The sequence below is a fragment of the Peromyscus leucopus genome, chromosome 1 (assembly GCF_004664715.2).
Source record: "Peromyscus leucopus breed LL Stock chromosome 1, UCI_PerLeu_2.1, whole genome shotgun sequence".
Lineage (NCBI taxonomy): Eukaryota > Metazoa > Chordata > Mammalia > Rodentia > Cricetidae > Peromyscus > Peromyscus leucopus.
This window is the reverse complement of record NC_051063.1, coordinates 188,509,839-188,654,017: the sequence shown is the minus strand read 5'-3', so window position 1 is coordinate 188,654,017 and position 144,179 is coordinate 188,509,839. Positions and strand designations below refer to the sequence as shown.

The 144,179-nt window shown below is 39.7% G+C and overlaps 3 protein-coding genes and 1 long non-coding RNA gene across 4 annotated transcripts; 2 read left to right on the top strand and 2 right to left on the bottom strand.

Moving 5' to 3' along the window:
* Window positions 1-14,892: 14,892 nt before the first annotated feature.
* Window positions 14,893-43,444, top strand: LOC114683969 (zinc finger protein 420-like). The gene is given in 7 exon segments (XM_037202516.1): window positions 14,893-15,133; window positions 21,488-28,311; window positions 28,904-28,995; window positions 32,645-32,730; window positions 37,866-37,992; window positions 38,909-41,199; window positions 41,201-43,444. Coding segments are annotated over 5 exon segments (2,772 nt in total). The 5' UTR covers window positions 14,893-15,133; window positions 21,488-28,311; window positions 28,904-28,934; the 3' UTR covers window positions 41,408-43,444.
* Window positions 43,445-49,549: 6,105 nt separating this feature from the next.
* On the top strand, window positions 49,550-52,515 carry LOC119087430. The gene is made up of 2 exons (XR_005090878.1): window positions 49,550-50,554; window positions 52,196-52,515. It is a non-coding gene; the product is annotated as an uncharacterized LOC119087430 (long non-coding RNA).
* Window positions 52,516-76,444: 23,929 nt separating this feature from the next.
* LOC114683965 (zinc finger protein 420-like) lies at window positions 76,445-120,457 on the bottom strand. Its single transcript, XM_037200119.1, is given in 12 exon segments — window positions 76,445-77,360; window positions 77,362-78,573; window positions 78,575-79,065; window positions 80,201-80,327; window positions 83,452-83,550; window positions 99,729-99,755; window positions 100,672-100,910; window positions 106,871-107,962; window positions 108,903-109,029; window positions 111,789-111,873; window positions 119,986-120,076; window positions 120,340-120,457. Coding segments are annotated over 12 exon segments (3,831 nt in total). The 5' UTR covers window positions 120,389-120,457; the 3' UTR covers window positions 76,445-77,168.
* Window positions 120,458-134,514: 14,057 nt separating this feature from the next.
* LOC114683964 (zinc finger protein 54-like) lies at window positions 134,515-142,985 on the bottom strand. Its single transcript, XM_037202729.1, has 3 exons — window positions 141,893-142,985; window positions 137,108-137,234; window positions 134,515-136,217 (listed from the first exon to the last, which is right to left on the bottom strand). Exons 1-3 carry the CDS (start codon window positions 141,980-141,982, stop codon window positions 135,322-135,324), a joined length of 1,113 nt encoding a protein of 370 aa, XP_037058624.1. The 5' UTR covers window positions 141,983-142,985; the 3' UTR covers window positions 134,515-135,321.
* Between the last annotated feature and the right edge of the window lie 1,194 nt (window positions 142,986-144,179).

The window sequence follows — 144,179 nt, the reverse complement described above, 5'->3', positions numbered from 1 at the left end:
TCACTAGCATAGCATTCAAACTTAAAATATGCCTCTCCAGGCTGCTGAGACAGAAGAATCACCAATGGCTTTATCAGATGCTGACCATGCATACTACAATACATACCTTCTAGGCAAGGTATGTGTACTGCTGTAACATTGCCAAGACTATTTTGTGAGTTACAAGCGTTCTGGTTGGATCTGCAGCTGACTCCACATAAGTAAACTCAGGCATGTCACTTGAAATCTGGATAAAATTCTATGAATGGAAAGGTCAAAGGCCCTAGGAGGGAAATCATTCCTGACATTTTGGTTACATGTACAAATTACTCAAACTCTCTTTTCATGGTTCTCTTCGTGGCATGGCCTAGAGCTGCTTTCACCCAACGTCAGAGAAACTTGTTCACAATGTACAAGACTATTTCAGAAACTCTTAATTAGTCCAATATAGATAACAAGTAACTGCTGACTGCACAGCTTATAATGAGATTATCATATCAACACATTCAAACCACAGGGATCATTACAGTAGACACAACAAAAGATTGTAGAAGCTGGAAGATGGGGAGTTGACCAATGCTGATTTGGGGGCAAAATTTGTAAATTTCAATATAACTAAGTATTTAGAATGGCTTCACAATGTGTTTTTAATGCTTGGCTTATTCTTAAAAAGAAACTGTAAACAAAAACTGTTTGTGTAAGGAGAGGAAAAAAAATTGGAAGGCAGACCTCTACAATGAAAGGTTTGGTTGACAAAAGTAATGGAAGAAAACCTGCAAGCTGAAAAGTCCTCCCACACTCATAGAATACTGACACATTACTAGCACATATTCATTCAAACAATGTAAAAGGAAGTTTGTGTTCTGTAAATATCTGAAGCAATATCTATGAAAATCCAACATGTATTTTATGAAGAAATAGCAAATGATATGAAATGTGAAAAAACACAAAGCACTTAGAAACCCTGAAAGTAAGATCAAACCCATACATGACATGAAACTGCATTACCATAATGCCATGAAAGGAACAGCAGGTATGAAATGGAAGATAAGGTAGATGGGGTTTAACACTCTATGGAGATACAATGCAATTCTTCCCAAAATCCTGCAGGCACTGTTTTAGGATATGGAAATCTCTTTTAGAGAGATTGTTTTTGTTGTTGTTGTTGTTTGTTTGTTTTGTTTTGTTTTGTTTTTTAACTGGAGCTCAGGACTGAACCCAGGCCTTGTGCTTGCTAGGCAAGCACTCTACCACTCTACCACTGAGCTAAATCCCCAACCCCTGAAGGAGAGGAGTTTTGTTTTGTTTTGTTTTGGTTTTGGTTTTTCGAGACAGGGTTTCTCTATGTAGCTTTGCGCCTTTCCTGGAGCTCACTTGGAAGCCCAGACTGGCCTCGAACTCACAGAGATCCACCTGCCTCTGCCTCCCAAGTGCTGGGATTAAAGGCGTGCGCTGCCGCCGCTGCCGCCGCCGCCGCCACCACCACCACCACCCGGCGGAGAGGAGATTTTTTTTTTTTTTTTTTTTTTTTGGTTTTTCGAGACAGGGTTTCTCTGTGTAGCTTTGCGCCTTTCCTGGAACTCGCTTTGGAGACCAGGCTGGTCTCGAACTCACAGAGAACCGCCTGGCTCTGCCTCCCGAGTGCTGGGATTAAAGGCGTGCGCTTAATGCCAAGAATACAACACTGTTTCAACACATAAATTAATCAATGTTAGACACCAAATATGTAAACTCAGTGAGAGAAGAAATATGATCATGTCAAGAGATCCATGACAGGTCTGTGGTAAAGTATAATATCTGCCCATTATAAAAGCTCTGAAGAATGTGACAAAAAAAAGGAATATACCTTAGTATAATAAAGGCAATGAGACACAACCCTAAACCTAACAATAGAAATGGACAGTTGGAATCATTTTGCCCTAATCAGGACAGAGAAGGGCAACTTCCACATTCAAAACATTGCACAATGGGTACACAGTTCAAAGACACAGAAAAATTTAAAAGTGGTAATATAATTCAGTAATAAAGAAAGAGGACCTCTTCGATAAGAAATAGAGTTCTGCAATTTAAAAGTGGAAATAATCATGAGAAAGCTAAGATCTGATAGACCTCCTCATATGCTGTACAGCACACATACAACATCACTTTTTTTACATGACAATAAGAAGAAGCTAAGAAGTCAGCAGAGCACTCACAGGATCTATCTTTAAGTCACTGCTGGTAGCATTTATGGTGTCAAAAACTGCTATGCAGGCTGGGACAGGGGGCAGAGATATCAATAACTATGCCCAGATATGGATCCTGTGTGCTATACTACCAACCTGCCAGGCAAGGAATTCCCATTGGTGTCATAGTGGCAAGACTATTTCGTGGGTAACCGAAGGCCTTCTGGTTTCTTCTGAAGCTGGCTCCACAGAAGGAAATACATGGATGGTACTAGGAACCTGGCCAAAAGCCAATGATGGTGAAGGTCACAGGCCCTAGGAGGGAATCCACTACTGACATTCTGCTACATGTACAAATATTCAAACTGCCTTTTACTGATTCTAATCATGCCATAGCCTGGTGTTGCCTTCAGCCTGGGTCTAAGAAACTTTGTTTTCAATGGACAACAGTTATTTCAGAGACTCATAACTCAGCAAATATTGAGAACTATTAAATGCTTACTGTACGGGGGCTATAATGGGAATTCCATCTTCTCACATCTAATTTGCACAGGACATTACAGAAGAAGAGGTAAAAGATTTTAAGAGCTGGAAGATGGGGAGGTGACATGTGAAAAACTCTCTAGCTATATGACATGCCAGTTGGAATTATGGACACATTACAGCCTGGGTACTTTGCCCAAATCTGCCCAAACCATACATGAAATATGAGGAGAAAAACAGGGAAGAAAACAGATCTACCCAGGGATAGGACAGATAGTAACAAGGGGTAATGGTGAGTGAATAAACCAATGAAATCATTAAATATCAATACTTAATAATTACAAAATTTATACAAATAGAATTTAAGAGGAGATATCAATGTCTATTTGGTAAAAGAACTTTTGTTTGATACTATCTGATTTTGCTTCTATCTGACTAATTGAAACTGAACACTAACAATAAAAAGGATAGTTTGCAACCGGCCAGCAGGAAAGAGTCCAGTGGGCAGGCTGCTCCACCACCTGACCACCACCCATTGGGCTCTGTGACCTACAAGACCCACTCGATTACCCAAACGCACTGACCCAATCATCCTCCCGTGGCCAATCATCCCCAGAAACGTCAGCAGCTCCTAGAGGCACAAGTTCCACATATACCGGTTAGAAGAACAGACCCACTGTGCTGCCCAATCCTACCTAACCCAGCAACCTCCCCATGAACAGCCTTCTCCAGCAACATCAACAGACCTTATAGGAACAAGCACCACCCACACCAGTTGGAAGAACAGGCACAGGCAAAACTTAGACCAAATGGAAGAACAGAATCCATAGGCACAGGCACAACCCACACCAGTTAGAAAAAACAGACTCCATAGGCACAAAAAAAGCCCACAACAGCCAGAAGATCTGGAGAATACACTGGATCTAGTCACCCAAACCCCCATCAACCTCAGCTGAGACAACCCTACTTGACCTAACCACCAGCCAAACACCAGAACCCTTGGCCATTCAGGCCAAAAGACAATAAAGGAAACAGACAATAAAGGAACAAAAGACCCATCCAATATAGATATCACAAGAATATGGCAGTGTAAGAATACATTCAATAACATAAAAAGCAATATGGTACCACCAGAACATAATGGTTCTACAACAGCAATACCTGAACATCTGAATGCAGATGAAGCTGAATAAAACCACCTTAATAATAATTTTATGAAGATGATAGAGGGCCTTAAAGAGGAAATGAAAAATTCCCTTAAAGAAATGAAGGAAAGACAAACAAAAAATTGAAAGAAATCAATAAATCCGTTACAGAAATAAAAGAAAAAAAGGGTGAAAGAAACAGTTCAAAACTTAAAAACTGAAATAGAAACCGAGGGAATGTTGGAAACTGAAAATCAGGGTAAACCAACAGGAACTACAGATGCAAGCATAACCAACAGAATACAAAAAAAAAAAAAATGCCTCTTTCTCTGAGGATTTCACTTTACTCTCTAAGAGTGAGACTCATTCAAACACTGCTATGGGATGGTCTTTCTGTATGCTGTGAATGTATGGCTGCTATTGGTTAATAAAGAAGCTGCTCTGTCCTATGGCAAGACAGGTTATAGCCAGGGGGAAATCAAAGAGAAATACAGGGAGAAGAACAGAGGAGTCTGACAGACACTTAGAGCCACCAGGTAAAGCCTTGAGACATATGGCAATACATAGATTAATAGAAATGGGTTAATTTAAGATGTAACAGCTAGCTAGCAATAAGCCTAAGCCACAGACCAAATAGTTTGTAATTAATATTAAGCCTCTGAGTGATTATTTTATAAAGACAGCTGCTGCCCGAACGGGCCTGGGAGAGACTGAGAAACTTTAGTCTACAAATAACAGATCACATACTTGAAGAGTAGTTTTCTCAGGAACCTTGAGGATCAAGGGAAACTGCAAGAAAACTATTCTCACCCTCAGAATCCAGACTGCTATACTTATCCAACAGATCTCTGCAGAAAGCCCCTCATGCGGGGTCAAGGCATTCCCATCCCTCCTACAAGCAGTCCACAGTCACAGCACTGAATATCAACAAACCCCGAAATAAAAAAGGACAGTTTAGCCATGTCTGCATGAGTAGAGTGCTCTTCTTCAAACAAGGAGACATTTTCCTGATACAGGTCAGTGATCATAATTTTGATTCAATTTTTTTTGGGGGGGGGGTTTCGAGACAGGGTTTCTCTGTGTAGCTTTGTGCCTTTCCTGGAACTCACTCTAGTTCAAGCTGGACTCCAACTCACAGATATCCGCCTGCCTATGCCTCCCGAGTGCTGGGATTAAAGGCGTGCGCCACCACTGCCCGGCCTTGATTCAATTTTTAATATATAAACTACATTGATATTATCAACAGATACTGGAGACAAAACAAGAGCAATAACACATACTCACAGTATTAGTAAGAATCCAACTAACCACGCCCACAATACAACTCAGCATGGAGCTTCTTGAAAAATAAAACAAACAAATTGAAAATGAGGCTGAATGTGAGAGGCAGGACCAGGTAGAGCTCTGTCTGTTGAAGGCCATCCTGCTGTGCATGAAGAGATGTAGGCCAGCCAGGGCTAAAAACTGAAAATAAAATTAAAGCATATATTTCCCACAAAACATTCACTTCAAAGCTGACACAAAACATTTAGAGTGAAGGATTTTTCAATGACAGAAAGATGTACCCTGTAAATTTATTTCATAGGTTCTTAGAGAAACACTTTATTTAATAGTAAACTTTTCACACTTCAGCACCGGGACTATCACTGATTCAAAGCACCAGGGATAGCTGTGTGACCACACAGAGCATCAGTGAGGAAGACGATGAGTAAGGCAACCATATAACAGGTGACACCCATTGCCTCAGACAGGAAAAAGCCTGCTACGGGCCGCAGGAACATATCATAGGAACTCAGCTGGTTATGGCAAAGTCACTACCTGAAGGGATCAAAGATTTCCTCCAGAGGAAGCCAAATCCCAAGGAGCTTTTGGTGTTATTTGGCTTGTTATATATCAGCTGTCTGTTGTTATGAATATCACGTGTGCCTTCATAGTTTTCCCAATTGATTTTTCCCCAAGAAGGGCTAACAGTGTGGACTGATCGCTCTCTAGACATACACATTCCAGGTATTTGGAGAACAGCCTCAGGAAAGGCTTCCTTCCCCCCAGCCCATCTGTTTCTCACCTTTCAGCACTGGAATCAGATATCTCCCTTAGCAACTTTCAAGGACTAACAGAAATAACAGTCCAGACCACCACATGCAAGTCTCCTGATTTAAGGTAAATTTCACAAGGAGACACCACCTAGGTCAGGTGGTAATAGCTTTGAACAATTTAACTCGGTCCCTCCTTTCTTACAGCCTTACTAACTTTATAGACCTTTAACTCCTTACCTAACCACTTCTAGGAATATTTAGATAACCTTGTGAGCTGACAGCTATGCTCAGCCAGAACCCCAGTTCAAGCCTCACTGTAATTATCATCATTGGCAGCATCCGGCCAGGTCCATCCACAGACCAAGGAAAGTACCTTATCAGAGATACCTCTGTACTCTCTAAGAACAGACTTAAGCATCCAGACTACCCTTCTGAGAAGGCCTGGCGGATGTGCCAATTAAGCTTAACTTCCTCCTTTCCCAAATCTTACCTCTAGTTCCAGATCTCCCTTTAACTATCACCAGAGGCATCTAGCTGTACATAGGTTGCCTAGCGACTGAGCACACTTTCCCCCACCCTTCAGAAAAACAGCAGATAGCTTGGACAGATAGGAGCCACAGGAAAAAAGAAGGCAGTTTTATTTTCTCCCATTGACCTAGCAACTTATAGATTCTTAACGTTTTCTACCAATCACGTTTAAGGTTATAGTTGAGTACATAAGATCTCTCTTCTTAGATATTACCTGAATTTAGCTTTTAGCTAATTCATTTCCACATTAGTCACTTCCCTTTTGGGTTGCAAATGATAATTAACAATTACTGCCCTCTATGTGATTCTTATCACCCCTCCGTTTGACCCCGGAAGCCTGGCTTTGCACGGCTAAGGGATTACTGCTTGTAAGTGTATATGTACCGGGACGTCCAGGGCACGGGAGGACAGAGAAGATTGGGAAGAATAAATGACTAGACTAAGAGCTCAGTGTGCTGAGATTCTTTTTCCTGAAAATAGTCCTCGCCGTTCTTAGTTCTCTCTCCTGAGCCCCTGGGATGTATAGTATTAAGGCTGATCCCTCTAATATTATACAAGAAAAGCCCAGGACAAACAGGAGAAGGGCTGCTTCTTGGGAGATGGTTTCCTGGCATAGCCAATATCCAAGCTGCCAACACCACATCAATGCCAGCCCCTGATCCCTGATGCAGCTGTACAAACTGTGGCAGCCCAAGTACCAATACACTGTGCTGTGGTGTGAGTATCGCTGGAGGACACACTGGCCTGGAAATCCTATCTGACCTGCTGGAGAAGGGAACCACTGCAGGGGGCTGTTGAGGTGTGGCCAAGCAGACACCAGCCTGTTTAGATCACTGGCAAGGAGAGGATTAGAACTGGAGAAATAAGCACTATCTAGCTGGTCTTCATTACTTCAATCTAGCCCTTATCAGTTTACCCCTTTTCATGCCAGATGTTAAGGACACCAAATGCTGAGTAGGAAAGAAGGTTTTAAAAGAAACATCATGAACCTTGATAGCAATAAAGATGGGCAGCCACAATTTTGGAAAGTAGCAGACACTCCAACACAAAACTCTCAAAACACACAAAGAAAGAATACTGACCAAGGATAAAATGTAGCATTTGTTAGAATGCTATATTATCAGCATGGGTTCATTTTACTCAACAGTTTCCAAACACATGACACAATCACTAGTAGAATGGTAGGGAGAAAACAGACAGAAATGCTGGGAAAGTTCAATGTCTAACACTTAGTGACAGATAATGAAATCAAACAGAATATTAGTGAGAAAGAAAATCATGAACAGCACAGAAAAGGAATAATGCCCAGCAGTCTAGAGAATCATCCACACAACAGCAGAAGATGCCCAGTCTTCCCCAACTCCAAGGAGCATTCTCCAGTGTGGAAAAAAATTGAGAAAGAGAACAAATTTTCAAACCTAGCAAAGATAAATGCTGAAAAAAATATTTTTGTGCCTAACTGGAATTCAAATATCAAGAACAGAAAGAAAGTAAAATACATAAATGACAAGTGAAAACTGGTGCATTACTAGCATGTTTATATTCACACATGAGACAATATAGAAGGTGAGTATTCCATTACACTCAGGCAAAGGAAGACATTAAAACAGAACTAGAAAATTAAGCTCCTTTAATGTTAGGAATGGGTCTGAGCATCTCAAAATAATGGCGAGGTAAAAAAAATCTTACTTCTGTGGGAGCAAGCATAGCTGTGCCAAGTCCAGCATGCAAACAGATTCAGCAAGTGTCGGACCAGGACTTTGTTCCTAACTGGAAAGGGGCTAGTGTTTGACTGGTCAGACCTCACCTCACATACTTATGACAATGGCTAAGTTAAAACAACGCAGTTGAGAACCTGGACACAATTTTGAGCACCAAATGAAACCGTTACTTAACATTTTGACCTCAAAAGTGTTGTTGACCCTTGAGAAATTTGAAATAATCCCAAGCAGCATAAGTTATATTTTTCTGAGATGGAATTGTGTCTTATTTCAGCCTTTGTCAGAAAAGATGACAAATTCTGTTTACATTTCTCACACTTATTTGTACATTTCAAAATGTCTGGTGAATTCCATGAGTGGTGGTGCATGTCTCCCAGCACTCTGGAGGCAGAGGCAGATGACTCTCTGTCAGTCAAGACCAGCCTGGTCTACATAGTGAATTCCAGGCCAGCCAGGGATACTCAGTGAGATCCTACCTCAGAAAAGCATGTCTGAGGGCTGGAGACGTGGCTCAATGGTTAAAGTATTGGCCGCTCTTTCAGAGGACACAGGTTCTATTCCCAGCACCCACATGGCAGCTCACAACCATCTGTAAATCCAGTCCAGGGGAAACATTGATCTTTTCTGATTTCCTTGAGTACTCCATGCAAAGGGTCCAAAGACATCCATGCAGATAAACACCCAACACATAAAATAAAAATAAATAATTTTATAAAAAGCCCAGTGGAACCATCTGGGGTGATGTTTTCACTTTCTGATTTATGCATAGGAGGAGAAAAAGAAGTACATTTTATTTATCTGGGTTTAGCAGAGGAACCTGAGCTCAATACAGCCTTGGTTTTATAGTGAGTAATCTAACACACTGCTGCCTGCTGCCTTGGTTTTTAATGTTACTAATCATTTGTTCTGTTGTTTTGGTGGTCAAACCCAGGGACCCACAAAACTAGTTCAGTGCTTTATGACCCATCTACCTCATTAGCCCTGCTGGCAATTGTTGAAGTCTTTGCTTACAAATACCATCTGCCTTCCTCCTGTATCTACAGTGGAGGCACCAGCCCATGTATCCCTGTAATCAGGAGAAGGTGGGCAGCTGATATTGGAACAGGCAAACTCCTGTTCTGCAAAAATGGAATGGGGCCAGGCTGGAGAGATTGCTGAGAAGTTAAGAGCACTTGAGGCTCTTAACCAAGCAATTAGGTTCAATTCACAGCTCCCACATGGTGACTCATAGCTGCTGTGACTCCAGATCTAGGGATGCAACACCTTCTTCTGACTTCCAGATACACTAAGCATGCATGTGGTTCAAAAACATACAGACATACAAAAAATACACATAAAAATTTAAAAATTAAGGGAATGAGAAGAATTATTGAGGTAAGTGAAGTAAGAGAAGGGACAAGGAATTCCAGGAAGGGAAACCTACTTATTCCCATCTCTCTCTTTCCTTTCCTTCCAGGCTGGCCTCTCACTCCTTACAGAAATCAGAAAGCCATGCCTATCGAGACAGCACCATTCTTTTTTTTTTTTTTTTTTTTTTTTTTTTTTTGGTTTTTTTGAGACAGGGTTTCTCTGCGTAGCTTTGCGCCTTTCCTGGAGCTCACTTGGTAGCCCAGGCTGGCCTTGAACTCACAGAGATCCGCCTGGCTCTGCCTCCCAAGTGCTGGGATTAAAGGCGTGCGCCACCACTGCCCGGCTAAGACAGCACCATTCTTAAGGAGTTTAAAGAGATTTGGAATAAGGAACCAAGAATGCATGTTAGCACAACAGGCTGCCTGTAGTTAAGTCTTGGAATCCAGAGAAAGAGGATCCCAGAGCAAACTGAATTGCAAGACTACCTGTGTCAGCAAGCTCTGAGTTTGATTTAGAAGCCACCCTGTGCTGGTTTGAAGGAGAATGCTGCTCACTCCACTTTTCCCTTCTGGGCACATTTACTAAACTTTATTTTGAAGGAGGGATGAAAGAAATAAGAGAAAATCAGAATAGATTTTCTCATTTAATTAGAAGCGCACTGCACCATACAATGCTCCCAGTCTTTTTGGATGAAGTCCTTTCTGAAGAAGACCCACTTCATTAATCCTGTTGGAGAAGGAGTGAATATGACCAGAAAGAAATACTGCAGGCAGATTATGACATTTTCCAGATTTGGAACTTCCCACACAGTCTCAGGTGAAAATAGGAAAGTTTAACCAATATCTTCCACATGGTAAACAACTCTATTTATCTGAAGACATGATAGAGTGTATCACAGAAGTGGACAGGTGAGTCTGAACTAACAGTGCTGATTTACACTACCCAGCTGTAACCATGGTCAAGTGGGGCCATTTGTGCTTCCTAACTCACTGAACTGAAACAGATTGTCAAGTAATAATCAATTTCTGCTCTCCTAAAACTGTCATAGTAGAAATTATAGCTGTAAAATGCATTAGTCGTCTCCAACATTTCATTTGCAGATCTCTGGGAAATGAGTTCTTCTTTCATTTTCTCTTTTTAATAGGGTTTTTTTTTTTACTGATTATTTGAGGATTCCAGGCATTATACAGCAATATTCTTTTGGTACCATTCTGATTACTGCATAGTGTTTTCTTCTCTACTGCTGAATCTCTGACGGAGATGTTAAAAACTTTGAGGCTAATTGTAAGTAAGGTGTTGGAGAAAAGAAAAAGCAACCAGGCCACTAATTGATATTATAAAATGTTGTTCAAGCATTTTTACCAGGAGGTCATAAATGGGAAATGTATCTAAATATACATTAAAGTTTTCATGGCTCATTTTAGATATTTTATGAATTATAAACTTGGGTTTAATTAAATTTGTTTATTTTCTTTTTTATGTGCACAGATGATTTGCCTGCGAGTGCGTCTATGCACCACATGACTGCCTGACAGGTGTGAGTATCAGAAGAGGGATTCACCTGCCCTAGAAATGGAGACAGCTTTGACTCCATTTTGTAGGTTCTGTGTATGAAGCCTGCGTCCTCTTCAAGTACATCCAATGCTACGGAGCACTGAGCCATCACTCCAGCCCCAACCCTAACCCATAGAGAAATTGGCCAGTAGGTGACTCTTCCTTTGTCCCCTTCCATCTTGCACAGCTCCTTTAAACAAACCGTAAGTTGTTGGGCTTCTTTATCTGAGTGAAGAGGTACTGGTAGTAATATACAATTGCCTTTCTGGAGTGCTGCAAATGAAATACTGGGTTTGTATCTCCCTGGGAATTCTAAGGTATGTTTCTCATGTGTCTGGTTTTATAGTATTCGCTTAATACTGCCTGACTTCCAAGTTGTGTGTTGAAAGGCTTTAGCTCCAGGAAAACCTTCAGTTTAATCTGAAGTGATAGCTCAAGTCACTCATATAGAGTGAAATCAATTGTGACTGTCATGTCCTCAGAGAGATAAGGAGAATCATTCTCAGAGAACAGGGCTCATGGGCAGAAATTTAGCTACTGAGTTACAAATGCACTTCAGAGGAGAGAAGCAAATCTCAAGCCTGCCCAAACAGGCCCCTTTTCAACATCACCAAACCATCAACTGGAAGGAAATGGAGGACTGAAAAACCCATCTATGTCCTACTCCCAAGTATGCCTAATTCAATGCAGAAGCAAAAGATATGTGAGGATATCAACATGGCATGACACAAAATGCCACAGTCCTGTACTTAGGTGAGTAAACTAATGACATACTAAACAAAGAATCCAAAGAATGGTTATGAGAATGTGCAATAAAATAAAAGAGGCAACAATCACTTCCTAGGGGGATTCAGTGAAATTCCAAAAACTTGCATATCTTAAGGAACATATTTATGGTGTGACAGAAATTCAATAAAGATAACAAAATAATGGAAAATGAAATGGAAGTGGTGACAAATACCTTTAATCCTGGTTTATTGGCCTTTTTATGTTTTGATTTTTATCTTTGAGTTTTGTAAGTTTTTTGGTTCTTGGGTTTTTTTGTTTCTTTTTTTAAAGATAAAGAAAACATAATGTTTAGTGCATAGGGAGTTGTAGACTATTTGGATATTTGATAGAATATAAAATTGATCAAAACATATGGTATGAAAAATATATCAATAAAAGGTAGTAAATGAAAATAAGTTCAAGTCATTAAAGAAAGAAATTGAAGATTTCAGAAGATGGAAATATGTTTCATGCTCATGGATTGGTTCAAATAATATAGGAAACATGGCCATCTTAAGGAAGGTAAACAACAGATTAAAATTCCCATCAAAATCCTGACATAATTCTTCATTTTATTTTATTTTTTTTTACTTCTGATGTTTGGTTTTCTCTTTGTTGCCCTGGCTGTCCTGTAACTCACTTTGTAGACCAGGCTGGCCTTGAACTCAGAGATCTCCCTGCCTCTGCTTCCAGAGTGCTGGAATTAAAGGCATGCACTACCACTGCCAGACATCTTCACAGATCCTAAAGAAACAATTTTCAGCTTCATATAAAAACACAAAAAACCCAGGAAAGTCAAAACAAACCTGAATAGTAAAAGAATGGTGAGATATTGCACTACAAAGCTATAGCAATAAAAACACCATGGTATTGGGGGGGAACAGATACATTGATCAATGGCATAGTTAGTGAGCTAAAAAATCAGCTAAAGAATGAAATATTGTTGGGCTCCCTGCTCCAGGGTTTTAGCCCCAAATCCGATGGTTTCTTTGATATGGCATAGGGGGAGACAGAATGAAGTGCTTTGGAGCTTGCAGAAGACAGAAAGAAAGTGTGCTACAAAATTCTGTAAGTGACATACATCCTCCAAACTGTGCTGTGTCAGTGAATGACATTGAACTCATGGTTAGATCCTTATGATTCATTGTCTGGGAAACATTTATTCTCTACACAAAAATGTAGTGGTTTATTAGGAAAAAAACTTTACAGAAGACTGCTTTTGCCTTCACTCCATGGACCTTTTCCAAATTCCCACATCCCATGCTGTAGCTTTAACTCAAGCTGAATCCTTGCCTGATAATCAAGGAAGGCTGGTGCTCTAATCCATTCATGGCACAGAATTCCCAACTCTCAACTGCTCAGCCTCTCCTTATGCAAATTTTGTGTTTTTGGCTCCCATTTTACACACAAGAAAACCAGTACATGACAGAAATTCCAGGCCTGAAATAGGGTGTCCACCATCAGCTCAGGGATGTTCAGGAATGATTTCATGTCATTGAGTCTTGCTTAAGAATTATATTGTACACACAAATCAGTCTATAGAGAACTTATTCATGTAAACACCGTTTAGAACATAAAAAAAGTTATTTCCCCCAAGTTGAAAAAAATTTCCTTTAGAAATTTTCTTTTGGTGTTTTCATGTTAAAGGGCCATCATGAACTTCATTAAGTTTTAAAATAAAGCATGTTTCTATTTTCCCCTTTTATTGAAAATACTTTTCTCATTGAATATATACTGATTAAAATGTCTCCTCCCTCTACTCCCCCCAGTTCCTCCTGACCTTGCCTCCCATCCAGATGAACTCCCTTTCTGTCTCTCGTTAGAAAATAACAGGCTTCTAAAAGGCAAAACATAATGAATCAAATTATAATAAGCTAAAATAAACCACCACTTCAAAGTTGGACACGGTAAATTAACCACAACAACAAAAGAGCCCCAATAGAAGGCACAGGAATTTGAGAGCCGCTGGTTCACACACTCAGGAGTCCCATGGAAACGCTACACTGAAAGCTACAACATATACACAATGGACCTAATGATTATCCACCTTGGCCCTGTGCTTGCTGCTTCATTCTCTGTGAGTTCATATGATCTTTGCTCAGGTTATGTAGAAATCTGCTTTTCCTGGTGTCATCCATCCCTTCTGTCTCTTACGGTCCTCCTGCCTCCTCTTCTGTGGGTCTCTTGGGCTCTGAGATGTGGGATTTGTGGGAGACAACCCATTTAGAGCTGTGTGTTCCAAGGTCTCTCTCTGCTTAATGTCTGACTATGAGTCTCTGTGTTTGTTCCCACATGCTGCAGGAGGAAGCTTCTTTGATGATGACTGAATAAGGGACAGATTTATGAGTATAGCAATATACCATTAGGAGTTATTTTGCTGTTGTTGTTTTAGACCAGTAGTATTTTGGTTTTATCATAGTCTCTGGATAGCTAGTCTCTGGTCCTTGGTCACCTGAGCAATTTCAGGTATGGATTCAGGAAATCTAAAAGAAATGATCACTTCTCCTGATTCATACCACACACCAAAATTACACCAACATGAACTAATTCGAGAAGTTTATAAGTAGCAACAACAGTGAAGCAGAAATAAATGCACCATGATAAAAAAAAAAAAAAAAGAAAACCCTAGAAGCAGATAGAATCCTCACAGAATTATGTCAGAATATCAGAGGATAACTGATACTGAAGCTACTTAAAGCATTCCTTGATGTAAAATGAAGGCAAGGATTCCAGATTCAGTATGAAGTTAAAATTACCTGGTACCAACCCAGATAAAGTGCAAAAATGAAAATTTTTAACTTTTATTATCATCTTTTTGCCATTTCACATGATATATTACCATCTTTTTGCCATTTCACATGATATGCCTTGCTTAGGGCACACTCTAGGGGTGCAGCGTCCTCCTAGATCCAGTTCTGGTCCAGGCTGGGAGCGAGCATGTGGGGAGGCTGTGCAGAGCGGGTGCAGGGCAGCCTGACAGCTGGAGCTGTGTGGAAGGCAGCCTGAGACCGAGTGGGAGGGACGGGTCTCCAGTGGGCGGGGACACCTGCCTGATCATTGGCCTTTAGGAGAAAAGAAACAGCAGGGCGGACTTAGATAAAAAGTAAGAAAAAGAGCCGGAGGTTGGTGTTTTGAAAGAAGCACGTAACCGGAAGAAGAGATGTATTGGGCGGGGCCAGGCGGAGCCGCTTCAGGGAACCTGGCTGAAGGGACAGGAAATTTCACCATTCTGTGTTGGACTCCTGGAGCACTGTGGTCCGGAACTGCACGTGGAAGACCCGGCCGGGTATTCGGGACCTGAAATCTCCCCGGAGCCGCAGTCGCCGCGCGGGGCGGCCTGGGAAAGTCACCAGTCAGCAGCGCAGTGGCGGGAACCGCAGCCCGGCGGCCCTGGAACCTCCCAGGTCAGAGGAGCTGCGGGGCTGGGACGCGGGAGGGGAGGGACCGGGGTGTGCGCGCGCGGAGGCTGCTCAGAAGGACACAGCTTCCAAAATTCTGTTCTGGGTCGGGTGGTGGTGGCGCACACCTTTAATCCCAGTGAAAGACCCTAGCCCTTCAGGCTTACACCCCCAAGCCTCAGGAAAAGAGAAACTTCAAGCACCAGGAAATGAGAAACTAAAAATCTAGTTCCAAGGGCAACCTGACTTAGCCATTGTTCAATCTCCCCTGCAACCATATAACAATGTAAAAAGATTTCTGTTAAGAGATGTGCTCAACTGTGACTGGGATAGTTGCAGGTGTTCCAGGAAGGACCACTGTGACCTTTGTGCAAACTCCACTCCCGCCCTGATATCCCCCCTTGAGGTTTCAGGAAGAATGTACCTGTTGATGTAACTGTACCCCCTCTGTGATCACTTTGTACCCAGACCATGATCTTATGAAATGAAATTGTATGGGAATTGTAATCTTGTGGGTTTTGTGTGTTTTTCCTTTATAAGCCCTTATGGGGCTGCAGTAAGATGCGGCTCTTGCTCTTAGGAGCAGGGTTTGCCCTTCTATATAGAAGCTTAATAAATCCTCTTGCATTTGCATCAACTGGACTGTGGAGTCTGGGTTCTTGGGGCACCCACTCGAGACCCCCAGATTTGGGGTCCAACATTGGAGGTTCCACCGAGATTGGGGTGCCCCCGGGCCCCCACTCTGCCAGTTGGAGGTAAATGAGCTCGATCTATGTTTTATGTTATTGTGTCTTGTCTTTTGTCTGGTTGATTTGGCATTTGTATTTGGTGCCTGCAGAAGTGTGCAGGACTTGTGTCTGCGACTTATGAGGGAGAGCAGACGTGCTCTAGGGTCCCCGGGTCCTCCAGAGTGATCTGATGAAAGAGATGAATCTCTCCTTCCCTGGGGGAGTGATGCTGTTCACAGCAGCCACTCCCATTTGAATTTGAATTTGTAATTTGTACTTTTGGTTTTGTGGCTGAGTCAACTACCACGGGGACTGTGTCTGTCCTTGTCCTCTTTGTGGGTTTTTTTTTTTTTTTTTTTGAGTCTGTCTTTTGCCTCTACCTTTCTCTCTCCATATGGGCAACAACTAACTACCCCCTAAGTTTGACCTTAGATAACTGGAAGAATGTCCTCACTCAGGCTCACAATGCCTCTCTGGATATCAAGAAAAGGAAATGGATCACCTTCTGTTCCTCGGAATGGCCGGCCTTTGGGGTCAGCTGGCCAGGGGATGGGACTTTTAACATTGACATCATTTCACAGGTGAAGGCTCAGATCTTTGACCAAGGACCACACGGACACCCAGATCAAGTGCCTTATATTTCAGTCTGGGAGAGTTTAGCTAGAGTCTGATCCACCTGTCTGAGTGAAGCCGTTTCTCACTGCTTCGCCTGCCCCAGCAACGCTGGGACCCAGACCTCCCCCTCTTCCTTCTCAAACTCCCCTTGTCCCTTCAGCCCCGGCTGCCCTCCGACCATTCCCTCCTTTACCCTCTTAAGGAAATCAAGCGTGAAACCCCCGGTCTTTCCAGAGGACCGGGGAGACTAATGATGGAATCACTCCCCTCATGCAGATCTGCCTGCCAGCACAGGAAAAAAAAATCCTCCAAAACGGCTCCAGACACTGGCTAGGCAGCCTGTGAGCAACGGAGCAGAGCAGAGCTGGCAGGAGTCAGCTGGAGCCTTGAGGAGCTCAGAATGTGGGGGCTGGTGGAGAACTAACTGCCCTTCCAGGGTCACAGCTGATAGGTCTGTGGGCCCAGCCAGGGCATGGAGTCACTGTTAGTCTGCCGCTCTCATGTACTTAAAAATCTGAGATTAATAGCAATCTTTTGCCCCCATGGTGCATGCCTGTGCGTCTTCTTCATCTCCCATGCTGTTGGGTGGGACTCCCAAGACCTTCCCCGGGAGCTAAAACCTGATCAGGATCTGGCTCCAAGAATGGAATGTCACTCCCTATGTGAGGCTAACGGACAGTTTCTTGTCTATGATTACTGAAGAAAATCACAAGAAAGACTTTGATATAAAAGGTTATAAAAGGTCAGTAAACTGTTTATACCTGCAAATACTGAATTTGAAAGTTAATTCTGGTTGGTTTTCATCTTAGAAATGGCTAATGGTTAAACAGGTATATGACTTGGAAATGTAAGCAAGCTTTAACTGTATGTATGTATGTATGTATGTATGTATGTATGTATGTAACTTGGATCCAACTGTATGTATGTATGTATACAAGTAATTATTGTTTTAAAAAAATATATAACACCTAAGTACTTATGTCTTTACTAAGTTTCTAAAAATTTAAGTAGATAACAACATATGTTTAATAAATAAAATGTTTGATGAATATTAAAGCTACACATCAATGCCTTTATACACAGAAATATACCTTGCTCTGGCAGCTAAACTTTGTAATTTAAGATTTACTCATGTAAAATGATAATGATCTTAAAGACATAAAAGGATCATAGGAAACAGCTGAGATTTGTAAATATATGGTAGGACTAAAGTTCCAAAAAGAGTCTGGTTGCAGTGATGGACCTTAGCAGTTTTAAAATTGCCAGTGTCAGGTGATGATCACCGAAAACACCAGCCATAGTAAAATAAAACAGACAGACTATGTATGTGCTGCCAAAGATAGGGTCAAAGAAATCATCCAAGCTTCTAAGTAAAAGAACCAAAAAGATTATGTTTTTCTCCCCCTTAAAGTATATTTGTAAGATCTTAATCTTTTAAAGACAGTTTTTATAGTTAAAAACCAATGACTTAAAAATGTTTCTCCTTACCCAAGGTACATTCAGGCTTAAGAATGTTGTCTAGCCTCCTTGTATTTGCTAAGTTTGCTAAGCTTAAGTTATTTAGATAAGCTGATACATATATTGATATTTTGTTTTGATTTCTTTACTAAACCTGTATTTGATACTAGAAGAAGCTTCAACTTAAAAGCATTGTTTTTAGTCAGTCATGAGTAATCAAGTTTATTTTTAATTATAGTCAGGATAAATAAGTACTGATATAATATTACAGGAATAACTTTACTCATTTATTCAGTCCCTTGCATATGTTTTCAGGGTTGAGCTTAAAACAAGTAATTAGAAACAAAGTTTGTCTATTCAGACATCTGGACAGCCCTCATACTTCAGAGATCTGCAGAATATGGCATTTAAATGTTGATCTAAAAGTTTATTATATAAGACAGGCTTCCAGATCCTAGCAGTGACCCAAGGTCTCTGAAGAAGATTACGTATGAGGCACCACAACATCTCTGCCTGGATTATGACAATGCTGACCACAGGGCAAGATGCCCCAATGCTAGGACCCAGCCCAGACTGGACAAGCAGTAGGACACTGGAATAGAAGGTCAATCTTCCGTGTCCCTATTCCACAGGAAAAATGCTCTGCCTTATGGGCCTGATGGCGGAAGAAGATTGATGCTGTTCTGACTGGTGCCTCCAACGCTATTGAGACCTGGGTAGAGATTGGTCACTATAATTTATAGGATTGGATGCTTCTTGGTCCTTCTCAGATCTCTGACAGTACTGATGGCTAGACTAGCTCTAATTTTGTCAGCATGGCAGCATCAGACAACCAGATCCTTCTGCAAGGCCATAGCTAGCTTGTTAGCTCACTTTTAAAAAGATGTTCTAAGATATAAAAATTTACAGGTACCCATTACCTGCTTTGTCTACAATATGGATTTCAGTACAGATTGATAATACTAATGTATCTAAAACTTTTGTAAGTAGGCCTCAAAGGATCAAAAGAGTCATAAAAACCTAGACTCACTTCACAGAGGTCGAAAGGACCCCAGATAAGTATTCCGAAAGATGGTATTTTTCCTTTCTCCTGGTCTTGGGACTACTGCTTTTCCCATTACTAAGGGTATGGACCTAAGGGTTCCAAATAAGTTCATAAATTTTAAATTATGTTCCTAGTTTAAATCTGTCTCAACAGATTTCTATTTGGCTGGCAGGCACCTCCAAGTTTCACTTGCTGACTGTACTGCTCCAGACGACTATGGGCTCCAGATGTGCTAAAGGCCAACATGGACCAGCCCAGCTAACATGATTCTTCTCTGTCCCTATGGGGTCAGGCAGCTACATGCTACTGACAAATGCCCCCTGCCAAGTCTTTGATCAGCTTTTCAGCCTTTTGGGGGAGAGGCCCTGATAACGGCACCCCAATGCCAGCTCTTAGCAGTTCCAGAAGAGAATACATCATCCCAATTCCTTGTTCAAAAGAGGCTGAGATGCTGGGTCAAAAGAAAACTCCCTGGCATAGAGACAAGATGGATAATTATACTTGGACTATGCATGGCCATTACAGGCCATGAGTTACTAAAATAGGCCATGAGTTACCAAATGTAATACCATAATTTTAAGATTAAAATTTGCCAAAAAGAAAATGGGGGAATGAAAGACCCTAGCCCTTCAGGCTTACACCCCCAAGCCTCAGGAAAAGAGAAACTTCAAGCACCAGGAAATGAGAAACTAAAAATCTAGTTCCAAGGGCAACCTGACTTAGCCATTGTTCAATCTCCCCTGCAACCATATAACAATGTAAAAAGATTTCTGTTAAGAGATGTGCTCAACTGTGACTGGGATAGTTGCAGGTGTTCCAGGAAGGACCACTGTGACCTTTGTGTAAACTCCACTCCCACCCTGATATCCCCCCCCTTGAGGTTTCAGGAAGAATGTACCTGTTGATGTAACTGTACCCCTTCTGTGATCACTCGGTAACCAGACCATGATCTTGTGAAATGAAATTGTATGGGAATTGTAATCTTGTGGGTTTTGTGGGTTTTCCCTTTATAGGCCCTTATGGGGCTGCAGTAAGAAGCGACTCTTGCTCTTGGGAGCAGAGTTTGCCCTTCTATATAGAAGCTTAATAAATCTTCCTGCTATTGCATCAACTGGACTGTGGAGTCTGGGTTCTTGGGGCACCCACTTGAGACCCTAAACTTTGGGGTCCAACACCAGCACTTGGGAGGCAGAGCCAGGCGGATTGCAAAGCTACACAGAGAAACCCTGTTGCCAAAAAACCAAGCCAAACAAACAAACAATTCTTCTGTGGACATCGTTCCGTTGTCGGTAAGGTTGAGATCCTATGAAGTGGGGTTTATCGTGTTTTTTTTCTTTTATGGTTGCCAGAATGTTTTCACCATATAATCTCGTAGAGCATCTGCAGCGTCTGTAGTTTGCAAACGGGGTTTCTTTGATACTGTACCAGTTACAAAGCTCCTAGAATTGAAATTCATCCATGGTTTCTTAACTTCCCATACTCCACTACTTGCCTATTCAGTAGAGTGGGCTTTGGCCAGAGGAATTGACTTCCCCAGAGTGCTTTGTAGATATTAGTCACGTGAGGAACCTTTGTAGATTTGATTGAATCAGAAAATGTACGTTATAAAGCACCACAGTTATGATTGTAAATATTAACATTTACTGAGCAAAGTTTTATTCCCCATTAATTTTCCATCTGAGATGTATGCACTCTGTTGTAAACACAGAATTCTGAAATGTGTCTTCATATGCTTAGTTGTTGATATTACACCTTAGGTCTGAATGAAAAATGAGGACACAACTGCTCGAAGATGTGTTTGAGGAGAAGGTTTATTGTAGGTCTGAGGGAGAAAATAGCCAAAGGCATCTGGAAGGGCCCAGATTGAACTGGTCCATGAGAGGGGAAAGAAATGAAGAGGAGATGGGAGAGAGGTGGAGGCCAAGAGAGGAACTTAGATCCTAGAGGCCAAGAGAGCACCAGGCAAAAAAAAAAAAAAGAGTCTGCTTTGAAATGTTAATTGGCACCTCAGTTAGCCATTTGTCATGAGTTTTTTGTCCCCTGACAAGGTCCAGGCAAGCCCAGTATACATGCTGTGAGAAGATGTTATCAGGCCACACTATTTTTATAGATAGAAAAACACATTAAGATGAACACAAAATTAGAATGCGCCTTTTGAATAACTGGACACCTACATCAGAAAAATGTCTCCTTCAAGAAATAGACTGCCCATGCTCATGTGGCAAAAGTGTTGTTTTTTATTTCATGGTTTGTTGACATTCAGTGCTGTGACTGTGGGCTTCTTGTAGGAGGAGTGGGAATGTCTAGACAGAGATCTCCTCTTGGAGAAGTACAGCAGTCTGGTTCTGAGGGTCAGAGTAATTTTCTTGCAGTCTCCCTTGCTCTTTCTCAGGGTTCTTTGACAGACCACTCCGCATGTGTGTGAGGTGTGTGTCAATGAAGTTTCACATCCTCGGAGATAAAGAGACATTTTTCATGATATTTTCTCTCTTCTTCATATTTATCCTTTGGCAGGTGTTACCTTCTTTTGGTTTTGTTCCATGGAAAGTTCCAAGTACATCTGAAGGATCCCTTTCCCATATACAAGTCTCACATTGCTCAGTGAGTCCTGCTCACCTGTGGAGCAGAACAAAGAGCCCTGCATAGTGAAGAGAGACAAGGCAGTAGCAAAGGATCCAGGTATGTTACAAGGAATGAAGAAGGGGTGGGGAGATGTCAAATGATGGTAGGAACAGGACATGAAATTGGTTTTGGCAGATTCTATTTCATTAATGATTATGGAAAATTTCACTGAAAAAAAATACTAGATGTTGTAATATGGATTTCCCATTATTGGCTGTGTAATAAGCAGTCAATTGTTCTCAGTATTTGAAAAGTTGTGAGTCTCTGACATGACTGTTGCCCATTGAAAATAAAATTTCTTTGACCCAGGCTGAAAGCAGCACCCTGGATATGGGTGTGAACTGAGCCATTTAAAGGCAGGTTGAGTATTTGTACATATAGCAAATATCAGTAGTTTGTGTCTGTGTAGACCTTGTTACCTTCCTTTTCATTACTTGTGACCAGGTTCCCAGTACTCCATATATTTCCTTCTGTGGAGCTGGCCTCATATTGAACCAGAAAACCTTCTGGTATGCATAAAATAGTCTTGCCCCTATGCCACCTGTGGGCATGTCTTGCCTGGCAGATTGGGATTATTGCACACAGGATCCAAATCTGGTTATGGCCATTTGTAACTGTGCCCCTGTCCCATCCTGCATAGCAGTTTTTGACAAAATGAATTCTACGACCAGGGAGTCCAAGATATCTGTAGACAGTGTGAGTGGTCTGATCTGAGCTTTCTCAAGAAGGTCCCCTTGCTTTCTGACTCTCCTATTCATGAATTGTTTTGCAAAGTTCATTACAGTTGTAATTCTTATCTCGGATATTCACATGCTGATGCACAATAGGCTTTGAGCTGTGATCCAGAACCTTCTTATATTTAACACACATGTGATTGTTGTCTGTAAAATCAGCACAGTTAAGGATAATAGGGATTGATGCATAAGTAATAGATTCAATAACTGCTGTTTCCTTAAGAAAAGTAAACTAGCAATGCTTAGGAATAGAGTTCTCAGCAGAGGCCCTTTGTGCTTCACTGTCCTTAAATGTAAGCTCAGAAGAACCTCCACTCAACCCACAAGGAACGATAATAAACTTCTCATTCTTAGCTAAACTGCACACCTTGCAGAAGGTCAGTTAAGTGACTGAGGAATAATGAACCCCAAAGAAGGAGCTCTCTGAAGGATCATATGAAAGAAAATTTCTGTTTTCTTGTTGTGTATGCTTTTGAGACACAATCATTATATATAGAATTGCTCAGGTAAAAACTATGTAACTAACCTGGGCTGTCATGGAACTGACCAGATAGATCCTCTTGCTTCAGCCTCCCTAGTGCAATGATTAAAACCATGCTGTCCCAGGACTAAATTATAGAGACCACATCTCAAAAAATAACTAAACAAAAAGATCAATATGCATGCACACAACCAAAAGCTCTTTCTGTAGTCTAAAAGCTTTCCATTTTTAAAATTAGCAATATAGTAGTTTAATCCAATAGTAAAAACAGAACATTCTATGTATACTGCAGTGCATTTCTTTGCTCTGAATATTCAGTTTTCTAAGCACATATGCAAAATCCATAGTGGCCACTCGAGTTTATACTCCCCAAAGTGGTGTATAATTTTGTTCCTTTCCTTACATTCATGCCAGATTTTGCTATTTATCTTGGTGATGGCCATCCTGATTGGGGTGCAATGGAATCTTAAGTGAGATTTAGTTGCCATCTCCCTGATAGCTGTGTACACTGGACTTTTTTTATGAACAGGGCTTGAGAAGGACCCAAGCGAGCTGCACATCCTAATCAGTGGATAAGTACATATGAGCATATCTTGTGCCTACTAACTTTAAAGACCTCTAGACAACTGGTTTTGAAACTCTAAAAGAAGTGGCCAAATCTCAGTTCATATCCAATGCCAATATTACACCACCATGAAAATAAATGGATGATTAAGCAGCAACAACAGTGAAGCAGAAATTCAAGCACCCCATTAAAAAAAAAGCCCAGGAGCAGATTGATTCAACACAGAACTCTGTCAAGACTTCATAGAATAACTGATACTGAAGCTTCTTCAAGTGTTCCTTGATTTAAAAATGAAGCTAGGCTTCCAGATTCTCTATGAAGCTAGAGTTCCCTAATACCAAACCAGATAAAGACACAAAAATGAAAGCACACACTGAAGTGGTCATTTAAACGTCTATTATTATTTTGCCATTTCACATGATATATCTCGCATAGTGTACGCTCACATTTCTTATTCCCCACAGTCCTCATCCATAGTGCCAAGTCTCTCTGGCTTCCCCTCTCTCCCTCCCTGTCTCCCTTCTTCTCTCTTTTTCCTTATCTCTTATTTATTTCCTACCTCTTATGTTCATTTCTGTTCATTTTGTTCTTTGATCCACCAAGATTAACCAGGGCCACCTCTGAAACTGGGTTTGGAGCTGTTTTTGAGCTGTTGAGCTCAGCAGTAGAAACACAACTAAAGACAGTGATTCCTCCTCTCCTAAATTCTGTCCATAGTCACAGTTGAGAGGTAAAGGGTGGGACATTGTGAGCATCTTCCCTTCCTAGACTGATTGTAGCTAAGGCTGGTCTTGAGTGAGGCCAGTGCAGGTAAGACAGTTGCTCTGGGTTACTGATTACTGTAGTTGTGTGGAGTCTCGAGAATGGCAGGTCATGCCCATTCCCTCTCTTCCCCTTAGTTCCTTTGCACAGCCTCTTCCTCAGTATTCCCAGAGTCTTAGATGGCACGGTATAACTCACGGTTGAAGGCTGTAACCTTGTAATATCACCATCTTGTGGTGAAAGCAGAACAGTGCAGGATGAAATCAACACTAGGCTGTTAGCAGTTGACCATGACTTCCTGAGACACCTATTTCCTTTCCAAATCCTGAGTTCCTTGAGAAATGTCTTCTCCCAGGTCAGTATTGCGAATAAGTGTAATTCTGGACATTTGGCCAGGAATAGTGGAGTTCTGTGAAGGAAAGATAAAGATGGCTTTTTAGTGTCACTTCATTTGCATAGTGATGGTAATGATTATCCAGCTTCCTGGGAAAGCTCTCCAGAGTGAGTTATGGTGTCTAAAATTTAGACTATTTTATATAATAGGAGAACGCGCAGCTGGAATTTCACTTTTATGTTGAACTAGTGCTACTTGCAAAGAGAACTTTTTTGATTCATTATTTTTTTGACTAAGCCATTCAGCTCCTCTACCTTGTCTTCAAGCTTGATATTCTGTCTCCTGCCTGATGTGTTTCAGTTATTGTTAGGTTCATTGCATTTTCTTTTCTTGTTTCATTTCAGCTTTTTTCTTTTTCTTTTATTTTTTTGGTATTTCTAACTACTGAGTGAATTCAGTTTTCATTTCTTACATTTTCCTCCTGTCCGTGAGCCATTGACTAGTGTTTTCATGCCCATCAATTATTACCATCAATCAATTATTGCATTTCTCATTTCAAGTTTTTCCCCTTGGTATTTCTTACTATTTATTGAATTCAATTTTCATATCCTGCAATGTCCCCATTTCCGTCAGCCATTTGCTTGTGTTTTCATGTCCATCAATCATTTTGTATTTATCCCGAGTTGATTCACATGCTTTATATTCTTTGACTCCCTTGATCATGACTCTGGATTTTCTATTCTTCCTCTTGCATATCATTTAAATTGCTCTCCTTAGGGGATACAGCTATGGTTGTGATTTGAGTCAAGGACAATTAGTCTCATTTTTAATATTTTGTGTTGAGAATGGGACCAAAACAAATCAGAGTTTACCCTGTCTGTTGTATTTTACAGTGTGGCTTGATCCCAGAAGGCTGGCGTCCCAAGATGAAAACTTAGGCGGAATAACTAGTGTTGAAAGGGCTCAGTAACTAGGATGGAGGTTAGGTAGCAGAGTGCAGAGGCCTTCTAGACCCAGTCCTGGTCAAGGCTGGCAGCGAGCATGTGGGGAGGCTGTGCAAAGCGGGTCCAGGGCAGCCTGACAGCTGGAGCTGTGTGGAAGGCAGCCTGAGACCGAGTGGAGGGACATGGCTCTGAGGGTTAGGGACACTATCCTGATCAGAAAAGTTATAGGTTAAAGAAAAAAAAATGCATCTGTAAAACTAATTAAGGAATGGGAAGTGTGTGGCCTGAGTGTTTAAGAGGGACCACTGGGATGGTGGTGTAGTGGGCGGGTCCAGGGGGACCCACTTAAATGATCCTGCCCAGAGTGACAGGAAACTCCACCATTCCCTGAGGGACCTGGTTTTAGTCACCCATCATGAGTGAATAGGCCAGAACTGGATCCTGCAGGGGCTAGAACTGTGAAGGTCAGAGGAGCTGTGCGGCTGAGAAATGGGCAGGAAGGGAACTGCCATGTTTTCCACAGCTGCTCACAAGGGTGCCTTGTCTCAAAGCCTGATGTTCTGTCTCCTACCTAATCAATTGATCTCTTTGAATTATTATTAGGCTTATTGCATTTTTTATTTCTTGTCATTTCAGTTTGGTTTTTGTTTGTGTATGTTTAACCAATGAATTCATTTTTCATATCCTTATTTTCTACAATCATTTCCTTGCCCATGAATCATTTTGTTCCTATCCTCTTTGAGTTGATTCCCATGCTTTATATGCTTTTACCTCCTTGAGCATGCTCATCTTTTCGAGTTCTGTATATTGGATATCGTTTAAATTGCTCTCCTTGGGGGTTACAGATATTGTTTATGATTTGAGCCAAATGTTTTTTTTTTATCTTAGTTTTAATTTGTGTTGGGAATGGGACTTGAGCATCAGAATTTAGAATGTTTGTTGTCTTTTGCTGTGCGTTTTTAACCCAGGAGCCTGTTAACCCAAGATGAGAAGTTAGGCAGGAAAACTTGTATCTGAAAGGTTGAGAACTCACTGTGGGGGTCAGATACCAGGTGCAGCGTCCTCCTAGATCCAGGTGTGGTCCAGGCTGGCAGCGAGCATGTGGGGAGGTTGTGCAGAGCGGGTGCAGGGCAGCCTGACAGCGGGAGCTGTGTGGAAGGCAGCCTGAGACCGAGTGGGAGGGACGGCACAATGAGGTAGGGACAGAACATGGTGAGATGGTTTAAGGAAAGAGTCTGTGGGGGCGCAGGAGAATTGTTCAAGTAATTAAGAAAAAGAGATCGTGGTAGGCAGGTTTAAAGAAAATGCGTAACCGGAACCCAGGATGTATTGGGCGGGGCCAGGAGGAGAAGGTCCATGGAACCAGCCTGAAGCTACAGGAAATTCCACCATTTTGTATTGGACTCCGGGAGCCCAGTGGTCAGTACCTGGGTGAGGAACACAGCTGGGTATTTGGGGACCTGAAAACTTCCCTGAGGCGACCCTAAGCTGCAGGCACTGCCCAGAGTTGGGACCTGAAATCTCCCGGAGCCGCAGTCGCCGCGCGGGGCGGCCTGGGAAAGTCACCAGTCAGCAGCGCAGTGGCGGGAACCGCAGCCCGGCGGCCCTGGAACCTCCCAGGTCAGAGGAGCTGCGGGGCTGGGACACCGGAGGGGAGGGACCGGGGTGTGCGCGCGGAGGCTGCTCAGAAGGACGCTGTCGGCTCCCGCCGCCCGTGATGGAGGCGGTGGCAGTGGAAGTGGTAGTTTACGTCGCCTGCAGCCAGGCTCAGACATTTCCACTCACTACAAGCTGGGTGCTTCCCTATGGGCCACTCGCACCCCTCAAAAGTGTTTGTCACAGTTCTCTCGCCTTCTCGTCCCTTGCTCTCTTACTTGTTCTCTGTCTGTACGTCTGCCTCTGTCATGTCCGCACTCCGAGACGGCCTTTGGCTCTTCTGCTCATCCTCTTTCCCCAATAAACCTCCCGCCCTAGACCTGTTGCACATGGCATGTTCTCTTCCTGACCACCATGGCCGTCCTCCAGAGGTACCCCATTTTCGCAGCTTTATCCTTACAGATACAGCTTCCAAATTCTGTTGATATCTTTGTGTTGTCGGTAAGTTTGATATCCCAGGAAATGGATCTTATCGTGATTATTTTCACTTATCTGACGGTTGCCAGACTGTCATAAAATAATTCTTAAAATAACCTAATAGAGTATTTTCATTTTCTATTGTTTGCAAACAGGGTTCTTTCTGCTATGGTGGCTGTTCCAAAGCTCCTGGAATTTAAATTCATCCATGCTTTCAAACTCCCGTTTTTACCATTTGCCACTTCAAGAGAGAGTGGCCTTTATCCCTGAGACTAGACATTCTCAGAGAGCAGATAATAATTACATGAGGAACCAGTGCAAATATAATTAAAAAGAAAATATATTTTATAGAGTCTCACAATATGGTTGTAGACATTATGCAAACCTTTTACTCCCCATTAGTTTTTCATCTGAGATATATGCAGTCTGGGATGTAAATACAGTATTCAGAAATGTGTCTTCATATGCTGTGTTCTTATGTCACATCTTCGTTCCAGGCAATCCCCAAATAAATAGTGTGAGAGTCCATCAGGCCACAGTATTTTATAGTTAGCACACTCATTAAAAATTGAATCAAAATTTTAGAAAGCCTCATTTGAATAATTGTAATCCCTCACCTGTATCAGGAAAATGTCTCCTTGCTTGAAGAAGAGCATTCTACTCATGCACACATGGCTAAACTGTCCTTTCTTATTTCAGGGTTTGTTGACATTCAGTGCTGTGACTGTGGACTTCTTGTGGGAGGAATGGGAATGCTCCGGCCTTGCTGATGGGGCTCTCTGCAGAGATCTGTTGGAGAATTACAGCAGTCTGGATTCTGAGGGTGAGAATAGGGTTCCTGAGAAAACTACTCTGCGAGTATGTGATCTGTTATTTGTAGACTGAAGTTTCTCAGTCTCACCCAGGCCTGCTTGGGCAGCAGCTGTGTTTATAAAATAATCACTCAGAGGCTTAATTGCAAACTGTTTGGTCTGTGGCTCAGGCTTATTGCTAGCTAGCCATTACATCTTAAATTAACCCATTTCTATTAATCTACGTATCGCCATGTGTCTCATTGCTTTACTTGGCAGCTCTAAGCGTTTCCCGGACTCCCCCTTTCTTCTCCCTGTATCTCTGTTGGATTCCCCCCCACCTCCCACCCCACCCCGGCTATAACCTGTCTTGCCATAGGACAGAGCAGCTCTTTATTAACCAATGGCAGCCACACATTCACAGCATACAGAAAGACCATCCCATAGCAGTGTTTGAATGAGTCTCAATCTTAGAGAGTAAAGTGAAATCCTCAGAGAAAGAGAGACATCTTTCTTGATATTTTCTCTCCTTCATGTTTATTCTTTTGGCAGTTGTAGCATATTTTGTTTTTGTTTCATGAAAAGTTCTAGGTGTTTTCTGAGGAATCTCTTTCTCCTGTGCAGGTCTCACATTGCTCAGTCTGTCCTGCCCTCCATGAAGCAGAAAAAAGAACCCTGGATGGTGAAAGGAAAGGAGCCATTAGCAAAGGATCTAGGTGTGTTAGAGGGTCTGAAGAAGGGGTGAAGGGATGGGAAAGTGCACAAGTAACAGGACATGAAATTGGTTTGGCCACATTCTATTTTATATTCTATTTATATAGCATCTCAGGGATTCTAAAAAATTCCCTGAGAATAATCTCAGGATTATCCTATTGTAGTCATTGGAAGTCTGTGTATGTAATTATTATTAGTCACGGAGAAATACAGTTTTATTTGACTGTCCATGGGAGTGATGCTGGCTGTCTTTCATTCCCATCGCTGGCTGTGTTCTTTTATCCAATATTAAGTGATTTCATTTCTATAATTTTACTATGGTGGTTACTTAGAACCATTTAAACTACTTGGTTTCTCCTGCATGCAGAGTTTTGGGAGCATCCTTTAGTTCCTTCAGGTTCTGTGTCTTTTAGGGTACTTTCTCTATTTGGTTTGCATGTATTTTATTGAGCATTTTTGCATCTATGTTCCTGCAGGAAATTGGTTTGTAATTCTCTGTTGTTGACTCTGTGTGATTTCAGTTTGATGGCGACTATGGTCTCATAAAATGAATTTGGCACTGTTCTTTCTGTTTCTATTTTGTGGAGCAAAGAGAGGAGTATTTGTATTAGCACTTTTTTGAGTGTCTGGGAGAATTCGGTGCAAAACCATATGGCCCTGGGCTTTTTCGTTGGGAGACTTTTAATGATTGTGTCTATTTCCTTTGGGGTTATAGGTTTATTTAAATTGTAGGTCCAGATTTAAAATGGTAAGTGGTGTCTATTGAGAAAACCACTCATTTCTTTTAGTTTCTAATTATTGGACTATAAGTTTTTAAACAATGACCCAATGATTCTTTCAATTTCCTTTGTCCTATTGATACATCCCCCTTCTCGTTTCTGATTTTGTTAATTTGGACATAATTTCTACATCTTTTTGTTAGTGTGCTTAGGGGTTTGTCTATCTTGTTGATTCTTCCTAAAGAACTAATGTTAGCACTCTGAACATCCCCTTGGGGCTGCCCAGTGTCCTGACGTCTTTCTATGTAAAAGCTCCATTAAGAAAAACCCCCTCCTTCTTCCTTTCTTCCTCCCTCCGTTTCTCACCATGATGTAGTGCACACCTCTGCTTTCCATCTTTCCTTCTCTTTCTCTCTCACTCTGTCTCTCTGTACCCTCTCCCTTCCTCCATTAATAATAAAAAACTCTCCACATCAGTGTCATGTCTGCCTGGTGTGAGTAACCTGCCACCATGCTGCAGCCCACAGGGTCCGTTTCCCTCTTGCCTGGGGCTCTCTGGCCCAACCCACCAAGACCTCTCTTATTATAACAGCTTATCATAACAACCAACTCTTTGTTTCATTGATTCTTTGCAATGTTTTCCTTCTTTTTATTTTATTGATTTCAGTATTCAGTTTGTTTTCTGCTATCTACTTTTGCATGAACTTGCTTCTTTTTGTTCTAGAGCTTTCAGGTGTGCTGTCAAGTTGCTAGTATGTGGTCTTTATGTAGGCACTTAATTCTATGAACGTCCTTCTTAGCACCATTTTCATTGTGTCTTATAAGTTTGGGTATAAAGTATGCTATGGAGTCCAGCTCCAAGGCTCTACACACAGGGTTCATAGAATAAACCATAGCGTAGCAAAAACTAATTTTGGACTTTATTTATTATGGAATAAATTTACACACAAACTATTTGGGTCATGCTCTTTTATTATTCTGCTTCAACTTTTTCTTCACAGCTGATATACACATTTAATAGCAATTTTCGGCAGTAAAAAAGGTTAGAGAAAACTCTTGTCAGGGTCTTAAAGCATTTCTTGTATAAGTGATAAGAAACACAGGCAGCATAAGCTTGCCAGCTATTGATAGTGGGTGGCTGCAGCTGTGGATGTAAAAGTGAGGTTTCTGCCTGTACACTGTCTTCCTAAGGATATAAGCCTAAGAATTTAGAAGGGTAGAAGGCCAAACTATTAACAGATCTAAAGAAAAAGTAAAGAAATAGTGTACTACTCTACATTTCTTAAGTGTATTTAACATTATAAGCTAACATTAAGTGGCAAAACTTCAGTTTCTTTTGAGAACTTCCAGCAGGAGAGAACAGCTGGGAGCCTTATGCAAATAACCAATGGGTGGAATGGTGTCTGTGGGTAACCATAGCCACCTGTGTAAATCAGATGGGGAAGTGAGCAGCTTTGATTCACATCAGTGCTTTTGTCAAAGGCTGGCTAGCAGAAAAAAAAAAAAAAAGTGTCAGATTTAAAAAAAAAAAAAAATGTTTTCTGTCCTGTAGCCAGAGCATGGAGGGAACTTTGTAACTTTTTTGTTCAATGCTATGAAGCCAGGCCATCTCCCTGTAATTCTGGCCATCTATGTAGCTTTTCTCACTGTAACTAGGCATAAAGCTATTTTTCTCTCACATGGTTAGCCAGTTAACAGCTTTTTACTGTTAATCATGGAAATATCAGGACTTGAACATAGACATGGGTTAACTGAGCCTGATATCTTGTATCATATAAAATGTTAACTACTAAGGGGTCAGAGCAGATAAACACTGTGAGTCTTGTTATCAGCTGCCATTGGTGGAAGTACAGGGCAATTCAGTATCTGTTGGACCTTGATTTAACAGAGCCAGACACTTTGTAATTTCATCTTCCAGCTTAACTGTGAAAGTCTTGTTTGTGATCTATCCATAGAGACTCCTGGTCTGGCCAAATTGCCTTGTAAGTAAGCTAATTATAGAGAACAGGCTTCTAAGTTTCTCACTATTATGTGTAACAAAGACTGAACAATGAGAGCTTGTTTTATTTACCAGAAATACACAGTGTAGGGAGAAGTATGTATGATCACATCATTAAAAAGGCCCTTGGTGCCTTTCTTTCCTACCCATTTCTCCTTAATTTGTTTTTGTTATTCAAATTTCTTTAGCTCACTCTTATGGCGCTGGATTCAATAAGAATTGGGAGTCTGCATCTTCCTCTCCTTCTAGTTTTCCTGCTAATGCTGTTCTTCTTTTCTCTTTACTCTTGGTCTTGGTGTGACACACCTGCCCATTACTGTAGTGAGCCATTTCTTCCTGTTTCCTTTAGAAGTTTATTGTAAAATCTGTTGAAGTTTGTCTAATTACATTTCAGTTTTCTACTGGGAATTTCTTATCACAGGGATTTGGTATTATGTGAGTTCCTTCCCTTTTTTCCTTCCTTCCTTTTTTCTTTCTTTATTTCTAGTATTCTTGGTGGTAAAATTACTAGTATTAATGTACTTCCTTCTAGGTAGAAATTGTTGTTTACAGGTTTTGTGTGTTGGATATAGTTTAGTACCCCACCGCTCTCTATTTGTCAATTTCTTTACATAATGTGATACTATGTTCCCCAATATATTGTACACCCTAATAAACTTATCTGGGGTTAGAGAAAGGAACAGCCACTAGATATAGAAGCCAGAAAATGGTGGTGCACACCACCATTTAATCCTAGCATTCTGAAGGCAGAGACCTGTCTGGAGCTCTGTGAGTTCTAAATATATCCTTCTGTGTTCTCCTGTGTATAGGAATGTGAACAGATTTCCGGTATTATTTTGATTTGGGGGTCTTTTAATGTGGTTTTGCATTGTTCAGAACAGAGTTGATTTAATTTTAACTTTGTATTTTTGATACCTTGATGTGAAATTTCAGCAAGAATTCCAGATTTTGGTCAAGAAATAGAAATTCAGAGAAGAACAACAAGAACAATGAATGCTTCTCTGGGAAATGCTCCCAAGGTCAGTGTCATGTTTACATTTTTTGAAGTTTGTTTTTATTATTGAAACCATTGAAGACTTTAATTCTCTACCTCTGGTATTGTTATCTAAAGTGTTTTTTTTTTTATGATTTATCTTTTTCTTCTCTGGTAATCAAGAGTAAGATTGTACATCTTTCACATATATAGCACAGCCTTTTCTCCTTATATTTTCATTCCATGTTTTACTTTGAGGGCATAAATTTTCATAGACTGAAGACATGACATTGTGGAAGAGAATATATTGCAAATGGTATTCAAAGAATATACTGATGGCCGGTATCTACATAGGAAGGAAGTTCTCATGTGCCAGGTCATCTTTCCAGAACCAGCCTTATGAATGTGGACATGCAAATACATGGACTTTTTTGGTGACATCACTGAGCAATTTATGGAAAAGTAGAATTGGAAGAGATTCACTGTCTTGAATACCAATAGTAAATATATCAGCACCATAGAGAGTATGGATGATGGAAGGAATATAGCTGGAGAGCTTTTCTCTCCAGGTCCTGCCAAATCCTGCCAGTCCCGGAGCCCACTTATAAAATAAACACACAGACGCTTACATTATTTAAACTGCTTGGCCATTATCTCAGGCCTATCATTGTCTAGCTTTTACTCTTATATTTAGCCATTTCTATTAATCTATACTTTGCCACATGGCTCGTGGCTTACTGGTACCTTACATCTTGCTTGTCCTGGCTGCTGCTTCAGGCAGTCTCTCCCTCTGCCTTCCTGTTCCCTCAATTCTCCTCTCTGTTAGTCCCGCCTATACTTCCTGTCTGGCTACTGGCCAGTCAGTGTTTATTTATACAGAGCAATATCCACAGCACTTCCCCTTTTCTTCTTTTTCAAAAAGGAAGGTTTTAACTTTAACATAAGTAAAATTACATATAACAAAACAATTATCGAGCAAGAATTACAGTTGCAATATTAAAGAAGATATCCTATCTAGCTTATATTTGTGAGTTTAAGGTTTTATATCTAACTTATCTTTTATCATAACTAAGGAAAATTTTAAGTATTTAGTTTTTAACCACATCAAAGACCTCAGAAGGATATAATACTACCTGAGAAATGGGAGAAGGATGCAAGCAACTTTCAGGAGTCTTGTATGGTAGACAGAGTCAGCTGGCAGCCTGGACAGTCATCCAAAGTTCTCTTGTAAAGTTGGGGCATCTGTCCTCAGCCCACAGGACTAGAGTCTCTCAGTTATTTTTTGTGTGTGTGTGTGTCCTGTAGAATGTCTGGCAGTTTTTGGTTTTTTTTTTTTTTTTGTGTGTGTGTGTGTGTTGTTGTTGTTGTTGTTGTTGTTGTTTGTGAAGCAGGAACCTAAAGGACCATTTTGTCAAGCAAAGTTTAGTGGTCACCTTTTCATGGGTCCTGCATGTCCAGTCGATCAAGCAGTCTAGGCAAGAACAGTCTCTTGTCCAAATGGCTATTTTTGCCAAGAAGAAGATAAACTCCATATAGAGTGTCTTCGATGCCCATCCTCCTCTCTGAAGTAAATCTGGTGCTGCCAAGAGCAGACATGTCTCACTGTTCAGAAAGTCTACATTTTTAAAAATATTTTAAATGCCACATTCTGTAAGTCTTTGAAGTATTTGAAAATTACTTATCCATCTGAAATATATCTATGTATACCTAGAAGACTTAACTAACATGGCCATAAGTATGATTATCATAGATGACTAATTATTAATCTACTTAATTATCCATTCTAATCTAAATGAGTTACATAAACATAATACCTCAAACGACAATAGAAATATATATACAGTATAACATTAAGTTTAAACTTGTATCAATAAACTAAAATATATACCAATGTAAAACATTTTAAACATAAACTAAAATCTATACCAAATGTAAAACATTTTAAACAAGTTGTTTTTTAATAGTAGGTCTATTAATCTACCCTTTTATCCTATCATATCTATATCCTCTATATCTATATCATATCCCTTTTCGTTAGAAAGAGATTGTATTTTTAATCAACCTGGTTTAAATAAAAATATTGTTCTTTTTTCTGTCCCACACCAGAGACAAAAGAATCTTTTAACCTTTTATTTTAGAAATATGTCTGGGTTTAGAGAGGGAGTGAGCCGATTCCATCTCCAAAGCCAGCTTGGTATATTTGGGAATTTGGGTGTAGCTTCTCTTACTACTTCCTGCTGGAAGGGGGACACTGTATCTTATGGGGACACAAAGAAAATTTTAGGATTATGGAATAGTTCGTGAGGGTGTATCATCTGAGCCAGTTGCCTTGAAACAGTTCTGGGTGTTGGGTCATCTGGGCCATGGTGTCATCGGAGACCTTTCAGGTGGTCTTGGCTGGTCAAACCTGATGTATCTTAATCTGGAAGAAATCCATAGCCTCTGACTTTCTGTGGAAACAAAAGCAGAGCCTCCTTTCCAAAGCAACATATCCTTACATCCAAATTCTGAAGTCAAGGTACCTTTAAAGTTTACATTTTGGCATAACTCAACAGCTTTTACAACCAAATGTTTTTCTATAGTTATGAATATCAAAGACAACATAATCCAGATTCTCTGTGTGATAGCCATCTTTATGTAGCTTATTACCTTTACTGTTTTTTTAAAGACTTTGTTTTTAAAAACTATTTGTTTATATAACTGTATATATTTATTTTTGTCCTCTTTCAAGCCTATGTACATTTTTACATACATTGTAAACTATTCCATCTGAATCAGTCTTATTGTGAACCTATTGCTTTAAACTGCAGCATTCTAAGACTGAAACGGCTCTGTGGCTGCTGGCTCTGCCCACTTCAGCTTCCCAACATGGCTGGTACATTTTCTGCCAGCTCTGGGAGCCATCAACTCTCAGAAATAGTGGATCTATGTTTCTATCAAAGCAGCGTATAGCCCAGAAACCTCTTTTTGTTTTGTACTAGCAAAGGCTAAATCCATCACACAGCTTAAGGTGCCACTTGCAGAGGCCTCATTCCCGCCATAGGGCAGGTCGAGCACGCCCGCCAGGAACTCACCATAGTAGATAGTAGGTCAAACACGCAGGCTGCCGCTAACTTGAAAGAGACAACTAGGAACTGTTTTTAGCTCTGTTTTAGAATCTTTTTACTCAGGTTTTAGGTGGAAAGTCTTGCCAACACGTTGGGTGCCATTTGTAGCTGGTGAGCTTTTCTCTCCGGGTCCTGCCAAGTCTTGCCAGTCCCGGAGCCCACTTATAAAATAAACACACAGACGCTTACATTATTTAAACTGCTTGGCCATTATCTCAGGCTCTAGCTTTTACTCTTATATTTAGCCATTTCTATTATCTATACTTTGTCACGTGGCTCATGGTTTACTGATACCTTACATCTTGCTAGTCCTGGCTGCTGATCCAGCAGTCTTTCCCTCTGCCTTCCTGTTCCCTCAGTTCTCTTCTCTGTTAGTCCTGCCTATACTTCCTGTCTGGCTATGTGTTCTCCATATTTTTATGCTCACAGCATGATGCATTATTCACCTGCATTCCTGAGTTCAATACGAAACGAAGCCTTTGCACTGGAGACAAACACTGTAATGAACTGCCATGTGTGTAGAGAAAATTAAATTATATTTCTCTGCAGGAACAGCAAGTGCCTTTACCTCTGAGCCATTTCTTTAACTCCATGGTTTACATTCCTGTTGTATATTTGTGAGGCAGATAATGTAGAACCTTGCATCTTTTAGCTTTTGATAAAGGAAGGAAGAATTAAAAATGACACTTAACTATGTAGCCTAAAATCCTGTTAGATGATAAGCTCAAATATTGAAGCAAAGAATAAATTTGAAATGAAAAGATTTGAATTTTCCATTGATCCAATCTCATGAGTTCAAAATTAATGAAGAATTAGTGTGGGTCTCACAAAACTCAATACATTTGTTTCAATCCGTGTAGACATTTCTACTTGATCTAGATGCATTGTCACACACATTCCATTTTTTATACAATATTTCTAACTGTTCTGTAGTGAAACACCATATAGAATTCATGAAATTGTTATTATCTGAACTGTTATGTCAATTTTTAGAAAAATTTACATAATATTCTATTTCTGACTTTTCTATTTACTTCTTGGTTATGAAAATTTTGTCATAAAATAACTGCACCAAATATTTGAGTCTGTGTATTGTTTGGAACATTAGATGTATACACTGATGTTACACACCTTACTATTTAAAGAAAACACTCTTTATTTTTATTCTTATATGAGTTATGCATTCCAAATTCTCTATCTTGGTTTTAGAAAGGTTGCAGCATTGCACCTAGGTCTCAGGATCTCAACTGAACATGTTAGAATATAATATGGTGTGGCCTAGCTACAGATAGGATCAATACAGTGTTCGTAGTTGAGTTGGATTGTAGAATTTGGAAGTACAGTTCAGTTTAGCTAATCATAAGTTAACCATCTGAGACTGATCCAGGGAATCTTCTTTGATATTAACACATACTTTGTAAAGGTAAATTTCTGCATGTGGACCTCACGTGTGTTATGTTCCCTAAAAGTTTGCCAATTGTGATACTATTAATGTCATCCTCTTCATAGAGATAGATAGTACAGTATAGCCTGTGGCCATTTTACTCTTAGTATAATTAAATTTCAGTTTTAGTTTATGTATGTGGGTATAATTGCCAGAACATATTAGTGTGTGCTATATCCAGTCTGTATAGTTCAAAAGTGAGCTTGGGATCTCACGGAATTGCTGTTAGAAATCTGTTGTGTAGTACCACCAGGGCTCTGGGAACCCAACTACGTTTTAAAGGACTAAAAATCATTACAGAATCCAAATAGCAGAGACCATTTTCAAATGTGCTGGTTGTGGCAAATCCTTTATCTGCTGTTCACATCTTAGAAAACATCAGCGAATTCAAGCAGGAGAGAGACCTTAAGAATGAATGTAAGCAATGTAGTAAGTTGTTCATTGCATTGTCTATGGTAGAACAGCAGTGATAACATCTATCACAGTTCTGTAGCCCTGCAGAAAACTTTGTCTTTGAACAACTGCCATGCCTCATCAGTGTCACAGATGTGTCTCTAATTCTTTAGGGTCTTTTATTTAGGAATGCCTATTGTATAGCAGCAATGGTATATAGGTATTTTTCTCTTGCAGTGTCTGTTAACATTCAGGGATGTGGCTGTGGATCTCTCGAAGGAGGAATGGGAATGTCTAGATTGTGCTCAGAGGGCACTGTACATGGATGTAATGTTGGAGAATTACAAAAATCTAGTCTTTGTAGGTAAGAATGCTCTTCTCTAGAATTCCTGATTCAATCATTTTAATTTACAATCTTTGTTTATATGTAATCTCTCTGAACTGTCTAGAAACTCCCAGAAATAAGGAAAATTCTGGTTATCAACATAGCTTTTTCATGGTGCCCCCTGTACATTTTTCTCTGTTCTATAGGAGCAGAAATAGTGCTATATTCTGTGTGATCTCTCCAGCTCTCCCCTCTAGTTTTTAAAGAAAACTTCAAAGTTCAAAGGAAACTGAATATTCAGAGCATGAAGTAAATTGCAGTACACTCAATAATTGGATTATTGTGACTATACTATTGGATTTAATTACTTCCCTATTTCTGATTTTTACAGTTCAGGAGGTTTTAAGTGAAAATTGATGTGTTGGTAGTTAGCATGGGTTTTTGTTTGCTTCATTTATGTATTCAGTTTTTGATATGTGTTCTCTATGTTTAGCCCCGAGAAGGCATAATTTTAATCCTAGCAGTATGGAGGCAGAAACAAAACTATATGGTGTGTTCTATCCCTACCTTGGTTACCATATGTGTTCCTAGCTGACCAAAGCGATCCAGTGTGGCTCTCTCAAAAATGTATACAGGAAAATAGATAAACATTATTCATATGCTCTTTCAAAGTACTTCCCTGATTATTGCTTGCACTTATTTGTCCTATGTTCTGCAAGGTACTCAGTTTAGATGAAGAAGAAAGCGATAGTCCATCCTTTTGGTTTGACATAGGTCACACTGGAGTTTCTTCTGAGCATCTATTTAATGATGTGAGACAGAATAGATCTCTGGTGAGAGCTCTATTCCTGAGATTTGGAGGTTTATATGTAATAGAAAAACTTAAGGTAATCAGTCATCAAATCACTTACTCGTTCTTTAATTCCTGTTTTCCCTCCTTGTGGCAATTTTCCAGGTCAAAATCAAAGAGTCCAGAAAGAACACAAAAATACAGAGCTTGATAAATCTTTAGACTGTCAACATGAACTCACACTGAAAGGAACCAATAGTGGAAAGAAAGCATATCAAAGCAGGAAAGGTAGAAACTGTTTCAAGACAGACTCAAGCCTTAAGAGACATCACAGAACTCATACTAGACAGAAACCCTATAAATGTACAAAATGTAGTAAATCCTTTACACGTTTGTCACAACTCAAACTACATTGCAAATTCCATTGTGGAGAAAAATCTTACACATGTACAGACTGTTCTAAGTTCTTTTACCAGATTTCAGAATTTAAAAGACATTTGCATCAGAAAATTTGTGCTGAAGAAAAACCTTACGCATCTGGTGAATATGATAAATTCTTTACCCAGAAAATGAATCTTAGAACTCATCGGAAAAATCGTACTGAACAGAAACCTTATAAATGTATTGAATGTGATAAATCCTTTACCACTGCCTCGCATCTTAGAACTCATCAGAGAATGCATACAGGAGAGAAACCTCACAAATGCAATGAATGTGGTAAGTCCTTTACTCGGAAAGACCGTCTTAGAAGACATCAGAAAATTCATACAGGAGAGAAACCTTATAAATGCAATGAATGTGACAAATCCTTTACCCTGAAAAGCAATCTTAGAACTCATCAGAGAATTCATTCAGGAGAGAAACCTTACAGATGCAGTGAATGTGATGAATCCTTTACTCGTAAAGACCGTCTTAGAACTCATCAGAGAATGCATACAGGAGAGAAACCTTACAAATGCAATGAATGTGATAAATCCTTTATCAGTTGCACCGAACATAGAATACATCAGAGAATGCATACAGGAGTGAAACTTTACAAATGTAGTGAATGCGATAAATCCTTTACCCATAGAGGTATTTTTAATACTCATCAGAGAATTCATACAGGAGAGAGACCTTACAAATGTATTGAATGTGACAAATCTTTCATCCGGAGAATCCATCTTACATATCATCAGAGAATTCATACAGGAGAGAAACCTTATAAATGCAGTGAATGTGGTAAATCTTTTAACGACAGAGGCAGTCTTAATACTCATCAGAGAATGCATACGGGAGCGAAACCTTACAAATGTGTTGAATGTGACAAATCCTTTACCACTTCCTCACATCTTAGAACTCATCAGAGAATTCATACAGGAGAGAAGCCCTACAAATGCAGTCAATGTGACAAATCCTTTACAAGTGGCACAGACCACAAAAGACATGAGAGAATTCATACAGGACAAAAACCTTACAAATGCAGTGAATGTGATAAATCCTTTACACATAGAAGCAGTCTTAGTATACATCAGAGAATGCATACAGGAGAGAAACCTTACAAATGTAGTGACTGTGACAAATCTTTTACCACTGCCTCACATCTTAGAATTCATCAGAGAATTCATACAGGAGAGAAACCTTACAAATGTAGTGAATGTGATAAATCTTTTACCCGTAGAGGCAGTCTTAGTACTCATCAGAGAGTGCATACAGGAGAGAAACTTTACAAATGCAGTGAATTTGACAAATCTTTTCTTGAGAAAGACCATCTTAAAACTCATCAGAGTATAAATACAGGAGAGAAACCTTACAAATGCAGTGAATGTAACAAATCCTTTACCCTGAAAAGCTATCTTAAAATTCATCAGAGAATTCATACAGGAGAGAAACCTTACAAATGCAGTGAATGTGACAAATCCTTTATTGCAATATTCAGTCTTACTGCTCATCAGAAAATTCATAGAGGAGACAAACCTTACAAATGTAGTGAATGTGACAAATCTTTTACTCGGAAAGACCATCTTAGAACTCATCAGAGAATGCATACAGGAGAGAAACCTTACAAATGCAGGGAATGTGATAAATCCTTTACCCTGAAAAGCTATTTTAGAATTCATCAAAGAATTCATACAGGAGAGAAACCTTACAAATGCAGTGAATGTGACAAATCCTTTATCAGGACATTCAGTCTTACTACTCATCAGAAAATTCATAGAGGAGACAAACCTTACAAATGTAGTGAATGTGACAAATCTTTTACTCGGAAAGACCATCTTAGAACTCATCAGAGAATGCATACAGGAGAGAAACCTTACAAATGCAGGGAATGTGATAAATCCTTTACCCATATAGGCAGTTTCCATAGTCATCAGAGAATTCATACAGGAGAGAAACCTTACAAGTGTATTGAATGTGACAAATCCTTTACAACTGCCTCACATCTTAGAACTCATCAGAGAATTCATACAGGAGAGAAACCTTACAAATGCAGTGAATGTGACAAATCCTTTGTCAGTTGCACAGAATGTAGAAGACATCAGAGAATTCATACCGGAGAGAAACCTTACAAATGCAATGAATGTGATAAGTCCTTTACCACTGCCTCACATCTTAGACTTCATCAGAGAATTCATGCAGGAAGGAAACCTTAGAAAGGCAGTAAAGGTGACAAATCCTTTATGAAAACTACCGTAAAATTCATCTTAAAATTCATGCAGAAGATAAACCTCACAATGCAGCAAATGTGACAAATCCTTATCTATAAAGGCAAACTTAGAACTCATCAGATAATACATACAGGAGAGAAATTTTACAAATGCCATGAATGTGAGTTCACCTCAAAAGCTATCTTAGAACTTATTAGAGAAATCATACAGGAGAGAAACCTTAAAATGCACTGAATGTGACAAATCCTTTAGCAAGAAAGGCCATTTGAGACCTCAGTAGATAATCTATAAAAGAGAGAAACCGTACCAATGTTGTGAATGTGACAGAGCCTTCATCAGTTGCTCAGACCATAGAAAACATCAGCAAATCCATACAGGAGAGAAACCCTACATATGAATTGGATGTGAAAAATCTTTTACATGTGCCCTCATCTCTTAGAAGAAATTATAATGTTCATACACAAGAGAAACCTTACCAATGTATTAAATGCAAGAAATCTGCCACAAAATCACCTGAGAACACACCAAAGTGTTTATACAGGTGAGAAAGTTTACCATGACTATATGAGAAAAAGCCTTTACTGTCTCTCAAGTCTCAACATAAAATTATGAAAGCTTTTCAGTAACAATCAAATCTTAGAATATACATTTATACTGAGGGAAATTCTAAAGATGTTGAAATGTAGGAAAATTTTCATTAGAACTTTTTATACTTATGCAACCTTAAATGCTTCATAATGAAGATACAACACAGAAACCTGGAGAATGTGCTGTTAAGTAACCGTTTCCTGGTGACTGCAGGCATGTGTGTTGTATAGGAACTGAGTCAGAAAACCTCAAAAGGTTTTCAAGCGATCCCTGAAACTGACAGATTTCAGTATGCTTAAACCAAATGAAGAAATTCAGATCCTAGTCCTTGAAAAGATTTTGACAAAATGATCCACCAAGATAGGATGCTTTTTATCTAGTTGATATGCCTACAGGTGTGCGGTGTGTTCCCATTGTTATGAATGTATATGCTGTATCCCATGCTGGTTTGGAGCTTCATGATAAAAACTGTCTTTGAGTCCCCTCTTCTCCAGTAAACAACTACTTGACCCTATTTCTCAAACTAATGCTAATAAAGCTCTTGGGTTTAACAGGGTTGACTTGGTTCTCTTTTCAGTTCCCTGTTGGGATAAGTAGCTTCACAGGTATAGTGCATTTACCCAGGAAAAGTGTCTCATTAAACATGTGCTTAAGCAATTGTTCCTCCAAGCTTGATGTACAACAGATAATAGATACCAGAAAGCATTTACATCACTAAAGCAGGGAAGACTTTTTGCTCACTGCTCCAGGTTTACTACTATATTAGTACTTCATTCAGTTAAATGTGCTCCACACAGATAGAATGTAAAGCTTTGGGGTGTTGTATTATATTTTCTTTGTTCTGACAAATAAAGGCTTGCCTGGAGATCAAATGGTGGAGCCATCCACTAGTTACTCATAAGAGCATGGTAGTGGAGGATCATGCCTTTAATCCTAGCACTAGGGAGGTAGAGACAGAAATATAAGGCAGGTGGAGACCGGATCTCCTCCCACATACACACTCACCTCTAATATGTAAAAGTGATTGTAACTGCCTTGATTCTCTGATTTATTTTTAAGCTTTCGTCCTAATATCTGTCTCTGGGTTTTTATTGTTTTATGTGCCTGTCCTACTACATATCCACCATTTTATTTTATCATGTGGATGCTCAGTGGGAGTCAGAGTAGTATGCTCTGAACTTGTTTGCCCCGCATCAGGGGTCTCAACAACTGGACTATACCTGTCTTAGGTTGGCTTGCCAAAGGGTTCTTAACCTGACTATCAGCCCTTGAAGATCATTCATCCCTGGGGAGTCACCCTGGATGTGGAGGGACAGGCAATGGCCTGTGAATTTTAGAAAACCAGGCATGCATAACATCCTGTGGAGAGCTATGAGTCGGATGTATAAGAGCCATTAACACCTGTAGAGTCACCTTAGTGGCCACCCTTTGTTGCCAGATGTCCTGTAAGAGACACTTAGAAGGAGAAAGTTTAAAAGTACCACCCCACCAATCAAAATATAAGTTAAAATTCAGAAGGGATCAATCAGGCTTTTTACATCATGCTAAACATTTTCAAAGACCATAATCTCTGATCTTGTCTAATGTGATTGGAAAGGTTTGTGTTTTAGCTGTCTACATTGACTAGGAAGGCAGCTATGGGCCAATGGACTGTCAGTGGAGCAGGCTGTGAGGGTTATAAGTTTTCCTTTAAAGATGTTTTTCATCCTCATCTGCTCTTTTGTATAAAAGTAAAGCTAGCTTTTTGTGATGATGGTCTAGCATTAATTTTCTTTCAGTTTTCAGCTATATTTTTCTGTGGGGCATTAGTATAGGAATTTGTAAAGGAATTAGAGAAAGGGGGGACCCACTCACAGTGAGGAATCCATCTGGGATGCTGGATTATTCAGAATCCATACCAAAACAACTCTTCACGGAGAGATCTTTTATTAAGCAGGAAAGAAAAGTTAAAATGACTGCTTTCTGACTCAGCAGAAAAACAAGAGCAAATGACCTTGCAGGTAGAATTCTTAAGAAGAAAAGGGGAACTATGTGTTAGAATGGGCTAGCATGCAGTGGCAAAGGAGATAGAAGGGAAAGGGAAAGGGAAAGGGGACAGGAATATTTGTCCTGGAGGGACAGAACACTGCCACTGGATACAGGGATTAGAGATCTGGCACAAAAGCAAATGACAGTTTATAAAGGTAAAGGGGAAAACCCCCATGTTGGGATGAGGTGATTAATTTCAATTGGTATGTTAATCAGAAGCCCCTGTGGGACTTCAGTACTTCCATATCTGGACCTTGGGAGAAAACCTCAGGAGGATCAAGTGGTGAAAGAAGGGAATATAACCTTGGTGGTTAGCTTTAAAGATGTAATCTAATGCCTTTAGCAAGGCAGAGGCAATGGAGAGAAGGGCAAGGCTTTCCAGAACCACATGTTCCAGTGGGCTAGTGGCCTTTCAAAGAATTCAGTGCTGAATCTGTCCAGTCTTCAGGCACTGTTGGAGGAAACTCTGACTGCATGGGTTTCATTACTTGCTTATTGTTTGGCCTAGTTTTATGGCATAGGAGTTTGAATTGTTCACTTGTTTCTAGGAAGTCACCCTTTTCTTCTTGAATTCTCATTAATATTGTATCAATTTCCACAGTACTCTATAAGGTAACATTAATGTCATTGACATATATTGTAGTATCCCTTTTTCAGATCTAATTATATTACTTTTTGAGATTCAGTCTCTTATTTGATTGGTGAGGAAGAGTTTGTCACTATCTGTGTCTCTTTACTGCAAGAAGTCTGTACATTGACTCTGTCTATCTTTGAGTCTCTATATCATTAATTTCTATCCTGGGCACTGACTCTCCAAAACCCCCAGAGTAATCAATCAGATGTGATAGAGAAGGGACAATTTCTTCCTTTCTAAATGGGTCCGATGGCCCAACAGGATTAGCATTTGGTCAGGAAATAAGTTGAATTGAGGGTTGTGAATTGATTCCCCCTTAAGTCACATGTTGATCATGTGAATTCCACTGATTGTCTCATGGAACCACCTTCAGAACGACACATCCTGATTCTATTGCTAGTCATAATTTCCTTCTGCTTTAGTTAGTTTTAAAACAATAAATTCTCAATCCTTGTGGCCTTTGATTTCTGCTGCATAGGGTCAGTGAAAAATGAATTATGTCTGTTTCCTTCATCAAAGTTGATAATTTTCAACTATTGCCTCATATTTGTAGATGTAAGCACTACAAGCTGGTTTTCTGTTTATTGTCTTAATATTCTTGATGATACTGTTACTATCCTTCATTTACTTTTCATTCATCTCATTTAGCTCATTGAGTACCTGGAACTCACTCTGTAGCCCAGGCTGGCCTCGAACTCACAGAGATCTGCCTGGCTCTGCCTCCTGAATGGTGGGATTAAAGGCATGTGCCACCACCGCCCAGCTCTTTTGAATTCTTATTGTGGTAAATATCCATCATTAATTTGAGAGATTTTGGTATTTTATTTATCTAGGTCCTTTGAACAGTTTTTTGACTATTGTTTAATTTGATCATAAGAAATTTGGAGCTGTGTGTTATTTCTATATGATGGGAAAAGGCTAGAACAATTCCCCCAAATCATGAGAGGTAAACATAGCCTTAGTCCACACAATGACCAGGATGATCAGGTAGAATGATGGTAGTATTAAATGACATCTTCTCTCCCATTGTGACTCTAAAGTATTTGAGCAGTAGCAAGGAAAGAAACCATCCAAACATCAAGATTAAATATCAATTAAAATCAAGAAAAGTATTTCATATTAGATTAAATGTAATGTCAGTGTAAAAAGTGCTATGTATATATGTATGCCATAGCCATGAATATATGTAGTAATAGTATTGCAACATTCACAATGAGTCCTTAATTTTGACATATGCATTAACATGTATGTATGTGTTTATATTCACATATGTGTATTTATATGTATCTATGCCAGGAGACCCATGTCATGCATTCTTACATATGGAACTACAAAGCTGATTGCCAGAGAGGAAATCTATAACAACCAGGAAGTGAAAGGCATCACTGTAGTCATATATATTACTAATTGGGAACCTGAAAACTGCCTGGAAGAATACCTAGACACAACTCTATCCGTGTTTAGGGAGATAGGTGGTAGGATTCTGAAGGATCTGGCATAATCAGTGATTAATTCCAAGGGCATACCCTGAGAATGAAGTCTCTTCTCTCCAGCAGCCATCATGTAGTTTCTGCCATGCATTCTCCTTGATAATTATGTCTGAACATTGTCTAAGACAATGGCTCTCAACCTGTGGGTCGAAACCCTTGGAGGTTCAAACTACCCTTAATCAGGAGTCACCTAAGACTATTGGAAAACACATTTCTAATGATCTTAGGAACTGAAGGACTGCTCCTCTATCTCCAGGCAGGTCTGCTCACATGCAGATACATCCACATATGAGTACACAGAACTTTTTTAAAAGCTCACAGCTTTAGGAAAGTTGAAAAACACTTAATTTTAACATTTAGCATATAGACATCCCATTTAAAGACATATGGCTTAAATTATAATATTCTACCTATAAATGCATTCATGTGGATTTCGAGGGATCAGTATTCTCACACAAAAGTGTGCATGCAACTTAGAAAACAGGTCCACATTGAAAGGAGGAGTAAATTGGAAAGATACATTTTACCCAAGTGAACCATGTAAAGCCTTCTTAGATCATGGTAAGAATGACTCTAACTAGTTTGTCATCTAAACTAGATGTCAAATTTATTATCATTTTGAGAAAAAAACCCATAATATTTGGCAGATAGGCATGTAGTCCTCCAAGACAGTATGACACACATGGTAAATACATGTACTGTGTCTACCAGGTAAAATGAAATGAAATGTGATTTCCAGATAGAGGAATTCTGGGAGAAATCAGTGTCACACGGAATTCACCAGCGAGTCATGGAGGAATCAGGAACACAATATGGAGGAGAGGTAATGAACCACATGGCAGAATGTAGATTAATACAAATAGATTAATAAAGTGATTTTTTATTGTTCTATTATTTAATAAAACTCAAGTGTCAGATATTGGGATAAAAGATTGGTAGATCTACAGAGTAACGGAGAAACTTGCCTCTTTATGCTTCCCATATGGAAAAGGCCATGAATCTTTCCAAGCCCTCCCCTATTCCTTCCTGTGTCTCTCTATCCTAATCTGGGTCCAACAAAACCTCTATGGTTAATTCTGGTCAGCCCATTGCTAACTCCACACCCTGATTCAAGGTCAACTTTATTGGCAGTCTTGGGAGTTTCACACGGTGTAATCAAAATGTCCCACAACAGGTTAATTTATATTATTTGAGCTAGTTAGGAACATGCCCAAGCTACCTAATCAATAAATCTTTTAAGTATAATTGGATTGAAAGTGGTCTTTTCTCCAGGATCAAAAACTCCATAACACTAGGTATTTTCTACTAACCTATAACTGCTGATAGAATGTGCAATGGTGAAAAATTTTGGAGCCCCTCAAACCTTTTGTCAGAAAGTGACTGATCTGGGAATATGACTGTGTTTATATTGGAGATACTTTTCTGTTTATTTTGAGAAAATAACATCTTCCCCTGCCTTCTTCTATCAGTATGGAAACCATCCTTTTCCTGAGCTGTGAGCTTGTGAGGCTATCATTTAAAACTTCACTCTTACCTCATGATACTATATAAAGAACACAGTGCCAAGTTCCTCATTCATGCTTTTGGGGCTCTTCTTCCTCTAAACCTTATTTCATGAGGGTAACTATTGTCACCTGCCTTTCATTAATCTATTACTGTCAATCTTGCAATACCCAGCTCTCTATTCTTAGCTCCATTGAAAGCTCTTGTTCCTATCCCAAGCTCCTTTGTATAGATAGTTGGAACATCATTTGCTTATATCAAGCGGCCTTTTGTTATATATATCCCACTGTGAGTAAAGCCTAAGTATTTATTACATTTTATTTGCTACCATTCATTCTATGTGTACTTTTCTGACCCACACAGCTTTGAATCCCTTTGTCATTTTTCTTGGCTATTTTCTGTGTTCCTAGAATCTCAGAGTGTGTTTGCTTATTTCTAAATAATGAAGTATTTAATTATGCTTTCCTCCAGCACTTTGGAATTTCAAGTTTTCTAGGCAGTTCCTTGTTCTAGTTAGTGTTTTCTTTTTTGTAGGGTGAGAGAGATGGACCTAATATCACTTGTCTACACATGGATAATCATTTTGCCCAGCACTAAATGTTCAGTGCACTCTCTCTCTTCTTGGGTTGGTTTTTGATGTATTTGCCTTACTTTGTGGTTTTTTTTTTTTTTTTGTGGGATCTCTGTTCAATGTTCTATGTGTTTTTTTAATATGTAGGACCATACTCTCTTTGTCCTTGTGCCTCTGTTATCATGACATATGTTCATATCTTGTGTGATGCCCCCAGTAATAAGATTTTTAAGGATAATTTCGATATTTGTGATTTTCTTGTGTCCGTATGACTGTTTCTATATCTACTTTTGTGGAAAATATCAGTAATTGCTTATCAGATTGAATCAGTTCTGCTGATTGCTCTTAATAATATAACTATGTGCAGGATAGTTTTATGTCAACTTGACACAAGTTATCAGAGAGGAGAGAACCTCAATTTAGAAAATGCCTTCAGAAGATCTGACATAATTCTTAATTAAGGGTTGATGAGAGAGGACCCATTCCATTGGGGGTGGTGGATTAGTGGTCCTTGCTTATATAAGAAAGCAGGCTAAGCAAGCTAGGGGAAGTAAGCCAGTAAGAAAAATGACAAAGGGATTTCATGGAATACAAAGCTGTGTGGGTCAGAAAAGTACACAAAGAATGAATGGTAGCAAATAAAATGTAATAAATACTTGGGCTTTACTCACAGTGGGATATATATATATATATATATATATATATATATATATATATATCACAAAAGGCTGCTTGATATAAGCAAATATATCTTCTACATGGCTTCTGCATCAGCCCTTGACTCTAGGTCTGGCTTGTTTATGTTCCTGTACTGAATTCCTTCAATGATAAACAGTAACATTGAAATGTGGACCAAATAAACTCTACCCTACCTGACTTGCTCTTTGGTCATGATGTTTCATTGCAACAATAGAAACTCTAGCTAAGACAAACCACATACAACATTTCATTCATTAGTCAGTTTGCATGGAAGGTCATTTCTTTGTGTACCATTGCTTTTCATTTTTCTCTTAAGTGCCTTGAAATTTTCTTCATAGAAGTGAATTCAACATTTCTTGTGTTTTTCCTAGATTTTTCATAAACAACCTGAATGGCTTAAGTTTCTAAATTACTTTTCACATTTTCATTATTAATAAATACAGTAGTCAGGGGCTGGAGAGATGGCTCAGAGGTTAAGAGCACTGGCTGTTCTTCCAGAAGTCCTGAGTTCAATTCCCAGCAACCACATGGTGGCTCACAACCATCTGTAATGAGACCTGGTGCCCTCTTCTGGCCTGAAGGGATACATGCAAGCAGAACACTGTATACATAATAAATAAATAAATAAATAAATAAATAAATAAATAAATAAATACAGAGTAGTCCTTTTTGTTAGTTTTATGCTTTTCAATAATATGTGAAGCACTTAGCAAATTTAACATTTTCCTGTGGTGACTCTGGAAAGTTTTTTTGCCTGATCACATCATCATTAAAAAGGAATTTGGTGCCTTTCCTACCTGTTTCTCCTTAATTCTTTTTCTTACTCACATTTTTTCTGGAGCACATGTTATATTACTGTCCTTTTAGTTTTTCTGCTAATCCTGTCCATTTTTTCCCTGCACTGTAATGTTGTCCTCAGTATAACATACCTTCCCTTTACTGTTTTCAGCTCTGTTCCATTTCTTCCTGTTTCCTTTAGGAGTTTATCATAAAATCTCCCCTGAAGTGTGTCTTATGACATATTTTTTCTACTGGTATTTTCAGGTCATAGGGCTTTTATTTATTTTTTTTTAAATATTTTTCTGGGTAAAATTAGGGATAGTAGTTTACTTCCTTCTAGTTAGAAATGATAGTTTGCTAGTTTGTGTGTTGGAAATAATCTAGTACTCTGCAATTCTATTTATGTATTTCTTTTGTAAAATGCCTTATTTCCTGGGTTGTCATGGCTAATTTCTCTCTGATTTTTCTATGTATGCTTTGTCTCTAATTATTATCTTCTGCACAGCTTGAGTGTATGACTGTTGTCATTTTATAACCTACTTCATACGCTCTTCCTCCTCCATAATTTTTACGAGCCCATGTTTCTGGGTGCAATAATAAGGTTCATAGTGATTTTCTTTCATCACTCTAAACAGACCCTTTCATGCTCTCCTGTCTGTAGGAATTTTGACAAGATTTCTGGCATCATTTCAGTTTGGGGTATTTTTTTGTGGTTTGGGATTGATCTTAATAGAGTTGTATTATTTTAGTTTTGCATTTTTGATACTTTGAATTGAAATTTCAACAAGAATTCCAGTCTTTGTTTCTGACAGATAAACTCAGAAAGGAGCAGCAAGAAGAATGAATGCTTCAGTGGTTAATGGTCCCCAGGTCAGTGTCATGTCTACATTTCTCTGAAAATTATTTTTATTGTTGAAACCATTCAAATCTTTAATTTTCTACCACTTGCAATGTTATTGAAAGTGTTTATTTTGCTTTATTTACCTATTTTTCTTCTCTTATAGTCAAGATTATGTCTTTAAATCTTTCACCTATATAGCAGGTGACTTGTTCCATAGTATTTTTACTCGATTTTATACTGTGAGGCTATGCATTTCCATGGACTTAAGACTTGAAGTTCCAAAACAATCTATTGTAAATGATACTCAAAGAAATATATTTTTGGCCATTTTCTACGTAAGATGGACTTGTGTCTTTTTGTAATAATGAGGGAGGATGGTCTCATGTGTCACATAGTTAGTATTTTTGGAATGGTCAGTTTTCTAGAAACAAGCTTATGAACGTGGACATGCCAATACATGGACCTTTTCACTGACATCACTGATCAGTTTTAGAATAGTCAGGTGATCCTGCTTCAGACAGGATCCATCAAGTGTGCATATTTAAGCAAGGTTGACAATTACATTATTTTGAAGCATACTTTTGCTGATTATAGCTTTATATCTGAGAGTGATACTGGGATTCTGTTTGACATCAACACATATTTCATAAAGGCACATTCCTGCATCTAGATCTAAAATGTGTATGTTATATTACCAAGCTGCTGCTGAGTGCATGTCTGGGTCCATGGTCCTGCTGCAGCTGGAGCCTGTTGTGATGTTCATAGCCCATGTTAGCACCGGGGACTTTGGAACCATGCTGTGCTGAGCCAACCCAGTCCTCTGGTCCTTTAGTGGCTGGACCTGCCCCTCCCTGAATATCACAGCAGGCAAGCTGGCCCTATTCCTCAGAGGACAGATTTCCCTCCACACTATAGCCTCACCCCTCATTATAAGCATGCACCTCACCTGGAAAGCACACTAGAGCTGACCCTGGGGTTGGGGACACAGGTGAGCTGACCCTGACGACATGAGGGCCAGAAAGTGACCCTGCCTACCCCCCCCCCGTCGTGTGCCATATGGTGGCATGGGTGAGGGAAAGATGCCCCCCACCCCCGTCCACTGCTTGCTACCTGTGTCAGGTGAGAGAGCTGGCCCTGGAATAACTAGTGAGAGAACTAACCCTGCCCTACACCAACTACAACACACAGGCCCTGTATCCCACTGAGGCCTAACCTGCAGATTCCATGATACTAGACAACGACAGGGTGTCAGAGAGGAGCACCGGTGAGAGGTCATTATCAGTGGTGTGGCAGAAACCAGAGGCCTAGAATCAGATCAATGACTCTGGTAATGAACACTTCCAAGTAAAGATGAATAGACTAAAGGGTAAACTGTGTCTCAATGGGCCACACTACAGCTTCTACAAGATTCTTCTTTTCTTTTTCTTTTTGTTACTGTTACTGTGGTTATTTCTTTGTTTTTGTTGTTTTGTTTATTTCTTTGTTTTTTTGGTTTTTGGTTTTTCTTTTAAACTTGGTTTTGTTTTGGGGGGAGGTTACAAGGGCAGGGGGCAGATAGGATGCAAAGGGACAGGGAGATAAGTGGGACTGGAATGCATGGTGTGAGATCCACAAAGAGTCAATAAAAGTTTAAAAGAAGAGGAAATGAAGAAAGAACTTTTTTTTTTCAGGAAATCTGCATTGAAATGCTGCATTTATGTGACCCCAAATACATTCTACAGCTAGGATTTCTACTGTGCCAGATCTAGGAGAGTAGAAATTATTACATGACAATCCACTTCCGTGCAGTAAGTTAGGAAGCACAAATGGCCCCACTTGAAAGCAGGCACAGCTGTGTAGTGTAAATCAGTACCATTACATCAGACCACCTGTCCACTCTATCATGTCTTCAGATATAAATAGAGCTATTGACCATGTAGAAGACATGGGTTAAACTTTGCTATTTTCACCTTAAGTCCAAGACTGTGTGGGAAATTCCAAATCTGGAAAAGGTCATAATCTGTCTGTAATATTTCTTTCTCGTCATAGTCACTACTTCTCCAACAGGATTAGTGAAGTGGGTCTTCTTCAGAAAGGAGTTCATCTGAAAGACAGGGAGCATCGTACAGTGCAGTGTGCCCCTAATTAAGTCAAAAAATCTCTTCATTTTTTGTTCATCTTGTTCTCTTTAATCCCTCCCTCAAAATGCAACTTTGTTAAATGTGCCCAGGGGAGAAAAGTTAATGAAAGAACAATGACAAAATTATCATCACATTTCTAGGATTTTAATTCTTTGAAAAGAAACAACACACACACACACATACACTGAAAAAATATAAATAGACACACATGTACAGACACACAGACAGGCATATACACACTGACATACACACGTAGACACACTCATATATACAGATATATACATAATTACTGAAAAACAACTACACACAGACATACAGACAGTTGCACATACACAAATACAAAGACACATCCAGAGACATACACAGACAACAACCCTTGAACATACATACAATACACACATATATGCATTTTTGCATGGACACAAACTTATGTAGAGAACACATGCACAATACTACACACACATAATACATAAATAGACATAGAAATAGACAAACACAAACAAAACACATATACATAACACAGAGAACCACATAGTCACACAGAGAAACACACACACACACACACACACACACACACACACACACACACACAGAGATTACTGATACTGAGATAAATCGCAACATCATTTTCTGTGTGATCATCATCAAGCACCGAGGCAGTGAAGTCTTCAGGACCAGTGGGCCAGAATTAGTTGAGAACAATAATGCAAACAAGCAGGTACAGTGCCCGTGATGTTTTTGTCAATTACAGAACAAGTTTGTATCACTGAAGGAATTGATAAGGAAAGACTGAATATGTTTCCAATATTAGAACAGATGTGAAATTGCTAAATACTTCCCTAATGAAATCCTTGATCTTCATTGATAAATTCTAACATGCACTCCACTGCCTAATTCATAAAGATGTATACTCACATCTAGATTTACTGGCTATCAAAAAAGAATGTTCAGGAATTCTTCTATTTGGGAACTATTTTCCCAGCTTTCTTATTTGAGCATCTGATAGACTCTTAAATAATACAACATTGGTGATACTATGTACCATCCAGTGGAAGACAAAGTCTCTCTGAGCAGTCAGAATCTGGTCTTTTCCCATTTTTGATTAACTACTTGTTGAAAAAGCATGTCATGGATGACACAGGCCACCACACACACATCATTGTATTCATGGTAAGTGCCATCACTAAGGGCCATGTCAATACTTTGTAGTGTTATCCATTCTGGTGAGGCATTGAATGAGCAATTCTTCAGTGTCTGCCAGCACCCATGTTGAAGACATGGTGCACATCTTTGTTACTACCCACCATGCCACAGGAACCTTTTCAGAAGATTCCTGTCTTCCACAATTTACTAGGGTTCAGATCCAGATATCTGTGGGGTTCCCAGTACTTGGATCAATTTAAATCTACCCTTTCTGGTAGTTTTGGTGCAGCTGATTGGTGGAATTGACAACTTTACTCAGGGGTACAGGGAGAAGAGGCCCAGCCATGACCAGGATATACAGAATTGGAGAGAGTATTGCATGTAAAATGAATCTTAAGAGGTCTTATTAATAATAAAAAAAAAACTGGAGCCAGATATTGGGGTAAAAACGGAAAGATCAGAGAAACAGAACAAGCCACACCAACCTCACCTCACCAACTGCTCAGCTGATCCTGTTTCCACGAATCCTCAGACTGAAAGCCTCAGCGCTGAGTCCTCAACCCTGAGGGTCTCAGTTGAACTGCTGCTTAAAAAGCCTCTAGTTTCTGGTCTTCATGCCTTATACACCTTTTTGCTTCCTGGGGTTAAAGCCAAGTGTTTTTTTCCAAGCAAACATATGAGATCTCAAGTGCTGGGATTAAAGGTGTGTACCACCATGCCTGGCTGTTTCCAGTGTGGCCTTGAACTTAAAGAGATCCAAACAGATCTCTGCCTCCTGAGTGATAGGATTAAAGGCATGTGCACCACCACTGTCTGGCCTCTATGTCTAATCTTGTGGCTGTTCTGTTCTCTGATTCCCAGGAAAGCTTTATTAGGGTACACAGTATATCACCCACAGGTGCATAATGATAACTATGAGATTGCTCCAGCTACCTTGCCATTACAATGCAAGGACAGGGTGTAGTCAGAAGAGGTGCACACTGTCTGAGAGCACACAGTTGTTTAGGACCACCAAGACAAATTTGGAGAGGTAGATCCAGCCTCTCTGATTCTGCATATGCCAAAATGGGTACCTAACACCCAGCATAGACAGCCAGCCCTGTGTCCACTGAAAAGATGAACAGGAAGGTGTCTTATTTGCATTTTTATTGCTATGAAGAGACAACAGGACCAAAGTAACTCCTATAAAGTAAAACATTTAATTAGGGTGGCTTGCAAAGTTTCAGAGACTCAGTCCATTATCATCATGGCAGGGAGCATGGCAGACATGGTGCTGGAGGAAAAGCTGAGAGTCATACATCTTGGAGGCAACAGGAAGTTGACTGACACTCTGGGCAGTATCCTGAGCAGAGGAAACCTCAAAACCCACCCCCATAGTGAAACTTTCTCCAATATTTCTCCCACAAAGCTACACCTCTTAATAATGCTACTCTCTGTGAGATTATGGGAGCCAATTATATTCAAACCATCACAGAGGGTGACAAGCCATCCTGGCTTTTTGAATTGTTTCTTATAGTATGTATGTGTGGGCATAGTCTGCATGTGCATGTGCCCATGTGGGTGGAAGCACAAGGATGTTCTTTCTTATGTTTCATGTTTTTCTTATGTTCATTCTTTCTTATAGTGTCTGTCTTAGTTACTTTTCATTTGCTATGACAAGATTTTATGACCAATGCAACTATAAGAGAAAGTATTTAATTTGAGGGCTCATGTTTCCAGAGGGTTAGAGTCTATGATCATCATAACAGGGAAAATGGCAGCACACAATCAGGCATGAAGCCAAAGCAGTCATTGAAATCTTACATCTGACCCATAGGCATGAGAGAGAGAGAGAGAGAGAGAGAGAGAGAGAGAGAGAGAGAGAGAGAGAGAGAGAGAGAGAGAGAGAGAGAACTAACTGGGAATGATGCAGGGTTTTGAAATCCCAAAGCCACCCACAGTGAAAAATATTCTTCAGCAAGGCCGTGTCTCCTATCCTTCCAAAACTGTTTTCTCTACTATGGCCAAACATTCAAATATATGAGCCTATGGGGGGGGGGCATTCTCATTCAAATCAGCAGAGGGTCCTAAATCAAACTCAGAGCTGGCTGACACAGGTAGTCTTGCAATTCAGATTGCTCTGGGATCCTCTCTCTGGTTTCCCAGGCCAAGGTGGCTTGAGCTGATCTGAGGCATCATTAGTGAAAGCCAGTGAAACAAAAACTACTTCTTTTTCTTTTTATAGGTGTGATAAAGGAAGTGTATCACCACAGATTGTCCCGCTTGGGTTTTTCAAAAGGTTTGTTTATTAGTTATGTCTTTGGACTATCTGCATTCAGTGCTAACAGTGACCAGACGAGGGCAACAGATCCCCTGGACTGAATTTACAGATGGTTGAAAGCCACCATGTGCATGTTGGGGATAGAACCTGGGTCTTTGAAAGAGCAGACCACTGAGCCACCTCTCCAGCACTCAGATATTTTTTTCTGAGGCAGGGTCTCACTGAGTAGCCTTGGCTGGCCTGGAGCTCACTGTGTAGATCAGGCTAGCCTTGACTGACGAATATCCATTCTGCCTCTGCCTCCAGAAGGCTGGGATTAAGACATACACCACCACTCCTGGAATTCACCAGATATTTTTAAATGTACAAATGAGTGTGGGAAAATGTAAAGAAAATGTACTGTCTTTCCTACGAAAGGGTTAAATAAGACACAATTCTGTTTTCAAGAGCATAAAGAAGCCACTTGATAGAAATGCAATTTCTCTAGGGTCATCCCCTTTGAGGTCAAAATGTTCAAAAAGGGTTTCGTTTGGTGTTCTAAATTGTGTTCAGGTCATCAGTTGTGCTGTTTTAACTTAGCCATCATGACAAGTGTATGAGGTGAGCTGACCAGTCAAATACTAGCCCCCTTTCCTTTAAGAATGAAGTCCTAGTGGGACCCTTGTTCAATGTGGTTGCATGATGGACTTGGCACAGCTATGCTTGCTCCCACAGAAGTAAGATTTTTTTTTTTTATCTTGCCATTTTTTGAGACACTCAGACCCATTTCTAACATTGAAACAGCTTAATTTTCTAGTTCTGTTTTAATGTCTTCCTTTGCCTGAGTGTGATGCTTATTGAATATTTGTATTGATCAATTGGCTATATGTTGTTTAATTCATGCTTTAGAAATGTTCATATATGAGTTATTGAATTTTGTTGGATCACATTCACATTAATTGGGGATGCAATGAATAAGAACAGTCTCTGCATTGTTTTCAAACATGTTTTTATGTTGCATTTTGTGATTTCTATAAAAAGACATAATATGAGAAGCCATTCATGTCACTATTTAAAATTTCACTAGTCAGCCTTGATTGTACACATCAGTAATCCCAGTACTCAGGCACCACTGAGATGCTTTACCAAAGCTGAGGGAACATGCATTGCTCCAAGCAGATCACTTGTAGAACATGTGCACATCCCTGAGTTCAATCCCTAGCACCTCAAAACAAAAACACACTTAAAAATACAGCAGAGAATTTTGCCTTTCCCTGTTTTGAAATCCTGCAGGCAGGAGTATGACTGGCTACTCTTTTTGAGAAAATTTTATTTTCTAAGTTTAGAAGTAAATGTTGCCTGGAGTACTGGAGAGAAGGCTCAGTCGTTAAGAACACTGGTTGCTCTTGCAGATAATCTAGTTGATTCCCAGTGCCCATAACCATCTGAAACTCCAGTTTGATGGGATCTGAATCCTTTTCTGAACTCTATGGACACTGCACTCATATGGTGCATCATCATACATGCAGACAAAATATTCCTTGAAAGAAAATATTACCATGGAGCATTTTCTTCATATGTTTGTGTGTGTGTGTGTGTGTGTGTGTGTGTGTGTGTTTTGTATGTGATGCATGTTTGTATACATATTTTTGTATATGTGTGGGAATGTGCATGCACATTCCAGAGAACAGTTCAGCAGTGTTCATGTACATGGTGTCCTGTAAACATATTGATAGGGGACATGGATGAGCAAGATCTCTGTAGTAAGATATAAACTCCTTTGGGTATATGCCCAGGAGTGGTATACCTGGGTCATATGAGAGTTCTATTATATATATTTTTGTAAAACCTTTAATCTTATTTTCACAAAGGCTGTCTATAGTTCATACTCTCATTAACATCAATGAGAGTTCCTTTTTCCTCACATCCATGCCTAAGTTTGTTGTCATTTGTATTCCTGCTGATGGCCACTGGACATTTCAAATAACTTCAAACTCATTTCTCCAGTGGCTAAAAATCATGCATATACATACACATACACATAAGTAAAAAAATCTTTTTTAAATAAAAATATTAGAAAGCTGTCAATTTCAGAAAAAGGATGGAGTTTTGCATTGAAAATAAGCCAAGAAATAGAAGTGTTGTGTATTCTTTTTCTCACTCTGGAAGTTAGAATAAAAATAATGAATGAAAATGAGAACATGGCCACTCCTAGATATGTTGAAAAGATTTTTATTGTAGATATGAGGAAGAACTCAGCCAAAGTAGAGAGAGAAAGTGGCAGATTGAATATGGCCTGCTGTGGATATCGCTCTGTATATATAAACACTGGCCGGTAGCCAAACAGGAAGTACGGATGGGACTAACAGAGAGGAGAATGGAGGGAACAGGAAGGCAGAGAGGGAGACTGCCAGGAGCCACCACCAGGGCAAGCAATATGTAAGGTACCAATAAGCCATGAGCCACATGGCAAAGTATATATTAATAAAAATGGGCTAAATATAAGAGTAAGAGCTAGACAAAGATAGCCCTGAGCTAATGGCCAAACAGTTTAAATAATATAAGTGTCTGTGTGTTTATTTTATATGTGGGTTGTGGGACTGCAGGGGGTTTGGTGGGACCTGGAGAGAAGCTCTGCAGCTACAATGGCCTGTAAAAGAGACCAGGTCATGAGAGGAGAGAGGGCTGGGAAAAACAAGAGAGGGAGAAGAACAATGAGGCAAAAAGGACAAAGACAAGAAACAAGATGGTGCATGGCCAGCATGGCTGGGTTATATGAGAAGAGAAGCTGGGCGTAAGGGAACAAATCTCAGGAACTGGAAAGGTTTAGGAGGTTTGGTGTGTTAAATAGGCACTTCAGCCATTTGTCCTGTGTTTCCTTGTGACCTGACAAACAACACCTGAAAATACTCGGGCCTTTCCTAGGCCAGGATAAGGGCAGCAGGGAGAAGACAGTACAATAGAGGGTAGTAGTGTGTGCAAATGATCATATGAAATAATACAAATTATACATAAATAATCACCCTCTACAACTCAATGGCAAGACCCTGTTGCTGAAGCTGTAGCATACTTAGAGACAGAACACATGGAGGAGAGAGAAAATGGAGCTCTATGATAGCTTAGAGTGGAATCATACAGCAGGAATGTATAATTTGGTTGTGGAATGGGAGTACAAGGTAGAGAAGGCAATACAGACAGGAATAACTAACACTGCAGATCTCTTTCAAAAGTCTTATGAAAACCTAGACTATAGATGCTCCCCAAAATACACACACGTATGTACATACATTAAAATTGAGTTACTCTGTAGCATGACAACAAAGCCCCTACTAGACAATACAATCTAGAATTAATCAAAATTTTTTGAGTATTGTAACAGGACCCCAGACTTTAGTAGGCCCCCAGCCATTAGCACAATCGACTTGATGATAGAAGTACCATTCAGGCTGTAAAACTCAGCACATAGACAACACCACCCAAAACTAAAACAATGTCCTAATCCATCAAAGTCCATATAGCTCTGGGAAAGTCTCAAAATGTACTAATCTTACTTAGTAGCTTCTGTAGTTCTGCTTCTAACTAACTGTTCTTGTTAACTAAAGTATGTCAACACAGAACATAGTTTTTATGCTTAAAAGTTTACCCTGAGAAAGTTTCCGTGCTATTCTGGAATCACAAATACCCAGTGTGGTTGACAGTAGGCTAATGAAGACTCTCTATTGGCTTAAACCCATGTCGAAGCATTCTTCTCTGATGAATACTCCATAACAGTATAATAACATGTCACTAACTTTTTCCTTCTGTGTTTCCTCTTTGCAGTGATTACTCATCCTTCCTCTGTGACCAATAATAATTTGAAAAAAACTCAAGCATATTGGCTGATTCCCACATCTTAAAGTTCTACTTAAATATTTGCACTTAACACAGTTTTTTTTAAGATTCATTTATTTATTATGTACACAGAAGACGGTACCAGATCTCATTATAGATGGTTGTGAGCTACCATACGGGTGCTGGGAATTGAACTCAGGACATCTGGAAGAACAGTCAGTGCTCTTAACCTCTGAGCCATCTCTCCAGCCCCTTAATACAGTTTTAATTTGAAGTTTAAGTATAAATGTGCAGAGTGAAACTACATCCTAAAGGTCTACATGTTCTCACAATAACTGACAATTGGGAAATCATTTTTAGAATTTTCTCTTACATTTTCTATTCATCTTTTGATCAAAATCCTGTTAGGAAATTCATTGACCTCTAACAAATCTATTGAGTGCTATGTGTGTATTTGTAACACAGGTACCACATTTGAGATCAGTGTGATGTCTATTTTTTTTTTCTTGGAATGTCATAAAGACTATGCAAACTTTTACTTCTGTTTTTAAAAACATTACATGGGGGCTGGAGAGATGATTCAGCAGTAAAGAACACGATGCAATCACAGAAGACCCATGTGGTGGCTTTTAACCATCCACAATCCCAGTTTCAGGGGGATTAATGGCCTCTTCTGTCTTTGCAAGGCACTAAATGTGAACATAGTACACATGGATATATGCAAGCAAAACAGTTACAAATATGAAAATAAATATAAAATAAATTTTTATCTAAAGTGTTTGTTTTCTGAAAAGACTTCCTTTTCTTTTTCTGATAACCAAAATTTACCCTTTAAATCCATGTCTCTTGTGTACCACAGCCTTGTCTCTGTTCTGTCTTTCCCTGATTCTTTTGTGAGGGCAAATGTTCTCCATGAACTTAAGACCTTTTTTTTTTCTGATTTATTTATTTATTTTATGTATATGAATGCTCTCTGCATGTACACCTTTATGCCTGAAGAGGGCATCAGATCCCACTATAGATGGTTGTGAGCCACCATGTAGGTACTGGGAATTGAACTCAGGACCTCTGGAAGAGCAGCCAGTGCTCTTAACCACTAAGCCATCTCTCCAGCCCCCCCAACTTAACACCTATATTTCAGAAAAGGTTAACACTGTGGCCAATGATAAATAAATATGCCAATACCCAATTACTGTAAAGAATGGATCTGGGTCTTTATGAGTGAGGCTTCATGTGACATGTAGGTTCAAGTGGAGGGTGCCCAGAAACTGTTCTGTTTAATCACATATAACTCTGGATGGAATCATTGAAAATTTGTGGAAAGGTAGCATTAGAAAAGACCTACTCTCTTGCCTCCTAGTACTGACTACTTAAGCTTTCTAGGGAGCACAGAAATTGACAGGCAGGTGTGATTTGATCATGCCACAAAACAGATATTTTTGTAAGTAGATTCAGGTCACAGTTTCGTTTCTCTTTTTGACCTTTAATGTCATGAAAGTAATGATGTGTCCACGTGTTTGCTGACATCTGGAATCTATTTGTCTCAGAAGAATTGCTGCTCTTATCATTCACTTGGTTAGGATACTTAGGTGTAATTTACCAAATTAGAGAGACCAGTAGGTGATTTTTTTTTCCTTGGGGGGGATGGAGTTGTCCTACCCTTTAGCTCCAGCTTGGCAGGACTCTTTATGTAGCATTACATTGAATCTTTAAGTACTAATTTTCTTGAGGGCATGGACTGAGTGATGTACATAAGACATCACATTTCATGGAGAAACTGAAAGTCCCTGTTAATTACATTCTTTTTTACCTCTGTATAGAAGGAAGTCTTTCCTTATTTTATAGGTAGAAGTTCTGAAAATGGGATTTTATTAATAGGTTCACATCTCCATTTCTTTTTAATGGCACAGATAAACATTTAATATTGCTTCTTTATATTTTCAGATATATGAAAAAAGAATAATATATAATACTTCTATATGAAACATAACTTTCTGTTAGAGAATAGCCTAATTACTAAACAAAACAAACATAACATAAATAATAAAATTACTATATTTGGACCCAATAGTTTGATTTGTCTCTTGAGCCATTCTGTTTTATAAGATTTATTTATTTCTAATTTCTGCATGGGTTTTTTATTTTCCTGAATGTTTGTCCATGCTTCATGTATGTGTCACTGCCCATGGAGCATCATACCTCTGGAACTGGAGTTGTGAGCAGCTATGTGGATGCTGGGAATTGAAACCAGGTCCTCTGGAAGAATAGAAAGTGTTGTTAACTGCTGAGCTATCTCTCCGATCCCTTTTGAGCCACTGTTATAAACAAAGTAACACTTGCAAAGCAATGTAGCATAACTAGAATTCTCACATAATTTAATCTATTCAATTTATTCATAGAAAATTTTCTGTTTTACACTTGAGTGAGTCCATACTCACTTCATTTCATGGTTACATGGTTATTTGATTTTTGGGGAAATGCCCTCATTTTATTTTCAGTTCTTCACTAATGACAACATCTGTGAAATTTCTGAAATTGTTATTTGTCTGTGTGTTGTGCATACATTTAGGGAAGAATTGGATAATCAACTGGGAATAATGCTCAATTTTATGTACTTTATACTAGCCCAAATATTATAATAGAATAATCTCATGGACCATTTGATTTCATGTGCTAATGTTTGTAGAGTTGACATCATGCACTGTGGTTATACTTTTTGTTACTATGGCAAAAACAAGGAAAGAAGGAAAGGAAGGAAGGAAGGAAGGAAGGAAGGAAGGAAGGAAGGAAGGAAGGAAGGAAGGAAGAGAGCAAATGGGTATATATGTGAGGGTTTGCAGGGAGGAAATTATATAATAATATTATAATTTCAAAATAAAATTTAACAATAACAATAAATATTTTTCTAGTTAAATGTAAAAAGTAATGATGTATTTCAAATGTAGAAACCTGAAGAATGTGACTAGACCCTTAAATAATCCTTCAATATTACTGTGGATCATAAAAATTCATGATTGAAAGAAATAATATAATTGTACACCGTAATGTGATCATTGTGTCTATTTGTCAAATCTTTTATCTAGTGCTTAAATTGTAGACATGATAGAATGTTGATCCTGAAGAAAAAAACTGAGAAAATTCTTCAATCAAGACTCACCTTTTATAGCCAGGGAGCAGTAGAACCCACGCCTTTAAACCCAGCACTGGAGAGGCAGAGGCAGACAGACATCTGGTCAGCCTGGTCCACAGAGTGAATTCCAGGACAGCCAGTGCTACACAAAGAAATCCTGTCTCAGGAAAAAGGAAAAAATACTTACCTTTTACTTACATTCAAAATAGTCATCCTCAAGCCAAACTGTACAACTTTAGCAAGCATGTGAGAAACTTTATAGAAACAACTTCTGAATGTGACAGCGCATGCTTGATCATGCACAGCCAAGAATTTCCCAATTGCATGCTGAAAAATCATATTTAATTAGTCAAGAAAATAAGAGTAGTCTTTTGCCCACCTCCAAAGCACTAAGATAGACTGATATTAAAAATATTAAGTCACAAGATTTCAAGACATTAGACAGGATGGTGCCCTATGGTGAGCAAAACCAAATACATGGAGTTGACATGTATTTCACTGGAAGAGAATACTTATATTGGAGTAAATATGAAAATATTCTTTGGAAAATTGTTGTTAATTCCAGGATTGGAGTTTGTTGATATGTAAAACAATTGGTTGGTTTGATCTGAAATAAACTGGTGCTGTGTTATTTCCAAATGGTTCTCTATTAACTTTTATCCATATCTTATGTTGCCACATCAGAGCTGATGAAACTAAGACAGGATACAGGTAGTTATGGAATGGTCCCTAACCATCTGAGGACTCCAACCATCTTGAGAGAGTTCTCATTTGCTTCATGGATGAAGGCCTGTTTGCCTGATGGATGATGATGATGATGGTTGTATGTGTATGGATGCTTTGCCTGCACATGTCTGTGCACCACATGTTCTTGGTATCCACAGAGGCAAGAAAACAGTGTTATATCCCCCAAGACTGGAATTACAAACAGTTGTGATCTTCCATGTTGGTACTGGGAATCAAACCTGGGTCTTCTGGAAGAGCAGCCAGGGCTCTTAACTGATAAAACATCACTACATCCCATGGTTTCTATTTTTTTTTTTTTTTTTTTTTTTGGTTTTTCGAGACAGGGTTTCTCTGTGTAGCTTTGCGCCTTTCCTGGGACTCACTTGGTAGCCTAGGCTGGCCTCGAACTCACAGAGATCCGCCTCCCTCTGCCTCCCAAGTGCTGGGATTAAAGGCGTGCGCCACCACTGCCCGGCAATGGTTTCTATTTTATGGCAAATTCTCTCTATATAGCCCAGGCAATTCTAGAATTTACTTTGTAAATGAGTCTGTCCTTAAACACAGAGAGATATACCTGCCTTTGCCTCCTTTGTCCTGGGATTAATGTTCCACCATGATTAGCTCCTGCTAGGTTCCATTCCAAAACCATTAAATATTAGAGTATTAAAACTAAGACAGAACACCCTTAACTCAAAGGACAAACCATAGAAATATCTCCTAAGGAAAGCAATTTAAATGATGCCCAAGATATGTACAATTTTCTGCACCCAATAATAGGTTTCTCTGCTGACACGGTAAGGATGAGCAAGCATTACTGAAAAAGCATAGCAGGTTTACTTGAGCAAAGCAACCTCCAGGTGGGTTCTCTGGTCCCAGAGATCAAAGCATGAAGAACCATGCTCACTAACAAAAGCAGGGAGACTTTATAGGTTGTAGGTGAGTAGTGACAATGTGTCAGCCACAAACTGGGTTTGTGCCCAAGTATGGTCAAAGGCTGAGCACTTTAGGCAGGGACTTGGACAGCTGGCAATTTCAAGGGAGGAAATTGCAGTAGCCACCAAGAATACATAAATGGTCTTTTGGGTCCATTTCCTTTGTTTGGTGACACTATGAGTGGGTGGAGTGTGGAAAGAGAAAGAAATGGGGCTTTCCTGACCATGGAGGGGCAGCTGGATGTTCCAACTGAACAATATGGAACTCAAAAGCCAGGGTCATGTTAATGGATATAAAAGCATTTGTAGCATCTGAATCAATTCAAGGGAACAGGAACAAAATGATACCTAGGAAAAAAAAAAAAAAAAACCATTAGATGAGGACAATGTAGGATATGAAAATTGGATTCAATAACAAGTTAGAAACACCAAAGAAATCTCAAGCTGAAATTAAAGAGGAAATTAAAAATACAATGAACCTAATAATAACTGAATCAGATTGTGTGAGAGACAGAATATGCAGTGGGGAAGAGGCTTGGTCCTTCCTCAACTGAATGTACCAGGCTTTGCTGACTCCCCATGGAAGGCCTTGCACTTTTGGAGGAGGGGGTAGGGGTGAGTCAGGCAGAGAGAAGGCAGGGGGAAGCAGGACAGGAATGAGAAGGATACCTGTATTTGGTACTTAAAATGAATTTAAAATTTTTTAAAGAAAAAAGAAAGTTATGAAAAACATGTCATCTACTAAAGCATCATGGAAGATCATAATTAGAGCAAACTATTCATAGAATAATAAAAGAGAAATTATCCGTGTAAAGGAAAGTCACAGACCAGGTTTCAGGATGAAAATGTCTAGCCTCAGGGATGTTGTCTGTACACAGAAACACAATTCAAGATGATTTAATGCAATAGATGCAAACTTGTTTCAACACACAAAAACATTCAATATATGTCATTAAATATCTAGGCTCAATGAAAGAAGAAACATGACCATGCCAATAGATTCATCAAAATCCTGTGGGAAAATCACACATTATCCAGTGTAAAAGCTCTAAAGGGAAAACACAAGGAATATGCTTCAGCATAATAAAGATAATGCGAAGAAATCCTAAAGTTAACATTCCACAAAATTAGAAAAGGGGAATAGTGTCATGCTAATCAGAAAAAAGCAATGGTGTCAACTGTCTCTATAGTAACTTAACAAAATTCATCAGCTAATTCCCAGAGTTCAAAAAAAGAGATGCTTTTTAAGCGACATATTCAGGAATGTCAAAAAGAGTAGTTATACACAATTCAAAACATATAAATATGCCAGTGATGGTCATGTATGTCTTTAGTTCCAGAACTCAAGAGGTAGAAACAGGCTCTGTAAGGTGAAGCCAGCTTGGTCTACATAGCATGTTCCATGGCATCTAAGGCACCTCAATAAGAACATTGTTCAAAAAAAAAAATTGAAAGAAAATATAAATATCCCATGATGACTATATAGAGGACATATAAAATTCCCATACAATATCATTTGACTTTTTTACCTATGAACAAAAAGATGCTGAGAACTCAGCAGACCACTCCATTTCCTCAAAGTACAATGGACTCACTATCATGACATTCAAACTTGAAATATGGCTCTGCAGGCTGCTGAGACAGAAGAATCACAAATGGTTTTATCAAATGCTGACCCTGCATACTACAATACAAACCTTCCAGGCAAGGTATGTATACTGCTGTAATAGTGCCAAGACTATTTTATGGATAACAGGTTTTCTGGTTGGATGTGCAGCTAGCTACACAAAATAAACACAGGCATGCCACTTCAAATCTGGATAAAATTCTATGAGTTTCTTCCTCTAGGTGGGATTTCTTCCTCTAGGAGGGAAGTCATTCCTGATATTTTGTTATATACAAATTACTCAAACTCTCTTTACATGGTTCTCTTCACAGAACAGCTTAGAGCTTTCACCCAAAGTCAGAGAAACTTGTTCACAATGTACAAGACTATTTCAGAGATTCTTCATTAGTCCAAAATAGTTAATAAGTAACTGCTGACTGCACAGCCTATAATGAGAATATCACATCAACGCATTCAAACCACAGAGGACATTACAGAAGAGACAACAAAAGATTGTAGAAGCTGGAGGATGGAGAGTTGACAAATGCCAATGTGGGAACAAAATTTGTTATTTTCAATATAACTAAGTAATTAGAATGGCCTTACAATGTTTTAATATTTGGTTTATTTTTAAAGTGAAACTGTTCTTCCCCAAATCCTGCAGGCACTGTTTTAGGATATGGAAATTTAATTCTAAAAGAGATAGAATCTGTAATAAAATAAAAATGTGCCCCCCTCAAAACCTGACAGTTGGAAAAAACTTGAATGCAGCAAATTTTGAAAGTTTATACTACATTTAACAGACAGTAATGGCAACCAGTCAACATTGGTATGAAGACATGGCCAGTGATATGAAGGGAATAATGACAGCCTCATTCCTATGCAGTCAAAAGGATATTTCCTCCTAGTATTAACTCTTACAGAGTATGTCTTCTACAACAATTCTCAATAGAGCTCTCCAGAATCATTTCAAATGAAGCAGAATGTCACAAAACTGATTTCACGTCTGGTTTACAATGTCACTTTAACCCCTAATTACCATTGCCTCAATGCTGCCAACATTTCTGGAGTCTTTGTTACTGTCTCCTCTCAATTCACAATCCAGTGTTTTTTGTTCTACTCCACGGAAAGTGAGCCTGGGTCAGAAGTGTGAGAAAGACATATGAAAAAGACATTCTTCACAATGCACCTAGATTCACTAACATAGAACTGTGCTCAGTAGATAAAGATTAAAAAAAAAAAAAAAAAGAGGTTGTGCATGGCTTTAATCCCAGTACTCGGCAGGCAGAGCCAGGAGGGAGGATCTCTGTAAGTTTGAGGCCAGACTGGGCTACCAAGTGAGTTCTAGGAAAGGCACAAAACTACACAGAGAAACCCTGTCTCAACAAAACAAAACAAAAAGTCTCATTTTGGCCTGGAGAGATGGTTCAGATGTTAACAGCACTGGCTGCTCTTCCAGAGGTCCTGAGTTCAATTCCCAGCAACCACATGGTGCCCACAACCATCTATAATGAGATCTGGTGCCCTCTTCTGGTGTGCAGACAGAACACTGTATATGTAATAAATAAATAAATCTTTAAAAAAAATAAGAGGATTCTGGAAATGATTTTTTACCAGTCATATAGTTTAAAAAGACCAAAATTTATGGAGCATTTTTTACCATGGATATCTTCAGGCCCACTTCTAACTGAAAAGCACTCAAAACTCAAGGGCATAAAGGAAATGTCAGATTGTCATAACAATATTATACACTACTGAGTTTCTGAATTAATCATGGAACAAAAACAAAAGGATCCTAACACCTGACAAAAGAAGACACGCAAGACAGAGAATGCATCATGACAAGGTTCCTTGTCCTTTGAGAATTTGACTGTATTGGATGACACATGAGACTCATTCCCACACACCTCATGCATATGTAAATTAGTTTGAAAGGGAATCTTGTGGAAGAACACAAAGGCTGGGCATGGTGCACTCTGAAGATAGAGGCAGCCAAGGGTAGCACAGTCTACATAGTGAGTTCCAGCAAAGGGAGGGCTGTGTAAAGAGACACTGTCTGAAAACATACGAAATAAAGAAAAAATGGGCACTTTATTGCTAGGTATAGTTGTGCATGCTTTTAATCCCAGCACTCAAGAGGCATGTGGATCTCTTAGTTCAAGCCTAGCTGGATCTTAAAAGTGAGCTCCAAGACATCTATGGCTCTCACACAAAGAAATCCTGTCTTGAAAAAAACAAACAAAAAAACAAAAAAGCACTTTATTTGGAATATAATGTGCACACAACTTATGTAGAGCACTGAGCCTTGTGCACTGGAGAAGCCAGGAAAGCTTAACACACCGCTTGCCTCTTCAACAGAATGAGGTGTGAAGCTGCTTTTCCTAGAACACTAGGAATGATGTTGTTTTACAACCCGGTGATCCTTTGCTGTCTGATGAGACAGGCTTCACCTTACCTCCCAGAATATATGTTTTTACTTATCCAAGACCTTTCCCCTAAATCTTCAGCATTGCTTTTAGACCATAAAACCCACTGTCATGAGTGAGGTCACTAGTGCTTTACAATAGTCTGAGCAACTTCTATGTTATCTTAGGATCAGGCCAATCCTAACAGCCATAGGCCAGTTGTACTTTATAAGGAATCTCAATGTAAACATGTCTTAAATTTTTGTGCACTTGGGACTGAGTTAATTGACTATTGTTATCTGAATACTTTTTTCAAAAATTGTGCTGTGCTTAAACATGACTAAACAAATGATCTGGGTCAGACTATAGAAGTCCTGTTCCAGCACCAGTTATAATAAAATTGGCTGAGCCAAATTTCATTCTTGTTTCTTTGTTGATCAGTTTTTCCATCCTGGTGTAAAGTCTGCAGGGAAATCACCACAGCTGGCACAATGTGGGACACACAACCCTCAGAGAAGGTAAGAAAAGTTTTCTTTAAAAAGAAATTAGGGGTTTAGGAAATTCGGATCTCTCACCCAAGGGGTAGTGATCATAAGTGAGAAAGTGAAAATTAACGTGTGTTCTTCACAGTCCTTTGAAACAAAGTATTTTGTTCAGTTATAAAAATATTTGTTTTAGATCCAAAGGAACAAATATTCAAAGCAAAAACTCTACAACTTTATATGCATATCCTATGAAAAGAGAGATAAAATCCATGTTAATTATTTTACCAGTTGGAGTACAATAATGTATTGTTTGCAGCTACTCAGAAAAAAGGGAGAGATGGAATTTTTCAGCCACAGATATGGGAAGGTCTTAGTAGGATGTACCACAGTAGACTCCAGATGCACGGCTTTCCAATAGTCACAGAGCCATAACACTCACTGAGTGATCTTGCTAGAACTCACAGCCCTCGACCCTCCAGCTTTGATGACTGCCAGGGTTTGATGGAGCACAGTGAGTTGCAGGGAATGACCCATAGAACTCCAATGCCACAACATGAGCTAGCTTGCCTGCCTCAGAACTTAATGTATTTATTTGATTGATTTTTGTTTAAATGTTTAATTTTTCTCATAACCGAAATAACTCAAAGTTAAAGGTCCTTTTAAGGGAAATGTTTTATTTTTCACTTATAGTGGGAATAGCTAATGTTCAATAGTTTCTTCATGGGAGAAAAAAACAAAGCCTATAGTATAGAAACAATTGCAATCAGGGTACAAAGCACTAAGCCAATGAATGCTGTTTGAATTTCTGAAGGTATTATTGATATAATATATGGAGTATATTATCTTTTCCTGATCATCTAACTAATGCTTAAGTAAGTGCTTAACTTTCATAGTAAAAGCAAAAATTTTAAATTGAGTCTTATTATTAGGAATGCTCTTATCTGTTTAGTACTATAGATTTGTTCTTTTTTTTTTTTTTTTTTTTTTTTTTTTTTTTTTTAGACTTTTCTGCGTATTTTGCGCTTTCTAGCTACTTTAGCAGGTGGTCGAATCACGATCGCTGCTCTGTCCGAGTGCTGATTAGTGCAATTGTCTCTGTTCTTTATGTTGCTTTCTGAACGTTCTCAGTTAAATTCTACAACAAATGTACCATTTAAAACAGAACAAGCTATTAACTTATTAAATAATACAGTTGCCAAAGAGGTAATTCAAAATAAACCCTTAAAGATAAATAGCCTATGAAAATCATTGTGCTGCTAGAAAAAAAAAATCAAGGTCTTTTATTTGTTACACACTGATAATAATTGAAGGGGTTACATTAACATGTTACTAGGATTCCATAAAAACTCATCCAAAATTTTCCCTCTTAAGATTTTGAACATGCCCCATGGGTATTGCCTAAAATAATATCTAAAAACTCAATAGATTTGGGATTTTTTTAGATTTTATTTATTTATTTATTTATTTATTTATTTATTTATTTATTTATTTATTTATTATGTATGCAGCATGTATGCCTGCAGGCCAGAAGGGGGCACCAGATCTCATTACAGATGGTTGTGAGCCACCATGTGGTTGCTGGGAATTGAACTCAGGACCTCTGGAAGAGCAGTCAGTGCTCTTAACCGCTGAGCCATCTCTCCAGCCCAGATTTGGGATTTTTTAATCTAAAAGATACTGCTTTTAACGCTTTTTATAGATGACCCATTAAAGGGACAAGAAACATATATTCTTATTTAAATGCCACATTTCTCAAAGATTGTACCCATTCCAAGTGATATAGCTAAAAAGACTAAGCTTGCTACAATCAGTTTAATTAGATGTTTCTCAGTGATTAAAATTTTTAACTGACTTTGTTATCTCTTTAAATGTAGATGATTGTTTATTGGGTGGACTAAGAAGAATCAGTCTTATAGTCATAATGAATAGTGTTGGATCCCTAGTTTATACTTCTTCACCCAAAATGGGTATCATAAAAACATTAAGGTGCAATATTAACTGACCTCATGTATAAATTAGCACATAGAGGACAGAGTTATCTCTCTGTCCTATAGACTCTTTATCTCAAAATTTACAAGTTCATTGGATATAGTTAAAATATCTATAACAAAAATTTAGCGTAAAACTTGTAACAAAAGGCTGAAAATTAAATCAATATATAGGTAATTTTAATTTACTATAGTGAATATATATGTATGATTCCACTTGTTTTAAAAAAAATATTGGCCTGCTACATCTTAACATATAAGATAATATTTTTTCATAACAGCCACATGGCTTGTCTTCATCTTAGCTATGCCTAATCAGGATAAAAACCATGTGCCTGCTAGCCATCTTTACTAAGGTTCAAAAATATATGCCATGTAATTTACCACCATCTTAATATGACCATGTGGTATAAAATAGCTAAGACAATACTCTTAAAACTTAGTCTTACTAAGCCTTCTGTTTATGATATCTTTCTTTTTGGATAAAGACACAATGAAAAATCTCCAAGATATTTTGGATTAGAATGGATTTTTCTATGATAAATGCCTAAGGCTGTTGTACTCAGACGTTTTCCTGGGTCCCGCAGTCACTTGATCCCAAGTAAACACACACCGGTTTATATTAATTACAAACTGTTCAGTGTATGGCTCAGAGTAATAGTTAACTAGCTCTTATCATAAATTTACCCATTTCTATTAATCTATGCATCACCATGTGTCTCGTGGCTATCCCTGTGTTCCATTATATCTTGCTCCCCTATCAGCACTCAGTGTCTCTCCTGACTCTGCCTTCCTTCTGCCTATACCTTTGCTTGGATTTCCTGCCTGGCTATAAAATGTCTTGCCATAGGCCAGAGCAGCTTCTTTATTAACCAATGATATATATTCACAGCATACAGAAAGACCATCCCACAGCATTTCACCTTTTCTGTCTAATCAAAAAGAAAGGTTTTCATTTTAACATACTAAGATTACATATAACATAAGAGTTATCAGGGAAGAATTATACTTACAACATCTAGTCTTTTTATATTTGGTAAAATTAAATATCATCTATCCTACTTTTGTGAGTCTAAAGTTTCATATCTAATTTATCTTTTCTCATAACTAAGTAAAATTATAACTATGTAGTCTTCAACTACATCAAAGACCCAGAAGCATATAAAATTATCTGAGTAAACAGGAAGTGCATTGGAAGCAACTTTCAAAATTCAAGAAATGACAGATATCTGGCTGCCTGAACAATCAACCAAAGTTCATCTGTAATGTTGGGGCATCTATCTTCTGCCTACAGGCCTAGAGTCTCTGGAATACCTTTCAGTGAAGCAGGAAATTTGAAGGACTATTCTGCCGAATGGCAATGTTTGTTGGTCATTTTCCTCTTAGTACTGCAGAATGAATGGCAGTTTCTTCTGCAAAGGAGGAAGTTTAAGGACAATTCCACCTTGCTTTGGCAAAGTTCAGTAGTCACTTTCCTATAGGTCTTGCACATCCAGTTTATACAACATATTGCAAGCAGTCCAGACAAGAGCAGTTTCTTACCCAAATGGATAGCTTTTTCCATATTTCAAGCAAACTCCATAACAAGTTTTTTTGATATCCATCATCTTCTTTAACTTAATTGTTGCTGCCAGGAGCAGATGTGTCTCATTGTCTGGAAAAGTCTAAGTTCTTAAAACATTTTAAATGTCCCATCTGTAGGTCTTTGAAGTGTTTGAAGATTACCTACCTAATTGAAATATATCTTTGTATACCTAGAAAACTAATATGACAGTATGATTATCATAGATGACTAAATATTAATCTGTATTATTTAATGATACGATACAATTTTAAATGTGTTGCACAAACACACCTTAAACAAGAGTAGAAATATACATAGAGCATAACAAAATTGACCTTAAATTTGTATCAATACACCAAAATCCTTATCAATGTATTTTAAGATTAACAGTTGTTTGATTGGAGTTAAAGAAGATTCAATAATCTATTGTTCACCATTTCTATAACATATCCATCTTTTTTATTTAGAAAGAGATAGGGTATGACTATTAGCCATATATAATCAACCACCTTTAAATAAAAACAAACTATCATAAACAATATTTTGAGAATTTGAGTGCAGCTTTCCATACTATTTCCTGCTGATTGGGGGTGCTGGCAATCTTATGGGGATCCTGAGAAAATTTAGAATTATAGTTAAATCTTGGCTGAAGTAGTCTGGGAGGCTCTACAGTCTCAACCAGTTGCCTTGAAGATGTTCTAGGTGTTGGATCATCTGGGCAATGGTTGTCATCAGAGACCTTTCAGGGGGTCTTGCTTGATCAAGCCATATAAACCAGGAAGCAATCCATAGGTTCTCATTGTCTGTGGAAACCAAAGTAAATGCCAACAACCCATCAATAGAATTGGGAAAGCACTCCATAAAAATAGTGGTGATTCTTTGCATCTATTAGTTCCTGTAATTGTTGAAGCCATTTCAGCCCTTTCATTGCCTATTCCAGAATGAATTTTCGAACTCCAAGAGAAGTATCTAAATTGCTCTGTATGATTAGTAAATATAAGTAAAACTACAAATATAACTAGAAAACAAGTAAAAAGTCAACCAAGATATGAGTGAACTGGGGGCAACCGTAATATAATATAGAGCTATAGATTATTTGTTGCGCAAAAATAAGCTTGGTTGTCAACAAGTACCTGGCATGTGTTGCTTTACTGTATCAGATTTTCTCATACTACTGATGATCAAATCAATACCCTGTATAAGGAGATAGATAATAATCTCTCAAGTGACTTTTATAAGCCCCTTGTGGCTAAGAGCCTTTCCTGTTTCCTTAGTTCTGTTAGCTATTCTTATAACTCCCTTATGCTTGTATTAATTAGACTTTACATAGAGTCAATGCATTCAACCAGAACCTCTATTATGACTGCTATTTTTTCTTCAAAAACTTAGAAATGGGAATATGTAGAGAGCAGTCTTGTGCACCCAGATAAGGAGTGGACAATCCAGGAAAGTTAAACACACAGCATAACTCTTCAATGGACAGGCTCTGTCTTATCTCCCAGAATTTGTTTTTACTTATCTGTAGTAGAGGCTGGGCCTATAGGGTCAAGGAAATTGACTCCAATTGATTGCCAGGGCATGTACATGATGTACTTCCTTATGAACCAACTTGGAGTCTGGCTGAGGGCTTAGTAACATGCACTGTCAAAGTTCCTGATCGTACCCAGCCAGTGAGGGATAACCACACAATTACACAAGATTAGGACACAGCATGGGTATTGGGAGGATATATAAGGCCTTCGTGTTATTGAATAAATAAGTTTGCTGTTTGTCTTCAAGTGACTCCCACTGTCTGTGTTGTTGATGCTGTGCCTTCACATGCCCTATCCTTAGGGAGCAGTTAGTGTCCAGTAGCATCTGGCACCCAAGGTGGAGCTTCTGAAACTCTCTTTTCTGAGACAGATTCTTATCGTCTCCCTCCCTTCTCTCATGGTGCTTGACAGCCAGCCCCCAAGCTGGTGTGTTTCGGTTGAAGGCCCTCAGTGTTGTGATTTTTTGGTCTATTCAGCAAGGAAGCATTGGGACTCCCATTTCTTTCCTTCTTTCGTGTTGTCTGTCATGTTTGCCTGCCTGTCCCATTAGGGAGGCACATTTTTTTTTCTGTTTGCTTTCATCAACAACCTCCACAAAATGACTTGACAACCCATAAGGGGTGCCTGGAGACATCTTTTCGGCATAAGGCCTGAGGACTAAAAAGCTACAGAAGTGCCCCACTAAGCATAAGACAAGGGTGTGATACAAAGTTTTACCCTTGTTAATGGGCATCTTCTCTCTGTTGTTTGCTTGCTGTTTCTCTATAAAAGATGGGTCATCTTTTCTACACAAACACCACTATGTCAGATAGCTCTACAACATCCAAATGATGAAGGGAAAGTCATTTTGGGCCTTGCAAAATCTGTAAAGTAGAAAGCAGTTGTAATTAAGTCATGTACTGTTTCCCTCTCTGGTCTACCACCAGCGCAGGCACCTATGCCATCAAGGTTTTCTTGGGGTGAGATACCCCACTACATGCCTCCCTCAGGATGTGAATAGTCTTCCACAGCGCCAAGAGTCTTACAACCCTCACAGCCTGTACCACTGTCAGGCCATAGGCCTATAGAAGCCTTCCCAGTCAAGGTGGACAACTAACACATGAAATGCTCCCATTAAGTCAGAAAAGGACAGAGGTTATGGCCTTTGACTCTTTATTTCTTCAAAGGGTTTGGCATGGCATAAAAAAGACTGTTACATCCCTTCTGGATTTTACTTCATGTTTTGATTGGCAGGGTGGTGATTTTAAGCTTTCTCCATATATATATAATTTTATTTTACAATACCATTCAGTTCTACATATCAGCCATGGGTTCCCCTATTCTCCCCCCTCCCACCCCCTCCCCTTACCCCAAGCCTACCCTCCATTCCCACCTCCTCCAGGACAAGTCCTCCCCCGAGGACTGCAATCAACCTGGTAGACTCAGTCCAGGGAGATCCAGTCCCTTCCTCTCAGACTGAGCCAAGTGTCCCTGCATAAGCTCCAGGTTTCAAACAGCCAACTCATGCAATGAGCACAGGACTTGATCCCACTGCCTAGTTGCCTCCCAAACTGATCAAGCCAATCAACTGCCTCACCTATTCAGAGGGCCTGATACAGCTGGGGGCCCCTCAGCCTTTGGTTCATAGTTCATGTGTTTCCATTCATTTGGCTATTTTTTTTCAATAATTGAGTAAAACTGAAATTTATTATAAGCCACAGTACCACCTTACACCTGTTAGAATGGCTACGATCAAAAACACCAATGAAAACCAATGTTGGAGAGGATGTGGAGCAAAGGAAACACTCCTCCACTGTTGGTGGGAATGTAAACTTGTACAACCACTGTGGAAATCAGTATGGCGGTTTTTCAGAAAATTAGGAATTGAACCACCTCAAGACCCAGCCATCCCACTTTTGGGCATATACCCAAGGAATGCTGATTTATACCATAAAGATACATACTCAGCTATGTTCATAGCAGCACTATTTGTAATAGCCAGAACCTGGAAACAACCTAGATGCCCATCAACGGAAGAATGGATGAAAAAAATGTGGTACATATACACAATGGAGTACTACTCAGCAGAGAAAAACAATGAAAGCATGAAATTTGCAGGCAAATGGATGGAACTAGAAAAAATCATCCTGAGTGAGGTAGCCCAAACCCAGAAAGACAGTTATGGTATATACTCACTCAAAGGTGGATTCTAGATATAAAATAAAGAACAATCAGACCACAACCCATAGAACCATAGAGGCTACATATATAGCATGGAGGTCCCTAGGACTACTGTAGCTTTCTCCTTTTTAACAGTCTCTTACAGAAAATCCGGCAATGGGCAGACACTAAGGGGACTCTACAGGTGTTAATGGCTCTTAGGCATCCAAATCATAGCCCTCCATCATCATAGCCCTCCATCACTGGTTGTGCATGCCTAGCTTTCTGAAATTGATAAGGCTGCTGACTGATCCTCCCCACTTGGGGAGACTCCCCAAGGATGAACACTCTTTGAAGGTTGATAGTCAAAAACAGGTAAGTGCTTGTTTGGCAAGCCAATCTAAGACAGGCACAATCTAACTGCTGAGCATCCAAGGCAAGGTAAAGACAGCCAGGGCATAGAACTCTGACTGCTGCTGAGCACACATGTAATAAAATAAAAGGATGGATATGTAGTGGGGCAGGCCCTATGGTCGAGGAAATTGGCTCAAACAAGTTACCAAGGCAAGCACATAACGTACTTCTTCATGGGCCCACCTGGATTCAGCTTGAGGGCCTAGTAACTGACACTGTTTCTTACATTTTATATATTGGTAAGGTTTCTTGTGCATGAATAATCTAATGTCTTCTAAGACATGGGGGAACTGATAAAGAATTTTTGACATGTAGTACACATGAAGGGTTTCTCTCCTGTATAGAATCTCTAATGTTTTCTATGATCTGAGCAACTGATAAAAGAGCTGTCACATTCCCACATTGGCAAGGTTTCTCAACTGTATGAGTTCTCTACTGAGGTTTAAGATGGCCTTTCTTGCTAGATTTGTCACACTGACTAAATTTCTAAGATTTCTCTCTTGTATGAATTTTCTGGTGACTTTTAAGATGGTCTTTCCGGGGAAAGGATTTGTCACATTCACCACATTTGTAAGGTTTCTCTCCTGTATGAAATCTCTGGTGAGATCTGAGGTTGTGTTTATGGAAAAAGGATTTGTCACATTCACTACATTTATAAGGTCTCTCTCCCGTATGAATTCTCTGATGAAGTCTAAGTTGTGAGGCACTGGTAAAGGATTTGTCACATTCAATACATTTGTAAGGCTTTTCTCCTGTATGCGTTCTCTGGTGAGCTGTAAGACGGTCTCTTTGTGTAAAGGATTTATCACATTCACTGCATTTGTAAGGTGTCTCTAATGTATGAGTTCTCTGATGAGCTCTAAGATGGCCATTCCGAGCAAAGGATTTGTCACAGTCACTACATTTGTAAGGATTTTCTCCTCTATGTCGTCTCTGATGAATTTTAAGACTGAATACCCTGGTAAAGGATTTGTCACACTCATTGCACTTGTAAGGTTTCTCTCCTGTATGAATCACTTGGTGAGTTCTAAGATAGTCTTTATGGATAAAAGATTTGTCACATTCACTGCATTTGTAAGGTTTCTCTCCCGTGTGAATTCTCTGATGCGTTCTAAGATAGTCTTTGTGGACAAAGGATTTGTCACATTCACTGCATTTGTAAGGTTTCTTTCCTGTATGAATTGCCTGATGAATTCTAATATTGCTTTTATGGGAAAAGGATTTGTCACATTCACTGCATTTGTAAGGTTTCTCGCCTGTATGAGTTCTCTGATGACTTCTAAGATGGTCTTTTGTGGTAAAGGATTTGTCACATTCACTGCATTTGTAAGGTTTCTCTCCTGTATGAATTCTCTGATGAATTGTAAGAAAAGATTTATGGAAAAAGGATTTGTCACATTCAATACATTTGTAAAGTTGCTCTCCTGTATGCATGCTCTGATGAGCTCTAAGACTGACTTTGTGTGTAAAGGATTTATCACATTCACTGCATTTGTAAGGTTTCTCTCCTCTATGAATACTCTGATGCAATTTAAAGGATGAGCCACTGGTAAAAGATTTGTCACACTCACTACATTTGTAAGGTTTCTCTCCTATATGAATTCTCTGGTGAGTTCTAAGATTGGCTTTCTGGGCAAATGATTTGTCACATTCATTACATTTGTAAGGTTTCTCTCCTGTATGAATTCTCTGATGAGTTCTAAGATGTGAGGCAGTGGTAAAGGATTTGTCACATTCAATACATTTGTAAGGTTTCTCTCCTGTATGTATTTTTTGATGAACTCTAAGACTGTTTTCTCTGTTTATAGGATTTATCACAGTCACTGCATTTGTAAGGTTTCTCTCCTGTATGAATTCTCTGATGAGTTCTAAGATGGTTTTGCTGATGAAAGGATTTGTCACATTCACTATATTTGTAAGTATTCTCTCCAGAATGTATTCTGCAATGTCTTTTAAATTCTGATGTCTTGTAAAAACACTTAGGACAGTCTGTACATTCGTTGGGTTTTTCTCCACAATGGAAATTGCAATGTTCTTTGAATTGTGACAAATGTGTAAAGGATTTACTACATTTAGTACATTTATAAGGTGTCTGTCCACTATGAGCTCTCTGATGTTTACTAAGGCTTGAGTCTGTCTTGAAGCAGTTTCCACATTTCCAGCTTTCGTGTGGTTTCTTTTCACTATTGGTACGTTTCAGTGTGAGTTCATGTTCAGAATCAAAAGATTTATCAAGCTTTGTATTTTTGTGTTCTTTCTTTCCTGTGTGGATTCTTTGATTTTTACCTGGAAAATTGTCACAATGAAGGAAAACAGGGATTAAAGCATGAGTCAGAGATTTAATGACTGATTATCTTAAGTTTTCTATCACATATAAACTTCTAATTCTCAGGGATAGAGTTCTCTACAGAGGTCTATTCTGTCTCACATCATTACATGGATGCTCCAGTCTGACCTATGTCAAACCAAAAGGACCGATAGTGGCCTTCTCCTTCATATCTAAACTGTGTACCTTGCAGAACACAAGACAAATAAGTGATCAAGCAATAATTAGAGGAGCTCTCTGAAGGATTATATGAATAATGTTTTATCTATTTTCCTGTATGTATTTCAGACACAGCCAGACTGGACAGCTTTGGACAGTTAGGAACACATTATGTAACCCAGGTAGGGATGGAACACACATATCCTTTTGCTTCTGCATCACTACTGCTAGCATTAAAATCATGCTTTCTCATGACTCAACATAAAGAATACATCTCAAAAACTGAATAAACAAAACAAACAAAAACCCATGCTAACTACCAAAAGCTCAATATTTATTTGAAACCTCCTGAATTGTAAAAATCAGAAACAGGTGAATAGTTAAATTCAACAGTAAAATCAAACTATTCAAATTGTTGTGTGTAATGCAATATATTTCCATGTTCTGAACAGTCAATCTTCTTTGAACTATGAAGTTTTCTTTAAAAACTAGAGGAGTGCTGGAGAAATCACTCAGAATATAGCATTGGTTTTTTTTTTAAATTAAGGATTTTTTTTTTAAATCTCACTCACATTTTTTATTTATTATGTATACAGTGTTCTGTCTGTATTCGTCCGTGCAGGCCAGAAGAGGGCACCAGATCTCATTACAGATGGTTGTGAGCCACCATGTGGTTGCTGGGAATTGAACTCAGGACCTTTGGAAGAGCAGCCAGTGCTCTTAACCTCTGAGCCATCTCTCCAGCCCCCAATATAGCATTGTTTATGCTTCTATGCAGAACAGAAAAATGTAAAGGAAGGCACCATGAAAGAACTACGCTGATAACCAGAATTTCTCTTATTTCTGGAGTGTCTAGACAGTTCAGAGAGATTACATATAAATAAAGTAAGTAAATGAAAAGGATGAATCATGAATTCTATAGAAGAGCATTCTTACCTAGAAAGACTAGGTTGTTGTAATTCTCCAACATTACATCCATGTACAATGCCTTTTGAGCACAATCTAGACATTCCCATTCCTCCTGTGAGAGGTCCACAGCCACTTCCCTGAATGATAACAGACTCTGTAATGGGAAGTTACATATATATCATGGGCTGCTGAACAAAATGCTTTCCTAGGTAAAAGAGACTAAAGAATTAGACACTTCAGTGACATAGATGAGGTATGGCAGTTGTTCAAAGACAAAGTTTTCTAGCAGGGCTGTAGGAATGTGTTAGAAGTTAACCGCTGCTTCTCTTTCATACACAATTTAATGAAAGATTTATTACATTGCTTCCGTTCTTAAGGTCTCTATCCTTCATGAATTTGCTGATATTTTCTAAGACCTGAGCAGCAGATAAAGGATTTGCCACAATTGCTACATTTGAAAATGGTCTCTGCTGTTTGGATTCTATAATGACTTTTAATGTCCTTTAAAATGTATTTTGGTTCACAGCGCCCTTGTGGCACTATACAGGTTTTAACCCCAATTCCATGGGATCCCATGCTCACTTCTGAACTATACAGACAGAAGGTATACACAGTACACAATCATATGTTCATGCAACAACACCCGTGTACATAAAACAAAACTGAAATTTAATTATAGTAAAACAGTAAAATGGTCATAGCCTGCACTGTATTTCCTGTCTCTATAAAATGAGGATGACAGTAATAGTATCACAGTCAGCAAACTTTTAGGGAATATAACACACATGTGAGTACTACATGCAGAAATTTACCTTTATGGAGTACGTGTTAATATCAAATAGGATCCCTAGGTCAATCTCAGATGGTTAACTATGATGAGCAAAACTGAAATGTGCTTCCAAATTATACAACTGTTGACCTCACTCAACTACGGACACTGTATATATCCTATCTGTAACTAGGACATATCACACTAAATTCTACCATGGTTGCCGGGCGGTGGTGGCCCACGCCTTTAATCCCAGCACTCGGGAGGAAGAGCCAGGTGGATCTCTGTGAGTTCGAGGCCAGCCTGAACTACCAAGTGAGTTCCAGAAAAGGCGCAAAGCTACACAGAGAAACCCTGTCTCGAAAAACCAAAAAAAAAAAAAATAAATAAATAATAATAATAAAATAAATAAATTCTACCATGGTCAATTGAGATCCTGAAGCCTAGGTGCAATGTTGCACCCTTTCTAAACCCACGATATAGAATATGGAATGCAGAATCCATTGTTTTCTTTAAATAGTAAGGAGTGTAACATCAGTGTACATCCAATGTTCCAAACACATAAACTCAAATACTTTGTGCAATTATTTTGACAATATTTCACAGTGACTAAGTAAATAATCAGAAATAGAATTATTATGTAAATTTTTATAAAAGTTGACTCAACAGCACAGATAATAGCAATTTCATGAATTCTATATGGTGTTTCACAATAGGACACTTAGAAATATGTGTAAAAATGGAATGTGTGTGACAATGAATCCAGATCAGGAAGCAACATTTTGTGATTGAAACATATATATTAGGCTTTGTGAGAATCATACTAATTCTTCATTAATGTTGGATACAATACTACTCATGAGATTGGCTCAAATGAAAACTCAAATCTTTTCATTTCAACTTTATTATTTTCTTCAGTAATTGAGCTCTCTCATCGACCAGGATTTTATATTACATAGTTAAGTGACATTTATAATTCTTCATTTCTCAAAAACTAAAAGATGCAAGGTTCTACACTATCTGTCTCACAAATATACAACAAGAATGTAAACCTTGACATTAGAGAAATGGCTCAGAGGTATAGTATCTTGCTGTTCCTGAAAAGAAATATAATTTAACTTTCTCTACACACATGGCAGCTCATTACAGTGTGTAACTCCAGTGTCAGATTTGTTGCAGGTGCATATGCTATGTGCATATAAGTATGGAGAATGCTCATATACTTAAATGTTATTTGTAAAAGGAGAAGTAGAAACCTGTCCATCCCCACAACACTTTAGAATCTGTCCATATGTAATACATGGCCTCACGGGGAGAAAAAACAGGGTGGGAGCAGCCTTATACCTCCAAAAGCAAAGAGTAAAGGGTTTAAGTGGGACATTTGTTTATGCTTCAAAATTGATGGCTTATGCACAGCACTAATTCAATTCTCTCCAGAAAATTCTTAGTAATGTATCCCACATGGTGCAATACAAAGGTGGAGACACTGGTACTTATATCCTTCTGAAAAACAAAGAACAAAAAAAATAATAATCATCATCTGCCTATTGACAACTTACAACTGAGTATTAAGAATCTCAATGTTCTGAGGGGTTGATGGGCAGTTAATCAGACTCGGAGGCAAGCCAGGGATTCTGTAGTTCGAGCAGCCTAAATGAGCTCCAGGAAAGGCGCAAGCTGACAAGAAACCCTGTGAAAAAAAAAAAAAAAAAAAAAAAAAAAAAAGAATCTCAATGTTCGAGGCCAGCCTGGTCTACAGAGAGATCCAGGACAGGCACCAAAACTACCCAGAGAAACCCTGTCTCGAAAAACAAAAAGAAAAAAAAAAAGAATATTATCAGGACTTCACAGATGAGTAGATTTCCAATAGTAACACGTCCATTATCACTGTGTAATATTACATGTCAAAAGGAGAAACAAGTATACTTCAATTTGCATGTGAACACAAACACTTTAATTTTATGGAAGAAGCCAGCAACTTATTCCTTCCATTATCCATACTATCTAGGGTGCTGATATATTTACTACTGGGATTCAAGACAGTGAATCTTCACTAATTCTACTTTTCCATAAATGGTTCAGTGATGTCATCAAAAAAGTCCATGTATTTGCATGTCTACATTCATAAGCCTGGTTCTGGAAATCTGACCTGGTACATGAGAACTTCCTTAATCTTTAATATAAAAGAACGCAGTCCATCCTATGTAGGCACTGCCATAAATATATTCTTTGAGTGTCATTTGCAATATATTCTCTTTCAGAATGACAGGTCTTCAGTCTATGAAAATTTATGTCCTCAAAGTAAAACATGGAATGAAAATATAAGGAGAAAAGGCTGTGCTACATATGTGAAAGATCTACAGACTTACTCTTGATTATCAGAGAAGAAAAAGAAGATAAATCATAGAAAACAGGCACTTTTGATAACATTACCAGAGGTAGAGAATTCAAGTCTTAAACGGTCTCAATAATAAAAACAAATTTCAAAAAATATAAGCATGGCACTGACCTCGGGAGCATTTACCAGAGAAGCATTCATTGTTCTTGCTGGTCTTCTCTGAGTTCCTGTCCCTGGACCAAAAACTGGAATTCTTGTTGAAATTTCACATCAAGGTATTAAAAATACAAAGTTAAAGTTAATAAAACACTGTTATGAACAGTGCCAAACCACATAAAAGACCCCAAAATCAAAATGATATTAGCAATCTTTTCAACATTTCTATCAACAAGAGAACACAGAAGGATATATTTAGAGTGGAGAAAGAAAATGACTGTGAACTTTGTCATTGCACCCAAAAACATCAGCTCCTAAAATTAATGGAAAAGCAAGAGCACATGAAGAAATTGATGAAATAACAAAGGTCATCCACTCAAGGTGCACTGCAGATCATAATTAGAAGCAAATTACACATACAAATGGCAGAATGAAATTAGTCATCATGACATAGCCAATAAAGCATTTTACACAAGAAATTGACAAATAGGAGAGCTGTAGAGTACTAGACTATGTCCACCACACAGAACCAGCAAACTACTGTTTCTACCTAAAGGATTAAATTAATATGGGAAATGTTACCAACAACAAAGAGAGAGAGAGACAGAAAAGAAGAAGGAGGAGGAGGAGAGAAGAAGAAGAAGGAGGAGGAGGAGGAGGAGGAGAGAAGAAGAAGGAGGAGGACGAGGAGGAGGAGGAGAAGGAGAAGAAGAAGAAGAAGAAGAAGAAGAAGAAGAAGAAGAAGAAGAAGAAGAAGAAGAAGAAGAAGAAGAAGAAGAAGAAGAAGAAGGGAAAAAGGGACCATGGGCAAAAGGGAAAGGGGGCGGATGAATGAATTCACATAATACCAAATCCCTGTGATAAGAACATAGATAGTAAAGAAAAGCACCCAGGTCCTTTTTAATGAAGATGTGATCAAACACACTTATCCCTACACCATGTATTTCTGGTAAATAAAACAAGCTCTCATAGTTCAGCCTTTGTTCCATATTATGGTGAGAAACATAGAAGCCTGTTCTCTATAATTAGGTTACTAATAGGCAATTTGGTCAGATGAAGAGTCTCTGTGAATAGATAACAAGTAGGACTTTGACAGATTAGACTCAAGGATGAAATTACAAGGTGTCTGGCCTTGTTAAATCACGATCATTCAGAGACTGAATAGCCCTGTTCTTTCCCCAACAGCAGCTGATAAGGAGACTCAGTGTTCACCTGCTCTGATCCTTTAGCAATTAACAATTTGTAGGAACATTCTAACCTCAGTTCATGACACAAGATACGAGGCTCAATTAACCAACTGTCTATGTTTAAGTGCTGATATTTACATTAACAGGAAAAAACTGTTAAGCGACTAACCATGTCCAGAGAAAATTAGCTTTATGCCTAGTTACAGTGAGAAAGGCTACATAGATGGCCAGAATTACAGGGAGATGGCCTGGCTTCATAGCATCGAACAAAAAAGCTACAAGGTTCCCTCCATGCTCTGGTTACAGGACAGAAAATGTATTTTTGTTTTGTTTTTTGTTTTTTGAGACAGGGTTTCTCTGTGTAGCTTTGCGCCTTTCCTGAACTCACTTGGTAGCCCAGGCTGGTCTCGAACTCACAGAGATCTGCTGCTCTGCTCGGTGTGGGATTAAGCGTGACCACACACCTGCAGAAAATGTATTTTTATATCTGAGACATTTCTTCTCTGCCAGCCAGCCTTTGGCAAAAGCTCTGATGCAAATCAATGCTGCTCACTTCCCCTTGTGATTTACACAGGTCGCCATGGTTACACAGACATAATTCTGTCCATTGGTTATTTGCATTTGGCTCCTAGCATCTGGGCTGCAGCAGGTCTCTCCTGCTGGAAGCTCCAAAGAGAAACTGACAGCTTTGCCACAGAATGTTAGCCTATAATGTTAAATACACTTAAGGAATGTAATCGTTTAGCCTTTGCCCTTGTAACCTCTTAGGCTGATCACCTTAGGAAGTTAGTGTACAGCCAAAAATCCCCCTTTTACATCCCCAGCTGCAGCTGCCCACTACCAGAAGTTGGCACTTATGTAAGGAATGCTTTGTGACCCTGAGAAGCGTTTTCTGTAACCTTTTTTACTGCCTAAAGTTGCTGTTAAATGAGTATATAAGCTGTGAAGAGAAAGCTGAAGCAGAATAAAAGAACAGGACCCAAACAGTTCGTGTGTGAATTTGTTCCATTTCTACCCCTCAGGTAAAGTGCCAAATTAGTTTTCACTATGCTGTGGTTTATTCTACAAATCCTGTGTGTAGAGCCTTGGAGCTGGACTCCATGGCATACTTTCTACCAAACTTACAGGACACAATGAAAGTGGTGCTAAGAAGAAAGTTCATACCACTAAGTGCTCACATAAAGAAATGGGACAGATCTCACACTAGCCACTAGCATCATACATGAAAGCTCTAGAACAAAAAGAATCAAGTTTACTCAAGAGGAGCAGATTGCAGAAAACAAACTGAAGACTGAAATCAATAAAATAAAAACAAAGAGAACATTACAAAGAACAATGAAACAAAGAGTTGGTTCTTTAGGAAAATCAACAAGATAGACAAACCCCTAAACACACTAACTAAAAGATGGATGAATAATGTCCAAATTACAAAATCAAAAACATAGAAGGGGGACCTATCAACAAACACCAAGAAATACAAAGAATCATTGGATCATAGTTTAAAAAACCCGTAGTCCACAAAATTAGAAACTAAAAATGGGTAAATTTCTCAATAGCTATCACTTATCAAAGTTAAATTAGACTGCTAGTTATGAGGAAACCTTCGACCTGTAATCTATCCTGCCTGCAAGAAGTGCTGGAGCAATGGTGGTGCAGAACTTGTGGGAGTCCACACACATGCACAGTCAAATATATTTTTTCATAGTATTGATGCTTATATGGGAAACCAATAACATGTACAATTAAATAATCTAGAGAACATTTACAGTAGAATACTCTAAAACAGATGTTCTCAGCCTGTGGGTTGCAAGCTTTTATGGGGGTGGGGTAGGAATGGGAGTGGGTGAGGAAAGGGGAGGTAGAAAGACTTTTTCACAGGGGTTGCCTAAGACAAGAAAAAAACATTTCTGATGGTCTTAGGAACTGAAACATCACTCCTGTATCCATCTCATGATTCTGCACACATGGAGATAAGCCCACATGTAAGCAGCTGGAACTGACTTTAAAGTGTTGCAGCATTAGGAAGGTTGAGAAGCACTGATCTAGAATCATTTCTAGAGAAACAGAATGTGGCAAAAGCATTCTCATATCTCAGTTGCACTTTCATTGTTTTTATTTTTTTCTTTAGATTTTGTATGTTAGCTGATGGGTAACAATGTTTTGCAGCATGTATGTAAGTGCTCTATATTTGTGCCTGGTGTGAACTGTGGTAAGAAAAAGGCATCAGGTCTCTGAAACTGAAGTTATAAATGGTTGTCAGCCTCCACATTGATGAAAGGAAATGAACCCATGCCCTTTTCTAGACAAGAAAGGGCTATTAACTATTGACTCACCTCAAAACCCCTACTACCTCCATGCCTTTTCCACTGTCACATGAACCCCTCAAAACTTCTACCTTAATACGTCCAAAATACCTGGTATATTTTGTACTGTCTAATTTCTCTCTGCCTTCCAGGTATGTAGGTTCTGCATAAAAGTGAGCCATTCTGGCATATCAATGAAACTACCTGAGAAAGAGATTCTTCAGAAAGCTCCTGGATTTCAATCACAGTATTGTATGAATAAAGAGAAAATGATATAAAGGATTTTACGAATGGTTCACCAAGTCTTTTCCAGTATATGAATATTGACAACAATTAGGGACCATATTCTGTTAGCCTAACTTGAGTCCTACCACTTCTAATCACAGCTCAATCAAAACACAAGGGTGGAAATGGAACTGAACGATTGTGATGACAGAATTATACACCACTGTGTTTCTGAGTTTATCTTAGAACAATAATTAAAGACTAACACCTCCTAAAAGGACAAACACAAAAACTATAGTATCATACAAAGCACTTTTTACAAGGTCCTCGAGGTCTCCAAGTGGCCATACATGCCTTAGGACCTGCAGCTACGAAACTCTATCCACAGAACACTCTAACTGCCCTAAAGTCCAGACACAGCCCCTCCAGATACAGGCACACATACTTTTCCCATAGAGTAAAAATCCCATGCTCAAGACTTGAAACCCTACCAATCTGTACACTGGAAATCTCCACATGGAAAGCTCCACCCCTAAGAAATGCTATATAAACCCTGTCTTCTGCTCAGCTCTCTGCTGCTTCCTGCCCAAGCAGAAGCACACACCCTCGGGTTTTCCCTCCAAATAAAACTCTTGTGTGAAGTTTGTTGCGTTGTGTGACTGCAAGAATACCTTTCCCTTTGGAGCTTTAACACTTGCATTGGGTAATCTTTCCCCATGGGAGCAGAGCTGTAACACTTGCACTGGGGAATCGTTCCACATCAAAGTTCCAATTCAGGAAACTTTTCCCCTCAGAGATGAAACACAGTGATGCTCTGATTGCAATAGGCTCTCCTGCTGCCTGCCCTCCTCATATGGTTTAAGATGCACTTGGACCCTATCCCTCATCTCAGGTGCACATGATACAGATTCACCATCACCTTCTGGTTCACAGATTGCTGGGTAACCCATCCACCAGAAGCAATTCACTGTGTTTCCGCTTTGGCTAGTGCAAATGCTTCAGTGAATCCAACAAAGTGACAGTTGCTCACAGAGCACCCCACTAATACTCTAGGAGGAGGAGGTACCCTGAGTCGTCAAGGCTATGGCTTGCCCTCTTCCCCTAAGCCTGTTCCCCCACCCTTGGAGATGCAATCTTGCAGTTTCTTTAGGCCCAACTGAGATATTGCAGCACTTCCGACCCTCTTCCCCCATCTCCTCTTGGGAGGTGCCCATAATCCCCAGCTCCTCTAGGCCCTTGTGGCTTTTGGGACTCCACTTTCCAACCCTTTTTGGGATGAGACCCCTCTCCTAGAGCTCCTTTCATCCTTGCCTTCTGCACCTCTTGCCTTCCGGCCTTGATGAAAGCCTTGGTAGCAGGTGCCCAGTCTCTCCTTCAGCAAAGGCAGACTAAGTCTGTGAGCCCTGCTGAATGCAGTTAAGTACACACAGAATGGACTGGCTTTTCCTCCAGTCCTGAGTCCTTGGGGATACCTGACACAACAGGCTACAGTGACATTTTTCCTCCCAGGCCTCTCTCTCATCCATGGGAAGTGTCTTCCATATCCTCTCATTCCCCATTGGGATATCTTTTAGAAAATCTCCAGTCTTTCCACTAGATGCTGGATCTGAAGTCCCCAAATTTACTTGCTTTTGCTACCAACTCTAGCCTCCATACTGTTAGATTTCTGCCCTCACTCCAGCTGCATGACTGCACATGCGCAGTTCAGGAGTTAAGCAAAGAGTCTTGCATCTTACATCATCAGTGTGCGCTCACACAATCCACGCATCTGTGGGGTAGCTCCGTAAGCCCGCTTCATGGGGAGCTCTTAAAAACCCCACCCTATCTCTCTGCTCTGCTCTCTCTCCCCTCACCCCACTATCTTTCCCTCTGCTCTCCACATGTGCTCCCCACCCCCTTCCTCCTAGTAAAACTCTGAAACTAATACTGGGTTCTGTTGTGACTGTGGCCTATCCACACGGTAACCAGCGCTGTTTATCATTCATTTCACATATCCTTAGACAATCAACCCAAAGGGCCACCTAACAGCACCCTAGAACCTAACATTATCTAGAACTATTACAAAATCTGAGAGCAATCAGGGAAATTGAAAGGGATTCCCCATTCTCTATTTCTCTTTGCACTGCCCCAAGACTGTTTGTATTTGTCTGCTTCCCCCTCTTTCATCCCACAGTATATAAATGTCCTATTTTTCAGTTATTGTTAATGGAACTGTATGATGTAAGCTGGGAGCCATAAGCCAGACCTAGCAGGACGGGGAGAAATCAAAGGACCAGGACAGCTGCAATGTGCCCACATCTCACACACACTTCCCTAGCTTGTAGTCTCTCAATTCTCTCCTACAGCATCTTCTGTCTTTACTCAGGGCTCAAAAATTTCCTATCTCTAAGCCTTCTTTTTGTCTCAGCTCACTGGATTAAGTTTTACAGAAATTCAGATGTCTTATTGGTATGAATGGCATTAGCCTGCTGTTTTATGCTCTCCCATGATGTAGAATATTATTTTAAGATGTGTTACATTGTTTATGTTGTAGAATATTTGTTTAATCATTCAAAGATGTATTGCAATCTTTTATGTTTCATTTGTTTAAAACTCTGTAAAGCTGTGTTACTTTGCCTGTCTAAAACACCTGATGATCTAATAAAGAGCTGAATGGCCAATAGCAAGGCAGGAGAAAAGATAGACAGATCTGACAGTCAGAGAGTATAAATAAAAGAAAAAAATCTGGGAGGTGAATAAGGAAAGACATAGACATCAAGGCCAGCCACCCAGCTGTACAACAACCCAGGGAATAAGAAATAATGAAAGGTATACAGAAATAGAGAAAGGTAAGAGCCCAAGGCAAAAAATAGACAGGGATAATTTAAGAAAAGTGGACAGGAAACAAGCCAAGCTAAGGCCAGGCATTTATATTTAAGAATAAGCCTCAATGTTTGATATACATGGGAGCTGGGTGGCAGGCCCCGTCCCGAAGACGAAAGAGCAAAAACGGCCAAACAACATTTTGGCATACCAATGTGGGCCAAATTTCCATGTAGGTCGTGAGAAAGCTGGAAGGAATAAATAAATAAATAAATAAATAAATAAATAAATAAATAAATGAATGAATGAATGAATGAATCTTTTTTTTATAAAAAGATATTTGTCCATAATAATGTGGCTGAGGTTTACAAGCATAATAAGTCATGTGAAATGATATACAGAAAGATATTAAAAAGATTTTATAGAATTTAATGAAATAGAGACTAGACACAAATACAATGAGTCAAGGAAACAAACTTCTTTCTGTAAACTGACAAAAGGATGGATGAAGCACTTTTTACCTAATCCAAACTAAAAGAATGAATCCCCAAGTAATAGAATTGGAGTTGAAAAAAAGATATTGTGGCATATCCCAATAACATCAGACTTTCCTTATGGAGTATTCTGGAAAGTCATACACAACAAATTGAAATTGAAGAAGAAAGGGACAAGCTGCTAGAAATAAGTGAAAAACTGCTAAGGTATAAAGCTAGAAAGGCATTAAACTGTGCTGAGACCAAAGCAAGAACTTCCTTAACAGTGTCTGAGGACTAGACAGACTCAGAACAAAATTCTCCTTTCCTTTAGACAAACCTTATACTAAGACCACAAGGAGAATATCACATAAAACACAAAGAAAAGGAATGGTAGAAAGTCATCATACAAAGCTAGCTTTCCTCCCACACCCAAAGCAGCAGAGGCCAAATACCCAAAGCAGGTGAGCCCAAACAAACGTATTCAAAGAAAATCCACAGACCAGATTCCAGGATCAACATAGACAAAGAGATTGTCTCTAAATTACATGGAAATGGAATGAGAGGTGTTTGAATGCCAAGAATGCAACACTGTTTCAACACATAAATTATCAATACTAGACACCAAATATGTAGACTCAATGAGAGAAGAAATATAATCATGTCAAGAGATCCATTACAAGTGTGTGGTAAAGTATAATACCTGCCAGTTACAAAAGCTCTGAAGAATGTGACAAAAAAGGGAATATATCTTAGCATAAAAAAAGACAATGAGATACAACCCTAAACCTAACAATACAAAAGGACAGTTGGAATCCTTTTGCCAGATGACAGAAAAGGGTGACTTCCACACTCAAAACATTGCATCAATGGTTACACAGTTCAAAGACATAGAAAATTTGAAAGTGATAATATAGTTCAGTAATAAAGAAAGGGAACCTCTTCAATAAGAAATAGAATGCTTCAATTTAAAAGTGAAAATACTCATGAGAAAGCTAAGCTCTCACAGACCTCCTCGTATGTTATATAATGCCCATACAACATCACTTTTTTTTACATACCAATAAGAAGCTGAGAAGTCAGCAGACCACTCACAGGGTCCAAAAACTATCTTAGACTCCTCAGTGGTAGCATTTATAGTGTTAAAAACTGCTATGCAGGCTGGGACCGGGGGCAGAGATATCAATGGCCATAACCAGATATGAATCCTGTGTGCTACAATACACCTGCCAGGCAAGGTGTCATAGTGGCAAGACTATTTTGTGGGTAACTGAAGGCCTTCTGGTTTCATCTGAAGCTGGCTCCACAGAAGGAAATACATAGATGGTACTAGGAACCTGGCCAAAAGACAGTAATGGCGAAGGTCACAGACCCTAGGAGGGAATCCACTACTGACATTCCGATACATGTACAAATATTCAAACTGCATTTTACTGATTCTGATCACACCATAGCCTGGTGTTGCTTTCGGCCTGGGTCTAAGAAACTTGGCTTTCAAGGGACAACAGTTATTTCAGAGACTCATAACTCAGCAAATATTGAGAACAATTAAATGATTACTGTATGGACTATAATGGGAATTTCATCTTCTCATATCTCATTTGCAGAGAACATTACAGAAGAGATAAAAGATTTTAAGAGCTGGAGGATGGGGAGGTGACATGTGAAAAACTCTCTAGCCGTATGACATGACAGCTGGAATTATGGACAGATTACGGCCCGGATACTTGGTCTAAATCTGCCCAAATCATACATGAAATATGAGAAGGAAAACTGGGAAGAAAACATGTCTACCTTGCAATAGGACAGATGGTAACAAGGGGTAATGGTGACTAAATAAACCAATGCAATCATTAAATAACAATACATAATAATTATAAAATCTATAAATAGAATTTAAGAGGAGATATCAATGTCTTATTTGGTGGTAGAACTTTTGTTTGATACTATCTGATTTTGCTTTTATTTGATTAATTAAAACTGAACAGTAATAATAAAAAAAAAAATAGTTGCAACCGGCCAGCAGGAAAGAGTCTAGTGGGCAGGCCATTCCACCACCACCCATTGGGCTCTGTGACCTACAAGACCCACACCACCACCCAAACCCACCAACCCAATCATCCTCTCATGGTCAATCATCCCCTGCAACATCAGCAGCTCCTAGAGGCACAAACTCCACCTATACCAGTTGGAAAAACAGACCTACTCTGCCGCCCAATCCCACCTAACCCAGTAACCTCCCCGTGAACCGCCTTCTCCAGCAACATCAACAGACCCTATAGGAACAAGCACCACCCACACCAGTTGGGCAGAACAGACTCCATAGGCACAGGCATAACCCACACCAGTTAGAACAGACCCAAAAGGCAGAAGCAGAGCCCACAGGAGCCAGAAGAACTAGACAATACACTGGATCTAGGCACACAAACCCTATGAACCTCAGCTGAGACAACCCTACTCAACCTAACCACCAGTCAATCACCAGAACCCTTGGCCATTCAAGCCAAAAGGCAATAAAGGAAACAGACAATAAAGGAACAAAAGAGCCGTCCAATAAAGATAGCAAAAGAATCAATTCCAGTACCTATAATTATCCAAACCCAGAAGAGTGAACAGCAGTGTAAGAATACATTTAACAACATAAAGAGCAATATGGTGCCATCAGAACCTAATGGTTCTACAACAGAAGATTTGATCATTTCTTTTAGAGTTCCTACTTTAGTTCCATAAGATCTTTAAAGTCACCAGGCACCAGATACGCTTCTTCACTCCTGTCTCCTGATTAGGCTGTGCAGTTAGCTCGGGTACTCCTCAAGCCATGTTAACAAAAAGTTCTGCATACATAGCTATCAGGGAGATACAGACTAAATTTCCTTAAAGATTTCATCTCGCCCGTCATAATGGTCATCACCAGGATAAATAACAAATTCTGATATGAATGTTAGAAAAGGAACACTGTTATACACTACTTGGAATTATAAACTAGAGAAGCTTTGAAAAGCATTTTATATTTTTCTTTAAAAAAAAAAAACTAGAAACAGAATTATCCTATATACTATACTATTTAGCCATTTATCCATCAATGCTTCTCCGATTGTTACATACAACTCTTTGTGTATATTTCCCCATGCCCATTTCATAGGCTGAGGAAATGAGACTCCAGAATTACTCCAGCTCCTTTAGAAATTCTTGCTAAGAAATAGATTTGTCATGAATATAATGAGGATCAGGTTACTCTGGTATGTTCTGAGGTTTAAGTTGTGCTGTCGTGTTCACGAGGTGTAAATAGGCATCCCAGCTCTGTAGGGAGGTGAGCAAACAGAAAAACAAATGTGTATAGGTAGGGCCATCCTTAAAGCACAAGGTTGGTTCTGAGCCCATGGGCACCTTTCACATGACAGGACTGCTTGTTTCACATTGTGGTGAGTTCTATTGCGTCTCTCCAGATGGAAAAACAATGATGTCCTATGTAATAGATTCTCCATATGTGCATGGATTAAACACAATAGTGATTTAACTCCATGTCACAAATAATGCATCCTAGCTGAGTCAAGGAAAAAAATGAAAGCATTTTCCCTTGGAGTCATTGAACTAAGAACAAGTCCAGATCTGAATTCTAAACTTGAAGCTCCTGGTCCCTTCCATCCTCTGGTTGTCTGTTCCATGAGTTTGAATCTGTGTCTGCCTGAAGGCTGTCTTGTAAATCTATCCCTGTGTGTCTATCTGCTGTATGTGTCTATCTGTCTGTCTGTGTCTGTCTACAACAAAGTGTTTTTCTCTGTCTTTATGGGATAGAATAGAAAGCACCACATGGAGTAGATATGAGAAATCCTTAACAGACATTAAAACCCTTGGAACTGGAATATGGATGGTTACAAGCCACCACATGAGTGTTCTTTGTTGCTGAACCCGTCTCTCCAACCCCTAGGTAACATTATCAAAACTGGAGTTTTAAAGGTTTGCGTAGTCTCAATATATGACATTCCCAGAAAAGAAGTAGATACTATCCTGATCTTGAATGTATTTACTGGAGAAGCAGCCATTTCTCCTGTTGCTCTGCTCTTGAGATTGTGTCTCCAAAAGAACGACCGGACCTCTTTTTGCCCTTTCAAATCAAAATGTCAAAAATGCACATATAAACTACATTGATATTAACAACAGATACTGGAGACAAGAGCAAGAACATATGCACAGTGCCAGTAGGAATGCAACTTACTGCACCTACATGCAACTCAGCATGCAGCTTTTTGAAAAATAAAACAACCAAATGAAAAATGAGGCTGGTGTGATGGAGCACACCTTAATCTACCCATTTGAGAGGCAGGACCAGGTGGAGTTGTGTGTGTTGGAGAGCATCCTAGTGTGCATGAAGAGTTACAGCCCCCCACCCCCAGGCTACACAGTGAAAATGAAATTAAAGCATATATTTCCCACAAAATATTCACTTCTAATCTGACACAAAACACTAAGATTGAAGGAATTTAAATGACAAAAAGATTAGCCTCGTAAATTTGGGGGAGAGGGAGTACTTAGAAAAACACATTATTGAACAATAAAGCTTTGCACACTTCAGCACTAGGACTGTCACTGATTCAAAGCACCAAGGATAGCTGCATTACCACACAGAGCCTCAGTGAGGAAGATGATGAGTAAGGTAACCATATAACAGGTGACATCCATGGCCTCAGACAGGGAAAAGCCCAGGACAGACAGAAGAAGGGTTGAACCTTGGGAGATGGTTTCCTGGCATAGTCAATAACCAACCTGCCAAACGTCACATCAATGCCAGCCCATGATCCAGCCATACCAACTGTGGCAACAAATACATTTTGCTGTGGTGTGAGTTTCCCAGGAGAACAGGTTAAGAATTACTCTTCTGGAACCTGAGTTATAGAAAGCTGTTAAGTCACAGGGCACATTAGGGGAACCGACCCTAGAAACTGCAAGAGCATCAAGTGATCTTAACTGATGAGCCACCTTTCTAGCCCCTGGTTTATTCCTTAATAAGCTACTATGAATACTTAATGAACAGTGAGTCGGAATTCATGGAGTATTGAGGACACCTTCATAGACACTCATGAAAGACAGTGACACAGAAATGAGGTGACACAAGAAACATTAAGGTTTAGCAGCAATAGGCATTGGCTGTAAAAGACATTTGTCCATAATTATGTGGTTGATAGCTTATAAGCATAAGAACAGTAGATCTGAGATACTATGTAGAAAGATATTAGAAAGGTTGTGTAGGAATTCAAGAAATAGAGACCCAAAGATAATAAAATGAGTCAAAGCAACATACTTGTTTCTGTGAATTGACAAAAGTACTGATGAAATATGTTTCATCAAATCCAAGTGATAGAAGAGTGAATCCCCAAGTAATACAACTAGAATTGAAGTGGGGACATTACAGTGCATGCCAATGGCATCAGCATTACCTTATGAAGTGCTGTGAAAAGTCACACACATAGAAACCGTAATTGAAGAAGAAGATGATGAGCTCCTAGAAACAAGTTTCCTCTCACACTGTCTGAGGACTGGACAGATTCAGCACAGAATTCTCCTTTCCTTTAGACAAACCTTATGCTAATGCCAAGAGGAGACCAGTAAATAAAACACAAAGAAAAGGAATACTAGAAAGTCATGACAAAGAGCAGGCTTTCTTTACCTTGACACCCAAAGCAGGTGAGCCCAAACAATGATGTACAAAGGGAAATCACAGACCAGTTGCCAGGATGGACATAGGCACAGATATTGTCTCTAAATTACATGGAAATAAAATGCAAGCTGATTTAATGCCAAGAATGCAAGACTGTTACAACCCTATGAATTAATCAAAGTAAGGTGCCAAATATGTAGAGTGAGTAAGAGAAGAAACTGGGTGATGTCAATAGATACGTGAAAGTCTTGTGGCTACATATCACAATACTCAGTATAAAAGCGCTGAAGAATCTGAGAACAGAAGGAACATACCTCACCATAATAAGACAATGAGACACAAGCCTAAACATAACACTACAAAAGAAGGACAATTGGAATCATTTTTCTATAATCCAGACAAAGGGTACCCAGCCCCTCCAGACTAACTCAACCCAAAGCATCAGTGAGTAGACAGTTCAAGAAGGACGGAGAAAAACTACAAGATGCTCCAAAATTCTAAGAGCAGGAAAAACCAAGAGGCATCAATTATCTAACTAAACATTATATTAAGATTATAATATTGAAAACATTTAATATTGATAAGACACAATCAATGATATGAGTGGCACAGGGACAGCATCACTTACATGAAAAACCAAACTAAATTATATTTGCCTCTGAGCATTAATTATTACATAGAGAGTCTTCTAATACAATAGGAATATTCTGAGATTATTCTCAGTGGAATTCTCTAGAATCTTTTTGAATGAAATTGAATCTGGTGAAACCAAATTCATGCCCTGTTTCTTCTGTCACTTGAGCCCTTCCCTATTCCTTCCTCAGTCCCGACCACCTACCTGGATCCTCTGCTACTGCCTCCTCTCTTCACCATTCAGGGCTCTTGATTCTGCTTCACAGGTGAGCAGATCTGGTGAGCAGAAAGCACCTGGAACTTTTCATAGAACAAAAATAAATGATGAGTAACACCTGCCAACGGATAAACATGAAGGAGAGAAAACTGTCACCTAAAAAATGTTTCTCTTTCTCGGAGGATTTCATTTTACTCTGTAAGATGTGAGGCTCATTCACACACCACTCATACACATGCAGAGTAGTTTTTCCAGGAAGGGAGACTGCAAGAAAATTATTCTCACCCTCAAAATCAAGATGGCTGCACTTCTCCAATAGGAGATCTCAGCTAAAAGCCCTGTGAGCAAGATCTAGATATTCCCACTCTTTCTACAAGAAGTCCACAGTCACAACAGTGAATGTCAACAAACCATGAAATAAAATACAACAGTTTGGCCATGTGTGCATGGAGAGAGTGCTTTTCTTCAACTAAGGAGACATTTTTCTGATACAGAGGAATGACCATAATTATTCAAAAGATGCATTCTAATTTTGTTTACTTCTACAGTGAGTTTGCTATAAAACAGTGTGGCCTGATAGGCTCTCACAGCCTGTATACTGGGCTTGCTTAGACCTAAGTTGTAACATAAGAACACTGCATATGAAGGCACATTTCTGAATACTGTATTTACATTCTAGACTGCAATATCTCAGATGAAAAATAATGGGGAGTAAAAACTTTGCTTAGTAAACGTTAATGTTTTCAGCCATAACTGGAACATTCGATAAAGTATATTTTTCTGATTCAATCATCTGCAATGGTTCCTCATATGATTACTATCTACAAAGCTCTCTGAGGAAGCCTACTTCTCAGGGGCAAAAGCCACTTTATTGAATGGGCAAGTGTTCAAACGGGAGTTAGAAAGCATGAAATAATTTAAATTCCAGGAGCTTTGGAACTGCCACGATAGCAAAGTGAACCCTGTTTGCAAACAACAGACACTACAGATGCTCTACTAGATTATTTTAGGAATTATTGTATGGCAGAACAGTCTGGGAACAGTAAGGCAAGTGGAAAAAAAACCACAATACACCCCACTTCATAGGATCTCAATACACCCCACTTCATAGGATCTCAACCTTACCGACAACGGAACGATGTCCACAACAGAATTTTGGAAGCTGTGTCCTTCTGAGCAGCCTCCGCGCGCACACCCCGGTCCCTCCCCTCCCGCGTCCCAGCCCCGCAGCTCCTCTGACCTGGGAGGTTCCAGGGCCGCCGGGCTGCGGTTCCCGCCACTGCGCTGCTGACTGGTGACTTTCCCAGGCCGCCCCGCGCGGCCACTGCGGCTCCGGGGAGATTTCGCGTCCCCGCGACACCCCGCCCTGTCCTCCACACCCAGGTCTGCACCACGTGGTTCCCAAGTCCAACAGGGAATGGCGGAATTTCCTCTAACTTCCCTAAACACCTCGGAGCGGCTCCTCCTGGACCCTCCCACTACAAACTCCACTTCCGGTTACGTACCTGCAGTAAAAAAGCCTACCGCGGGCTCATTTTGTTGATTAGTTTCCCAGGTCCACCCTGCTGTTTCTTTTCTCCTAAAGGCCAATGATCAGGCAGGTGTCCCCGCCCCTCTGAGACCCGCCCCTCCCACCCGGTCTCAGGCTGCCTTCCACACAGCTCCAGCTGTCAGGCTGCCCTAGACCCGCTCTGCACAGCCTCCCCACATGCTCGCTGCCAGCCTGGACCAGAACTGGATCTAGGAGGACGCTGCACCCCGGTATCTGATCCTGTGTTCTGACCCCATCAGATACAAGTTATCCCGCCTAAGTTCTCATCTTGAGACACCAGCTTCCTGGGTTGAAAACACACAGCGAAAGACAACAAACACTCCAAATTTTGATGCTCAAGTCCCATTCCCAGAACAAACTAAAACTAAGGAAAGCAAGTTAAATGATATCCAATATACAGAACTCAAAAACCTAAGTCATGTTCAAGATGGTCAAAACGTGTAAAGCATGGGAATCAGCTCAAAGATAGAAATGAAATGATTTGTGGGCAAGAAAATAGCAGCAAGCAGGAAGGGAGAACACTATAGGATATGAAAATTGAATTCAGTAACTAGTTAGAAACGCCAAAAGAACCCAAACTGAAATGAAAAAAAGAAAAAATGCAATAAGTCTAATAATAACTCAAAGATCAGGTAGGAGACATAATATCAGGCTTGAAGACAAGATAGAGGAGCTGGATGGCTCAGTCAAAGAAAATGATGAATTAAAACAAAATGCTCCATGCAAGTAGCACTAAAGGTAAACGTGAATTTACAGCTGCATGATCTACTCTTATATGAAACAGTCTAAATTTTAGACACAGTAACTCACTTTGGAGAGCTTTACTGAGAAGCTGGATAAGCATTTCCATCACTATGCAAATGAAGTGACATAAAAAGTCATCTTTATCCCTCACAGAACTCCACTACTGCCACTTGGAATTACACTATTAGTGATATTGACTTGGGGGAAGACATTTCAGGAACTCAGGATTTTGAAAGGAAATGGGTGTCTCAGGAAATCAGTTGTCAGCCCATTAACAGCCCAGTGCTGAATTCATCCTGTGCTGTAATGCTTTCACCACTAAATGGTGAAATTGTTGTTTTGCTATAACTCAGAAAAAGTTTGCCTTCGAGAAGCATGCTAAAGGGATGTGTATATAAAGCATAAAAAATTCCTTCTGGAAACTCAGTGGTGAATGGAGAAACTTGCCAGACTAAATCAGTTTCATATGTAAAAAATAAGGCTGAGAACGGCAAACTCACAGGTTTACGCTGCTCACAGTCTTCATGCTGAAAAGGACAAACTCACAAAAACAGGTTTCAATGAAGTACAAACTTTTGTAAAACTGCACAGGAGAGGCCTTGGCAAGTTTAAACCAAGGCGCATGGCAGGTGAGGGAGACATGCCAAGCAGGCAAGGCAGGTGGTGGTGTGGAGTGCTAGAAAGTTACTCTTACCATGCAGACAAGCAGAAAATTTTTTGGGTGGAGGAAAAGGAGAAGGGAAGAGAGGGGAGAAGAGAAAGAGAAAAGGGAAAAAAAATAACAGAGAAAGTGTATACTAACTCATAGCAAAAGAGAAAGGGAAGAAGGGGGTTCTTAAGGGGACTTTACGTAAAATGACGTGCTCAGGATGCTGGGCGGGTCTGAATGCTAACATTCCTCCAATTTTGATTATTATAAAAAGGTGAGTTATGGATAGCAAGGTGTGGGGTATGAGGGCACTGAATTCTCAAGACTGCTTCCTGCTGATTTGGGGGCAAAGTAGAGAGGGGGAAGTTGGGAGTCATGGACAGCGGCAGGTCTAAGTGAAGAAGCATTCAGTTACCTGTCCTCCTGGAGACCCTTGAGGGAGCTGAGAAGGCAGGATGCTAAGGAAAAAAATAGTTGTTATCATTGGCCTCATGAGCAGGCCTGGCGATGGGAAGAGTGATAACTGCCAGAAAGAATGGGAGGGGGAAGTGCCTGGTGTACAGAAGAGGCAAAGGTGGATGAGCCAGATGAAAGGGCAGATATCCCCTTGAGTCTGGTGGTACCAGAGTGAAATTCCAGGAGCTTAGGAGAATGGCATGCCAAGTCAGGAATACAGGAGCCGTCATATCTGCTGTTTTCTCTGGAGAGGGAAATGCCTTTATCCATCCCATAAAAGTGTCAATGAATTAGGAGATAATGGAGTTTTTATGAGTGGGCAAGTGGGTGAAGCCAACCTGATAGTATGTGCCAGGTTGGTGTCCTTGGTTGGGGCAGTGGCTGGTGGTGTACCTGGAGGGCCCCTGAGGGTCTGGCCTTGGCACGAGTCCGGCAGGAGGAGTGGATCTGTGCAGGAACCTGGTCTGTAAAACAACTGGAACAGATTTACATCTTGGTGTCATAGCAAACGCTATGGCTTTGGGATAAAAGGTACGAACATTTTCTAGTTTCAGCCCAGTGAAACACATCCTTAAATCTATAACCAAAGGAAATTTACTGAATGGAAATGGTTGAGTAAGTGAAGGAGGAGGAGGGAGGCTTCCTTACCCCTTCTAATGCTAACCTGCCTCCAAAAGCTGGGACCAGTAAAGTCCACAGACATTTAAGGACTCCCAAGACTGTCTGTAGTCAGTGCTCCATCAGCTTATCAAAACTGCATTTATCAATGTTAAAACTCTGAACTTATGAAGTTACATCTGAAACCAGTTTATTCTGTATCATGAAGTCTATGAATGAGGCACACTTATCTGTTCTTTTAACAGGAAACTACTGTGGTGGTATTGTGTTCCCCAAAATATTGTGCACCCTACTAAACTTATCTGGGGTCAGAGACAGAACAGCCACTAGATACAAAGGCTAGAAAATGGTGGCACTCACACTTTTAATCCTAGGATTCCAGGGGCAGAAATCCCTCTGGATCTCTGTGAGTTCATGGCCACACTGGAAACAGCCAGGCATGGTAACAAGAGCCTTTAATCCCAGGAAGTGGTGGTAGAAAGCAGAAAGGTATATAAGGCATGAGGACCAGAAACTAGAAGCATTTGGCTGGTTAAGCTTTTAGGTTTTGAGCAGCACAGTTCAGCTGAGAGCTATTCAGATATGAGGACACAGAGGCTTCCAGTCTGAGGAAACAAGAGCAGCTGAGAAGTTGGCCAGAAGAGGCCTTGTTCTGTCTCTCTGACCTTGCAGGATTTCATCCCAAAAACTGGCCTTAGGTTTGATTTTTATTAATAAGAACTTTTAAGATTCCTGCTACACCTACCTGGTCTACATAGCCAGTTTTCAGATAGCCAATAATACAGTCCCTGTTTCAGGAAAACAACCAAACAAAAACAACAGAAAAGCATGCCCCACCACAAATAGCTTTCTCTATTTTAAAACCTCTCTTTTTTGTAAATAGAAATAGTTAGAGAATAGTTTAATCCCATAGTAAAATCAAAATATTCCAATTACTAAGCGAAATGTAATGTCTATCCCAGCTGTGAACATTCAATTTACTTTGACCTTTGATGTTCTCATTAAAACTTAGGTAAGTGTGCTGGAGAACTCTCAGTAGTTACAGCATTGGTTTCTCTTGTAGAGAACACAGAAAAGTGTAAAGGAAATACCATGAAAAATTCTGCTTATTACTAAAGTTATTCTTATTTCATTTCACAGAGTAGGTAAATGCAAGAATGAGTTATGAATTCTCCAAGAAGAGCATCTTTATCTACAAAGATTAGATTGTTGTAATTCTCATGATTTCCTTGATAAAATAGACTCAACAAATTAGAGACACTTTTGTTATGTAAAGTTGGCTTTGCATAACTTGAGTCCCACTTCTAATCATAGCCCAGTCAAAAACTCAAAGGCAAATATCTAGCTGTATAATCGAGGTGACAACATTAAAGACTATTGAGTATTTGAGTTGATCATGGAAAAGGCATGAATGAAGCCTAACATATCACAAAAAGGAAAAAATGAAGAAAGTCTCTCTCTGTCTCTGTCTGTCTCTGTCTGTCTGTCTGTCTGTCTCTCTCTCTCTCTCTCTCACACACACACACAAAATGTCTTTTCATCTGAGGATTTCACTTTATTCTTTGAGATGTGAGACTCAGTCAAACAAAGTTCACATATTTGAGGAATATTTTTCCAAAGAACCTTTAGGAGCAAGGGATACTGCTCGGAAACTATTCTCACCCACCCAAACCTGACTGCTATAATTCTCCAACAGGGGGGTATCTGTGCCACAATCTCTGTGCAGGGTCTAGACATTGCTCTCTCCTCCAGGGGGAATGTCACAGTCATATCACTGCATGGCAACAAACCATTAAATTAAAACAAAAGCCATTTGTCTCTAAGTGGAAGTCATGTGTCTGTAAGTCAGGGTGCTTTTCATGAACCAAAAAAAAAAAAAAATCTTATGTAGGTGAATGGTCCTAATTATTCAAAAGTGGCTTCCTAATTCTATTTTAATCTAAAGTGAAGTTTCTAACTGTAAAATTGTTACAGACAGGCAATGGTGTGTAGATGTTTTTCTAAATGGTCTTATTAAATTAGAAACACAGAGCCAAATGCAGAGTTAAAAGCCCAGAGATGGAGCAGCAGCCAAGAGTTAAGACTGCCTTCTTATCCCCTCACTGTCGTTTTTGTCGTCCTTCCCCTGAGAAAGAGGCCTACTTCCTGTGTGTCTGTATTTTTATTGACTTTCTGTTCTGCCTTCTCATTGGTTCTAAACCCAACCACATGACCTCCTCATCACTGCCTGTCTGTACAGACCTCCAGGTCTCTATGGTTGGTATTGAGATTAAAGGCGTGTGTCTCCATGCTGGCTGTATCCTTGAACACTCAGAGATTCTGCCTGTCATGTGATCAGGATTAAGGGTGTGTGCTACCACTGCCAGACTTCTGCTAAACGGCTTGCTATTAGCTCTGACCCCCAGGTAACTTTATTTATTAACATACAAATAAATCACATTTCAGCACAAATAAAATATCACCATAATGGTGACACATGCCTTTAATCCAAGGAAGTAATATGGCAGGACACAGAAAGGTATATGAGAAAACAAGAACTTGCTCTCTTGAAGCTGAGGATTTCATAAAGGTAAGCTAGTGGCTGACTGTTCTGCTTCTCTGATCTTTCAGCTTTCACTCCAATATCTGGCTCTGGGTTTTCTATAAGACCTTGTAAGATTCATGGTATATGTGTCAATATATGTTTACAGTCCAATATAAACGAAAAACTATAGAATTGCCCTTGACACTGTAACAAGACAACAGTGCAGTTGTATTTAACATAAGGATTTAACCTAGCTAGAGAGGCTAGAGTGAGACTCAGCAGTTAGGAGCACTGGTTACCCTTCCAGGAGACTGGGGCTCTGGAGCAATGCCCTCAAGGCAGCTCACAACTCTGTAACTCCAGCAACACAGAACAGTCCCTAACCCCTATACCTCACCTGATGAATCCATTATCCTTATCAAGTCACCCTCTTCCATGTTTTGGATCTTTTGAGACACACCGAGTTTCATTTACACTGCTTTCAGGAGCACAGTGAGAGGATACTGACTGGAGAATTGGAAACTTACATGTAGCTTCGCTTCCAAAGATGACTCCTTTTCCATTCAGTAACCCATTAACTGTCAATAATTCCTCAGGAGAGGTGAGGCTGCATGAAGTTCTCACATGCAGGTAACCACAGTGGTGGTCAGGTCAGGACAGTATTCTTGGCAGTCTTCTCAGTCTTGGGGCTTTTATATTCTTTCACCTCTTCACCAGCATTCCTGGGGCATCAGATGTGGTGATGAAGATGTTCCATTACAGAAATGGATGCACTGTGTGATGTCAATAGAACAAGTCCTCAAGAGTCACTTACTGTCAACACTTTGACCAGGAAAGAGTCTCTGAAATAACTACCACTTGCTGCAAATAAAGAACCATCTCTGACCAAAAGTAAGGAAAGCACTAATCTGGAAAGAAGAATAAATATTTACAAGGCAACATGATAATGAACCCACTTACAAGTATGTAATATTTCAATGCAAAGAATCCATGACCCCTCCATTGATGTATTTTTGACTATTTACAGTGCCATCCATGAATAATCAATGGTACAAATCCAATGAGTAATGAGATGGTGGCCCCACAATCCTGTAGACAACAGGGTACAAGTGGCACATCTTTTCTTGCAGTTGGTATTATGCCAGGCAGGGTCCACAGCTGGGTGAGATCATGAATAACTTTTCTCTTCCAGCATTTTGCTTAGTACTTTCAGATGCTGTGAAAGTTCACCAGCAGGGAGAAGCTACCAGGTCAAGTCATCCCATGATCCTGGCAATTCCAATATGCTAGAGTTTCCACTGCAACTGGGGCTGCATATTCATCAGTACTCTCTCTTCTCGGGAAACCTCTGACCCTGCCGCACATGCCAGACCTCAGCTGCTCTCCATAAACCCTCAAATCCAGTACCATGTGGCAGATTCATTATTTGACAAGTTCTGCTACAAGATGGATGTAGACTTGACCCCTCACTAGAACAGAACTCATAGAATGAATCAATCTCTCTCACTCAACTGTGGTCCAGCTACACCAACAATGGCTACTTGTGTACAAAACGTCTAAGAATCCAGTAATTGTTTAGTCCCAAGACTGCATGTCTCAGCTGGTCTTCAGTATATGCCAGAATCTTGAAGAAGCAGGCTCTCATGCCAGTGAAGGAATGGACTTCCTATTGAGGCGAGAGTAAGCAGACAAGCAACAGCTTCTTTTTTCCCTGTCATTATGTAGGCTTCCAGCCGAAAGCTTGGTCCAGATTAGAGATAGGTCTTCCCACTTCAAAGATCTGGATTATAAGTGGATTTTAGCACTTCAAATTAAACAAAAATCTCTCACAGGTGTGCCCCTCCGTTTTTTATAGTTTAGTTAATTACAGATATAGACAAGTTGATAACCAAGAATAGCCATCACAAGTATCAATATTCTAATACAATGTTTTAGTATTAGACTAAATGTTTCCCCAACTTTTTTCAGTCCTGCAAAATGATCTTCCAGCACACCCTTGAGGAATTCTACGCTGTACATGAGCATGTACGTGCTATGTTGTTCATAGTTTATCTCTTTAAAGCTTTGTAGTTTCTTGATATGTGAAGAGTCACACATTAAATTAAGCTGGATATAAGTCTCCATTAATACATTTTCTTGAGTTTCATTTCACGATGACTATTCTGGTATGTCTACAATATTAACACTGTGTAAAGGATTTAGCAAAAAAAAAAAATGAAATTCAGTTCAGTTCTTGGGACTTATACAATAAGTGGAATTTCTAAGGTACAGCAGGACATGAGGAAAGGACAATGGCATTCAGTATTTGCCCACAGGCAGCAGTCTACTAAGAGTCACTGTTCTTTGACTGAATTATGGGTTCTAAGCATGGTTAAGAGTCATACATAGACACAGCCCAGTTTGGATATCTGTCACTGACAGTTTTGTAACTGTATTTTCATGTGTCTCCCTGTAGACCTCTCACTCTCCTCCATGAATGCAAAAGAGAGAGACAGAGCAGTCTCCTCTGTGACTAAGCCTATATATTCTGTGTTGAACCCTTTTAACAGGACCAGGTACTACCATGGTAGTAAGCCTGGAGCAGTGAGCACAAACAATCTTGCCTGATTTAGTTGGCCAAATGCTTTCTCTTTAATATTAATTTTGTAGTGTACAACAGGATAGAAAGAACAAGATAGGTTTATCACATGTTGTATGAGAGACTTTTCCTGGGGAGACAGAACATATACATGCATCTACTCTCACAAAATGAGAAATGACAGAAGCAAGTACAGATGCCACTGATATATCTTGTTGAACCAATGAGATTTATTGGGGATACTGAGAGAACTATGGGGAAAGAGGTGCTTAAAGGAACAAGAGGGACTCAAAGATAGCCGCCATCAGGAAACTCAAACCCAGCATGGAATACAGCTTTTGAACACTGGACACCTGGAGCACACTGTACACATGCAGGCATATCTACAGGTTAAAGGGCATCCTATTTTGGTGGTTCAGTTTGTCAAAGCCTCTTCTAAATAGCAGAGTGATCTGAGTTTCTTCATGGGAGTTAACCAGAGTGAATCCTGTCAGTTTCAGGGACTTCCTAAGTTATTTGGGGGTTTTCATTTTCTGTCTTAATCACTTTCCTTCAGGATGGAACATTTCTGTTTCCAGGAAATGGCTATATAATAGCATATTCTTCAGACTTTTGCATTTTGTCTTCATTATGAAGTATTTGAGGTTGAAAAAGTAGAACGTCTTAAAGAAAATTTTCCTACATAGTCACATTTGAATAATTTTTCCTCAATATAAACTCTTGATCTTTTCTACAATTTGAACATTTACAAGATTTTGGAAGTTTCTCATGTTCATAATGATTCTCTAGTGTGAAACCTGCAATAGTTCCTAAGAACAGAACTTGGATAAAGCATGTGCCACATTATTTACTAACAGAAACTTTCCTTCCCTACTATGAATTTTCTGATGTTTTCTTAGACCTGAGAGGTGGGTAAAGACTTTGACACATTCCCTGCATTTGTAAGGTTCCTCTCCTGTATGAATTCTCTGATGTATTCTAAGTTGGACTTTCTGAATAAAGCATTTGTCACATTCACTGCATTTGTAAGGTTTCTCTCCAGTATGAATCTTCTGATGTCTTCTAAGATCTGAGCCACTGGTAAAGGATTTCTTACATTCACTACATTTGTAAGGTTTCTCTCCAGTATGAATTCGCTGATGTTTTCTAAGACCTGAGCAACATGTAAAGGATTTCTCACATTCGCTGCATTTGTAAGGTTTTTCTCCCGTATGAATTCTTTGATGTATTGTAAGTTGGGCTTTCTGGATGAAGCATTTGTCACATTCACTACATTTGTAAGGTTTCTCTCCAGTATGAATTCGCTGATGGGTTCTTAGATATGTCAGTCGGCTAAATCTTTTGCCGCATTCATTACATTTGTAATGTTTCTCCCCTGTATGAATTGTCTGGTGGCTTCTTAGGTGTGTCAGCTGACTAAAGCGTTTGTGACATTCACTGCATTTGTAAGGTCTCTCTCCAGTATGAGTTTTGTAATGGTATTTAACCTGATACAACTGATAAAAGCACTTGTCACAGGCTTTACATTTGTGAGGTTTCTCTCCAGAATGGTTTTGCTGGTGTATACTGGAGTTCGAGTGGTTTCTTTGATTTTGACTGATGGGAAACAAATTTAAACAATTCACACAGTCTTTAAATTTGCAAGGTTCTTCTCCAGAGTCCCCATTTTTATGCCTCTTTATGACTGATGACTCAATAGAAGCACCCTTGTGGTTACCACATCTGTACTTAATGTAGTCTTCTGCAGTATCACTTGTGTCATAAGTTGAATATTGGGAGGGTTCATGAATTATTTTGCCAAGCTCACTACATTTATAAGACTTCTCTTGGATATTCACATGCTGATGGACAATATGCTTTGAGCCTTGATCCAGGAATTTCTTATATTTTCCACATATATGATGGTTCTCTGGAAAGTTAGCACAATTATGGTTAATAAGAATTAATGCCTAAGTAACAGATTCACTAACTAATGTTCCCTTAAGTTCTCTAAGGCAAGTAAAATAGCAATTCTTAGGAACAGAACTCTCAGCAGAGGCCTTTTGTGCTTTACTATCATTAAATGGATGCTCAGAAGGACCTCCACTCTGATCTCTATCAAACCGAAAGGATCAATGATAGCCTTCTCATTCTTTTCTAATCTGCTTACCTTTCAGAAGGTTGGACAAATGGGTCATCATGCAATAATGGACTTTGAGATGGGAGCTCTCTGAAGCATCATAGGAAGAATGTTTCTCTATTTTCTTGTTGTTTATGTTTTTGAAACAGAGTCCATAATGTAGCCTTCGTTGGCTAGGAACTTGCTATGTAAATCAGGCTCACCTGGATCTCACCAGGTAGGTCCTCTTGCTTCAGCAACCCCTAGTGTTAGGATTAAAATGATGCTGTGCCAGGACTAGACCATAAGTCAAAAAAATAAATAAACAAATAAAAACAACATGCTTACCAGCAACAGCTCTTTATGTTAAAACCTCTCAATTTTTTAAAAAAAAATCAAAAAAATGTAAATTCTTTAATTCAATACTAAAATCAAAATAGTCCAATTAAAAAGTGTACAGCAATGCATTTCCTTGCTCTAAATATTCAGCTTTCTTTGAGCTTTGAAATTTTCTTTAAAAACTACAAAAGAGGGCTGGAGAGATTGCCCAGATTATAGCATTGGTTAATCCTGTAGAGAACACAGAAAAAAATGTTAAAAAAAAAAAAAAAAGCACCATGAAGAAGTTATATTCACTATCAGAATTTCCCTTATTTCTGGTTGTCTCTAGGCAGTTCAGGAAGTTTACACACATACAAAGTAGGTAAATACAAAGGATGAGTCAGGAATTCTACAAGAAGAGCATTCTTACCTACAAAGACTAGATTGCTATAATTCTCCAACATCACATCCATGTACAAAGTTCTCTGAGCACAGTCTAAACATTCCCACTCCTCCTGGGACAGGTCCACAGTCACATCCCTGAATGTCAATGGATCCTGTAATGGAAAATTACCCATTTATCATGTGCTGCTGGAAAAAGAAGTTTTCCTAGGTCAAAGAGATCCAAAGAATTAGAGACTCCTGTGGTATAGATGGGGTGTGACAATTATTCAAAGGCAAACTGTTTCTAAAGCTGCTACAGAGATGGGTCAGAAGAGTGCTAGCTACTCTTCCAGAGGACTCACACTTGGCCCCCAGCACCCACATGGTGCTACCCAAGAGATTCTAACTCTGGTTCCATCAGATCCAATACTCTCTTCTGAATTCTGTAGGTGTAGCGTTCACGCAAACATTAAAGCAAGTATACTCAAACACATAAAATAAAAGTGGAAGTTAATTTTAATAAAGGACACTTTCTAGAATAGTCATGCTCTTTGTTGTATTTTCTATCTCAGTGAAAACAGGATGATACACTCTCACAATCAGCAAACTTGTCAGAAATATAAGATACACAGTTGAGATCTAGATACAGGAATGTAACTACAAAGGCTGTGTTGAAATCAAACAGGACCACAATGTCTACTCTCAGATGGTCAAGTTATGATGAGCAAAACTGTGCTTCCACACTCTACAACTGTCAACTTTGCTCAAATACGGACAGTGGAGCAATCTTGTCTGCAGCTGGGCCTCACATGACTCTAATCGAAAATACTAAGTTCAGATGCTAAGGCCTAGGTGTAATGCTGCAAACTGTTTCTAGAACAAAGAATATGGAATGCAGAACTTATGGATGAATTAATAGTCAAATTAGTTTTTTAAACAGTAAGGAGTATGCATACATCCAACATTCCAAACACATAGAATCAAATACTTTGTAACATTATTTTATGAGAATATTTTTGACAACCATGAAGTAAAAATAGAAAAACAGCATCAGACAGTGTGAATATTATCTAAATTTTTCTAAAACTCCACACAACCAATACAGATGAATAAAAATTTCAGAAATTCCATATGGTGTTTCACTACAGAATAATTAAACTGTACTAACTCTTCACTAATTCTGATCATGAAATTGACTCAATTGAACATTTGAATCTTAGCTGGGTAGTGGTGGTGCACACCTCTAATCCCACAGGAGGCAGAGGCAAGTAAATCTCCACGAATTTGAGGCCAACCTGGTCTATATTGCATGTTTCAGGACAGGCAAGGTTACACACAGAAACCTTGTCTTAAAAAGCCAAAAAAAAAAAAAAAAAAAAAAAAAAAAAAAAAAAAAGAGGAAGAAGAGGCAGAAAAGAAAATTTGAATCTTATAAGTTCACCTCTATTCTTTTTTTCAGTATTTGAGCTCAATCATGTAACATGATTTTAGGTTGCACAGATATGTATCATTATGACTCTTCCTTTATTTTTCAAAAAGTAGAAAATGCCAAGTTATATACTGGCTAGGTCACAAAACAGTAATATAACCCATAATCCTGGGGCTGGAAAGATAGCTCAGAAGTAAAGGGCATTTGCTGTCCCTGCAGAGAAACCCAGTTTAATTCTCTCTGCATACATAGTAGCTCTTTACAGTGACTGATTCTAGTGTCAAGTGTCTGATGCCTATGTACTATGTCCATGGGACATCATGTAGGCATGCGGTGCACAAAAGCATGCTGATGAATACTACTATACTTAAATTTAAAAAAAAAAATTTAAAGAAAGAAATTGCCACTTTTCTTGTGAATCTCTACCTACATAATACATAGCTTCAGGGAAAGGAAAAAACAAAATACAGGGAACCTTCCTCCTTCAAAAGAAAGAAAGAGGGCTGGAGAGATGGCTCAGCTGTTAAAGGCTAAGCTCACAACCAAAAATATAAAGGAAAGAAAGAGAGCAAAGTCATTAAAAGGGACATTTGTTTATGCTTCAAAATTGATGGCTTATGCACAGCACGCAGTCAATACTCTCTAGAAAATTCTTACTAATATATTCCATGTGATGCAATATAGAGGTGGAGACAGGACTGCTTACACCCTGTCTGAAAAATAAAACAAATAACAAAGAGAAAATACGGATCTGTCTATTGAGAACTTACCACTGAACACTGGAATCAAGAGCATATGAGCAGAACCTCTCCTGAGACAAATAGATTTCAGCTGACAACACACCCATAGGTATATCATAACTGTGTGAAATCAAATAGCAAAGAGAGAATCTACTATACTGCAATCTGCAGCTCCTCCCTCACAGAAACATCAGTTTTATGGTAAGAGCTAGCCACATATTCCTCATCATCTGCACTCTGTAGGGTGCTGAAAATATTTAGTATTAAGATTCAAGACAGGGAATCTCATTTCATTCTACTTTTCCATAAATTACTCAATGATGTTAGCCAAAAGTTGTGGGTATTTCCATGGCCATTTTCATAAAGCTGGTTCTGGAATCCTTACCATCTCTAAAATGTAACCTCTGTGTGGCCTTCCTTCTTTACTTTAATATATAAAGACACAGGTCCATCTTCTGTATGAACTGGGCATCAATATACTTCTTTGGTCATCATTTACAATGGAATATTTCAGAATTGCAGTCTTAAGACTATGAGAATTACATCCCCACAGTAATAATTGAGGGAAGATACGATGGGATGAGACTGTGCTATGTATATAACAAGACTTAAAGATTTAATCTGGATTGTCAGAGAAGAAAAAGAGTATGAATATGAAGAATACAAAATAAACACTTTAGATGACACTGCCAGAGGCTGGGAATTAAAAGAATGAATAGTTTCAATATAAAAACAATTTTCAAATGAATCTAGACACACCAACCTGGGGCACATTTATCGGAGAGGCGGCCATTCTCCTTGTTGCTCTTCTCTGAATTTCTGTCTCAGGAACAAAGACTGGAATTCTTCTTGACATTTCACATCAAGGAGTCAAAAATATAAAACTAAAATTAATCCAACTCTGTTATAGACAATGCCAAACTACATATAAAGCCCCCCAAATCAAAATGATATTAGCAGTCTTGTCAACATTCCTATAGAGAGGACAGCATGGAAGGATACATTTGGAGTGCTGAGAGAAAGTAACTGTGAGCCATGTCACTGCACTCAGAAACACTGGCTCTTAAAACCCATAGAGAAGTGTACTTGAAGAAAGTTGTGAATAAAACATGTCATCCACTCAGGCAGCACCGCAGATCATAATTGGAGGCAAATTATACGTAGAAAAATCAGAGAGAAGTTATCCACAGGACACAGGAAATCAGACATTTTACATAAGAAATCGATAAATAGAAGAGAGCTGAGTAATAACAGACCATGGCCAACAGATAAAACCAGCAAAACACTGTTTCTTACTAGAAGACAGAAAAATACTAGTAGTAACTTTACCAACTATAATATTTAAAAAAACATAACAAATAAAAGCCCTGTGATATGAAAATCTCAATAGAAATGGAAATGTCAAAAGACACAGTTCAAAGATTTTGTGATAAACTCCTAAAGATACTAGGAAAAAAATGTAACCCAGCTCAACATGTAAAGGGCATGTATGTTACACCTAGGTCAACAGTACACTGCAGAGAAAACTGACAGGCATGAGCAGGAAAACGGTCAAGAAAGAATAATGCATAGAAAGAATAATCCAGAGCCATAAGAGTGGGCCAGAGACGTGTGAATAAGACAAGGAGAGAAAGGAGAAACAAGTAGGAGAGAAAGGCACCAAATTCCTTTTTAATGATTATATACAATCACACAAAAAAGTCTTCACATACTCCAGGGGGAAACCTCCGACTTGATAAGTGTTTTAACTATTTTGAAAAAATACAAAAGTAACACGCAAAATGACTAGTTTTCCTATATGTCAATAATGACGATTTGAGAAGTAAGTTAGAAATTAAACCCATTTAGGTTGCATCAAAAAGGTCTAGGAATAAGACTAAGTAATGATGACTTTGCTTTTATGAAAAAATCCCTAAGGTATTCAGGGGGAAGAAAATAAAAAATAAGAGTATACAAGGAAATGGACCTACCCAAACTCTCTAAAAGCCATGGTGAAAATATTACTAACAGCAACTAGTGGAATCGAAGCAATCTCCATCAGCCAAATACTGATATTTTTCACAAAAGTAGATAAGGAAACAGTCACATGGGCACAGAAAAGTCACATGTATCAAAATTAATCCTACGAAAGGGTATTCCTGGGGGTATCACAGTATCTGGTCACACATCATAACTCAGAGGCACAAGGCAAAGACAGCATGATTGCACATAAAGAACCATGCAGAAAATTGACTAGAACAGGGAACATAGAAATGAACATATACCAGAGAGATGATATAAGCTACATATATATTGTCAACAACAAACCCAGGAAAGAGAGAGCCTTTGAACACTCTGTGCTGGGGAAACAATTGATTATCCAAGTGCAGACAAATGACATTAGATCCAGATCTCTCACCCTACACACAAATCAATACAAACTAGATCAAGGACCACGGCCCTTCCTAGAAAAATTGAAATGCTAAAAGCACTATTGGAAAACATGATTAAATGCTTAATAATTTAGAAATAAGCAAACCCTGTCTGAAAGAGATTCCAGGAGCACAGAAGAATAACAAGGAGATTTTTATGGAGTACAAGCTGGAAAGGTCAGAAGTACACAATGAATGATAGAGAGCTAAGGGAGAATGAATGATAATTGAGAAAGCGAAATTGAAATAAATGCCTAGGAGGTTAATTTTACATATGTGTATGTATATAATTCTTTCTATAGTTAGATTAGATAGATGATAGGTAGATAGATAAATAGACAGACATATTTACACACACATATGTCTTATGCTCATCCATGTGTCAGGAGTCATTCTGAATATTTGCATGCTATTATTAAACAATGTTTCCATAACCATGGCATCATTATATGTAGATATACATATGTATCACATCAATCATATATATAGCATCTCAAATAGTTTTCTTGATAGGCAATGCACATTTGGATGGTTTCTTACCTAGCAAATGCTCCAATATTATAGAGTGACAATGGGAGATCAGATGAAACTTAAAACCAATTTCATTCCATCTGATCATATCTGGTCATGGAACGATGCTATGTACATCCCTCATGATTCAGGCGAACTGCTCTACTCTTTTCCATCATATTCAAATAACAGACAGTGGCCAAATTTCTTAAATGATCAATTTTAAACAATAGTTGAGAGAGTGTGCGGAGAATATAGGTAAATAAAATACCAAATTCTCTCAGAAACAACCATGGATATTTATCAATTACACCAAGAATTCAAATGATACTCAATGAGTTAAGCATTATGACAACTAAATTAGGATATTAATACTATCACCAACAAAATTACGACAATAAAAAGAAAACCAGCTTGTAGCTGTGACATCTACACTATGAAGCAATAGGTGAGAAATTCTCAACTTTGATGAAGGAAACAGACATAATTCAATAGCTTCACTAATCCTACCAAGCAGACCAGAGGACACAGGAAGGGTGTATTGTATGAATCAGGGTTCTCTAGAGAGCAGAACTTACAGAATGAACCTCTCTACATATAGAGAGACATGGGATTTATTAGAAGACTTATAGGCTGCAATCCAATTAATCCAACAATGGCTGACTATGAGAAAAAAAAAAAACCTTAGAATCAACAAAGACTGGATGTCTCAGCTGGTCTTCAGTATATGCTAGAATCACAAGGATGTAGGCTCTATGCCTACATCTATGACAGTAAGGAATAGATTTGCTAGTAAGGTGAGGGCAAGCAGACAAGGAGCAAAAGCTTCTTTCTTCCATGTCTTTCTTTATACATATTCTCTCCAGTCACGTGTAAGGTAGATTTTTACACTAGCTAGAGGGGATGGAGTGAGGCTTGGTGGTCAGGAACACTGGCTGTTCTTCCAGAGGACTGGGGTTCTAGAGCAGCAACCAAATGGCAGCTCAAAGAACTGTCTGTAACTCTAGTTCCAGGGGATCCCATGCTCTCTTTTATCCACTTTGGACACTGCACATGTGTGGTGCACAGACATACATGCAGAACAACCACCCATACACAGGTAGCAATAATAATAACAGAACTAGCTATAGACATTTGAAACAGACAATGAAACAAAGAGATACAGTAGAAAAAGGAAGACATTTAACTCAACCTTTTCAACAATGGTGTGATTGCATATAAAACCTACCTGAAGACACCACCTAAAACTTTTATACTTGACAAATGCCTTAGTAATATTGAAGAATAAAGAAATATCTTACACAAATCAACAGTTAGAATATACCAATAATGAGCAGGTTGAGAAATAAATTAAGATAATATTGCATTTACAGTCGCTTTTAAGCGACCCATAATGCCCCCAAAATATTGTAAAATGTGTTCATAGTTCTCAACTATGACAGAATTACAAACTTGAACATAACTGATACTCCATCTCACCCTACCAGAGTGGCTAATATGAAGAAAACAAATGGCTGGAGATGGCGCAGCAATTAAGAGCACTTACTGCTTTTCCAGACCACCTGGGTTAAAATCCTAGGACTGTCATTCAGACTCACAACAATCCATAATGACTCTCCTACAGAACCCAATGCCCTCTTTGTGGTGGTCTCCAGCGGCACCAGGCACACAGACATACATGTTGCCAAAACAAATAAGATAAAAATAACAAAAACAGAGGGGGGGGGAGGGCTCTTAGGTGGAACCACAGAGTAACTCTGTAATTTGCTGCTAGCCTTGTATATATACCTATTTTCACAACAGTTATATAATGAGTATCCCCCCAAAAAAATAATAAACAACAAATATAATCAAATGCCCAGGAATGCATTTGAGTTATTGGCAAAGTGGATCCTTATTCTAATTCCTGTTGGGAATGCAAACTACTGCAAACAGTAAACATCCCTTCGAAGGTTTCAGAAACCACCAATATTACCCTCCCACGCTGAGGGATACAAGACTGTTCCAACATGTATAGATCTATCAATGTAAGACAGCAAATATCTAGATTGTAATAGAAGGAACATGATCATGTCAATATATCAATTAAACACCTGTGGGAAATTTTCACATTTGCTTGTTATCAAAGATTTGAAGACTCTGGGAATAGGAGAAACATGCCTCAGCATTATAAAAACTAGAAACCACAAACCTAAACCCAACATTTTGTTAAATGAGGAAAACTGGAAAAATTCCAATCTCCTCAAGACACGGACAAGGTGTCCATTCTGTCCACACTAACTCAGCACAGTGCACCAATTGCACCCAGAACAAAAAGGAAAGAGAAAATATTCAAATTAAAGGAGTTAACAGAGGTCAGGTAGCAACTTACTCCAAATTGTAAGAAATACAATTCTCAACTTCAGAAATCAAAAATATCCCACGAAAAAGCTCAGTTCTGATAATCTTTGAAATGAGCCATAAAACCCATGCTCTATATCAGCTGGTGTTTTACATATCAACGAGATGAGGAAGAGAAAATAGCAGACCACTAAGACCAGTATAGTGTCTAGGAAATATCTTAGATTTCCATTTCCTGATGGCAGCATTCTAAGTGCCAAAATGTACTGTGTAAGCTATAGTGGGCAAGAAAGGTCATCAATGGCCTTACCTAGACATGGGCCACCTGTGCCACACCACCACCCTTTGAGAGACTTTGGTTAATCCACTGATGTAGCACAGCAGTTCAGAGCTACCAGGACAGATCAGCAACTGTCTGCTCAGCACCCTTGTGTTGTCCTACTAGGTCGAGTCTGTAACCAATGTCTCTCCTTGAACCTCAGAACTATAAATGACTTCTGGTATATTTTGCTCCTTGGGAAAATTTTCTGTGTATGAGTTTATTCAGCAAACTCTATTACACTAACATAAGACAACCAGTCAGAATCTATGTCTCTCTGGATTGGTGGGATATGAGAAGGTTTGGAAACACACAGGGGGACAGAAGGCTATAAGACTCTGTGTTTCACTGAACTTGGATTCAGATTGTAGACATCTACCAACTGTGTGTGTCAGCACTGCACAGTAGAGCTGTCTCCTGTATCACAGTTTGATGGTTTTTTCCCTCTGGTTTCCTAAAGTGGTGTCATAGTGTGAAGACAATTTTCTGTGTAGTGAAATGCTTTCTGTTAGGGCTGGCGAGATGGCTCAGAGGTTAAGAGCACTGACTATTCTTCCAGAGGTCCTGAGTTCAATTCCCAGCAACCACATGGTGGCTCACAACCATCTGTAATGAGATCTGGCGCCCTCTTCTGTGTACATAATAAATTGAAAGAAAGGAAGGAAGGAAGGAAGGAAGGAAGGAAGGAAGGAAGGAAGGAAGGAAGGAAGGAAGGAAGGAAGGAAGGAAAGAAAGAGAGAAAGAAGGAAGGAAAGAAAGAAAAAATGCTTTCTGTTTAAATTTTTGGCCAGGTCCAGAGAAGGAAACAATGTACTGGAAATGTGGCCAAGAGCCTATGACTAGGAGAGTGACAGACCATAGGAGGGAATACACTCAGGACATTTTGCTACATGTAGAAATACTCAAACTGGGGCTGGAGAGATGGCTCAGAGGTTAAGAGCACTAGCTGCTCTTCCAGAGGTCCTGATTTCAATTCCCAGCAACCACATGGTGGCTCACAGCCATCTAGAATGAGATCTGGTGCCCTCTTCTGGAGTGCAGACGCACATACAGGCAAAACATTGTATACCTAGTAAATAACAAATCTTAAAAAAAAAGAAGAAGAAGAAAGAAAGAAATACTCAGACTGCTTTGACCTAGTTCTGGTCACACCACAGCCTGGTGCAGCTGTCAGCCTGGGTCAGACAGCTTTTATCTGTGATGGGTAACAGTTATTTCAGAGACTCCTAACTGGTCACATACAGAGAATGCATGACTGCTGACGGCCATGAAGAGGAAATCCACATGACCTGGTACAAATCCCAGGGAACTCAACAGAAGAGAGGGAATAAGGTGATTAGCTGTGACACACACAATACATTAAATAGTACTCACAAAAATAGAAGACTAAATGTACAGGGAAACACAAAGAATGTGAGAGTACAGAACAAGCCAGGTATTGAGTTATGCCACCTGTTATTCCAGATCACACTGCAGAGCCACATGACCAGCAGAACATGGGAGTGTCAGAAGAGTAGATATACAGCCCTACGCAACAGAGCAGCAGATCCAGAAACAGCACAACAGCAGTGACCATGTGAATATCACCAAAATAAGACATGCAAGTTTCATGATAAGCAACTTCACCAACCAATAGTGATGGGAAAGCATGTACCCAGACAGAAAAAATGAAACTGGGTTGGTTCTCTCCCACTGTACAATGAATCACAGATGTTCATGTATAAGCTCTAACAGTGAAACTGACAAAAAAAGACACATGCTATAAAGAGCATGCACGGAAATCTTAAAAATTAAGTATGAAGAAACAGCCTATTGAACAGTTAAATATATTAGCTAGCTATTTGTAGTATGACAAGTTAATACTCAGAATGTCTCATAAAATAAAGAAAAAAAAACACAAACAAATAAAAATCATTTCAATTACCAAGCAAATAACTTTAACAGATCATGCTAAAAGGCAGTTACAATGGCCAATTAGTACACATTAAAAATGTTCCACGCTGTTAGTTATGAAAGAAATGCTCACCCAATGTTCACCAAGATCCCCTCTCTGCCTAGTCAGTGACCACATTCAAGGTTTCAACAAAATGAATCCTGCAGAAAATGCAACAGAACGAACTCAGAAACACAGTATCAGTGAGAATCCAATTTACTGCAGCTGCCATGTAGGTAAGTGAAAAGTTTCTTCAACAATCAGATAAGCAAACTATTCACATAAGATTCAACTGTATTACACATGGAGTTTCACATGAAATGATTAATTATAGTCCGTTCTTGCAAAAATGATTACTCACTGATTAACATGCATGTGAATAGAAACAGCAGATGGAAAACAGAAGGATTCAAATACATATGACATGTGGATACTGACACACGGCTTTCATGTTCTCATTCAAACATGAGAATACAAATCAACAAGGAGGTTTCTCTTATATAAAGATTCTAATCAATTCATTTCAACAGGAATGGGATATTTCTGCAAAATAAATAAAGTAATGGTAAATGAATATGAAATTTGAGGCAGCACAGGGATCAAAAAGCTTCAGAAGATCAAACCAGGATTTCAAAATCTATTAAAATTACAGAAATAAAAACCATTGATATTGGCGTGAAGAAAGACAATAGGCAATATCAATGAGAGGACAATTAGGACAGATCTAAAACTCTGCAGAGATACTAAGCAATTCCTATCAAAGTCCTGACAGCATCACTTTAGGAAATGGGAAAAGTGACCATGAAAGGAATAGAATCTAAAGAAACTACCAAAAATATCAAAGGAGAGAGCTCTGGAAACAAACCTAAGGCACGATTTCCCTAATTCTACAAGATCATAAATTATAGTAGGGACAATCATTTAATATTGAAATGAGAGAAAAAAGAAATGATTCAAACAGGGACTCCAGCGTTGACATGCACAGTCGTATAAATTATGTTTTCTCCTAGTTCTTACATATAAAGCCAGTGACATGTAAAATAGGATAATAATCTTGAGGTTATTTACAGTAAGATATTCCAAAACATTTCTAGAGAAACAACGTGGCAAAACCAATCTCATGTCTCATTTGCACTTTCTTTGTTTCCTAAATTTTCTCTTTGGAGTTTTTATTTAAGCTGATGGGTATCAGTGTTCTACAGCATGTATGTATGTGCTGTATGTTTGTGTCTGACACCCACTGGGGTCAGAAAAGGCATCAGACCTCTAGAACCAAAGTTATTACTGATGACTGTCTAGCCACCATGTGGGTGCTGAGAATGAACCCATTCATTCTTCAGGGCAGCAAGGGCTATTAGCGGCTAAGCCATCTCAACACATGCCTCCCATTCCATTTTCAACATCACTTGAATCACTAACCACATCTAATTCAGTCCCTCCAAAATACCTGGTACATTTGCTACTGTGTCCATTCTCTCCACCTTCTAGGCTTCTCTGTTCTGCTTCAAAAGTGAGCATGTCTGGCTTATGAGTATGACCTGTGCAAGAAAAAAATTCTTCAGAAAGCACCTGGATTTCTTACACAATACTGTGCTCACTGGATAATGAGAAAATAAAATGATTCTACAAATGACTCCCCATTTGCCATACTGTGTCAGAATAGTGAACACACTCTGGGACCATTTTTCAGTTAACTTGAGTCCCATCACTTCTAATCACAGCTCAATCAAAACACCAGAGTGGAAATGGAACTCAATGATTGGGATGACAATATTATACACCACTGAGTTTCTGAACTTACCATGGAACAAAAATGAAAGAAGCCTTAAATCAGCCAAAAGGACACTCATTCACAGAAACCTCACACACTTGGAGAGTCGTCTTCCCAGGAATCCTGAGGAGGGGCAAGGGAGACTGTAAGAAAACTATTCTCACCCACAGAAAGCACACTGCGGCAACTGTGCAATATCTCTGTACAGAGCCCTCTGAGCAGGGTCCAGGCATTGTCCCTCCTCCTGAGACCAGTCCACAGTCACTGTCAACAAATTCTGAAATTAAAAATAAAGGAAGTGAGTGTTTGAGCTATCTGTCTTTCTGCACTGCTTTAATGCCAGCACTCAGAAGGTAGAAGCAGGCAGATCCCACGTGAGACCAGACAGGTGTCCATGGATTGAGCCAGACAGGCATGGCAGGATTGAGATACTTATTCAGCAAAACAAAGCCAAAACCAAACAAGAACATCCATGCCAACTTGGCCATGTGTCCATGGGAAGGGAGCTTTTCCTTTTTGGAACAGGAAGAGAAATTTTTTTTCTCATATAGTTGAGTGATCAGAATTACTTAAGAGATGCTTTCTAATTTTGTCCTAATCTATTGTGTTTTAAAACTGTAAAAAAGAGCCGGGCGTTGGTGGCGCAGGCCTTTAATCCCAGCACTCGGGAGGCAGAGCCAGGCGGATCTCTGTGAGTTCGAGGCCAGCCTGGGCTACCAAGTGAGTTCCAGGAAAGGCGCAAAGCTACACAGAGAAACCCTGTCTCGAAAAAACAAAAACAAAGAATTAAACATATGAAAACACATTTCTGAATGCTTTATTTACATTCTAGTGTGTATGTCTCAGATGGAAAATAAATGGGGATTAAAAAGTTTGTTTAGGGCTGGAGAGATGGCTCAGAGGTTAAGAGCACTGACTGTTCTTCCAGAGAACCTGAGTTCAATTCCCAGCAACCACATGGTGCCTCACAACCACCTGTAATGAGACCTGGTGCCCTCTTCTGGCCTGCAGTCACATATGCTGTATACATAATAAATAAATAAATCTTTAAAAAAAAAGAAGTTTGTTTAGTAAATGTCAATGTTTACAATCATACTTTAAAGCTTGCTAAAATATACTTTCTGATATCTAATGCAGTGGCTACTTATGTGATCACTGTATAAAAAGCTCTCTGGAGATGCCTGGTCCCTAGGGGCAAAGGCCATGCTCTTGATTACCAGAGTAGTAAAACCGGACTTAGAAAGCATGGATGAATTTAAATTCCAGGGGATTAGCAAGTGCCACAGAGAACAATATTTGCAAACAAAAGATAATGCAAGTCCTCTATCAGAGTATTATTCTGTAAATAATATGTTCTGGCAACCATAAAATGAGTGAAAAAAAATAAATATAAGGCCCAGTTCAGATGATGGGAAATTTATCGACAATGGTAAAACACAGCAGAATTTCGGAGCCGACTTCCTTATGAACAGCAGAGAAACTGCTCGCACCCCTGGTCCCTCCCCTCCCGTGTCCCAGCCCCGCAGCTCCTCTGACCTGGGAGGTTCCAGGGCCGCCGGGCTGCGGTTCCCGCCACTGCGCTGCTGACTGGTGACTTTCCCAGGCCGCCTGGCGCCACCTGTGGCTACACGGAGTTCTCACGCCCCGCTGAGACCCCAGCCTGAGTCTGCAGCACTCCCGGCCGGAACAGAGAGAGGTCCCTGGATCCCAGAGGGAATGGCGGGTGCGGGAGTTCCTCCTTCCTTCCCTTCCTCAGTGCCTCCGCTCGCCCCACCCACCACATACCTGTTCGGGTCACGTGCCCTCCGACTCCCTCCCACCCACTTCCTCTGCCCTGTTCAGATTCCCATCCTCCTCGCTGTTTCTGGGTCTTAAAATGTCTTTTGCCCATTCGCTAGAGACCCTGAAGTTGGCGACATCCCCGGTCCGGCTGTGAAACCCGGTGCCTCCCTCGCCTTCTGCACTGGCAATGGCTTGTGGGAAATCCTGCTGCTCGGGAAAAGATTTCTGCTCCCGGGGCAGGTTAGCTGGCTCTGTTCAGCAAGCTTAACGGAGACAACCAAAATACATGTCACTCCGACTTGCGTATAGATAGGACAGGGAAGCAACACAGTATCTTAAAAAGCTGTAACTGAACTCGGGCTCAGCTGTGGACTGAGGTCAAATGAACAGCCTGCAGCAAGCAAGTGTGGAGTTCTTGAAGTGGGCCACCATAGTCCTCAAGGGCATAAGGCCAGTCAGAATCTGGTATTCTGCCTCTCCCTAAGGCAGGTTGTAGGTTGTCTGAACTTGCCACTTGCCAAGAGTCTCCTGAGCCATCTGAGACATACCTCAGAGGAAGGGGCTGCAGCCTGAGAGAGAGAGAAATGAAAGCAATCTAATTCCCAACATTCCCCTCTTGTGCAAGAATGCCCCCTCTATAAAATGTGCCAAGAAAAATGTCAAAATAGAATATTCGTAAGATTATACAGACATTCTGTGAAACAGTAGCCTTCATTCAATGTGGTCTGGCATTCGAAGTGACATTAAAAGCCCTTAATATACAACAATAACAACAAAAAGGACCTATCTATTCTAACAACCTGAAACCATAATGATCAGGTGATTCAAAACAGAAAAACCAGGAAAAATAAACAAGTATTAAAGAAAAAACATGTATGTATAAAAAGAGGGTGTTTGCATGCACCAGTGTTTTCCCTTCATGTCATAAGTGCATCACAGCCATGCCTAATGCCACAGAAAGTAAGAAAGCATCAGGGCCCCTGACATTTGGGACCATCTCTCTGGCCCTGGAAATCTGCTCTTGGTGGAAGTGCATTATCTCTGAATTATCCAGCACAGGTTCCCAGTTCTAGCCCTCTTTCTTCCCTTACCTGAGACTTGAGTGAATCCAGTTTTTACATTATCATGTGGCCAATGTCTTTCCCTTATGTGGTTGTAACAGGTGATGATAAGTACACTGTCACTGTGTGTTAATTATACCACATCTTCTAATATGATGACTGCCATATTTAAGTTACTGGATCTCTAAATTTGCTGAAGTGTCTCAATTATATGAACAGAATGTAAATTTATCAACATTCCTACAGACAAAACAGCAGGGAAGGATATATTTAAGTAGTCAAAGAAAGTAACTGTGAACCCTACTATACCCAGAAACACTGGCTGTTAAAATTCACGGAGAAGGAAGTACCCTTGAAAATGTGTGAAACAACATTGGTCATCCACTCAAGCAGCACTGCAGTTCATAGTTAGAGTCTAAGTATACACAGAAAAATCAGAGAAAAACTACTAATGAGAACACAGGAAATAAGACATTTTATGTGAGGAATAATAAATGAATAGAGAGCTGAGGACGAACAGACCATGTCCAACACACAAAAACAAAATGTGGTTTCGAACTAGAGAACTACTACTAGTAATTTTATCCACCAGACTAGAAATGAAATGTCAAAAGACAAAGTTCAACAAAAACTTCTGATGAACTCCTAAAGGAAGTAGGAAGAAATGGAACATGGATCAACACAGTAAAGGGCACATGTGTCACACACGGGCCAACAGTACAGTGCAGAGGAAAAAATGAGCAGCGTTAGCAGGAAGACTGTGAGGAGAGGAAGAAGCTTGTGCTCTCCAGTCTTACTGAATCAAGAGACATGGGAGTCGGCTAGTGAAATCTGAACAAGACAAAGTATATAAAAGAGACCTGGGTAGGAAACTCCATTGTAATGATAATGAAATAATACACACAAGGCCACACAGATAATATGGGAAAATCTTGATGAGTGCTTTAAGTGCTATAGAAAAATACAAAACAAACACACATAAAAAAAAAAAAACTCTAGTTTTCCTATCTATCAATAATGACAATTTGAGGAGTAAATTAGAAATTTAACCCATTCAGGTTGCTTCAGAAAAAAAATGCAGGATTAATGCTAAGTAATGATGACTTCACTTCAAGGATGAGATTTTTAAGGCACTTGGGGAAAAAATGAAAAATAAGAGTGGCCAGGTGGTGGTGGTGGCGGTGGCAGCGGTGGCAGCAGCACATGCCTTTAATCCCAGCACTTGGGAGGCAGAGCCAGGCGGGTCTCAGTGAGTTCAAGGCCAGCCTGGTCTACAGAGCAAGGTCCAGGATGGGCACCAAAGCTACACAGAGAAATCCTGTCTTGAAAAACCAAAAAAAAAAAAAAAAAAAAAAAAAAAAAAAAAAAAAAAAAAAAAAGTATACAAGGCAATGGAATTGCACACACTTTGACTTCCAAATGGCTTGTTGAAAATGGTATATTACTAACAGCAAAGAGCAGATTCAAGGTAATCCATAGCAGCAAAATACTGACATTTTCCACAAAAGTAGATATAGAAACAGTTACATGAACACAGGAAAATCACAATTAACCCTAAGAAAGAGAATGCTTGATGGTATCACAGGACCTAACACACATCATACCACAGAAGCACAAGGACAAAGGTGGCATGGTACAGCACAAGAAAAACATGTAGAAAACGAAACAGAACAGAGATCCCAGAAATAAACACACATCAGAGAGGTAATGTATGCCAAATATGTCAAAGACAAACCAGGGAAGATAGAACCTTTGAACATTCTGTGCTGGGAAATTGATTATCTATGTGTAGAAGATTGACAGTAGATCCACATCTCTCACCCTATGTAGAAATCATTATGAACTACATCAAGGAGCATCCTAGAAAACTTGAAATGCTAAAAGTGCTATAAGAAAGCATGATTAAATGATTAATAATTCAGAAATAAGAAAACACTGTCTGAAAGAGATTCCAGGAGCACAGAAAATAACCAGGGAAAAAGGGCAAGCTGCAAAGGTTCAAGAAGTATACAAAGAATGAACAGCAGCTAAGAGAGTGAAATAAATACTTAGCAGATTTTCTTCACACAAGAGGTTAATATGGACACCACACAAAGAGCTACTTAATGTAAACACACACAGTCCAAACTATCTAATACAAAATTGACATAATCCAAAAATGAGACACAGCATTCACAAAGCAAGCTCTCTCTCTCTCTCCAACTGTGTTTTATGTACATCTCCACAAGTATAGAAAATGGAGTGCATTCCTATGGAATTTTATTTGCCACAAAGAAATTGTTGGTTAAGCGGCAGCACTCGTGGCTGGCCACCCTTGGTGGCCATGCCGATGGAAGAGAGCACTGGATGCTACTGTGGCGGAAGAATCACGAGCCATGGTTACCTTTCTAGAGCTTTATTAGGAGAGAGAGAGAGAGAGAGAGAGAAGAGAGAGAGAGAGAGACCACGCAGAGGGTAGAGGGAATGGGGGGGGGAGTACAGAAAGAGGGAGAACAGAGAGGGCACGCCACTGTTTAGGTTGGGACGCTGTCGAAGGCTGGTGACGCAATAAGGACATAATCCTTACAGAAATGGCAATTATGAACATGATATTAAAATCAACAGAAGTGAAAAATCATATTTGTGAAACCTCAGTAAACCCCCCACTCTATCCCCTACAAAGAGAAGCTTAAGCCAGGATTCCTAAGTGTAGATAAGAACTTAGACCCCTTTTTCCCAGGTGGTGGTATCAGCTACAGGGACTTTAAAAAAAAAACACAGAGTCAGGATATTCGACCAAAAGACTAAAAAAGGGAGGCGGGTTGTGGAAAATGAATTATATGGTCTGTGCCTTTAAGAACTAGCCTCACAAAGAAAGGGAGGCTCCTTCCAACCTCCCTGCTGTGCATGAGAGATTTGGAAGGAGCCTCCCTGCAGAGCCTCCCTGCCAAGGCTTGTAAACTTAGAATACACCTTGCTTTTGCATTCTGTACCTAAAGTCTCCGGTGGCTTCTTTGGGGCCAGTTTGGGATGGGAATATGGTGACACAAGCCTTTAATCTCAGCACTGGAGATAAAAGACCCAGACACAGTTTCCCCAGAAACCCAAAAGAGCTGAGGAAAGAGATATCTTAAAAATAAGTTCCCGCTTCCTGGAGAGGGTAAAGACAGGTGTTTTCAAAAGAACAAAGTCAGGATGTCTGGTGGTAACCGATTAACTATGAGATGCCCCTCTCCAGAGATAACATGACCAGACCCTAGAGATGAGTTGTAAAACTCCTGACAGGGCAAACAGATAAGGTAAAAGAAGACAAAGTTCAGGCCCGGGAAAAACTGGACCAATCAAGGATGGACCCGTACTAACCCCCTTCCCTCTAAGAAATTGTATGGGTTTTGCCTATAAAAAAGAAAGAGTAACTCCACCCTGCCTCACTGCGCTGAGGCCAGTGAATGCTTGAGATGAGTTCCCTGTCATGTAACAGATAAATCTTCCTTTTGCATTCTGGCATGCTCATCTTTGGTGGTCTCTCTGGGGTCACGATCTGGGCACAAAAATATTGATTAAATGAATGTCTAATGGGAAGAAATATCTTCCATGTTTCATCCATGTACAGATCCCATATTTCATTTTTGTCAACATGTTTGTAGCTATAGTTCATGACTCCACATGAAGAACCATGGGATGGGAACAAGCATTCTCAATAGTTAGAAATAAAAAAATATGGCTGGAGAAATGGCTCAGCAGTTAAGAGCACTGGCTGCTCTTTCAGAGGTCCTGAGTTCAATTCCCGGCAACCACATGGTTGTGGCTCGTGACCTTTTCGCACGGTAACCAGCGCTGTTTATCATTCATTTCACACAGATCTCTGTGAATTTAAGGTCAGCTTGGTGTACATGCACTTTCCAAGACAGCCAGGACTACAGAGAGAACCTGTCTCAAAGAAAGAGAGAGAGAGAGAGAGAGAGAGAGAGAGAGAGAGAGAGAGAGAGAGAGAGAGAGAGAGAAAAGAAAACTCCAGTCTTTAAAATATCCAATCTCTCTAAAAATCCAAAATCTCTTTTAAAAATTCAAAGTCTTCCAATGTGGATTACCCAGGGTCCAGGGATTTTGCTACATTCGGCATGGACTATCTGAGGGGGAAAATCTACATACACTGTGTTCTTATGTCTGTTAACTTTATTCTTCTAAGACAAAATTCTATCAATTCAGCTACAGCTCCATCAGGCATTCAGGGCAAAAATAAGTCTAGATACACCAAGCTCTTTGTCTGTCTACTTTATTTCTCTGGGATGAAATCCTGTCTACATAGCTTCAGTTTCATCTGGTCCCCTCTCATAGTCCTGCTAAGGACTAAGCTCTTATGCTTCCCCCCTCATCTTCATCCTCTTTCTCTTCCCTACATCCTACTTGCTCTATATTCCTGGCTCAAGAGTTCTGCCTTACCATCTACATTGCCTCTGTGTTCTTTTCTTCTCCCTGGTCATGCTCTTCTGTCTCTTTACAGAAAAATGCTTGTCTTTCTTCCCCTAGCCTTCACAAGGTTCTCTGCCTCCTCAGGAATATTGCCCTACCTTCCACCTTGATATGTAAAAACCTCTTTTGTCCTCAGTCACTTCCTCTGGAGAGCCATTAGGCCTCAAGGCAGGAGGATGGTCTGAGCTTCATTAGCACAAGAAACAAAGCTCTGGGTCTCCTGCCAGCTTGTCTCTGCCTACATGACCTTATCCAAGTACTGGCTCCTGCAAGGAAGTTGGTTACCTAGAAGTTCAGCAGGTCTGGGAAGCTGAACTGTTAGCCTAATGGTCTGGAAACATTTGGGCATGGGAGAATGTCATATAGCAGAAGACAGCTGAAATATTAAAAGCTGGATAACACCAAATATTCATAATAAATGGCTTGCCTTTTGACAGACTCTTGGCTGGCCAAAGTATAGCTTTAATACACAGCTGAATCTCTATAATATATTCTTGCAGCCCTCAAGATTTTAGCTGTGGACTCCTATCAAAATTAAATAAAATATTTTCTTACTTCAAGAGGGAAGAACCAGGGCACAGTCGCAATCAAGCAAAGAAAAACCAAACTCCAACTGTGTAAACAATGTCTGGGATCCACTCACAATCTTCTGGGCTCCTCTAAAGACCTTGGGTCACTTCTCCAGCTTTGCCCTCTGTAGCACACACAGTCCTCTAAGCTCCAGCCGGCTCCACTCCACTGCTGCTGCTGTTCTTGGTAGTCATCCCATGTGAGGAACCCAGGCCCCTGCCGGCACCCCTGCCTTGACTATTCTGCAGCCATGACAGGCTGTAGAAAAAACCCAACAGGATGTAGGCCCCTAGCACAGCATGATGTGCCCGTGAGTCCCCAACTTGGGCCTAGTTCTAGTTACAGGAAAATCCTGCCAAATGCCCAAATACAGTAAAAGAAGCTGATTAAAAGTTACAGCTAAGTGGGGCGGTGGTGGCACATGCCTTTAATCCTAGCACTCAGGAGGCAGAGGCAGGCAGATCTCTGTGAGTTCAAGGCCAGCATGGTCTACAGAGCGAGATCCAGGAAAGGCACAAAGCTACACAGAGAAACCTTGTCTCGAAAAACCAAAAAAAAAAAAAAGTTACAGCTAGCAGACTCATGATAAAGAAAAACTGTAGGAGCCACAAAACCCACTGAAAGACATAATAGTTTTCCTGCAGCTGCAAGCTAACCAAGAACAGCGCCTCTGGATGGGAGGTACATCAACCCCGAGTCTGTTCCTATGCAGTCTCCACTTTCTTCACCCCTCTTGCTTTACTCCCCATGAACACTTTGCCCCTTGCTACTCTGGATCTCTCCTGCTCTGCTGCTGTGTCAGATGGACGGACTGATGGAAAGGCCCGGGTTAACCTGCAAAAGTAAAAAGACTCTTTACTTTTGCATCAGATTTGGTCTCTTGGTGGTTTGGGGGGGACTCTGGGTACATCTGGAGGTTCCCCTGAGATCCCCAATCCCACCACAACCACCCTTTGTTGAGTCTTAGGCGCCTATTATCAGGTAATGTTTGAATTTGCCAGGCAAGCCTTTTCAGTTTCTGGTTTCTGTTTCTGGCCATTTGTGGCAATGGGAGCTCCATCTATGAAGCCCATATAAGATCTATGGTGGACACACTGGCAGATTGTGGGCTGGGGTCCTGGGAGATGCACCAGGGCTCCTCTGAAGGGTTAGGAGGCCCATCTGAGGGGGATTAGATTCCCTTGGTTTCTCTGAAGAAGTTAAGTGGGTCGTGACCACAAGCTGAGAGTCCAGTGACTCATTTTCAGATATGTGCACAGCCATATGTCTTGTCTGTCATTGTCTGTGTGTTCATTGCCGTGTTTGTTCCTGTTTTGGTGGTTAGAACAATTAGAACACCCTAATGTCATGGGCCAAGCTAATAGTTACCCTACTCCATTAAGTATGTTTCCTAACAACTTCATGGATTTTAGGGATCTTGGATAGTGCATTGGGTTAGAAGATCTGAAACCTGGGTGCCTGAAGAACCTGTGTGAGCAGAGATGGTACGCCATTTATACAAACTGGCCACAAGAAGGCACTTTTGCTCTATTATAGGAAAGACCAAGGATGTTATTCAGAAAGAATACTAAGACCAACTCCTGTGTATTTCTATGTGGGAAGATATCGTCTGCTACTCCCCACCCTGGCTTAGGTCCCTGGTCCCTCTGGATGGGAGGTAAATTAATCCTGAGTCTGTTTTTATGCAGTCTGTAGACCCCCAACTCTCCCTTGCTTTATTCCCTATAAATACCCTGTACCTGGGCACACCACCATGGTACTGGCATCTCCAAAACTCCTGCAGTCCCTGGCTGCAGCTGGCCTGCACTTTTACCATTAGCCCTTCATAGGCTCTCTTCCTGTTTACACACCCTTAAGTTCTGTGCATGACCCCTTCAGTCCTAGGCCTTCAACTACCACTGAGACTGCACCTTCACCAATGGCCTCACCGGGCCTCTCACACTGCCAAGCCTCAGCTGCTCTCCACGACCCCTTCACGCTTTCAAGACAAGTACCTTGGGTGACTCTTAGACATTACCGAGTTGGGCTGCAAATACAAGGTACAACCATGGCTGCCTCTAGAACACAGCTTCTCTGTGCTCTCAGGAAATACTTCCCAGATTTCACCTCAGTGATGCCGGTCTCTTCTTAATCATTGCTAATTTCTTAGCTCCAGCCATCGGGCATCAAATGTCCCAATAACACAAAAGTTTTACTTCAGTGGTGCTGGTCTCCTGTTGTGGCTGACTTCAGCTCCACCTGACCAGAATGACAGAATCTATTCAACAGAGCAAATGGCCCTGATAGTGTCTTTAAATTTCTCTCTGAAACCTTACAATTCAGGACTCAATCTTATGCACTGCTCTCAACAATCTTATCTTCCAAGCTCCTAAACAACATCTCACTGAGCTCCCTACACCCAATGGCTTTTCTAGCCCAAAGCTCTTCTATAGTCCTCCTCAAAACATGATCAGGTCTGTCATACCAACTTTTCTTAGGATTTTATTGCTTCAACAAAAACACCATGACCAAAATACAAGCTGGGGGGGGGTTATTCATCTTCCACTTTCACACTGCTGTTCATCACCGAAGGAAGTCAAGACAGGAACTTAAAACAGGGCAGGAACCTGGAGGCAGGAGCTGATGCAAAGACTATGGAAGTATTGCTTACTGGCTTGCTCCCTCTGGCTAGCTCAGCCCACCTTCTTACAGAACCCAGGACCATTAGCCCAGGGATGGCACCACCCACAATGGGCTGGGCCCTCCCTCATTGATCACTAAATGAGAAAATGCCTTACAGCTGGATCTCATGGAGGCATTTCCTCAACTGAGCCTTCTTCCTCATTGATGACTCTAGCTTGTACAAGTTGACACAAAACCAGCTGGTACAGGCCAGTAGCCACTGAATGTACAGGGGACATTAATAACACTTTGTTCATAGACAGTGGATCTATCATAGCAGAGACAGTGAGTTGCAGTGGTTGCACCTCTAAGTGTCTGTCTGTATTTCTAAGATTTGGTCCTCAGAGAGCAACAACTACAAGAATATAACTTGGGCTGTGTGGACTCAAGTACTGAGTTCTTCTGAGCTCTTCATCCGGCATATATTGGAATTAAAATGAAAGAGGATCTTCTGAATCTGGAAGGTTTGTTTCTAAGAGAATAAACGGTTTAAATGTCAAGGGATATGCTTATATGGTTACAGAATAATAAATTACATAATAGTGAATGTCCTAGTTACTTTCCTGTTACTGACATAAAACATATCAAACCCAATATGGGGAAGAAATTGGTTTAAATCATATTACGAATTACAGTCCAGCACTGAGGGAAACCAGGCAGGATGTGAAGTAGATACCATGGAAGGATGCTGCTCACTGCCATATTCCCCATAGTTTACTAATGAAATCACAGTTATCTGTCTAGGCAGAAGTTTCTGTCCCAATTGCCTGGTCCCAAATAACCACAAGAGAGCCATATTATTAATTATAAATGCTTGGCTGATAGCTCAAGCCTTTTACTAACTAGCTCTTACAACTTAACCTATTTCTATTAATCTATGTGCTGCCCCAAGGCTCCTGGTATTTAACTCTCTGGCAAGTCTGGCTTACTCTCCATCTGGCTGGTGACTCTCCTCCAATTCCCTTTCCTCTTCCCAGCCTTCTCTGTGTCCGGCTGTCCCGCCAATACATCCTGCCTGGTTACCAGCTAACCAACACTTTATTATCCAATGAGAGTAATACATATTCACAGTGTACAAAAGGCTTGTTCCACAGCATATCTGTAACATAAGTTTTAAGGGACCTGATGTTCCTTATAACACCAGGCACACATGTAGTGCAAGGCACACACATGCACATAGAAAAAAACTCTCATCCCCACTGAAATGTGAAAACTGACACACAACTAGCATGTTCATACTGGAGAAGATAAAAGATGTTTGTTCTCTATAAAGATTCTAATCAATCCCAATGAAGACTTTCTTGGCATTTGTTGTAGAACTAGAGAAATTAGTTCTAAAACAAAGAAAATTGTGAAAAAGCACAAAGACTAATTGAAAAATCTTGATAAGAATCTCCAAGCTAGAGGTCATATATAAAATATTTAAAAACCTAGGTACGGTGGGTTGCTGTGGGATGGTCTGTATGTCAAATAAAACACTGAATGGCCAGTGGCCAGGCAGGAAGTAGGTGGGACAAGGAGAGAGGAGAATTCTGGGAAGCAGAAGGCTGAGCGGAGAGACACTGCCAGCCGCAGCCATGACCAGCAGCATGTGAAGATGCTGGTAAGCCACCAGCCATGTGGCAAGGTATAGATTTATGGAAATGGATTAATTTAAGCTATAAGAACAGTAAACAAGAAGCCTGCCACGGCCATACAGTTTGTAAGCAATATCAGTCTCTGTGTTTACTTGGTTGGGTCTGAGCGGCTGTGGGACTTGCGGGTGACAAAGATTTGTTCTGACTGTGGGCAAGGCAGGAAAACTCTAGCTACAGTGGGTCACAACTTCAATGCCAGTACCTGGAAGATGAAGGTAGAAAGATCTGTCACTCAAAAGAAGCCTGAACTACAAAATGACTTCCAGAGGAGGCAAGTCTACACGGTGAGAGCCTGCTTCAAAAAACTTAAATTAGCCAGGTAGTGATGGCGCACACCTTGAATCCCAGCACTTGGGCAGCAGAGGCAGGTATATCTCTGAGTTCTAGGCCAGCCGGGTCTACAGAGTGAGCACCCAGATGGACAGGGATGCACAGGGAAACCCATCTCAAGACAAAACAAAAACCAAACACAAAATGAAATTTTTCCAATGCAAACCACTGAGTATTGTCATGACGAAAGACAACAAAAAGAATTCAGCATGAAATGTGATGAAGAGTCAATATTCTCAGGAAAATTCTTAGTGATCTGTTAGATACAGTGCTACATAATAGCCTGATAGCCAGGCTACACAGTGGAACCCTAACAACTTTTAAAAAGACAAGGCATAAATGATGATCCTTGTAGTTTGAAAAATTAACACTGTGTATCCTACCCACATGTGAGATGATAGACAAGCAGACAACAGGTGGTGACAGACTAAATCTCACTGCTGTGACATTAAAAACCAAATCTACTCACAAGAGCATCAATTTTAGGGCAAGGCCAAGCCACACATATCGGCCATGTTCATTGCTAACTATAGATTTAAATCTTTACTAATCAGCTCAAAGATAGAGTAAGTCTCCAACTCTTTTCAATGTATTTCTCAGATTTTAGCAAGGACTTCCCGGTGTTTACATATGCACTTTAATGAGCCTAGTTTTGGAAAACTGACAGACCGCTGGTGGAGGCTACATAATACTGAGGCCACAGTAAGTTCCAGGACAGCCAAAGCTACACATAAAAAACCCTGCCTTGAAAAGCCAATAAAAAATGATTATGGATAACACTGAGGCCCAACTTGGTGACTAATGAGCAATATTAGGGTGACGTACAGGAATTTGGATAAGGGGTTGCTCACTTGAGTATAAGGGACTCAAAGAAAGTTGACATCATGCATGAAAATCTATTTTTTAATGGGATCCATCTCATGAAGTTAGAAACCTGAAGCATACTGCAAGCCTGCGGGCATATCTACAAGATGGACAATGTCTTTTTTTGGTGGCTCAGTTGGTTAGAGCCTCTTCTAGGCAACATGAAAAGTCTAAGTTTCTTCAAAGGAGTTATACCTACTGAATCTTTACAATTTCAGGGATTTCCTGAAGAAATTTAGAGGTACCTATTTCCTCTCTTAATCAGCTTCTCTTCAGGATGGAACATCTCAGTTTCCAGGAAACTGTTACACAGCAACCCATTCTCCAGGCTTCTCCATTTTGTCTTCATTATGAAGTTTTTGAAGTTGAACAGGCAAAATAACTAATAACAGGTTTTCGCCCCAGTTTCAAATTTTCAAAATTTTCCTCAGAATAATATCCCAATGTTTTTGAAGATTCAAACATTCCGTAAGGGCTGTCACATGTAGATGTAACCAATCGTCTTATTAAAATAAGAAACACAGAACCAATGTAAAAGAGAAAGCCAAGAGGTCAGAGCTCAGAGCTAAAACTTTACCCTTCCTCCTGCGGTGGTCCTACCTCTCTGAAAAAGAGCTACTTCCTGTGTGTATGTCTTGATAAAGTCTTTCTGTTCTGCCTTCTCATTGGTTATAAACCCAAACATGTGACTGCCTCGTCACTGCCTGTAAGTACAGCCCTCCAGGTCTTAAAGGCATATGTCTCCAATGCTGGCTGTATCCCTGAACACACAGAGATCTACCTAGTTCTGTCTACCAAGTACTGGGATTAAAGGCGTGTGCTACCACCACCACCACACTCTTGCTGGCTCTAATAGCTCTGACCCCCAGGCAACTTTATTTATTAACATACAATTAAAATCACTTTTCAGTACAAAGAAAATACCACCAAGTCACAAGTTTCTCACATTCATAATGATTCTCTTTTGAGGAACCTACTGTGGTTTTAAGGAGAAAGCTCTGCTTAAAGCACATGCCATATAATTTACTATGGAAAGTTTTCTCTCTAGTATGAATTCTCTTATGTCTTGTAAGACCTGAGAGGTGGCTAAAGACTTTGCCACACGCATCACAGTTGTACATTCTCTCTCCCACATGAATTTTCTGGTGTTTTCTAAGGGTGTATTTCTTGACAAATGATTTGTCACATTCACTACACTTTAAGGTTTCTCTCCTGTATGTATTCTCTGAATAGTTCTAACATGGCTTATCTGGACAAAGGATTTGTCACATTCACTACATTGCTAAGTTTTCTCTCCTGTATGTATTCTCTGATGAGTTCTAAGATAGCATTTCCTCGTAAAGGATTTGCCACATTCACTACATTGGTAAGGTTTCTCTCCTGTATGTATTCTCTGATGAGTTCTAAGATGGTCTACTTGGATAAAGGTTTTACCACATTCACCACATTTGTAAGGTCTCTCTCCTGTATGAATTCTCTGGTGGGTTTTAAGGTTGCATTTCTTGACAAAGGATTTGTCACACTCACCACATTTGTAAGGTTTCTCCCCTGTATGAATTTTCTGATGGACTCTTAGATGTTTCAGCTGGCTAAAGCATTTGCCACAATCATTACATGCATGAAGTCTCTCTCCAACATGGGTTCTGTAATGGTTTTTAACCTGATACATCCCGTAAAAGCATTTTGCATTCTTTACCTTCATAACCTTTCTCTTCAGCAAGAATGCTCTGGTGTCTTTTAAGACTTTTGGAGGTGTAAAGAGATTTGCCACATTTACTACATTTGTAAGTTTTCTCTCCACTATGGGTTCTGTAATGGTTTTCAAGGCGTGACAAAGTACAGAAGGAACGACAACATTGCTTACATTCATAAGGCCTCTCTCCAAGAATTTTCTGATGATTTCTAAGGTATGCGTAGGAAAAGAAGGTTTTCCCACATTTGTCACACTGGTAAGGTTTCTCTGCAGAGTGGATTCTGTAATGATGCCTTTTGAAAGCTGTTGAATTACAAAAGCATTTACCACATTCTGTACATTTGTAAGTTTTCTCTCCAGTATATCTCATCTGATGCTTACTGAGGCGTGAGTAAGTCCTGAAGCATTTCTTACATCTCCTGCATTGGTGTGGTTTCTTTTCATTACAGATCTGCCGTAGCATGGGTTTACGTTTAGAGTCAAAAGATTTATCATCCTCTGAATTTTTGTGTTCTCTCTTTCCAGGATGTATTCTTTCATTTCGACTAACAGTGGAACACAACTTTAAAGAATTGCCACAGTCATTAAGTCTGCAGGGTTTTTCTTCAGTGTTCATGTTCTTATGATTGTTTTGGTGTGACAATTCAGGAGAGGCATCCCTGTAGTTACTGCATGTGTTGTTTTTGTAGTTTTCTGCAGAATCACTTGTGTCATGAGGTGTACACTGGGAAGATCTGTGAAGACTTTCGCCAAGCTCATTACAGTTGTAAGACTTCTCTTGGATAGTCACATGATGATGCACAATATGCTTTGAGCCTCGATCCAGGACCTTCCCGTACTTACACTTCTGATGGTTCTCTGGAAAAAATAACACAATTAGGCATAATAAGGATTGATGCATGAGTAATAAATTCAATAACAGATATCTCTAACATGAGTTCCTTAAGAAATCTTGCAGAGGATTTTGTGCTTCATGATCATTGTATGGATGTTCAGAAGAACCTCCAATCTGATCTTCATCGCATTGTGAGGACTAATAACAGTCAACTCATTCTTATTTAAACTGCATATTTTACAGGAGGTGTAACAAGTTGGTGATGAAGAAAAAAAATGCCCTTTTGGGAAGGAGCTCCCTGAAGGATCATATGTAGAATGTTTCTCAGGCTGAGAGATTTCTGTGAGTTTGAAGACAGCCTGGTCTACAGAGCGATCTCCAGGATAGCCAGGGTTACACAGAGAAACACTGTCTCAAAAAACAAAAAACAACAACAAAAAACAATCATGTTGGCTATGAACTCACTCTGTAAACCACGCTGACTTGAAAGTAACCAGATCATCTTGCTTTAATCTCCTCAGTACTGGGATTAAAATCATACCCTGCCAACCCTAAATAGAGACCTCATCTAAGAAAAATGCTTGTTCACCATCAACAGCACTCTATCTTAAAAGTCTTCTTTTTAAACCAAAATTCTTGACTAGTTTAATCCAATATAAAATCAAAATATTTTAATTACTAAGTGTTCTGCAATGAATTTCCTTGCTCTGAATATCCAATTTTCTTTGAACCCTGAAGTTTTCATTATGAATTAGATGAGAGGGCAGGTAAGGTCATGAAGAATATAGCCTGGGTTACTGTTAAAGAGACCAAAGTAAGGGAAATACTTTAATTAGAAATCTGAGTTTACATATGTATAAATTAAGTAAATACAAAAGATGAATCAGGAATTCTCCAAGAAGAGCATTCTTACCTATATAGACTAAATTGCTGTAATTCTCCAACATCACTTCCACGTACAAAGCCCTCTGAGCAGAGTCCAGACATTCCCACTCCTCATGGGAGAAGTTCACAGCCACATCCCAGAATGTCAATAGACCCTGTAATGGAAAATTACAGTTACCATGTACTGCTGGCACAATGCTTTCTTAGACAAAAGAAACCTAAGAAGTTATAGACACTCTGGTGATGAAGACAAAGCATATTAGTTATTGAAAGGTAAGTTTTCTGGAGGTGCTGCAGACATGGTTCAACAGTTAGGAGCACTGACTATTCTTTCTTTCAGAGGTTCCAAGTTTGGTTCCTAGCACCTGCATGGTGTCACACAACAGAATTTAATTACATTTGCATGAGATTCAAACTCTCCTCTGAACTTTAAAGGCATAAGGCAACACAGTACTCATGCAAACATTCAGGCAAATACTTCTGTTGTGGTTTGTACAAGAACTGCCCCCATAAGCTAATAGATTGGAATACTTGGTCACCAAGGAGCAGCGCCATTTAAAAAGAATTAGGAGGTGTGGCCTTATTGAATTAAGTGTATCACTGGAAGTGGGCTTTGAGGTTTCAAAAGCCCCTTCCAAGCCCAGAGTCTCTCATTCTTCCTGCTGCCTGGATGTCTGGATGTAGAATTCTCAATTTCTTCTCCAGCACCATGTCTGCCTATCTGCCCCCATGCTTCCTGCCATGATGATGAACAAAATCCCTGGAGCTGTAAGCCAGCCCCCAATTAAATGCTTTCTTTTTATAAGGGTTGCCATGATCAGGGAGTGTTTTCACAGCAATAGAACACTAAGACAACATGCTCATATGGGAAATAAAAGTAAAGTTACTTTTAGTAAAGGATACTTTCTAGAACAGTCATCTTTTATGTTGTATTTACTATCTCTATAAAAACAATAAGGCTAGGTGGCAGTGGTGAAAGTCTTTTTAATTCCAGCACTCGGGAGGCAGAGCCAGGTGGATCTCTGTGAGTTAGTGGCCAGCCTGGTCTACAGAGCAAGACCCAGGACAGGCACCAAAACTACATGGAGAAACCCTGTCTCAAAAAAACAAAAAAAGAAAAGAAACAACAACAACAACAACAAAACAACAACAACAACAAAAAAAAAAACCCCAGATGACATAATGGTCTCACAATCAGCAAAGTTGGAGGGAATAAGATAAACATTTGAGGTCTAGACATAGAAATGTACCACTATGAAGAGTATGTTGACATCAAACAGTATAATGCCTTATTTCAGATAGAAAAGTTATGGTGAGCAAAACTGTGCTTCCAAATTCTTTAACTGTCAGCCTTGCTCAAATATGGACACTAAACCAACATCAAGCAATATCTGCAGCTGACTTTCACCTGACTCTACTCTAAAATGCTCAGTTCAGATGCTAAGGCCCAGGTAATTGCTGCATCCTTGGCAGAACAGAGGTATACTCTAGAAGGCAGAATTGAAGGATGAATTAAAGATCAGAGTTTTGGCCGGGCGGTGGTGGCGCACGCCTTTAATCCCAGCACTCGGGAGGCAGAGCCAGGCAGATCTCTGTGAGTTCGAGGCCAGCCTGGGCTACCAAGTGAGCTCCAGGAAAGGCGCAAAGCTACGCAGAGAAACCCTGTCTCGAAAAACCAAAAAAAAAAAAAAAAAAAGATCAGAGTTTTGTTTTGTTTTTTAAACCGTAAGGAGCATACAGCATTCCAAGCAACACTGTGGGGTTGTTGTTAGGTCTCAAACCTGGGACAAAAGGCTAACTGGGGTGCTATTAACATATCAAAGCAGACATTGGCTGCCAGAATCTCCCAGAATCCCTCAGTCCTTAGCTGCTACAGGGTATGACTGGCATACCCCACCCCCTACCCCTAAACCTCTCCAGCCCAGGGTCTAGGTTCCCTTTCCTATATAATCCAACCATTTTGTCTATGCTAGTCCTTTTTTAATCCTTTTTAGCCTTTACCCTCCTGGCCTCTTGGTCTCAAGACTCTCCCTCCCTTCCCTACCTCCTCACATTGCCTGACTCAGAGTCATGTTCACCCTAGACTCTCGCAGATGTCTCTGCCTCTGACTATGCTCTTGCTTTTATCTACAATAAGCCTCCTCTATCATACCTAGTAGTGTTATGCCCAGATCGTGGGGACCCCCAAAAGACTACCAGGGAGACTGAATCATATGTAAAAGCAAAGAGCCTTTATTTCAAGCTCAGAGCTTGGATTCTGTCCAATGCAGCAGAGAGCCTTGAGACTAGGCATGGTGGTTTTTGTTGTTGTTGTTGTTGTTGTTTTTTAATCATAGCAGAGGTTGGGGTGAGGGAATTTCTGGGGTTCAGGACCCTGACTGGCTGACATTTGTCTAAGGGTATAGGGAATATTTGGAAAGTCAAGTATTTCCCCTTAGATGCAGGCCCTCCCTGGGTGGGGTCAGCTCATGACTTTTTTTGGATCTGAGTGTTACCTGGCAGTAAGCCTATTACAGAAGCTGTGTCTGGGTTTCTAAGCCTGTCATGGCAGTCATGTGGTCAAGATGTTTTAGGCCCCCCACTGTAGTAGTAATGTCCTCCTTTTTATTTCTTTTTAAATTCACTTTTATTTCTTTTTTTTTCATTCAGTTATTTCATGAGACTATTTTGATAACTATGAAAAAAAAATCTGCATCAGATGGCATTAATATGATATATAAATTTTTCTACAACTAAGAGATGAATGAAAATTTCAGGAAGCCCATATGCTGATTTTTACAGAATAGTTAGAAAAAATATGTGCAAATAAATGGCCTATGTGGCAATGCAATCTGATGAAATAGAAAGATTTTCTGTGATTGAAACAAATGCATTAAGTTGGATGAGAATTATAATTTTGAATATATTATTACTCATAAGGTTGGGTCAAATAAAAATTTGAAACTTGTAACTTCATTATTTGAGCTCAATTGTCCAGCATGATTTTAGGTTACATTGATAGTATCTTTTATGATTCTTCCTTTATTCCTCAGAAAATAAAACACGCCAGGTTATACACTGGCTCCATCATGAATATATACTAGAAATATAAACCTGGGGCAATCTCTCTTCAGAATCTCTACCTATGAAATACAGTATCATCAGGGAAAGGGAAAACATAATGTGGAGGTGAAGGGTCCAGGAATATAGAAATATAAAATTATAAACTTAAGGAATGGAAACTGACAGCCATCAGGTAGGTTAGCTATTCTTCGATAATCCCCTACCATTCACTACCCAAACCAAAGTTAACTGTTAATGAGTTCCACATGACAACCTGCCTTGCATTGTTTTGTATTCCTCCCTATGAGAACTCATCTATGTCAGGTAAAGTTGCAGGTCTGGGCAAACATCAATTAACTGAGTCAAGAAGGACTGCAGGGATATACAAATATTGTTTAGCTAAAACCCCCTAAAACACTGTTAATGGAAAATTGTAAAAACCTTAAACAATTTGTCTCTAAAAATTTAACTTCAAAATTATAAAGATTCCTTTGTCTATGTCTCATGCTTATCCCTTACTATAAAAAGAGGCTCATAGCCCCCCTCCATCTGCCACAGCCTCAGAATTCCAACATTGGCTGTGGTCTCAGCTAGTGGATAAGCTTTTGTGCCCCAGGGTATTTTCCTTTTATTTTTTTAAGTTTTTATTTTTCTGGAATACAGTTTACTTCTAGTTTAATAGACTTAGGTAGTCTGCCCCTCATTATTGTGAGACCTGAGACCCAACAGGGGGAGCCTTTCTACTCCTTAAGAAGTGAAGAGAGCAAAGTCATCAAGAGGAACCTTGGTTTCTGCTTAAAAAGTGTTTGCTTATGCCCAGCAGCCAGTCAGCCTCCAGAAGATTCACACTAATTAATATATCTTACATGATGCAATATAGATGTGGGGCCAGAAATATACCCTGTCTCAAAAATAAAAACCGAAGACAAAAAAAATACTGATCTGTCTATTGAGAACTTACCACAGAGCACGGGAATCAAGAGCATGATACAAGCAGAAATTCCCACAATGAACACACTTCAGGTGTCAACAAATACAGACACACATCATCACTATGTGATACCAATTGTCAGAGAGATAAACCAGTATACTTTAATCTCCTCACAAAAACATCAGTTGTATGACAAAAACAAGCCACATATTTCATATTTCTCCCATCTTTTGCACCCTCTAGAGTGCTGAAATAATTAGTATTGGGAATCAAGAGAGTGAGACTTTTCTAAGTCTACTTCTCCTTAAATTGCTCAGTGATGCCAGGAAAAAGTTCCACGTGTGGGGTTGGGGATTTAGCTCAGTGGTAGAGCACTTGCCTAGCGAGCCCAAGGCCCTGGGTTCGATCCTCAGCTCCACGTGTTTCCTTGTCAGCTTTTATAAGCTTGGTTCTGGAAGGCTGACCATTGCTGAAATGTAACCAATGTGACTCATGAGACCTTGGTTCCTCAAAATACATAGAGAAACACAAGTCCATCCAGTGTAGGAAGTGGTTGTCATATTTCTGTGATCATCATTCTCAATGGAACACTTTATGAATTGCAGTTTTTAAGTCTATGAACGTATATCCTCACAATAATAGTCAAGGAAGTATTTACCAGAGACAAGGCTGTGCTATGAAGGTCACAAGATTAAAGACTTAATCGTGATTATCAGAGAAGAAAAGAAAAGAGATATCATATGAAATAAACCCTTTACATTAACAGAGGCAGAGAAATAAAGACTCACATGGTTTCAATAATAAAAGCAATTTTCAAAGAAATGTGGACATGGCACTGACCAGGGGAGCATTTATAGAAGCATCCATTTTTCCTGTTGCTCTTCTCTGAGTTTCTGTCTCAGGAACAAACACCAGAACTCTTCTTGACATTTCACATCAAGACATCAAAAACATGAACCTAAAATTAATGCAACTGTTATGGACAATGCAAAAACACATAAAAGGCCTGAAACACCAGAAAGATACCAGAGGTCTTGTTACCATCCCTAAAGACAGGAGAAAAGAGAAGGATATGTTTAAAGTGGTAACAGAAAATAACTATAGAACATAGCACTGCACTCAGAAACATTGGCTCTTAAAGTTTACAGCAAAGGAAGTGTACTTGAAGAAAGTTGTGTAACAACACAGGTCATGTACCCAAGGAGCACTGTAGATCATAACCAGAGGCAAAGTACATAGAAAAACCATAGATATTTTCCATGACAACCCAGGAAATAAAACATTTTACAGATCATGTCCAACTCACAAAACCAGCAAACCACTATGTCTTTCTTCTTTTCCTGGATAAAACCGCGATTTCTAGCTGGAGAGAAGTAGAATATTAGGGGGGGGGGAGATCACATGTGTTATACACGGGCTAACAGTACAGTACAGAGGAAAAAATGAACAGCATTAGCAGGACGACTGTGAGGAGAGGAAGAAGCTTGTGCTCTCCAGTCTTACTGAATCAAGACATAGGAGTGGACTAGGGAAAGCTGAGTAAGACAAAGGATAAAAAGGCACAGGCCTTTAATCTCAGCACTAAGGAGACAGAGGCATACAGATGTCTGTGAGTTCAAGGCCAGAATAATCTACAAAATGAGTACTAGGACAGCCAGACCTGTAACACAGAGAAACTCTGTCGAAAATGAATGAATGAATGAATGAATGAATGAATACATAAATAACAACACACACACACACACAAAAGAACTCAGCATATGATGGCACATTTCTGAATGCTTAATTTACATCCAAGACTGCATACCTCTCAGCTGGAAAATTAATGCAGAGTAAAATGTTAACCTTACTTAGTAAATGTTAGTAATGGTTTCCATAGTAAATGTTAATGGTTGCTGGGTGGTGGCGCACGCCTTTAATCCCAGAACTTGGGAGGCAGAGGCAGGCATATCTCTGTGAGTTCAAGGCCAGCCTGGTCTACAAAGCAAGTTCCAGGACAGGCTCCAAAGCTACAAAGAGAAACCCTGTCTCAAAAAACCAAAAAAAAAAAAGAAAGAAAAATGTTAATGGTTACAACATAACAACATAACTTCAAAGCTTGCTAGAAGTTATGTTGATGTATGAGAAGCTCATTCTTCTGCAAACATCCTGGCAAAGAGAAGATGAATGAAAAGAGCTTCCTAATGAACAGCAGAGAAACCGCTCACACCCCCGGTCCCTCCCCTCCCGTGTCCCAGCCCCGCAGCTCCTCTGACCTGGGAGGTTCCAGGGCCGCCGGGCTGCGGTTCCCGCCACTGCGCTGCTGACTGGTGACTTTCCCAGGCCGCCTCATAAACTCACCCCTGAGACCCTAGTCGAAGTCCTCTGGCAACGGCCCAGAACTACAAACCACGTGGCTCTCCCAGGTCTTGCAGGTAACAGCAGGATTTCCTGTCCCAGGTCATTCTGGGAATGGCGGGATTTCCGGTCCCTCCCTCTGGGTTCTCAGTGTCATCTCTGACCGCACCCATCATGCCATATGACAACCAACACCACCCACTTCCTCTGCCCTAGTCAGTTTCCCATCCTTCTTGCTGTATATAAGTCTGAAAACAGCAAATGGCCCCTGAAGGTTGGTGACATACCTCATTCTGATGTAAAGCCCAATTCCTCCCCTCCCTCTGCAATGGCTTGTGGGAAATTCTCCTACCTGAGCAAAGTATCTTCTCTGCAGGCAGGTTAGTTGGCTCTCTTCAGCAATCTTAGTATAGACAATCAACACATATGTCACTCTGCCTGTCACGTAGAGGACGGAAACAACAGGGGTGTGAAAAGCTGTAACTGAACTTGGGCATGTGAGGGGCCCCCAAACAGCTTGACCACACAGCACCCATGACAGGCTTAGGGGCCTAGACACAGTTTCTGTGACAGGCTCACTGGCAGGCAACACCCAGATACAGGAAAAGCCTTAAGCTGACACCACCCAGGGATCCACCCAGGATGAGGATGTACCTAACATCCCAAACATTCCAACCTTTAGATAAGGTGTCCAGATGTCCTGGAGTCTAGCACACACCTATTTTTTGTTTTCCAGATACCCCTAGATAATTGTCAGCCAATCAGGGTCCTGAACTCTGGAAATCCCCTC

Coding starts and splice junctions, on each gene's coding strand:
- LOC114683964 (XM_037202729.1), bottom strand. CDS start 141,982: ATGTCAAGAAGAGTTCTGGTGTTTGTTCCTGAGACAGAAACTCAGAGA. Junction 137,235..141,892: donor CTTCTATAAATGCTCCCCTG/GTCAGTGCCATG, acceptor TTTCCATTACAG/GGTCTATTGACATTCTGGGA. Junction 136,218..137,107: donor CAGCAATTTAGTCTATATAG/GTAAGAATGCTC, acceptor TATTTTTTCCAG/AGAACCATCAGAAGTGTAAG.